General features: G+C 45.4%; 11 protein-coding genes across 26 annotated transcripts in view; 8 read left to right on the top strand and 3 right to left on the bottom strand.

The window, feature by feature from the left end:
- The window catches only part of NFKBIL1 (NFKB inhibitor like 1), a 5,688-nt gene extending 1,406 nt beyond the window's left edge, over positions 1–4,282 (bottom strand). Inside the window, exons 1-4 of one of the 2 annotated variants that reach the window (XM_083602206.1) lie at positions 4,172–4,282; positions 2,284–2,592; positions 408–520; positions 196–313 (exon numbers count right to left, since the gene is read on the bottom strand). In XM_083602206.1, the coding sequence (XP_083458332.1) occupies positions 196–313; positions 408–520; positions 2,284–2,572 (520 nt within the window). In that variant the 5' untranslated portion in view covers positions 2,573–2,592; positions 4,172–4,282. Of the gene's footprint in view, positions 1–195; positions 314–395; positions 521–2,283; positions 2,593–4,171 lie in introns of both variants that reach the window. The other variant, XM_083602205.1, reaches the window with a different exon arrangement.
- Positions 4,283–11,438: 7,156 nt separating this feature from the next.
- On the bottom strand, positions 11,439–22,367 carry GPANK1 (G-patch domain and ankyrin repeats 1). 4 transcript variants are annotated; one of them, XM_083602222.1, is made up of 3 exons: positions 22,238–22,367; positions 14,005–14,654; positions 11,439–12,421 (listed from the first exon to the last, which is right to left on the bottom strand). In XM_083602222.1, the coding sequence occupies exons 2-3, from the start codon at positions 14,595–14,597 to the stop codon at positions 11,959–11,961; spliced, it is 1,056 nt and encodes a 351-aa protein (XP_083458348.1). In that variant the 5' UTR covers positions 14,598–14,654; positions 22,238–22,367; the 3' UTR covers positions 11,439–11,958. The 4 variants fall into 4 exon arrangements, with proteins under 4 accessions (XP_083458348.1, XP_083458347.1, XP_083458349.1 ...); XM_083602221.1 differs by lacking the exon at positions 22,238–22,367 and adding an exon at positions 16,756–17,080; XM_083602223.1 differs by lacking the exon at positions 22,238–22,367 and adding an exon at positions 16,923–17,057.
- Positions 17,145–29,054, top strand: CSNK2B (casein kinase 2 beta). Of its 5 annotated transcripts, none has more exons than XM_083602449.1 (8): positions 17,145–17,268; positions 19,060–19,156; positions 23,117–23,199; positions 24,191–24,293; positions 26,077–26,192; positions 26,483–26,558; positions 26,875–27,064; positions 28,678–29,054. In XM_083602449.1, the coding sequence occupies exons 2-8, from the start codon at positions 19,087–19,089 to the stop codon at positions 28,766–28,768; spliced, it is 729 nt and encodes a 242-aa protein (XP_083458575.1). In that variant the 5' UTR covers positions 17,145–17,268; positions 19,060–19,086; the 3' UTR covers positions 28,769–29,054. The 5 variants fall into 5 exon arrangements, with proteins under 5 accessions (XP_083458575.1, XP_083458578.1, XP_083458576.1 ...); XM_083602452.1 differs by having other exon boundaries at positions 17,240–17,449; XM_083602450.1 differs by lacking the exon at positions 17,145–17,268 and adding an exon at positions 17,295–17,393.
- A 2,874-nt stretch (positions 29,055–31,928) lies between these two features.
- LOC310756470 (zinc finger protein 862-like) lies at positions 31,929–47,753 on the top strand. Of its 5 annotated transcripts, none has more exons than XM_083600611.1 (9): positions 31,929–32,201; positions 34,026–34,108; positions 35,106–35,232; positions 36,460–36,549; positions 39,005–39,190; positions 39,446–39,541; positions 40,577–40,624; positions 44,715–46,933; positions 47,295–47,753. In XM_083600611.1, the coding sequence occupies exons 1-8, from the start codon at positions 32,054–32,056 to the stop codon at positions 46,805–46,807; spliced, it is 2,871 nt and encodes a 956-aa protein (XP_083456737.1). In that variant the 5' UTR covers positions 31,929–32,053; the 3' UTR covers positions 46,808–46,933; positions 47,295–47,753. The 5 variants fall into 5 exon arrangements, with proteins under 5 accessions (XP_083456737.1, XP_083456738.1, XP_083456739.1 ...); XM_083600612.1 differs by having other exon boundaries at positions 44,715–46,927; positions 47,271–47,753; XM_083600613.1 differs by having other exon boundaries at positions 35,109–35,232.
- Positions 47,754–50,161: 2,408 nt separating this feature from the next.
- On the bottom strand, positions 50,162–55,693 carry LOC310757294 (galectin-1-like). Of its 2 annotated transcripts, XM_083602612.1 has the most exons (4): positions 55,640–55,693; positions 54,118–54,194; positions 52,737–52,887; positions 50,162–50,532 (listed from the first exon to the last, which is right to left on the bottom strand). In XM_083602612.1, exons 1-4 carry the CDS (start codon positions 55,646–55,648, stop codon positions 50,347–50,349), a joined length of 423 nt encoding a protein of 140 aa, XP_083458738.1. In that variant the 5' UTR covers positions 55,649–55,693; the 3' UTR covers positions 50,162–50,346. The 2 variants fall into 2 exon arrangements, 1 of the variants encoding a protein (XP_083458738.1); XR_014545062.1 differs by lacking the exons at positions 54,118–54,194; positions 55,640–55,693 and adding an exon at positions 53,788–54,008.
- A 1,648-nt stretch (positions 55,694–57,341) lies between these two features.
- Positions 57,342–74,662, top strand: LOC310756925 (E3 ubiquitin-protein ligase TRIM7-like). Its single transcript, XM_083601871.1, has 8 exons — positions 57,342–57,454; positions 58,658–59,209; positions 60,055–60,150; positions 66,151–66,381; positions 67,732–67,754; positions 68,281–68,399; positions 70,591–70,623; positions 73,348–74,662. Exons 2-8 carry the CDS (start codon positions 58,802–58,804, stop codon positions 73,863–73,865), a joined length of 1,428 nt encoding a protein of 475 aa, XP_083457997.1. The 5' UTR covers positions 57,342–57,454; positions 58,658–58,801; the 3' UTR covers positions 73,866–74,662.
- A 1,728-nt stretch (positions 74,663–76,390) lies between these two features.
- On the top strand, positions 76,391–86,083 carry LOC310756937 (zinc finger protein RFP-like). Of its 2 annotated transcripts, none has more exons than XM_083601899.1 (8): positions 76,391–76,642; positions 78,529–79,061; positions 79,702–79,797; positions 80,508–80,735; positions 81,932–81,954; positions 82,980–83,092; positions 83,802–83,834; positions 85,098–86,083. In XM_083601899.1, exons 2-8 carry the CDS (start codon positions 78,660–78,662, stop codon positions 85,607–85,609), a joined length of 1,407 nt encoding a protein of 468 aa, XP_083458025.1. In that variant the 5' UTR covers positions 76,391–76,642; positions 78,529–78,659; the 3' UTR covers positions 85,610–86,083. The 2 variants fall into 2 exon arrangements, with proteins under 2 accessions (XP_083458025.1, XP_083458026.1); XM_083601900.1 differs by having other exon boundaries at positions 76,391–76,625.
- A 2,591-nt stretch (positions 86,084–88,674) lies between these two features.
- Positions 88,675–96,199, top strand: LOC310758192 (vomeronasal type-2 receptor 26-like; the record flags this gene model as incomplete). The annotated part of the gene is made up of 6 exons (XM_083604120.1): positions 88,675–88,682; positions 89,755–90,046; positions 91,351–91,569; positions 94,356–94,586; positions 94,797–94,923; positions 95,236–96,199. The coding sequence occupies 6 exons, from the start codon at positions 88,675–88,677 to the stop codon at positions 96,126–96,128; spliced, it is 1,770 nt and encodes a 589-aa protein (XP_083460246.1). The 3' UTR covers positions 96,129–96,199.
- Positions 96,200–99,553: 3,354 nt separating this feature from the next.
- Positions 99,554–106,804, top strand: LOC310758193 (vomeronasal type-2 receptor 26-like; the record flags this gene model as incomplete). Its single annotated transcript, XM_083604121.1, has 5 exons — positions 99,554–99,826; positions 102,736–103,515; positions 105,029–105,259; positions 105,472–105,598; positions 105,912–106,804. The coding sequence occupies exons 1-5, from the start codon at positions 99,665–99,667 to the stop codon at positions 106,802–106,804; spliced, it is 2,193 nt and encodes a 730-aa protein (XP_083460247.1). The 5' UTR covers positions 99,554–99,664.
- A 5,156-nt stretch (positions 106,805–111,960) lies between these two features.
- Positions 111,961–121,625, top strand: LOC310756615 (uncharacterized protein). Its single transcript, XM_083600981.1, has 6 exons — positions 111,961–112,057; positions 114,640–115,144; positions 115,320–115,395; positions 116,592–116,674; positions 117,852–117,978; positions 118,551–121,625. Exons 2-6 carry the CDS (start codon positions 114,731–114,733, stop codon positions 120,002–120,004), a joined length of 2,154 nt encoding a protein of 717 aa, XP_083457107.1. The 5' UTR covers positions 111,961–112,057; positions 114,640–114,730; the 3' UTR covers positions 120,005–121,625.
- A 4,357-nt stretch (positions 121,626–125,982) lies between these two features.
- On the top strand, positions 125,983–138,717 carry LOC310756922 (zinc finger protein RFP-like). Of its 2 annotated transcripts, none has more exons than XM_083601864.1 (8): positions 125,983–126,419; positions 128,848–129,283; positions 132,066–132,161; positions 134,327–134,557; positions 135,719–135,741; positions 136,766–136,881; positions 137,689–137,721; positions 137,948–138,717. In XM_083601864.1, exons 2-8 carry the CDS (start codon positions 128,867–128,869, stop codon positions 138,463–138,465), a joined length of 1,434 nt encoding a protein of 477 aa, XP_083457990.1. In that variant the 5' UTR covers positions 125,983–126,419; positions 128,848–128,866; the 3' UTR covers positions 138,466–138,717. The 2 variants fall into 2 exon arrangements, with proteins under 2 accessions (XP_083457990.1, XP_083457991.1); XM_083601865.1 differs by having other exon boundaries at positions 128,854–129,283.
- Positions 138,718–139,108: the final 391 nt, after the last annotated feature.

Raw genomic sequence — 139,108 nt, forward strand, 5'->3', positions numbered from 1 at the left:
TCCCACCTGTCCTGCAAGCAGCTGAAGGAGGCATATGGCTCTCCCCCTCCCCATTTTATCCTTACAGCAGCTCTGCAGGGTAGGTTAAATTGAGGGGCGGTGGATTTGCACCCAGGTCTGCCGGGGCCTAATTCAACACTCTAACCACTACATTGGCTCTCACAGAACTTTTGACTCAGCGAGGCTGAGCTTCACCTTCGTATTGCCAGCCCATCTCCTGAAACTCGTCCTCCCATTCGCCGAGGAGTTTGCGGCGCCATTCCCTCTCTGCGTCACCCTCTGCCTTGTCTTCCTCAGACGCCTCCTGAGAGCACTGCAAAAAAGTTATGGAAGGTATCAGCATCCAGTCTGGTCAGGAAGCACCTGGAACCCAACCTTATCCTTCCCCCACGGACCCACGCCGGTACCCATTTCTCTTCCTCTTCCCTCAGGAGTTCTCCTGGCGTCTTCCCATCTCTGTTCCTGATGCTCATCGCAGAGGGGCAACGGTTTCGCAAGGGCGAAAACAGGTCTTCGTAGACTGGGGGAAGGGGAAGAACAAAAAAAACCCCCAAAAACGAGATTAATGAATGGCAACCGACCTAACAGCATCAGGCAAACCCTCCCTCCAGTGCCCTCTAATGGCTGCAATATGTGCTGCTGACAGGAAATCCAGGCCTTTTTATATATACAGTGGTACCTCAGGTTACAGGCGCTTCAGGTTACAGACACTGCTAACCCAGAAATAGTACCTCGGGTTAAGAACTTTGCTTCAGGATGAGAACAGAAATTGCGGTGCGGCGGCAGCGGGAGGCCCCATTAGCTAAAGTGGTACCTCAGGTTAAGAACAATTTCAGGTTAAGAACGGACTTCCAGAACGAATTAAGTTCTTAACCCGAGGTACTACTGTACATAGGCATAGTCAGGATTTTTTTGGGGGGGCAGGCATTTTGTGTGGGGGGGGTGTCAGGGAAGAGTTAGAAGTTTCCAGTTTCTCAGAAAGCATTCCCCAAGGGGGGAAGGAGAGCAGTGAATCTAATAGAAGAGAGCAAGAGGAACAACAGGGAGGGACCGGCTGTTCCCAGGAAAGGCAAGGGTTCAGTTCTAGCTCAGATTCAGAGGAGGGGAGATACAAGCCAGCTCTAGCCAGGAGGTTAGAAAAAAGAGCAGGAAAGGGAAGGGAAGGGTGCCTTTGCCATTTTGCGAGTGGCTGGTCACGGAGAAGCAGAGCTCAGAAGGTATCTGAAATAAGTGACTTTGAGGACTAATATTTAAGAACCGTTTATAAGATGGTTTTGTTAATACGCAATAAAAAGTTTTATAAAAGAACAAGAAGTGTTTGTGTGGTGATCTGAAGAGGACAACGACCAGGCCTGACAGGGGGGACCTTAGTTAGCTATGTATTTTTATTGATTGCGGGGCAGCTGCCTCTCCCTGCCCCCCCCCCTTTGGCTACACCCATGTATGTATATATATATATATAGATAAATAAATAAATAAATACTTAAATTTTATAGTCCACCTTTCCACAAACAGCTCAAGGTGGAGTACACAGTTCTCCTCCCCATTTCATCCTCACAGCAAGGTTTTAACTTGTGTGGGTGTTGTTTATTGTGTGTGTGTGTGTGTGTGTGTGTGTGTTTTAAACTGTTCTTAAGTGTTATAAAAGGGACGTGGGTGGCGCTGTGGGTTAAACCACAGAGCCTAGGACTTGCCGATCAGAAGGTCAGCGGTTCGAATCCCCGCGACGGGGTGAGCTCCCGTTGCTCGGTCCCTGCTCCTGCCAACCTAGCAGTTCGAAAACACGTCAGAGTGCAAGTAGATAAATAGGTACCGCTCCGGCGGGAAGGTAAACGGCATTTCCATGTGCTGCTCTGGTTCGCCAGAAGCGGCTTAGTCATGCTGGCCACATGACCCGGAAGCTGTACGCTGGCTCCCTTGGCCAATAAAGCAAGATGAGCGCCGCAACCTCAGAGTCGGTCACGACTGGACCTAATGGTCAGGGGTCCCTTTACCTTTTAAGTGTTATAAGTTTTATAAGGCTGATTAATATTTTACAGCCTGCCATGGACGCCGTAGTCCTACCTATCAGGGACGCTATTATCCAACCAATCAGGGATGCTGCGGCAGTAGATTTCCTGCCCTGTCAGGGAGTTGGCTCAGAAAACCATACAGATCCCTTCCACCTCCACCCTTCCATATTCCATCTCTTCCACCCACAGCAGACAACCACAGAGCCCCATGTGCAAAGGACTTAGCATGTCCATAAGCTGACCAAGGATCTACTTGAAGGCTGTGCCTCACCTGTGCCTCCCTTGCGGGCCACCTGTCGGGCAGCCACATGCAGAGCTGTGTCCCCACGCCGGTCCGGAACGGAGGGGTCCGCTCCGTGCTTCAGCAAGAGGATGGCAGTTTTGTGGTCTTGCCGGGCACAACACTGATGAAGGGGCGTTCGGAGCTTGCGCCCGGCCGCCTCACCCAGGTCCAAGGCTTCCCCGTGGTGTTGCAGGAGCCTGCGCAGTTTGCGGCGGCGGCTGGAATCGACGTAGCGCCACAGGCGACGCTGGTACCTTGACGCCATGGGAGCGGGCATGTGGTGGAAAGGACGTGACGCTGTGGGGGGAGATGCAGGATCAGTACCCAGCGCCCTCCCCCTAGGTTCTGACCACACACCTCCATCTCTGCTTTGCTCACCTTCGCTGTATGACCTTTGTTTCATACCAGTGGTTCCCAACCTTATTTTGGCCATTCCCCACCTAAGCGTCTCTAAAATCTTGATTACTCCCCCCCAGTAACATATAATTCTTATTATTAAAAAAAAGAACTCCTACACATGTGGAGGAAGCTGAAAAGGCTATTAACTTGGTCTAAACAAGTTTCCAAAGAACATGGCATCCACATTGCTTGTGTATTAGAAATTAGAAGTTTAGAAATTTTTTATTGTAACTGTTGAGTGGATTTCTGTTTAACTTTTATATGTTGATATTATTATTTTGTACTATTCTAATAATTGTCGAATGTTACTTTTTGATGTAGGTTGCTTATTTTAAAGTCTTGTTTTATTATCACATTTTTGTATTGCATTAGATTGTTATAAGTTGTACATTTTTTGTTTTCTCAGCTTGTAAACCGCCGTGAATATTGTAAGATAGAAAGACGGTATACAAATAAAAAAAATGAAATGAAAAATGAATGTATGTCACAATATATATTTATATGCTGTATATGAGGCCCCTAGAACCATAAGAAATGGAAAATGCAAACGAAGTCACTGTTAATAACTCATTCTCAAATTGCCCCCCTTAAAAATCAAATTGCCCTCCTGTTGGGTTTTATACCAAAGACCTAGCTCATTATCCTTGTGTTTGACACCTGATACTATCTATTTACCTAATGTGTGAGGACACTCACTCACAAACACACACAGAGTGTTAGGGAAGAAAAATAGTTTTTCTGTAGGCACTTCACATCTCCACAACGCCTTACCTGTTGGCATCCAGAAATCTTCCACTCCTTTGGGAAAGCTGGGAAAGCCAGGTGGCTTATAGAGAGGCAAACATTACCCATTGCTGGTGGGGGATCTTTTTAAAGCCTAAGACTTGCCGATCAGAAGGTCGGCGGTTCGAATCCCCGTCTCTGCTCCTGCCAACCTAGCAGTTCTAAAGCATGTCAAAGTGCAAGTAGATAAATAGGTACCGCTCCGGCGGGAAGGTAAACGGCATTTCCGTGCGCTGCTCTGGTTCGCCAGAAGTGGCTTAGTCATGCTGGCCACATGACCCGGAAGCTGTACGCCGGCTCCCTCGGCCAATAAAGGGAGATGAGCGCCGCAACCCCAGAGTCGGCCATGACTGGACCTAATGGTCAGGGGTCCCTTTACCTTTAAGAGCCCTGCGGGATCAGGTCCATCTATTCCAGCGTCCTGCCCTTACGGCGTCCAGCAAAATGTCCCCATGGGGAGAAGCCCACAATCAGGACCTGAGGGCAGCAGCCCCTCTCCCCACCTCACTGTCCTTTCCTTGAGGATTTTTAAGCAGAGGTTTAATGGCCATGATCTAGCTGAGTCCTGCCTTGCGCGGGTTGGACTAGATGACCCTTGGGGATCCCCATCCAACTCTACCATTCCGTGATTTCCCCCCAGCAACCTGTCTTCACGCGAGATCCGCTCTCACCCCCCCCCCTCCATCATAATTACCTAAACACCCCTCCGACAACTGCAAGGTTTCGCGCACGAAGGGATTCCTCCCGGTCTGTGTTGATCCATGGCGGAAGGGGAGGCGGAAAGGGACCGATGAGGGCGGATGTGGCTTCAGGAAGCCGCCCAAAGCGAAGTGGTCCGCGCGCACGTGCCAGTACTTGGTGCTCAGCCTATTGGAGTCCGGCTAGGAAACCGCGAGGTAGGACTAGAAAGTAATTAGCCCTCCGGAACAGTCCCATAGCTTGTTGATAGGTTTCTCACTGTACTATGGAGTCGTCTCCTCTACTTTCCAGTTCATTTGAGGCAGCCCGGGGCTGATGAGAGTTGTAGTTCAAAACATCTGGCGGGCGCCAGACAGGCAATGCTGCTGGGAGGACTAGTGTGATAATTGTAGCGCTTTGAAGACTGAAAAGTGTTACATAAATCCTCATATTTACCTCTATTATTTATCATTAGTATTAGGAGTAGTAATATTTCTGTTTTTGACATCTGTTTTGGGAGACAAAATTAATATTAATAATTTTATTATTTATACCCCACCCATCTGGTTGGGTTTCTCCAGCCATTGGGCGGCTCCCAACAGAACACTAAAAACACACTAAAACATCAAACATTAAAAACTTCCCTAAACAGGGCTGCCTTCAGATGTCTTCTAAAAGTCAGATACAGTCATACCTCGGGTTACAGACGCTTCAGGCTGCGTTTTTTCGAAACCTGGAAGTACGAACGGGTTACTTCCGGGTTTTGGGGGTCGCACACGCACAGGAGCGCTAAATCGCGACCCGCCAGTCCACAGACGCGCTGCTGTGGGTTGCGAACGTGCATCCTGCATGGATCACGTTCACAACCCGAGCGTACACTGTACAGTGGTACCATGGGTTTAGTACTGAATTTGTTCTGGAGATCCGTTCTTAACCTGAAACTGTTCTTAACCTGAAGCACCATTTTAGCTAATGGGGCCTCCTGCTGCCGCCACGCCGCCGGAGCACGATTTCTGTTCTCATCCTGAAGCAAAGTTCTTAACCTGAAGCACTATTTCTGGGTTAGCAGAGTCTGTAACCTGAAGCGTATGTAACCTGAAGCGTATGTAACCCGGGGTACCACTGTAGTTGTTGTATTTCCTTGACATCTGGTGGGAGGGTGTTCCCCGGCGCAGGCTTCAGTGAATCTTTTTCAGCATCTTGGCTACCAGCTCCCACCACCCCCTTGTAGACACTTCATAGCAGATCCCTTTTTCAGAGATGGTCACCGCAATCTGGTTCTCTCCTTTCCCAGAGCTCAACATGATCCTTTCTTCGCTGCCCATAACCACCACCATCTTGGCATTGTTCTGGACACACCAGGGCTCCTGCTGTAACTTGGACAAAGCTACGCCAAAACACTTCTTGCCCCCTGCTGACTCCATCACATCCCTTGCCTTCCTTAAGTTCTCCAAGTTCAGCTGGACAATCCCTGCTTGGAGACGCTCTAGGAACGACGTCTCACTCTTCTCATTGATGTTATAGCCAGCCACGCCATCCTTTGAGAAGACACAGATCTCACTGAGACCTTGGCCAGAGATAAATTTCACTGCCCATCCATCACATTCCACCAGCATTCGGGCATCTTCCTTGATGGAGCTAGGCTCCACGGCAAAACACTCCACTGCTTTGTCAAAGCAAGCCAAGGATGGGGCCTTCTTAGATGAACTCCAGCAACACAGCTTGCTACAGGTGGTAAGAAAACTCCCCAGGCTCACTGGCTGGGGCTGGGAGCAGAGGCAGGCCAGGTACTGATCCCATGTGGCCACAAAGACATGATATTGGGCTTTCCCTTGGATGCAGAAGACAGTGATCTCACAGTCACCCTTCCCAAAAATCCACTCTAACAGCTTGCAGTCAGCAGCAATGGTAAGCCGGGCCTTGTTTCTTATGCATTGGGGCTCTAGGCTCAGTTGATTCAAGGCAAGATTCAGGCAGGAGAACAGCTCACTGTTTGGGTTCAAAGAGATAGCAAAGTCGAGAAACTGAAGGCCATCTTTTCCCAGTGCAAAACAAACCTGCGGTGTTGGTTCCAGATTTGCACAATGGGATCTAAGGGGAGAGATGACAGAGGGCTGAAAAACTGTTCTGACATTTATGTCAGGGATGGGGAACCTGTGGCCCAGTGTTGTCAACACTGCTAGGCATATAGTTTCCATTATTTACTTCTATGCAATTTCATAGTCTGCATTTCATATCCCTCTGACTTCACTGCTCACATTTTCTCTCTCTAGGCCTATTCATATAATTCTAATATATCTGACAACTCAGAATAACGTCTACACATCTGAGGAAGTAGACTCTGGTCCACAGCTTAACAAATGCATTACATATTTGAAAGGTGCCGCATCTCAGAGGCAAGTCCACTAAGGGAGTCTAAAGGCATTGCTTGGTTTTCGGAAAAGACAATGGTGAGGTTTTCTGAGACTTGACTGCCTCCTTCTCTACAAACCCTGCCAGTGTTCATATTGTCAGAGAGGGCCCTCTTGGTAGTTCTGCTACGTGCAGCTCAGGGTGGCCGTGGCCCAGGGGAAGGCCTTCTCTGTGGCAGCCCCTAAGTTGTGGCATGCCTTTCCTTCACTCTAGCTTTCAGCTAATGATGAACACACACCTCTTTACTCTGGCCTTTGTCACCTGAGGTGTGACCAAGTTGCTTTAAACCACTTTTATTGTTGTATTTTAATAATAATAAATAATAATTTATTATTTATACCCTGCCCACCTGGCTGGGTTTCCCCAGCCACTCTGCACAGCTCCCCACATAATATTAAAAGCACGATAAAACATCAAACATTAAAAACTTCCCTAAACAGGGCTGCCTTCAGATGTTTTCTAAAAGTCAGGTACTTGTTTATTTCCTTGACATCTGATGGGAGGGCGTTCCACAGGGCGGGTGCCACTACCAAGAAGGCCCTCTGCCTGCTTCCCTGTAACCTCACTTCTCGCAGGGAGGGAACCGCCAGAAGGCCCTTGACACTGGACATCAGTGTCCGGGTTGAATGATGGAGGTGGAAGGCACCTGAATCGTGGAAAGAAGCGTATATTACACTTATACCAAAGTCAGAGACTGAGAAGAACCAGGTTAAGAACTACCGCCCTATATCATTGCTTAATGTGGATTACAAAATTTTTGCAGACATTTTGGCAAAAAGATTGAAGAGAGTTTTGGTGGGGGAGATTCATAAAGACCAAGCGGGCTTTCTTCCAGGAAGACATTTGTCAGACAATGTGAGAAACATAATAGATATTATGGAGTTGCTGGAAGTTAATATTAATACTAAGGCAGTATTAATATTTGTGGATGCGGAGAAAGCCTTTGACAATATTTCTTGGAGTTTTATGAAAAAGAATCTCCAAGGGATGGGGGTAGGCCAAGGTTTTGAAAATGGTATAGGTGCAATTTATTCTGAACAAAAAGCAAAACTGATTGTAAATAATGTGGTAACAGAAGAATTTGCTATTGAAAAAGGGACACGACAGGGGTGCCCAATATCCCCATTACTTTTTATATCTGTCTTGGAGGTTTTATTAAATATGATCAGAGGGGACCAGCTGGTTAAAGGGATTCAGGTCGGAGCTAAACAATATAAATTGAGAGCGTTTGCAGATGATCTAGTATTAACTTTACAAGAGCCAGACACTAGTACGAGAAGAGTTTTAGAGCTAATACAAGTATTTGGTCAAGTAGCAGGATTTAAGCTGAACAAACAGAAAACGAAAGTATTGGATAAAAACCTAACAGTTGTTGAAAGAGAGAAGTTTCAGAGTGAAACTGGTTTAATGGTAGCAAAGAAGGTGAAATACCTGGGGATTAATTTGACTTCTAAGAATGTGAATTTATTTAAAGATAACTATGAGAAATGTTGGTCAGAAGTTAAGAAAGATTTAGAAGTATGGTCAAATTTGAGACTTTCCTTGTTAGGCCGAATCGCTGTTATTAAGATGAATGTCTTGCCGAGAATGTTGTTTTTGTTTCAAACATTGCAGATTTTGGATAAAATGGATTGTTTCAAGAGGTGGCAAAAAGACATATCTAGATTTGTCTGGCAGGGCAAAAAGCCCAGAATAAAATTTAAGATACTAACTGATGCAAAAGAAAGAGGGGGGTTTGCCCTGCCGGACTTAAAGCTGTATTATGAATCAGCGGCTTTTTGCTGGCTGAAAAGCTGGCTGCTTCTTGAAAACACAGACATTTTGGATTTGGAAGGGTTCAATAACAGATTTGGCTGGCATGCATATATATGGTATGACAAGGTTAAAACCCACCAAGGTTTCAAAAACCATATTGTTAGGAAAGCACTATACAATGTTTGGATTCGGTACAAAGATTTGTTGGAAAATAAAACCCCTAGGTGGTTGTCACCAATGGAAGCTAAGGAAGTGAAAAAACTTAATATGGAATCCAAATGGCCAAAGTATTGGGAAATTATAGAACATGAGGAGGGAAAAGTGAAATTGCAGAGCTATGAGAAATTGAAGTCTAAAGTAAGAGACTGGCTTCATTATTACCAGATAAATGAAGTTTTCAAACTGGACAGGAAAATTGGCTTCCAGGTGGAGAGGTCAAAATTAGAAACAGAGCTATTGGAACCCAATACTAAGAATCTGTCAAGAATGTATAACTTGCTGTTGAAATGGAATACACAGGATGAGACGGTTAAATCAGCTATGATTAAATGGGCACAAGACATTGGTCATGACATTATGTTTGCTGACTGGGAACAGTTATGGACTACCGGTATAAAGTTTACGGCATGTAATGCCTTAAGAGAGAACATTATGAAAATGATCTATAGGTGGTACATGACCCCAGTCAAGCTTGCAAAAATTTATCATACGCCCAATAATAAATGTTGGAAATGTAAGGAAACTGAAGGTACTTTCTACCACCTTTGGTGGACGTGCCCAAGGATCAAGGTCTTCTGGGAAATGATTTATAATGAAATGAAAAAGGTGCTTAAATGCACTTTCGTGAAGAAACCAGAAGCCTTCCTCCTGGGCATGGTAGGCCAATTGGTGTCAAGGAAAGATAGGACGTTTTTTATGTATGCTACAACAGCAGCAAGAGTACTCTTAGCAAAGTATTGGAAGACACAAGAGCTACCCACACTGGAAGAATGGCAGACCAAGGTGATAGACTATATGGGACTGGCTGAGATGACTGGCAGAATCCGTGACCAAGGGAAAGAGACGGTGGAAGAAGATTGGAAGAAATTTAAAGTTTATCTTAAGAACTGTTGTAAAATTAATGAGTGTTAAAATGTCTTGGGTAACGCAAAATAGAATTGCAGTGACAAACAATTGGATATGAGAAAAAAGATTTAAAGAAAGTGCTATAAGTAATTGAAATTAGGGGTTGCTGGAAAGATTTAAAACAGAGATGCAGAAAGGGGAGGTATGGGGAAGTCGCTGAAAGAAGGTTTAAGGAAAAAAAGGTTAAGAAATTATACGTGTTTATATGTTTGTTTGTTGATGTATTGTGTTGTATTGTCTTTTAATATGTGTTGAAAAACCAATAAAAAATTTATTAAAAAAAAAATGAATGATGGGGGTGGAGATGCTCCTTCAGGTATACTGGGCCGAGGCTGTTTAGGGCTTTAAAGGTCAGCACCAACACTTTGAATTGTGTTTTGATAGTTGTAACCCACCCTGAGACCTTAGGGTGAAGGAGAGGTAATAAATTAAAACATTAATTGTTCAATTAAAAGATGCTGGAGGCTGCAATCTTACACACATTTACCTGGGAGTAAGCCCCTTCGAACGGAATCAATGAGTAGTAAAGCACAACATTGAACTGTGAGGAAAGAGGGCTGGGGCAACGAATTGTAAAGAAAGTGTCAGAGTGGTGCAGCTTGGTAAGTTTAGACAAATTCACAGAGAATGATGATATCAGTGGCTGTTAGTGATAACAGCTATCTTACCTCCAATGTGGCTGCTGGGAATACAGGGGGAGAGAGTGTACTGCTGCATTCAGGTCCTGCCTGTGGGTTTTCCCACAGGTATCTGGTCGGCCACTGTGAGAACACGATGCTAAACCAGATGGGCCTTTGGCCTGCAGAGCCTCTTCCTATACCCTTAATAAGGCAATACTCCCAAACACAAGCAGTTCAGCACTGAAACAAAATGCCTCCAGGGGCTGAGGAACCTCCTGTAAAGTTTCTAGAAAAGGCTGGCCACACATCTGTCAGAGATGTCATATTTTAGACAAGGTAAGATCATCCTTTATTGGATCCCAGGTTTCTGATTACATATCTCCTACATCTAATACCATCTCACCTATCATGGACAAAAGAAAATGCCCATCTTCTTCCTTCCTTTCCCTCCTGCCTCCTTAGGTTTGTCATTCATTCATTCATTCATTCATTCATACACACATACTGCACCAATCTGGGCTGCCAGTCCTGCCTCCTTGCTACTTTGTGTGGAGGTTTGTTGGGAGGCTCCATATCTCACCACTCAGAGGCTGGAGCTCAGATCTTTCTCCTCCTGGTGCACTGAGCAAGTGCTGAATGAGTCATGACCTGAGCAGCTGTTCAACCTGTTATTTTGCTGTTTTGTCTCCAGTACATACTTATTTGTTTTCCATGTTTTTGTAGCTAGGGGAAGGCTAACAGGTATCCAGGGTGTAGCTCTCAGGGGAAGGGCAGCCAAGGGATGGATGGATGGAAAGACACGCGCGCGCACGCACACACACACACACAGAGCGCACAGCAAGAGTTGCGAAAGACAAGTTGCTTGTGCTTTTGACTGACAAGTGACATGCCCCATTTGTTGGTACAGGGTCAAATTGCAGCACACCTTCAAATTATGTGCAAGGGAACTGGAGAAGCACAAATCTCTTCACCCAAGAGCTCAGCCACCACAAGTATTGCCTGTCTTGAGTAGCCCAGGGGGACTTCCCCTGGACAAGACAATACATAGAGACTCCATAGAGTCAATGAAAAAGTTACCGTGCAGGATCCAGCTTCCTGAAGAAAATCTTCTAAAAGTCAAGTCCCCTTATGGCTGTAATATCTGTCATGGATGTTTCAGCTGGGATTCCTGCATTGAAAGGGGGTTGGACTAGATGACCCTTGGGTTCCTTTCCAACTCTATGATATATACTGAAAACGCATGAGAAATGCCCTCTGGGACCTAAGAGGGCTTGGGGGCAGGAATGGGTTAGACGCCCAGGGACTGGGGCTTCCATGCCCTTCACAGCTCAATGTCCGTCACGGAGAATAATGCATGCAAAATGACAAATATTTCTGCATAAGGTAATTTAATTTGAATAGTTTCTATAAGCTACATCATTCAGCTCTTTTGTGAGGCAAGTTCTGGAGCACTGTTGGCAAATAATTCTATTTTTCTTCCCAGCATAGAGTACACATAGCCCTGCACAATGAACACCGACGACTGCGCAGAGCGAAAGCTAACATTTTGTTTGCTAACAGATCTCCGGGGAAAGGAGGAAAGCAAGAGATATTTTAATCTTTTGCTTCCCTTGGGGATCCTGAAAGGAAGCCAAGAGCCTTTTCTGACCTTTGGCCTGTTTACCTGGGTGGTCCAAGGATGCCTGAGAGTGTTATGGCCTCGTGCAACACATGGGAAACTCCAAGTTTATTTTTCTGGATTACCTACTTTGGCTACTGCCTACCAGCTGCCAGCAGCTCCTTGTATCTTCCTTCAGAAGACCTTTCCCCTTTACAACATTGTGCTGTCTCTCCGATTGGGCCAGAAGGAGAACGAGTGGTTATGTAGACAGCTCCTCTAACCAATAAGAGCTCAAATATCAAGGTTCATGTAAGTACGGAGGTTGCGTTCCCAAGCTTGGGCCTTGGCCTCTCTGCGGCGAGCTTCTCGTTTCCCCACCGTCGCTGCTCTTTCCTTCCTGGGCCTCCGCTCTACGGGCCTCTCCACTGCACTGGAGTCATTAGCGTCAAAGTGGGTGACTTTGGGTCTGAGGTCACTGCTGAAGCCCAGGCCTTTCTGATCTCGCTTGAGGACAGTCTGGATCGGGAATTTGCGGCCAGTGCCCTCAGGCCCCAAGCCAGCTTCCTGATCCCAACCTCCCTTGACCATCAGCCGGAAGCCCACGTTGTTCTCTGGGATGTGGTAGCGTGTGGGGGGCAGTGGGTCGCGCCGGTTGAAGAGGTGAGCAGTGGAGCGCTCGTGCAACGCCACCGTGTCCTCGCTGTAGTGCGTCCGGCACACGGCACAGTAGTTCCTCTCGGCCGGTGGCTGCGGACTGGAGAACAAAGGAAAATTACACCGGAGAAAGGCAAGCCGCATTCACACAAACTGCGACTGTAGTAACCCTCAAAGAGCATCTTACAGGGGAAAGTGAGGAAGAAACACAAATACAGACTTCTCTTGAGAAAGGGAAAAAAGGGAGTGGCTACCCACTGTGTCTGTGCTGCCTGGATGAAAATATCATCATCGTCATTTATGAATCCTCTTTCCCACATTTACAAGCATACAGAAAAAACAATAAAAACAAAACAAACACCAATTGAGAGAAGTTTTAAAACAACACAAAAAGACCTGCCAAAAAAGTTGAAAAACATATTCATGTATGTGACAATGGCCGCAAGAGTTCTGGTAGCACAAAGATGGAAGACTGAAGAAACCCCAACTAAAGAATCATGGCAAGAAAAATTGATGGACTATGCAGAACTGGCAAAATTGACATATAAGCTATGGGACAAGGATAACTGTGACTTTAAGGATGAATGGGAACCTTTCACAAAGTATTTGAAGACGCAACAAAGCGAATTGGACTCCTTGGCAGGTTTTGAATTAACATCCACAATTATTTTTTTTTACTGATATTAATCAGCTAAACAGTTTGAGGATCTATACAACTTTGTAACATGCAGAAAATAGCAATATTAGGGAAACCAAAGACTGGAACTGAGGGAAGTCGGGGGGTGGGGTGGGGGGTGGGTTCTGGGGGGGGGGGAGGGAGGAAAAATGGGGGGGGGGGAATAAGGATATGTTTTTGGATAATATGTCTTGTTATAACTTTGAATAAAAAAATATAAACAAAAACACACACAAAAAAACCAACAACAACACAAATGCCAACCCAAGTCAAGAGGGTTAACTCCAACCAAGCTCTTCTAGTGATTTGGGGCCTAGATATGGGAAGAAGGATGTAGGGCCTGGATATCCTAGGAAGGGGGGTGAACGGTTTGTGGCAGGGGATGGTCTCTATAGCAGGGGTAGCCAATATGGTGCCCCTCCAGATGCTTTTGGACTCTAACTCCCATCAGCCCCAGCCATCAAGAACCACTGGATAAGGATACTGGGAGTTGGTATTCCAGCTACATATTGACTACTGCTGCTCTGGGAGATCTTTCCATGTTCACAACTGATGGTCAGTTGAAGTGTCTTAAGTGGATGGGAATCTCTTAAAACTGTGGCAGTTTTATTGGCAGGTATCTCTGGGTTTCTGGAACAGTCCGAAGCAGCATTTAAAAGCAAACCCATTCAGAGGCTTTCTTCTCCGGACAGTAACTGGATACAGTGGTACCTCGGGTTAAGAACTTAATTTGTTCTGGAGGTCTGTTCTTAACCTGAAACTGTTCTTAGCCTGAAGCACCACTTTAGCTAATGGGGCCTCCTGCTGCCGCCACGCCACCGCCGCTCGATTTCTGTTCTCATCCTGAAGCAAAGTTCTTAACCCGAGTTACTATTTCTGGGTTAGCGGAGTCTGTAACCTGAAGCGTATGTAACCCGAGGTACCACTGTATTTAGTTTATTACATTTATATCCTGCTCTTCCTCCCAAAGGAGCCCTAGCTGAATTCTCAGGAACAAGGAAGCTCACCTGGAGGGTTCCTCCTTCACCTGCGGCCTTTCACTCTCCCGTAGGGCGTCCACCACATCCTGGTGTCCTGCCTCCTCAGCCAAATCCATAGCATCCCGGCCTTGGGGCTCACAGACCCCTACCCAGGCAGCGCCGCGGCTCAGGAGATATCTCACAGCCTCCACCCGTCCAGCGTAAGCTGCACACATAATCGCCGTCCAGTAATAATCGTCTCTATAGTTCACATCACACCCTTCCTTCTCCGCCAGCGTCCGCAGAGATTTCAGGTCGCCATCCTGGGCGGCTTTCAGGAACTTGTTCCCTGTGCGGCTACTTGTCGGTCCCAGGCGGTTCTGGACGGGCTGAAGCTGTTGCGCAGGTCGGTGGCGTACGCAAGGCGCCTTTCGCTTCCTATGTGAGGGTCTCGCAGGATTAGCTGGAGCTTCCAAAAGGCTCTCATAGAAGCTGCGAGCTGCCTCTCCCGCTGTGTTCCCTTCCTCCTGGCCAGCAAGACGGGAGCCTCTGCAGCTTTTTTTCTGGACACGCCCATCTCTCCAGAGATCTGATTCCTCCTGGGCACGAGTAAAAGCAATCAGCTGAGGACCATGGTTCATGTTGGAAGAGGGTGGCTCTGGCTATAAAGCCAAAACCGCAACCTGGAACTTCGCAGCCTGTTGAAAGAAGAGTCAGAGAATTATGTGTTACACCAAGACCCATTTTTTGCTAAGTAATAAAGGCTGAATGTGTGCAGTGATTTCGCAGCAACTACCTAAGAATCCATGTTTCCAAAAAGTGAAATTTCTAGTGCATTTGGCTTGTGAAGACATGCTTTAAAGCATGCACACAAATGGCCGCTGAAATGACTGAAGCCAGAGAAATATGGCCAAGCAAGATTTCCAGTGGTTGGGTGGGGAGTCTTCAGTGCTCTGCACAGTTTCTTGCCCCACTCTATGACTGGCAAAACAAGAATAAGTTATGAAAAATAAAATAAAATGTAAATATTTGCTCCAGTTGTTTATCTGTAGAAAAACATAGGATTCCACTCTCTTTAAAAAAATAAATAAATCAGGTTTTTGTTGTTGTTGGATAAGTACATCTTGTATTCTGTGCTAGAAAGCCAAACTTTAATAAAAGCTCAGTTCAATGGCATGGTTTGGGCAACTGTTCCATTGTTTCATAAACCATGGTTTATGAAGCTGTGAATGAGTGCTTGGGCTGAGGGTTCCTCGCTTCACCTGTTTTGCCTTATATTAAACCAGTTAAATCAGTTCATGTTAAAGACAATACGCAATAGAAGATGAAGAGAAGAGGAATGAGCAGAGAGTGCTTTGGCCCATACACTCTTTTATTGTTTCACAAACCATGGTTTATGGAGCTTCAAACTTATCCAAACCACGCCAATAGCCCAAATCAAATTTGCACAAAACTGCTTATTTTGTATAGTTCATTTTGTTAGGCATGGCTAGGAAATGCAAAGAGTCAGGAAGAACAATGATGGATCTGCTCTCCAGCTACCTGAAATCCTGCTTAAGACTACTTTAACTTCTAAGCTGTCACCCACCAACATAATTTTAAGCCTGTTTTCATAAGCATAATGGCTAGAGACCGACTTTTTAAAACCCCCACAAAGATTCTCACGATGCTGAACACTACACCAGATACTGTGTTCTCTGTTGTTCAACCAGGTATCCTTAGTGTTACAGATCAGCAACTGCTTGAGTGTTACAGATCAAGCCCTGCTTGAGAGGCCACCTGAGAAAACTTGCAGAAGCAGGTTGGAGAGAATCACAGAATTGCAGAGTTGGAAGGGGAATCCCCAAGATCATCTAGTCCAACCCCCCCCCCCCCGCGGTGCAGGAATCTCAGCAGAAGCGTCCGTGACAGATGGGCCTCCAACCTCTGCTTCAAAGCCACCGAGGAAGAAGGAGAGACTGCCACCTCTCGCATTCAGCGTTTGGGAGGAAGCGCCGAAGAAATGAAACCAACTTTGGGAAAGACTTGCCGGAAATAAGACAGTCAGGCCCAGAGAAGCAGGAAGGGTGGCAGGAACGGGAAAACAGGGACCTGGGTGGCAGAATCTCTTGAGGATCTCAGGCCGCTCCCTCAACTCCAATCTTACCCTTGGCTGTGTATATACACCATGGGTAGGCAAACTAAGACCAGGGGGCTGGATTTGGCCCAATCACCTTCTAAATCCAGCCCGCGGATGGTCTGGGAATCAGCGTGTTTTTACGTGAGTAGAATGTGTCCTTTTATTTAAAATGCATCTCTGGGTTATTTGTGGGGCATAGGAATTCGTTCATTTCCCCTCCAAAATATAGTCCGGCCCCCCACAAGGTCTGAGGGACAGTGGACCGGCCCCTTGCTGAAAAAGGCTGCTGACCCCTGATATACACTGAGCACCTTCCCATCCGCAGCCTCCTGAGCCCTGGGAACTATAGTTCACACCCCACTGAACTACAATTCCCAGCACCCTTAAGATACGAGTTCCCAGGATTTGCGCGTTTGCTTTGAATGTATGTGGTGTGTACACATAAAAATGTGTACATTTTTAACCTAGAGATGCGAGGGGGGGGTGAACGTCGGGCCTTCTCCAGAGCTTCACCCAGATCCCTGGGCGAAGGAAATCAAGCCAAGGTCTCCCTCCACCCCCGAAGCAGGAATGGGGGGCGGGGTGGGGGGCTGCTCTCCCCCCCCCCCCACAGCCTCTGGGAAGCCCAACACAAGCCCTACTGACTCGGGCCTTTCCTTACCACCCAGGAAAACACTCACCCAGTTCTCCTTTACCGGAAATTCAGGCGGCGGGTCACTCTACCCTTTCCAAAACAATCTCTATGGCGCCGGTCACAGAGTTCTTGGCAAAGGCTTGTAACGCGCATGTGCCAAGCTGGGACGCCGGGGAAGGGGGGCGTAAGGCGCGCAGGCGTAGAAGCATATACCTTGGAGAAAGCTGGGTCTGTTTTAGCAGCAGCTGGCGAGCGGATAAAAAGTTGCTTGTTTACGCAGGGTTAAAGCAGTCTTCCCTGTACCTGACGCCTGCGCAGTGGGGTGTCCGAGGAAGCGCCCCGCTGTCGCAATGGAGACGCATGCGCTGTATGCTCCTAGGAGGTTTGAGGCGGCGGCTGTTCTTGTTCTCGCGGACTGCTGCCTGGCGCGCTTTCCCGCCTTTTCCGGCGCGAGGCGCAGTCACGTGCCAAGCGTTTTCGCGCAGCGGCCGTTAACGGTTAACGCAATTTGCATACTGCAGGCTCACTCATCCCTCATAGCTCCTGCTTTTTCTGGAGAGTAAGGTCTTTTTTTAAAAAAAGAAAAAAGAAAAGGGACCATATTAATGAAAATTAGAAAATAGGCACCATGCCCCACTAGACCTGTGAGAAAACAGCTTTCCCAAGCGACTTTTGAATGTGTTGGTTTTACATTTTATTTTTCAACAAGAATTTGCCCTTTTGCCCTCACGCTGTCTTGAGTGAGTGGAGAGGGGTGGGTGGGAATTAGTTGCTCATAACTTAATTTTACGGTGAGGCCTACGTCTGTTCAGAAATAATTCCTGCTGAATTCAAAGGATTTTGAATCCAGAAACAGGAGTTAGGATTACAGCCTTAGTCAGGTTCTGTATCTGTCGCAAACCCACTTTGTCAGAAAGGGGATGATACGCAAATAAACCCAATTAAGGCTGATCTATATACAGTGGTACCTTAATTGGGTTTATTTGCGTATTTGGGTACCTCAGGTTACATATGCTTCAGGTTACAGACTCCGCTAACCCAGAAATAGTGCTTCAGGTTAGGAACTTTGCTTCAGGTTGAGGACAGAAATTGTGCTCCGGCGGTGCGGCAGCAGCAGGAGGCCCCATTAGCTAACGTGGTGCTTCAGGTTAAGAACAGTTTCAGGTTAAGAATGGACCTCCGGAAGGAATTAGGTACTTAACCTGAGGTACCACTGTACACCCTTTTCTAGTGTTATCACCCTTAAAGTGTGTTTGTAGCAGGTAAAGAACGCCAAAGTTCCTTGCAACAAATGAACAGCAATCCAAACGGGGAGTGTCAGACCAAGGCAGCAAATTCTTCGGCACATACTAGGAAGGCGGGGTGGCATTTATTATTATTTGCTGTGCATGTGGATGCCAGGCTGGCGTAGCTGGGGTTGAAAACATGCGGCTTTGGATCCAGAGTCATAATTGCCTCAGCCTAAAACTACCAGCAACAGCTTCCCACCAAAATGGACAAAACGAGTCTCGGCTATGTCAAGCCACCCTCCTACCAGTGTTCACCCTCCTCACTAATACAGGCTGGCAGAGAGGTGGCTACATGCCATCCAGTTCCCCATGTCATCCATATTTGGGTGTATGGGTGTGGGTGCAGGATTGTACTTTTTTTAAAAAAAGACTCTTAAAAAGCATCCAACAGACCATTTCAGTAATCAAGATTTAGGCAGATATGTGGTAAAGGTAAAACTTAAAGCTGAACTAATTCAGACAAATGTTGAATTGAAATGAACCAAAATTATCAAACATGTTACAGTGATATTAACTATTAATTAAAGAAGGGTAAGGTGGTAGAATGCAACAATTTATATAAAACATTGACTGACACCCACACTTTCTGCACAATAACCGGAACTCAAGGCAGCTAACCATAAGAGAAAAATTTCAGTTACATAAGTTTTTTGTAAAAAGGCTGTGGTCACTGATGAAGGCACTGGTCGGAACAGAACTTCCCAAGTGACCTAAGTATTAGTCATTTGATTTAGGCTCAATTGTTACTATGCCAGTTATCTTGCCAAGTGGTTCAGAAGGGGAAAGGAAAGTTTGTCCTTGGAAAATCCAAATTTCCCCTTAATTGGTTATTATAAGCACTCTCATATAACTTGAACAATTGCCTAAAGTTACTTGTCCTCCTCCCTTTCCCCCTTTTCCCCCTTTTGTACCTGCCTCTTAGATTGTAAACCTGGGAGAAGTGGCTGTCATGCTTTATAAGCTGATCTGGCAACCATTTTTGCTGTAGAGTGAGGTAGAAAAATATTATATTTATATATAAAATAAATGCTGATCTTTATATATTTATATCCATTGAACAGGCATGGCTAATTAAGAGAAAACCTAAAATGACAGCCATGTTGAGAACGGGCACTGCAGACAGAATGAGTCGGCGAAGCAGCACCAGCATCAGGGATGGTAACTTACTGTGGATGGGAGGCCTGTACTGGATAGTGGGGAATGAATCTAGTTGCTCTTCATGTAGTCTGTGAATTATAGGGGGATCACCCACTTTCCTTTTGTGACTGCCCCTTTAGCTACAATTTTTAGAAAATTATGGGAGTGATATGACTAAAGTTGTGAGGGAGGATGTCAGGAGATGTGATTTTTGGATTTCATTGGTAACTCCCCCCCCAACTCTCCCATCCCCCAATTCAAGCACTGCCCTCATAGAAGTGACTTGGCCCCATCACTTCCAGTTGAAGAGAATTTTGGAGGCTTATGTTGAAATTGCAAGCTAAGCTAAACAGTTTTCTTTAACTTAATTTAAATTTTGAGTGGGAAGTGCCAGCACAATCCTATACATGTCTACTCTGATGTCATCCCTATAGGGTTCAATAGAACTTGCTCCTAGATGTAGCTATATAACTACAGCTCTAAATGTATTAAATATTTATATATGAAAACATTTGAGGATGGTGCTGCAACAACAACAACAAGCCAAGCTGCTTAAAAGAATGGCTACAGTTGGTGACTCTTGGGTTCCTAGGAAATCACAAGGTTGATCCCAAACTCAAAAGCCTAAAGTCTGTCCTGCACTTATTTAGTGAGTATTTTTAAATGTACATTAAAAGACATCAGCAAACCCATCAGGATTTTTCAGTTGGTCTGGACCTGCTGATAAATCCTGCATTAGGGCTGCAAACCTATATGCATTGACCTGGGAGTAAGTCCCATTGTACTCCATGGGACTAAATACAAGGAAACATGTTTTAGAGATTGCACTGTAAAGTAAATGATAACATATGCAGTACAGAAAGAAGCAAGCACTTTACTGCAGTTGCCCCATCTTGCCAGCAGGAGGACCCACACCTGCAAACTGCTGCAATCACCAAAGTTCCCCCAACCTTCCACCTCATCCCAGCGCCTCTGCCGTTGCCCCTTCATGTGCCACTTCTAATCTATGCCATAAATTATTGGAAGAGCTCCAATAAATTGAAGCATAGTTAGTATACAATGGCAATTTATATTGTATTGTAACTTACAGAGGTACTGAAATCTACAGGGTCAGTACTAAGACTGTTGGGCTAGAGCCTCATGCAGCCACGATGCTCACTGTACATGCTGGGGTAATTGGTATAATTTTCTTTTGGTGAATGTTGTATGCTGCCTGAAATTCTCTGCCCGCTTACTGGAGAGTAAAGGTAAAGGTACCCCTGCCCGTACGGGCCAGTCTTGACAGACTCTAGGGTTGTGCGCTCATCTCACTCTATAGGCCGGGAGCCAGCGCTGTCCGCAGACACTTCCGGGTCACGTGGCCAGCGTGACAAGCTGCATCTGGCGAGCCAGCGCAGCACATGGAATGCCGTTTACCTTCCCACTGGTAAGCGGTCCCTATTTATCTACTTGCACCCGGGGGTGCTTTCGAACTGCTAGGTTGGCAGGCGCTGGGACCGAACGACGGGAGCGCACCCCACCGCGGGGATTCGAACCGCCGACCATGCGATCGGCAAGTCCTAGGCGCTGAGGTTTTACCCACTTACTGGAGAATAAGTTGCACCAAATTCTTCCCTTAACTAAACAGGGAAACAAGCCACAGAGTGGCTGACTTAGTAGTAGAGAAAATTACAGAGGAGGAGGATGGGGACCTAGGCACCACCCACGTCACCTCCTAGGTGCTGGAGCCGGTCTAGGTTCCACAAGCCACCACTGGATCTTAGGGAGGTTGTGGATTGGCCTCATAAGTGCACCCACTCCCCATCTCTCCACAAGGCAGTTCACTGGCCGTGGACAGCGGGTGCAGTGTATGGGTGCTCTGTCGCTACGGTCAATGTATGCATCACTTTCTGGTCTCTCTTCTACAAACTCTTGTCTCCTGCTAAATATGCATTAATGAATGATGATGTCATTGTAAGCAAATGAGGAGGTACCACAGGTGGGAGACCTGGAAGAGTAGATCCCATATGTATGCTGATGACCAAAACCTCATGAGGATGGTTAAAATCTGAAGTTTTTAAGGTTTGATGTTTTACTGTGTTTTTAATATTCTTGTTGGGAGCCACCCAGAGTGGCTGGGGAAACCCAGGGGTATAAATTAAATTAATTAATAATAATAATAATAATAATAATAATAATAATAATAATAATAATAATAATGCTCAAGAGAGAAGACCAAATTGAGCGATTCACATCCTAAATTGTAGGATTTGGAATGGAAAAAATATTCCTCAAAGACTTTTAACAGAGGGGGTGGGGGATTAAAACGTCTTTGCTCTCTAATAGAGGCACATAGAGGACTTTCTTGGTTCTTTTTAGGGAGGGGCATACCTAACAGCGCCTATTATGTATTAAGAAAGCAGCTGGCTTATTTTCTTTTCCCTCCTTCCTTTTCTATAATTAAGCTTTTACTCAGTCCTTCCTTCGAGGATTGCATTCCAGAAATCTGAGCGCTTCATAAAAATAACAGCTAATGCTTGGCCCCACAATCCTGCTTTTTCTGCGCCTCCCACTTTTCCCTCTCGCTCGGTGGACGCACTTGCTCTCTTCCGCATATTTAATATGTATTTAAAATATGCGCTGCCTTCAGATAGGATCAGACCCACTTTGTTTTGCTTTCAATTCTCCTCCTCCCATGGGGTTATAATATATGTTCTCATCTGCTCGCTATCTCCACCCCACCGTCCGAGAAACCATTCCCCAGGCTATGCCCGCCTGCTTTTCAATCGGGGCCAATATGAGCGGCGGTGAGGATTTGCATCGGGCTAACGGCGCAGGAAGTCACGGTGATGCGCGCCTGATAGCCGCCCTTTTTTCCCTAGCTTTGTAAGAGAAAGCTGCAACTACCGCCTCAATTCTGAATCGGTACCTAGCTCGTGATAGGGTTTCTACAAGCCGTCTTTCCTGTACAAATCAAGTTTCTCGGAGTTCTGGGCTGCTATTTCAATTATGGCAATTTTATCTGACCAAGGAGGCTTCCGTCTCAAGCACTCATGACGATTCTTTAGGAACTCTCCTACTCCTGTCTCCTTTTAAATTGAAATATTATTTGATCATATTTACCATAATGCGTCCGTTATAGGTTAGCGCGGCATAGGCAAACTTTACATCCTTTCTACCTAGACGCCTCTCATTGATCGTCTGGGACCACTCCACCTACACATGTTCTTCTTAAAAGCGCAGCGGCTTAAAGGGCTTTTGGACTACAAATCCCAGTGTGCTCCGCGGCCCAGAACGTGCTTGCCATTTCCTTCGCGGCTGCACTCTAGGACTTGTAGTTTTGTCTATCTTGTTTGCTAACTCCAGCCTTATTCTGAAGTACTACTGTCCCGTGATGCTCTTTCATCAGTGAGAGTGGCGCGTGCGCGGTGGAAACTGGCAGAGGCCTTAGCGGTCCAAAGCTTGTTTGCACCCCGTGTTCCTCTCCTTGAGGGAATTGAGCCCCCTGAGGTGAGTTATTGAGGCATAGATTTAGGGGGTTACTCTGCAGAAAGTAGAGAGGAGGAATTTTAGGCAGCGGAGACGGCTCTGCAAGATTAAGGGAGGGCGTTTGGGAGCCTGCCATAGGCAAAAAAAGAAAGAAAACAAGAAAGCAAGGGGAGGAAGAGTTGTGTCGTTCTCACAATTCTGTGCAGAAGGGCAGGGCATGGGTAGAGGTTAAACTAGTCTGCAAAGGGATTTTTTACTAGTTCTAACAGAGAGAGAGAGATGGCGTTCAAGCAGAAGGGAACACGTTGGATTCTCCTCTAATACCGGTCTGCAGTCACGGAAATGAAAGGGTGTGTTTTCTTGAACAGGGTGCGCTGAAACTCTCTATGCCCAATGAAGTGCTTTGCATAAGAAGTGTTTTTATAAAGGAGCTATTTCCTGGTTAAACTGGAAGAGAAGGTGTGTTAGAAGGTTGTGAAAATGTGGCTGTTGATGCACCTTTTTTTTCTGTAGAGGACGGGAAGATGAGTAGCTCTGAGGAAGTGTCCTGGATTTCCTGGTTCTGTGGCTTGCGTGGCAATGAGTTCTTCTGTGAGGTGAGTTGGGATGAAGGCCTCAACAAACGTGTGTGTGGATTTTGTGAGAGAGGGGCTGGGAGGTAGGAGTTGGGATGCTGCCACCACTGTTCTCCATGCGTGGCAATGAATTCTTCTGTGAGGTGAGTTGGGATTAAGACCTCAGTATGTTTGCGTGTTAAAGCTATGGTTTCCCCAGTAGTGATGTATGGAAATGAGAGCTGGACCATAAAGAAGGCTGATTGGTGAAGAATTGATGCTTTTGAATTATGGTACTGGAGGAGACTCAAGAGTCTCCCATGGACTGCAAGAAGATCAAACCTCTCCATTCTTAAGAAAATCTGTCCTGAGTGCTCACTGGAAGGACAGATCCTGAAGCTGAGGCTCCAATACTTTGGCTACCTCATGAGAAGAGAAGACTCCCTGGAAAAGACCCTGATGTTGGGAAAGATGGAGGGCACAAGGAGAAGGGGATGACAGAGGATGAGATGGTTGGACAGGGTTCTCGAAGCCACCAGCATGAGTTTGACCAAACTGCGGGAGGCAGTGGAAGACAGGAGTGCCTGGCGTGCTCTGGTCCATGGGGTCACGAAGAGTCGGACACAACTAAACAACAACAATGTTTGCATGTAGTTTTAGTAAGAGGGGCTGGGAGCAAAATGGCATGATTCCCCTCCCCCCTACAAAAAAATATCCTAACTATGTAGTAGGAAGGGTGTTGGCAGTGAACAGGGACTCCTAGGTTTCTTGAGAGGACGAAGAGTTTTGTATATTAGTTGGAAGTTCATGGGAATCTTAGGAAGCTAGTTACTTGCATTGTAATGCTGTACTTGTCTACTCAGAAAAAACCCCAATGCCACTGAGTTCAATGGAGCTTACTTCCCAGTGAGTGAGTATAAGATGAGATGTGAAATAGGCCGAGGGGATCTGAGAAGTCAGAATAGGTCACTTGGTAAAGGCAATAGTTTATTTGGCTGATCTTGAGTCTGAGTATTTTTTATTTCTATTCTAGGTAGATGAAGATTACATCCAAGACAAGTTCAACCTGACTGGCCTCAATGAGCAAGTTCCCCACTATCGCCAGGCCTTGGATATGATCCTCGATTTGGAACCAGGTGAGAGATGGTTCTTTCTGTTTTACTGATTACATCTCAGACCACCTGACATTTGGGACTAAGAGTAAATGTGGTTAGTGGTCATAGGGTTATCCTAATGAGGGCACACTGCTACCCTAAAACATCTTGCATATTTTGGAATGACTAGACTTCAAGTTTCATTTTGTCGTGTAATAAGAATTTACATAGCATGGGTACAAGTTGTTTTTATTATTATTATTATTATTATTATTATTATTATTATTATTAGCGGCAAGGTGCTTCTGTTTATCCTGCAGGACTTGATCTCCTTCTGCAAGACCTGTAAGACAGAGCTATTCCGCCTGGCCTTCAGTTTGAATTAGCCTGATCCTCTGTTCCCTTTTCCCTTTCCTCTTCTATGAAGAAACCCTTTCTGGGACCCCACATTTAAATTCTTACCTGGTCTCCTCGTTGGCCCTAGTAGGACCAACTTGTCCAGTTAGCCCTGGTGATCATTTGATGTCTACTGACTGCCCCCCCATGACCCCTGAATTTTTGAATTTTATTGATATTGATGCTGTATTTTATGTTGTATTTTATGTTGTTTTGTGCTGTTTTTAAGTCATATTTTAATCAATGTTTTATATTTGCTGTTAGCCGCCCTGAGCCCAGTTTTTAAACTGGGAAGGGCGGGGTATAAATAAAAAATTATTATTAATTATTACTATTATTTATCTACATAAAGCACAGATCTCTGAAAGCCTGTCTGTCTGTGAGATTATTAATTTGAGACAACTTCCTGTTAAAAAATGGCAAACAAACCAAGAGAGGGCTAGTTAAATACTACTCTAAAAATATATTTTTTTGTATTCTGCTAAAACAAAATTGTGCATACTGCTCAGAATGACAAAATCCTCCTCTGATTTTCTACTCTAACATTAGTGCACATGGGGAATTGGAATTGAAGTTTCTGAGACTTCATTAAAAGCAGAGGTTAAGTATTTGCAAGGATGTAAATTATTGGAGCAGCTTGCCTTGGAAACCATACATTTTGGAAATCCTGATTATGTGTTCTTAATTAAATATTAATTAAATATTTTTAAATTTAATTTATATTCTGTCTTTCCATATGAAGCTGCCTATTTCATGTATCTGATAAATGGCATAGATGTCATTGGGTTGAACCCAGAAAAATCATTGCATGAGCAGAACTGCTTCCATTCACACAACAGAACCGCTCCCCCCCCCCACCGCAAATCTGTGTGGTTTGGTGGAACCGCTAGAGCAGGGAGTGGAGAGTTCAGTTGTGCAAGCAGTTGCTTTGTTAGATAAAACCCATAGTCTTATTAGAGAAGCCAAGATCAGAAACCTATAAATTATTCTGTACATCTGGCAAAATTAGTGAATATGTTTTGTCACTAAGTTGTACAGCTAGAATTTGGTGTGCTAGGAAAGGGAGTAAAAGACAGAGGCCGAGAGAGAATTGTACATGTGCAGTGCTAGCATTAGGTATAATGTGGTCTTAGAAATTGTTTGTATCAGACGATGCATCTTTCTACCCTTGCTTTTGACACTTGAGGTGTATAATTTTTTGATCCACCTTATTTCTGTGATCGTAAGGTGTTTTAAAATGTTGTTAATACTGTGTTTTAAGGTTGTAGCCTGCCCTGGGTCCTTAGGGTGAGGGCTGGGATTATGATGATCATTTGTTTCAGCAGTGGACTAGAGCACATGATGGGGAACCTTCATCTCTGTCAGAGTCTCTATGGCTCTCCTGTACTTTTCTTATATTAGCTCTTGACTTTTTTCTGTCCTCTTGTAGATGAGGAGCTTGAGGACAACCCTAACCAGAGTGACTTGATTGAACAGGCAGCTGAAATGCTCTACGGCCTCATCCATGCCCGCTACATCCTCACAAACCGTGGAATTGCCCAAATGGTGAATGTCTATGCTGTTGTATAAGCAGGTCACCCTGTAACTTATTTGCTAATGCTCTGATATAGCCACAGTGAGACCAGAGGCAATGAAGTCAAGAAGGGAAAGGCACTTTAACTTATACTATAATATCCTCTTGGCTGTTCTAAGTGGCCAGTGATAGACCCGATTTGGAACTCCTTAAAGGCTATTCTTGATGACCTCCTGCCCTAACCAATCTTACTTTGGAGTTGTCTTCCCACAACGTGGAGAGGAAGTCCTAATTTCCTTTGCAAACACTTTCTCTTTTCTAGCTTGAGAAATACCAGCAAGGAGACTTTGGTTACTGCCCCCGAGTTTATTGTGAGAACCAGCCCATGCTGCCCATTGGTGAGTTTGTGTACTGGGGAAGAGGTTTTTTAGGAGCTAATGGGAGGGGTCTAAAGTTGAATTGCATGTCAGAGTTCTTGAGTAGTGCAATAAAGATGTACTGAATTGGAGGGAATCCAGGAGGGCTGCAGGTAGGATCAAAACTTGAGGGTGGGTACTTGCACAAACAGGCTATTTCAGAATTTTTATTGTTGAATTATCTGTTTAAATGGCTTGAAAAGTGCTCATTTTAGAACTGCTAACACCAAGGTATGATGGTGGGTCTGAGCCCCAAAGCCACCTCTTTTTTGAACTATGCTTTCTTCTTCACTCCTAGGCTTATCTGATATCCCAGGGGAGGCCATGGTTAAACTTTACTGCCCTAAGTGCATGGATGTCTACACCCCCAAATCTTCCCGCCACCATCACACAGATGGGGCCTATTTTGGGACAGGCTTCCCCCACATGTTGTTTATGGTGCACCCTGAGTATCGGCCGAAACGACCTGCTAACCAATTTGTGCCCAGGTAAGACTGCTTCAAAAGATGTCAGGTGAAAATATTCCAGGAGAGTATTGGGATCACAGGTTTATCCTTCCTTGCTGCTAAATTCAGCCAACCAAATCCACATTTTCTCTTGTTACTTCCATTGGGTGCTTGCTACTCATATCCTTTCCAACCAACCTGCTTGAGGGCCAGCCATACCCAGCCATGAGGTCATCTCTCGCACATGCAGCCACAGCCACACATACTTTCACCAAGAAAATTCCAGCTTCCTGGCAAAAATATCTTCCTACCAGTAAGGAGACAGGATTTGCTGAAGGTTTCTACCACAAAGTAGAAACCTCAGGTATCCTTGGTGGTGAAAGAAAGCCTGAGAGCCGAACTGCCTTTTGACTGGGCCAGCACTGCTTAGCTGACCTTCCCAGGTTATTGCTACCCATTCCATCACTTGAATGGAGATACTGAGAAGGCTGAGATGCAGGCTGGCTCAAAAGTGGTATCCAGCTCTGTTCAGGTTGAGCTGGGCTGCTTGTCTCCCAATAGTTTGCATATGAAATAGGGTTGGGCAGTATCTGGTTTTCAGCATCATGATATAACACCAGCTAAACATTGCGATATACCGATATATCACAATGTCTGAAATAAGGATGGAACCATGTAGAAGCAAATGGGGTAATGTCCTGGCAACTGCTAGCTAGACAGAGAGAGGTGGAAAGGAAGAAGGACCCAAACCTTGTGTTGATTGCTGGATGAGGTGGAGTGGAGACTGAAAGCGGAAGGGTGAGATGCTGGAGAGGGAACCCTCCAGCCCCATATCCAGATAGTCATAAGGAGAAGCCTTAGACTCGCGATATTTCCGGGGTGGGGGGAGATACATTACTTCCCCATGGAGAAGAGGAGTAATAAAAGTACTCCCAAGGTCAGAGCCTATGCAGAAAGAAAAGAGACTAGTCACCCCATAAATAAGCAATTCATCCAGAGAAGTGACAATCCAGGGCAATTCATCCCATCTTCTCACATTCCCTTAACAACGCTCCCTCACATGCCAATTCCCCCACAAATTGTGACGTGGTCTGAAGTCCACAAAGAAACCATTTGCTTAATATTATTACTTTTTATTATTTTTTAATGGGGGGGGAATGATGAGAATCAGGTATGTGTCTGTGTTCCTTTCTGAAGAGAGCCAGGAGGCAGGCGAGCCCTTGCATTTGGAAGGCGAACTCCTTCCACACCTCCCTAGACAGAAAGAGGGAGAAGAAATAAGCTGGAACCTCAATTCTTGGATGAGATGGAGTGAGATGCTGAAGAGGAAAACCCTCCCCCCCCCCATCCATAGGGAGAAGCCTCTGCCTCCCTACACACAGCCTTGCAGGCAGTGCTGTGGGTGATGGGGTGGGCAGGGTGGTAGGCTGAGATGAGCCACAGGGAAGCAACTGGAGAGGGAAAGCAGCAAGTGGGCACTACAGTTATGGGGTGTGGGGCACCAAGGCTGGCACTGTCCTCCTCTTAGTGATGTGTTCCTAATGGGTTTGAAAATGAATGAAAGTTTATCCATACCTTTTACTGAAATACCTGGTAGCTGTTTGAGCTTTTCTTCCCTGAATCTTCCATTTCAACCCTTCACTTTTCTATTTCAGACTTTACGGATTCAAGATCCACCCTATGGCTTACCAGCTGCAGCTTCAGGCCGCCAGCAATTTTAAGAGCCCAGTCAAAACTATTCGTTGATCTTCTACATCCAGGTGCTCAGGGTCCTTCCCTGATAACTCCCTTTACCCCAGTCAGGGCTGCTCATACTTTGTTTTGATGAAGTCCCCTGCAGATTATTCTTTGTCACTCTCCAGCCTGATTTTTAGTCTCATTTCTGGTGTGTGGTTTAAATTAATAATAAACAATTTCTGTTAATTCCCAGAAACACAGACTGTGACAGAAAAATTCAATAACCAACTTGAATGTCATGATTTTGTGGGGCTTTTTTTCTTTTTAAAAAATAAAATACATTAAAAATGTAAAAGATGAGAATTTGATTTGTCTTTGTTCTGGGCAGGAGGATTGCATAAACTACTTTAAGGTTTTCTAAAATTAAGCGATATATAATTTTCACAAAATAGATAATAGATAGTGGGAAGAAAGTGGTGGGGAACATGGATCTGATTACACTTAAAATGCATCACAAGTTGGAGATGCTGAATTAATATGATAGAATCCCACCTCCTACATTATACGTGTTGACTTCTGTAGTGGACAACACACACATACTTTGATAACTCAGTGCTAAGGTGGGGAGGACATTTGAGCCAACCCCTTAATTATCACTGCGTATGGGGAAATACTGTGGTTAGAGAGGTTTGCTATAATTTACACCGAGCTTGGGATATTCATTGTGTTTAACTGAAAAGGGGAAATATCAGAAGTAATTTGGGCAACTGAGACTACATCCTTTAAGAGGATGGATCAGAATGAGGGAAATGTGCCTCAAAAGCACTTCAGGGAACTTCTAGTGTTGTTTGTCTTTATTTGTAGCCCATTTTATATGTGTGCTCTTCACTTGCTGAGTAGGAGCTGAATTCATAATTCAGAAACCACTAACTGTAGTCATACATAATTGTAACTCAGTATTTGCCTACAGTGTCCCCTCAGTAATTGTACACAGGATGAGTGTGGTCTGTTGAAGGTTTTCCAGTAGCCTCCACGCTCTGTGCAGTTTGCTGTTCTTCCCAGCATCTTTTTTTAGTGGTCCTACCCTGTAATGCTTTTATGTATTTTTAAAAACTGCTGCTACATGTGCACAAACTTGGTAGCATTCTGTGTTCACATCTGGCCAGAAATCCTAAGCAGTTTCTTCCTTCTCCCAACTTCTCTCCCCTTACACACTTGCACAGCTCACGCTGTTAGTGATCACTAGCTTTCTCCCAGCCCTAACCACCCCTCCCCATACCAGGCTGTATGTGAGGTGCACTGAATTTGCCATGGATGAAGAAGGCAGGCAATTCTCTTCATTTCCTGCAGTGCTGCACCTCACAATGACAATCCAATATGGGAAGTGGTGTCACAGGCCAGCACAGTTCTTTAGGGCAACATTTCATTTCCTGATGGATGGCACTTAGCGCTTTTTGCAGTCAAGTCAGCATGGAAACCTGGAGACCAGTCTTCACTTGGCTAAAAACAGAGACTCCAGCAGGTTCACACTCTCCAGAAAAGAAGTGGATTTCACCAAAGTGTCTAAACAACTTTCATTTCTCAGTGCAAGAAACACGTGCAGTGTTAAAATCAGTGGAGCTGTCTCTCAAATGTGCTGCTTAACTTTCTAGAATCCCTGTTGATTGGATTCACCTTTCCCTTCAGCAGCTTGGTTGGAGGAGATGTCAACTGCCTGTAGGACAGGGGCGGGGAAACTGAGGCCCAGGGGCTGAATGTGGCCCCAGGGGCCTTTCATTCTGGCCCTTGGAACTCTTCCCAGGCCACATCCTATATCCCCAGGCTACCCTACTCTGCATTCCCCTCATGTCTCCCCCTGCTCTTGCTCCAAGCCAGAATGTGCCCTTTAACTGATTATTGTCTTGCACAATGTGGGGTGGTTTTACACACACACACACACACACACGGGGGGGGGCACATCATTGCCCCCCCACTCTTGAATTTACTTGTCCCTAATCTAAACTCTGGAATTTTACATGTGTGTGAGTGAGTGTATATGCCTGCAAACAGAGGTCACATCCACACTATGTGACGCTATAGCAAAGTGCGTAGTGGATCCAATTCACTTTTACTGAATGCTATTTTCAACATTGCCTGGAGACATCACTCGCTTTATGGACATTGTACATTAAGCTTACTTTGTTTTTACAATTTATACTCTGCTTTCCACACAGTAGTTTCTCAAGAAGGCTTACAAATATAAAAGCAAACAAAAGTAACAATGTCCCAACCTTTGAGACGTATGTTGTCAAATTAAAAACAGCAACAATGTCAAAGTAAAATCAATGGCCAATAGGAGCAAAATGCATTGTTTGTGGCCTCTACATATCAACAATTTACCCAATAGGTATCCACTCAATTGCTTCATTCTGTGGAACTGGTTCTGTTACAGGTGCCCCATAACATGCATTCTGCACTTGTAAGAAACTGATCTTGTGTGACAGCACCTGCACTTTGGAACTCCCTGCCACTTGACATCAGCACCTTTGCTATACTCTTCGGCACCTGCTGAAAACACTTTTATTATGGCAAGCCTACCCAGAAATGTAGACACTGACATGTTTTAATCTCTTGCTGTTATTTTACTTATCTTTAAAATGTTTTAATTATTTGTGTCCAACTATTTTTATGGATGATTTTAATAACAATTCTTGTAGGTTGCTTAGTTCTTATTACACTCACAAGTTTTTGCTAAGCGAATAATATAAATAAACACTTCGATATTCTAACCAGAGGCTTTTTCAAAACTGCAACTGAAGCATATTTACGAATCTGTACTTATGAATGGACCTTAAATCTGTGTTAGGCTGATGAAAACGTGCCACATTGCCTTGCCGGTTGCGCAAGCTGATGGGTAGCTTCTAATGTCCCACCTTGAAAGCGTGTCTAATCATTTCAGGCGGAGAGGAAAACAGGACCTATTATGCACCTGCTTTTTCAAAACAAAAATACATTGCCTGGTCTCCGACGTCCCCTTACAGTGGGAATTCTCCGTTCTTTGTCATGCACGTGACAGGATCAATGACCGCTCGCTCCCTTACCTTTCATTTTGGCAGCTCTTATAAACGGCAGGGCTGCTTGCCTACAGCATCAGCACCACCAGCATCTCGGCGGCGCTGAATTGAATCAGATTAACTAGTGGGGAAAGGGTGGAGCTTCGGAGACTACAACTCCCGGAATTCCCCGGGACCAGGCCGGCTGCTCTCGGCGCCTCCAATGCAGCCGCAAGAAAGGGGGCGCCTGGCGCGCCGTAGCCAATAGATTTCCAGCGTGTGTGTTTTAGTGGATCCAAGCTTCGGATGCAGAGCCGGAGCCATGGAGTGGGTCGCCGCCGCTTCAGGAAAGAGGGGCGATCCCTTTGCTGGAGGGATCCCTGCCTGGGAGCCTCCTGATGCGCCCCCGATGGCAGCAGAGCGCGGCCCCGAGGAGCGGCGGGACTGCACTGAAGACTTCAGCTTTGCAGGCAAGCAGAGACCCAGCGCAGGGGAATGAAGGGGAGAATCGGGTTCAATGCACTTTTCATTTATGTAAGGCTTCTTTTTGCAGTTTAGGGGTGGCGGCGTCGGCTCCCGGGCTGCCTTTTGTCTTTCTCGACGTGCGGTGGTGCTAAGCAAGGAAGCGGAATATGGGGAGAGAAATATGTGGGGTGTGGGCGGCGGCGGAGAATGGGATGGAGAGAGGCTTATTGTTTGGGGGAATTGGACTGAATCCATAGGGGGGAAGGATCAGGCACAGTCTAGTGTCGTAGTGGCATCCCCAAAGCAAAGATCTCACCTCGACTCTAAAACGAGGAAAGGACTTCATTTGGATAAAATCCTGCCTGGTCCAAGCTCCGGTTGCTTCAGGGGCGCATCACCCCCTGAATGTCGGTGCATTCATTCTTGTCCTACACCCACACCCCCGCCGCTCAGTGGCGGTTTTTTTTGGTTTCATATCTGCAGACAGAAATCTTGGAAAGAGTCGACTGCTTGCCTTCCGGGACCGCTGAAATTCTTTTCATTCATTAGCAATTTGTGTTAGGCGCCTGAAGGCAACATAGAGCATTCCTGCGCCCCTGTCGTTTCAAAAAGGCGAGAGGAGCTGGGCTGCGTCAAACTAAAGGGTCTCTCTCTTCTGTTTACTAACAGTATTTGCATTTCTATCCCACCTTTTTCTCCAAGGAGCTCAAGGTGTGGCGCATATGGTTTTCCCCGCCTCTTCAATTATTCCCCACAAGAATCCTGCGAGGTAGACTAGGCTGAGAGGCAATGACTACAGGTGAAACTCGGAAAATTAGAATATCGTAGAAAAGTTCATTTATTTCAGTAATTCAACTTAAAAGGTGAAACTAATATATGAGGTAGACTCATGACATGCAAAGCGAGATATGTCAAGCCTTTATTTGTTATAATTGTGATGTACAGCTGATGGAAACCCCAAATTAACAATCTCAGAAAATTAGAATATTATATGAAATCAGCAAAACAAGGACTGCAAATAGAGCAATATTGGACCTCTGAGAAGTAGAAGCATGCGTATGTACTCAGTACTTGGTTTGGCCCCCTTTTGCATCAATTACGGAAGGGGAACCTGATTGTTGCTGTCTCTTCAGGTCTTTTCATATCTTGCTGTTTTGCTAAAGGGCAAAACAGTATTTATGATACTTTGCCGCTCCTGTGTCCCACCCCTTCTGCAGATATGCCTTTCATTCCTATCAGCTTCAAATATTTTGAGAAAATATGTATTTATTATTATTAATTAAATTTGTATAAAGCCCTTCATCCACAACATAAAATTCAGAATAAAGTACATAATAAAAAAACACACAAGAAGAAAACAAACCAAACCAATGCCCACACATTTAAAAGGTTAATCAGCCAAAGTACTGAACATCTTAGCTCCAGGGTATCTCAAGGAACCCTCATATCACAGCTCTGAGATCATCTGCAAGAGCACCATTGGTTGTTCCCCAAGTTGTCGAGGCTCATTTGACAACAAGAAACTAGGCCTTTTGTATCATAAGCCCTGTGTGGTGGAATACTCTGCCAATAGAGATTCAGCAGGAACCTTCCGTTTTAACCTTTAAGCACCTGTTCAAAGCTTTTCCATTCCATCAGGTTTATGCAGAAAATTAAGAACACATCTGCCATAATAATTAATGGATTTCTTATCTAAATGTTCTTATTGTATGGTTTTACGTATAGCTTTCGTAAACCACTTCGAATAGTGGCATATAAATATTTTTATAAATAAAAATCAATCAATTTCACCCAAAATGTGTCCTCAGTTTTGTCTCTTGTTCACACAGGCTCTGAAAAGTGTTCCATGTTTCAATTGAGGTCAACATCTCCTCCTTGGGAAAAGAACGTTGCTGCGGTAGAGTCTGCTCAGGTGTGTGGTCTACCATGGCATGGTTTTAGGATATATGGGAGAAACCCCAACCCCCTCTCACTCATTTGACCAGGAAGCTTCAAAGCCCCTTTTACAAGTCTGTTTTTAATCTGTGGAACCAGATGTAGTCTGCTATCACTGTCCCACCATCTTCCTCATCCCCCACCCTAAATTCCTACACACACAAACACACACACAGGGAGAAATTGCATACAATAGAATAAAATGGGAGAACATTGATCCCAGTGGGAATACCATTTTTTTTAATACTTCCATTAATGCTTCCATTATACTGGTCTCGGTCCAGTATATCTGAAGGAGCGTCTCCATCCCCATCGTTCTGCCCGGACACTGAGGTCCAGCGCCGAGGGCCTTCTGGCGGTTCCCTCACTGCAAGAAGCCAAGTTACAGGGAACCAGGCAGAGGGCCTTCTCGGTAGTGGCACCTGCCCTGTGGAACGCCCTCCCACCAGATGTCAAAGAGAACAACAACTACCTGACATTTAGAAGACATCTGAAGGCAGCCCTGTTTAGGGAAGCTTTTAATGTTTGATGCATTACGGTATTTTAATATTTTGTTGGAAGCTGCTCAGAGTGGCTGGGGAAGCCCGGCCAGATGGGTGGGGTATAAATAATAAATTATTATTATTATTATTATTATTATTATTATTATTATTATTATTTACAGAAAGACCACACCCTGCATATAGAAGAAAAGCACATCAGTGGGGAAAGGCAGCTTGGCCCTTTGCCTGCTAGTCCATTGTTGTTTTTATTGTTGCAGGTGACTCTTAGTGTAGGGCGATTTTTTTAAAAAAACACCCCCCCCCCGCCACTTGCAGTGGTGCAGCCTATTTTGCCTGCTGCATATACGGGCCAGGTCTCATTTTTTCCAAGTTGCAGGGAGTTGCATCTATTGTTCCTCTGTTTTGGTTCAGGTGTGGGGGTTTTTTTTGGGGAGTGTGCTTGAGGCTGAGCTTGGTTTCCTTTCCTTCCAGCAGCCGGTGACCTTTGAGGATGTGGCCGTCTGTTTCACAAAGGGGCAGTGGGATCTGCTGGAGCCAGAGCAAAAAGCCTTGTACAAGGAGGTCATGCAAGAGAACTACGAGAACGTGGCCTCCCTGGGTAAAGCACTATTTCCCAAGGTCACAGGACCTGGGAAACTCTGAATTGCCCGTGTCTCCCAGCAGTTTTATTTATGTAAAAGATCTAAATGTATATGTGGAAAGCACAACGCTGGTCATTAGAATGTATGGTACAGATGCCAATAAATGGCCACTTAATTAATTGGGAGCGGCCGCCGAGACCACATAACACCGGTCTTGAAAGACCTACATTGGCTCCCAGTACATTTCCGAGCACAATTCAAATTGTTGGTGCTGACCTTTAAAGCCCTAAACGGCCTCGGCCCAGTATACCTGAAGGAGTGTCTCCATCCCCATCGTTCTGCCTGGACACTGAGGTCCAGTGCTGAGGGCCTTCTGGCGGTTGCCTCGCTGCAAGAAGTGAGGTTACAGGGAACCAAGCAGGGAACCCTTCTGCCCTGTGGAACGCCCTCCCAACAAATGTCAAAGAGAAAAACAACTACCAGACTTTTAGAAGACATCTGAAGGCAGCCCTGTTTAGGGAAGCTTTTAATGTTTGATGCATTACTGTATTTTAATATTTTGTTGGAAGGTGCCCAGAATGGCTGGGGAAGCCGAGCCAGATGGGCGGGGGATAAATAATAAATTATTATTATTATTATTATTATTATTATTATTATTATTATTATTTTATTATTTATCCAGACTAGATACTGGTTGTTGTTTTTTTAATTTGCTAAGCTTAATGGACATCCTGTAGCAATGAATGCATTCCCAAAGTCAATTACATTTTGCACGAATGCTTTCACATGATAACCCTGAATTATAAAGTTATGAGAAAGAGATTATTCCATTAATCATTGCATCCTGCCATACCAATGTTACCTTCTTGCACAGATGGCTGAATTCAATTTTACATTATAGCGACATTCACTCCTGCATGGTGCAAAGTGAGTGATCAGCAGAGTCAGAGGAGTCAGGTGTGTGTTCGTTTTTTGGGGGGAAGAAGATAAGTAACAGGGCCTTACCAGCGTAAGGCTGCAATCCTATATTTGCCCAGGAGAAAGCCCCATTGAGACCAGTGGGGTTGACTTCTGCGTATACATGCATACGATTGCACTGTCTGTTACACACATTTCCATTTGCTTCTGCTCCTTAAACTTCCAGGGATGTTAAAAGTTTGCGTAGGGATCTATATTATACTTGCCTCTTGTGCCACTATCTTCCTCATGACCCTTTACTTTTTTCCTGCCTTGCTCCCAAACAGGTTTTCCAGTTGCCAAACCGACCTTGATCTTCTGGCTGGAGCAAGGAGCAGAGCCCTGGGTTCAAGATCTGGGAGAAAAAGCAACCAAAGGTGAGGCCTGCTGCAGGCACGGGGAAGCCCAACAAGGCCCGCTGTGGAATATTAAGGGGGTCTGGATGAGTGTATACCCATATACAGCCCACATCTTCAGCGCCTACATGGGCTGGGTGTCGGGAGCACATTCTCCGACCTTCCGATCACAGGAACGCAGGAACAGCAGAGCAGCATTCCGGAGGAATAAATCCTGGTGCAGTGGACTCACATTGTGAGCACCTCAAGAGCAGCAGAGTAACGGAAGCAAAGCTGTGGAGGTTTTGCTGCATACCTAATTTATTTCTACTGATTAAACAAATAAAAGAACATAGCAAACATGTACGAGAGATACAGCTCCCTCATACTGCCATCTTGTCTCTAGACAGATCAAAGAAAATCAGGCACAGTGCTAGGGATGGAAGTCTGGAAGAGTGGTTTCCGCCCCCTCCTTTCTCACAGACAGAAAGTAAAACAAACATGATCTGGTGATCTTTACAACGGGAGGGATGAAAATACTGACGTCGGACCCCTCCTTGAAAATTGGGGGAGGCATCTGTTCCCTCAGTGGCGTGCAAAACCTAGCAGTTGAACTGTGAGATGCTGCGCTTGTTTGAAAACATTCTCGCTGTCTCCCTCAGGGTTCCCCGCTCTCCTGTTCCTTTTAGTCCTGTGTGACTTTCTCCCTTCTGTCTCCCTACCTCCACTGTCTCTGCTCTTGACATGGGCTGGATAGGCGTGGAGGAATGGTGGGACAAACCAGCTAGGAAACCACCAAGGGAAAGGTGTCCCAGGCCGATGGGAATCAGAGTCCAACCGTATCCAGAAAGCCACAGGTTCTCCGTCTCTGTTGTTGGGGCTTGCAGAATGGAAGTTCAGTGAAAGAGCATATGTTTTGTTCAGTTCCTGGTATTTCTAGCGGTGGCTCAAGTAGCAGGCAGTGGGAACAAGCATCAGCTGGAAAGCCCCTGCCAGTCAAGGGAGTACAATCCTAGGCTGGGTAAATAAATTGTTTAATTCCCTATACAGCTGCCAGGCATGATGTCTATGGTTGGGCTTCATGGTGGGTGGTGGTGATGTTTCTGAGGGCCAGGTGTTGGAAACTGCAGGAGGTGAGAGTGGACTTGTGCTCGGGTCCTAACTCTGGGAGTCCTACAGTTGTCTGGGTGGCCCCTGTAAGGACAGGATGTTGTCATACGTGTGGAGGAAAACCTTAAAACATGTTGCAGAGTCCCCCAAAATAGACCAGAGGCAATTGTATTTCTTTTTTTAAAAAAAATAAAATAAGTTTTTATTGCTAAAATAATTCAGTTTATTGCGAATATACAAGCATACAAACATACATTTCATACAATCCTTAAATATATACAAACATACCTACATTCAGTCCCACAGATAATTCCTTTTCCCATCACCATCCACCACCCCTCACCCCACCTTTGTGTTAGACTTCCAATCTACTCAATTGCAATTTCTTTCCACTTCTATTACTCTCTTTCGCACAACCTAATTCCATGCTTCTTTTTCTATTACACATTGTTATCCATCTTATTTAGTATTTCAGTATTTAAAACGGAACTTGTTTATTCTAATAGGAGTTCTGATTTTTCAATATGGTTTTGCAAGTATCCTTTAAACACCTTCCAATCCCTGTCTATCTTCACTTTTGAGATCCTTCCAATTTCTCCCATTGTTTTGGATATATTGTAGTACTCCAATAATTGTATTTCATCCCGCAGAGCTTTACTTTCTACTGAAGGCAAATGATCGTAATGGTCACAAATCCAAATACATTCAGGATTGGTGCAGTCCATAAAATTCCAGTTGCAGCACTTACAAAACTTATAACAAGACTAAAACTTAACACTAAGCATACAGTGGTACCTCGGGTTACATACGCTTCAGGTTACAGACTCCGCTAACCCAGAAATAGTATCTCGGGTTAAGAACTTTCCTTCAGGATGAGAACAGAAATTGTGCTCCGGCGGCGCAGCAGCAGCAGGAGGCCCCATTAGCTAAAGTGGTGCTTCAGGTTAAAAACAGTTTCAGGTTAAGAACGGACCTCCGGAACGAATTAAGTACTTAACCCGAGGTACCACTGTACTATGTACCGAACACCACACCAGAAGGGAGAGAGAGAGAAGGAGAAAGTAAAACCCAGGCTCCCTTTGGCCTATATTTATAGTCAGCATGATCTTAATTGGAAGAGATAAGAGAACTAGTTCAAACCAGCTTCCCAGAAGGTATAACCCAAACAATCATGACTTTTCTGCCTGCTTCTCTCACACAGAGATGCTTCTAATAGCTTCTAGAATCCTCTTGTATTATTCAGAATGGGAAAGATCTCTACACATCAGATCAATACTTTATGCACTAAGAAATGCAAACTGACAGATATTGGACTAGGTCCAGCAAGATCTCCTTGCGTTATTGTCTAAGACAGCTTCCTGTTTTTCCTCCTCTCGCTTCAAAACAGCAAGTGACAAGAAGACGGCAAAGAAAAAAGCAAGCTGCCCCCTGTGTGGGAAAATAGTCTCTTCCAAATATGCTCTCATCGGGCACATGAGGACCCACACGGGAGAGAAGCCTTACGAATGCTCCGACTGCAGGCGGAGGTTTGCCTTGCGGAAGAATCTGACCTTGCACCAGAAAACTCACCAGAGTAAGCAGAACGTGGAGATGGTGTAACTTGCCCAAAACCTTGTTGTGAGGGAGGCGAAAAGAGAGCCTGTATAGTATAGGGGTCCCAGGTGGGTGGGTGGGTAGGGACGCAATGGGTCTCCCTGCGTTTTGCATGCAGAGATGTTAATTTACCCCATGGTGAGATTGCGTTTGGTGGAAGCTGGGAGTTCAAACAAAACAGACCAATCGATCCCCACCCTACGAATCTAAATATGCAAACATTGCTTCCTTGCAGAACACCTTGTGCCAAACTCCCAGTTACTCCGAGAAACCGCTTCCTGGAAAGAATCTGCTTTTAGCCAGAACCAGCCAGGGGGACAAGAACATCAAGGTAAGTGCTTCTAACCCCTGTGATGGCCTCACTACTTTGCCTGTGGCAGGCAGAGACAGGGCTAAAGGCCTACTTAGTGGTGGCTCCCAGATTACAGAATGTTCCCACAGAGAGGCTCGCCTGGTGTGTCTCGATGCCACTTTTGGCCTCTGCCCCCAGGCAAAGATCATTTGATTTTTCCAAGGTTCTGAAGCCTGTTGTGAATCCCTTTTTTATGCTGCTTGGTGTTTTACTTCTAGTGACAGCTTTTCCACTTACCTTTTATATTGTAATATTTGTAATTTCAACTTTTGGTTTTAATATATGCTGGAATAAAAATGTAGGAGTTTTTAATGTTTGATGTTTTATTGTGTTTTTCATATTCTGGGGAAACCCAGTCAGGTGGGCGGGGTATAAATAATAAAATTTATTTATTTATTTATTTATTAATTATTATTATTATTATTATTATTATTATTATTTATTAATAATAACAATAATAAATTAGCTGCCCTGGGAACTGGTGGAAGGAAGTAGTGAAAATCCAAATCCATAAGTGGAAATGACTTCAATGGGCTCAGGTTTTTTAAAAATAATTTTATCATTTTTATTGTTTGACACCCTGAGCTCCTTTGGGAGGACAGAGGGGATTAAAGAATAATTATTAATTATTAATAATTATTAATAATAACAGCTGCCACTTCTGGAGTCATCATTCCCTGCTTTCTGTGCACGAGAGCAATCTTCATAAAGCTTGTTCAGAGCCTTTAAAGCTCTTCCCTCCCTTCTAGTTAAGCATTTTTTAAATACAGTGGTACCTCGGGTTAAGAACTTAATTCGTTCTGGAGGTCTGTTCTTAACCTGAAGCACCACTTTAGCTAATGGGGCCTCCTGCTGCTGCCGTGCCGCCAAAGCATGATTTCTGTTCTCATCCTGAAGCAAAGTTCTTAACCCGAGGTAATATTTCTGGGTTAGCGGAGTCTGTAACCTGAAGCGTCTGTAACCTGAAGCGTCTGTAACCCGAGGTGCCACTGTATTCTGTTTCTATCCACTCAGATTACCTTATGTCGGAGGTTTCAGTGCCTCAGCCGAGCTACCTTGGAGGTGAGTTTCCATAAAGTGACCTGTCTCATCCCCTCTTGTTTTCGTCAAGTCTCTGCTCCCTTTGCATGGTGTATGGGTGAGGGTGTTATCAGGGCCATAAGTCCTTTTTTATGGAGTGGGTGGGTGTCTCAACAACTTGCTCCCCCTCCGCTTAGTACTACAGCCATCAGTGCTGGCGGCCGCTCCTTGTCCTCTCAGCTCTCTGCTGACTTTCCAGAAAACTGGCAGGTAAGCCAGCAGCAAAGATGCAGTTGGGAAACTCACCTCTGCGGGCCAAGTTTGATAAGTGGGTGGGACTGCCCACCCGTGTGGTGTAGTGGTTAAGAGCGGTGGACTCGTAATCTGGGGAACCGGGTTCGCTTCCCCGCTCCTCCACATGCAGCTGCTGGGTGACCTTGGGCCAGTCACACTTCTCTGAAGTCTCTCAGCCCCACTCACCTCACAGAGTGTTTGTTGTGGGGGAGGAAGGGAAAGGAGAATGTTAGCCGCTTTGAGACTCCTTAGGGTAGTGATAAAGCGGGATATCAAATCCAAACTCCTCTTCCTCCTCCTCCTCCTCCTCCTCCTCCTCCGCTGCTGCTTCTTCTTCTTCTTCTTCTTCTTCTTCTTCTTCTTCTTCTTCTTCTTCTTCTTCCTCACCTGTCTATTACCTGCCACCAGATGGCCAGTTTTAGCCCACATAGTTTGAAATTAAATCATGCATAGCAGGTGGCACTTCGAAGGTCCAACAATCACCTGGCTGGAACTTGAAGAGCCTACACTGTCCGGAGCTCGTCCTACACTCGAGTAGGATCCTGGCAGAGACACGTGCCCGACTGGCATGTTCTCTCCCTCCTGGTCTTTCGTTCGGAAGCTTCAAAAGCTTTCTTCTGCCCGAACCTCACAGCGAACGATGCCAACTGACACTGGCACACTTAGGGATCCGCAGAGTTTGTGCAACTTGCGTAACAGACCTCAGCAACTCAGCATTTTGGCTAATCTGCTTTATTTACATATAAACATACACGGAGCACTGCAACATGGCTCCCTCTCTCTCTAGTATCACACAGCAAAGAGAAAAAGAACAAAGGACAATAGCACTTCACGGAACACAGTAACACAAACATCCTGTCTCCGTCACTTCCCACTGTGTGGAGTCAAAACATATACCGTCATGTGATAGACAACAATCCCATGACTGCAATCATGGAGCAGGAATTTTAACATACACAGGGTGCATGGGCGTAGCCAAGGGGGGGGGACTGAGGCAGCCCCCCCCCCGATCAAGTAAATCAATAAAAATACTTCTGCCCATCTAACATGAAGCCTGCCCCCCACCCCCCGCATAAATCCTGGCTACACCCACAATGTTGTTGTTGTTTAGTTGTTTAGTCGTGTCTGACTCTTCGTGACCCCATGGACCAGAGCACGCCAGGCACTTCTGTCTTCCACTGCCTCCCACAGTTTGGTCAAACTCATGTTGGTAGCTTCGAGAACACTGTCCACCCATCTCGTCCTCTGTCGTCCCCTTCTCCTTGTGCCCTCCATCTTTCCCAACATCAGGGTCTTTTCCAGGGAGTCTTCTCTTCTCACGAGGTGGCCAAAGTATTAGAGCCTCAGCTTCAGGATCTGTCCTTCCAGTGAGCACTCAGGGCTGATTTCCTTCAGAATGGAGAGGTTTGATCTTCTTGCAGTCCATGGGACTCTCAAAAGTCTCCTCCAGCACCATAATTCAAAAGCATCAATTCTTCGGCGATCAGCCTTCTTTATGGTCCAGCTCTCACACCCACAATAGGGCTTGCAAAAAATTTGTTGCAATGGTGTCAGTTACCAGTTTATGTTGGTAGCAGGGATTTTTGTTGTTGACACATTAATGATCTAACTCGTGGCTCCCAATTGGTGGTCCATGGATCACAGGAGGTCTGTGTAGCCCACCCAGGGGAACTGTGGCACCACTCACATAACAAAAACTACCATAGAGATAGCAAAAAATTCAAAAGTAGGGGGTCCGTGGTTCAGGGAAGTTTTTAAAGGCTGATGTTTTATTGTGTTGGGAGATGCCCAGAGTTGCTGGGGCAACAGTCAGATGGGTGGCATAGAAATGAATAATAAGAATAAGCTCTGATCTGATGCCCTGAAAAAGAAAAACTGATAGTCGAGGATGCCACTATTACGTCAAACAAAGGAGTAGCGAGTCTGCAAAATTGCCATCCTTTCATAAAGTGCCAGGTATTGAAGTTTATTGACTGAATATGAGCATACATATTCCTTTATAACCCTAAAACATATCCCAGTATCACATTTTCATGGCATCACATTTCATTTTCATCACAGCATGGCATTTTGTTATTTAGTTATGATTTTAAATTTCATCTGCTATAATTCAAATGACTTAATTTACAAAACTATAGATTTGATGTAATATATTAAATGATTGTTTTCTTGAAGAAATGTATATATAACACCAGTGTATAGAAAGACTGTAAAACTAGGATTCTTTTTAAACTAATGTTACTAAAATATGTTTTTTTTTTTATAAAATATTTATTAGGGTTTTACAAAAAGCAGAAATTTACAGAATAAAAAGAAAACAAGAGAAAAAAGAAAAATACAAAAAATACAAAAATACATAGAAAAAAGAAATACAAAGTACAAAAAGAAAAAAATAAGTAGAAAAAGTTAAAAACAAATCCATTTTTTCATATCTTTAAACTCGTTTGCTTGTTTCCTTGACCTCCTCACACCTCCCTTTTTTGTATTCCCGTTCACATAGTCAGTTCAGCAAATCCTTACCCTCTTTCATTTATCTTAACTCTATATCTTAACATATTATGACTATATATTTTCATCCATTATCAATCCATTTTTACATATTCTTATTGGCCTTGTTGCTAATGCCACTTAATTTCAATCCAGCATCATTTTAACATTTATTAATTTTACAATATTTCTGCAAATAGTCTTTAAATTTCTTCCAATCTTCTTCCACCGACTCTTCTCCCTGGTCTCGGATTCTGCCAGTCATTTCCGCCAGTTCCATATAGTCCATCACCTTCATCTGCCACTCTTCCAGGGTGGGTAAATCTTGTGTCTTCCAATACTTTGCAATAAGTATTCTTGCTGCTGTTGTAGCATACATAAAGAAAGTTCTATCCTTCTTTGGCACCAATTGGCCGACTATGCCCAGGAGAAAGGCCTCTGGTTTCTTCAAGAAGGTATATTTAAATACCTTTTTCATTTCATTATAGATCATCTCCCAGAAAGCCTTGATCTTTGGGCACGTCCACCAAAGGTGAAAGAATGTACCTTCGTTTTCTTTACATTTCCAACATTTATTATCGGGCAAATGATAGATTTTTGCAAGCTTGACTGGTGTCATGTACCACCTGTATATCATTTTCATAATATTCTCTCTTAGGGCATTACATGCCATAAATTTCATACCTGTGGTCCACAACTGTTCCCAGTCAGCGAACATTATGTTATGTCCAACATCTTGTGCCCATTTAATCATAGCAGATTTAACCGTCTCATCCTGGGTGTTCCATTTCAGCAGCAAGTTATACATTCTTGAAAGTATCTTAGTTTTGGGGTCTAACAGTTCTGTTTCCAATTTTGATTTTTCCACCTGGAAGCCAATTTTTTTGTCCAAATTATAAGCCTCCCTTATTTGATAACAGTGAAGCCAGTCTTGCACTTTATCTTTTAATTTCTCAAAACTCTGCAATTTCATAAAATATGTTTAAATGGATAGAATAATAATAATAGTTACAGTGGTACCTCAGGTTAAGTACTTAATTCATTCCGGAGGTCCGTTCTTAACCTGAAACTGTTCTTAACCTGAAGCACCACTTTAGCTAACGGGGCCTCTTGCTGCTGCCGCGCTGCCGGAGCACGAATTCTGTTCTCATCCTGAAGCAAAGTTCTTAACCCGAGGTACTGTTTCTGGGTTAGCGGCGTATGTAACCTGAAGCGTATGTAACCCGAGGTACCACTGTATTTATTTCATTTTGAAAAATGGGGTCTGTAGTACTTAGCTAACTGGGAACCTGACCTAATTAAAAACAACAACCAACCAACCTATATTATCCCTCCAATTTCTCTCCAAAAGGAATAATCAAGGTTGAAATGGTGGACGACCCAGACGAAAAAGACCCTATGGATGACTATGCCCTCTCGCTGTGTCCCCCGATGGAAGGGTGGCCTCCAAACCTGTATCCAGAGGGCTGTGGAAGGGAACCTGGTGCAGTGGGAGCAGCCCGAAAGACGCTAGGCCCCCGATCTATCCAAAAGTCATGGTTCTCTCAATTCCCGTGGCTGGAGGCCGACAAAGGGCAGACCACCCTCTACTGCGTGGTGTGCAAGGAGAAGCCGCCCGCTCACGGCCCGGTGTCCAAACTAGTAACGGGATACACCCGGCCATTCAAAGTGGAGACGCTGAAACACCACGACAAGAGCAATGCCCACAAGCTCTGCGTCCGAGCGCTGACCGCTAAGGAGGACCCAGGTGGCGCTCCGGCGGCCGAGCGCTTGACTAAGATGTCCAGCCACGTGCTGAGGAACATGGAGCACCTTTTCAGCGCCGCTTACGACATTGCTTACCACTCGAAGCCGCTGAACGATTACAAGAAAGCGCTGGACCTCCTGCAAGTCATGGGAGCCCCCATCATCCCCAGGTACAGGAACAGGGTCGCATGCACCCTCTTCATAAGGTGCATCGCGGACACACTGCGGAAGGAGATACTTGACAGCATCTGCCGGTCGCCTTTCGCCTGCCTCCTCTTGGACGGCTTCATGGATTCGTCCGACCAGCCCTGCCTGGCAATTTACATCCGCTACCTCAAGAGAGCGGAAGTGAAGGAGTCGTACCTTTGCTTGGCGTCTTTGCCCGGTGACACCGCCGACGCCTGCTTCGCTGCCGCCGTTTCAGCCATGGATGAGCTGCAGATCCCGTTCAGGAAACCCGGGTGGGTCGTGGGCCTTGCCACAGGCGGCGCGGCCAGCGTAGCAGCCTGCAAAAGTGCACTTGTCGCCAAATTCCAAGAGGTGATCCCTCTCCTGTCCCCGGCCCATTGTATCACCCACAAGCTGCAGTATGCGGCCATCGGCGCCTGCTACAGGGATGTTGACTTTGTGAAGGACTGCGAAAAGCACATCAGGGCGATGTTCAAGTTTTTCCAAGCCTCTCCCGAAAGACTGAGGGAGCTGCAGGGTGCGGCTCCCCGCCTGGGCCAAAAGGTGGCCAAACTAATGGAGTCAAACAGTGTCAGGTGGGTGGTGAGCAAGAGGCAAACTCTATGCGTCCTTCTCGAAAGCCTGCCTGCTTTGGTTGCTCACCTTGAGCGCCTGTCGAAATCCGGCAGCCACGAGGGGCAGAAGGCGAAAGGCATGTTGACGTTCTTGAGGAGCTTCCATTTTGTCAAGTTTTCCCACTTCTTGATCGACTTCGTTCAGGTTTACAAACCCCTCTCGGAAGTGTTCCAGAGAGAAAGCGTCTTGCTCGGGGAAGTGAATTCTGCTGTGGAAGTTGCCTACCTCGCCTTGCAAAACCTCCTCCAACAGCCAGGACCAAAGGAGGAAGAGTTTAACGCCGCCGTGAAGGAGGGTTCTTTCAGAGGGGTCTCCTTGGATGTGGTCGAGATGGGAGAGTTCCGCTTCCAAGTGGACCGAGCAAAAATCATCCTGACCGGGGCGGAATACCTGCACCAGAGATTTGACGGCGAGACGTTGCTCCAGCTCTTAAAAAGCACAGAAGTGTTTGATACCGTGTGCCAGCCTGTTGCTGGGAGCTGCCTTGCCAACTCTGGAGACGCCGAAGTACTTTCCATGGCAAAATATTTTCAGTACGCTCTCCCTCCGAGCTACAGCGAGGAAAGGCTGCTGGAAGAATGGGCCGAGCTTAAAAACGTGGCCAAGGACCTTTTGTTTTCAGAGCTGTGCAGGAAGGCCATTGCGGAGCGGCAAGCGTTTCCTTTGCTGAGCAAACTCGCCTCCGTTTCTGCGTGCTTACGAATCTCTACAGGAAGCTGTAAGCGGGGCTGCGCTGTTATGAACCTGATAAGGACTTACGAGAGGTTGAAGCTTTCCAACGAAGTGGCAAACTCTCTTGTGATGGTGGCAGTCAATGGGGTGGCAGTGCCAGACTTTGACCCGTTGCCTGCAATCGAGCACTGGTACTTAACATCATCAGGCCGACGTTGTTGACAACTCGGCCCCCGTCCTCACGTGCGTCGTTGATGGGATGCAGCTCGGAGCACAGTGCAGGGTGTGAATATGACCTGTAGTTGCATTGGTTCTCCCCTTCCTTTTCTCTCCCCTCCCCTTGTGTCAGTCTAAAGGTAAAGGGACACCTGACCATTAGGTCCAGTCGTGGCTGACTCTGGGGTTGCGGCGCTCATCTCGCTTTATTGGCTGAGGGAGCCAGCGTACAGCTTCCGGGTCATGTGGCCAGCATGACTAAGCCGCTTCTGGCGAACCAGAGCAGCGCATGGAAAAGCCATTTACCTTCCCGCCGGAGCGGTACCTATTTATCTACTTGCACTTCGTGCTTTTGAACTGCTAGGTTGGCAGGAGTAGGGACCAAGCAACGGGAGCTCACCCCGTCACGGGGATTTGAACCGCCGACTTTCCGATCGGCAAGTCCTAGGCTCTGTGGTTTAACCCACAGCGCCACCCGTGTCCCTTGTGTCAGTCCAACCAAGCTCAAAAGGGAGAACAGCCATGTTTGAGCCAAAGGCAGCAGGCCAGAAACGAAGGCTCTGGGGTTACCTAGCAACTCAAGTATTAACCCATTGTGGTCTGCAGAGCTCTAAGGGGTTCCTGTACGGATCTGGATCACAGGCCAGGGTGGGAGGAGAGTCGATCACACATGAAAAATGTCCTGGGCCCAACAGATGCTTTGAGCAGGCCTGGTGACGATCTCAGGATGCTCTGGCAGCTTCCTTGTTTAGTAAAAAAAAAAAAGGTTTTCAAAGCCAATCCTTTAAAAAAGCCAAAAAAGCCCTAAAGGGCCTTTGGCTCGACACAGACGCTTCCACCTGTTACGTTCCCTTACTAATTTTTTGAGGCTACGTTGTTAATATTGGTGTCATTTTAAATTTTGTTGCAATGCTTTGAGTACCAAGGGGTACTAAAAAGAACAAAACACTTGTTTGATTTGTTTTTATTGTTGCACACAGCTGTGGAAGGGTTTGGAACCTAAGGTAGTAAAGAAATGACGTCAGCAAATACAAGATAGCTACAAAATGAATTGATGCTGGGAATTTTTATACAGGTCTCTCGCCTCAAAGGTCTTTTGGTGGGAACTAGGACCAAATATTCCAGCCAGGTACTAGTAGAGTAAAGCTCGACAGATTTATATGACAGCATTAAAGCATAATTCACCAGATTGTGTGTCACAGTGATTGTACCTGGCAGTGCAGCTTCTTGTATAGGATTCCTGTGCTATAGTGATTTGCTGGCGAGTTTGACACAGTTCATTTAAGTTTCAATTACGGTAAGGAGATTTACTTCCCACAACACGGAAAAGTGAGGGTCACTGCTATAACGTGCAAGTATCTTCTCCTACGTACATTTGAGTTTGACATAGAAATGTCAGAGGGCGTCTCTCTTGTATATGTCAGTGCATGCAAGTTACATAATCCAGGGGCCACGATCGCTTTATTTTATTTTTTGCAGGGAGGGAGGCATGGTCCCATTTGCAAACATAAGCGACTGACATGGACAAAACGCACACACGTCATAAGCTATTCTAGCAGGTTACTCAGAGAGTGCCATTGGCTGCTGAGTCACTGCTAGGCCAGGTTCAAAGATCTGGTGATATATAATAAACCCCAAAGCCACTTGAGCCTAAGTACATTAAGGCCTTCCCAGTTCCTTAAGATCCACATCAGCCACCAAGTACTTCTAATAGGGCAATTTGGATTTGGATTTGATATCCCGCTTTATCACTACCCGAAGGAGTCTCAAAGCGGCTAACATTCTCCTTTCCCTTCCTCCCCCACAACAAACACTCTGTGAGGTGAGTGAGGCTGAGAGACTTCAGAGAAGTGTGACTGGCCCAAGGTCACCCAGCAGCTGCATGTGGAGGAGTGGGGAATCGAACCCGGTTCACCAGATTACGAGTCCACCACTCTAACCACTACACCACATTGGCTCTCCAATTTCAATGGTCCCCCAGGCCTCTGAGGCTTGGTCAGCTCATTGGCCTCCCTTGCCTTCTTGTTTATGCTGGTTTTAGTGTTTAGAATGTTTTTGTATCAGTCCCCTTGGGGTCACTTTTGTGAGGAATGCAACTGATAAATACAGTATAATAATAAAATAATAATAATGATGATACCCTGCTCATCTGGCTGGGTTTCCCCAGCCACTGTGGGCGGCTCCCAACAGAGTATTAAAAACACGATAAAACATCAAACATTAAAAACATCCCTTGCCTTCAGGTGTCTTCTAAAACTCAGGTAGTTGTTTATTTCCTTGGCATCTGGTGGGAGGGCGTTCCACAGGGTGGGTGCCACTACCGAGAAGGCCCTCTGCCTGGTTCCCTGTAACCTCACTTCTCGCAGTGAGGGAACTGCCAGAAGGCCCTCGGCACTGGATCTCAGTGTCCGTGCTGAACGATGGGGGTGGAGATGCTCCTTCAGGTATACTGGGCTGAGGCCATTTAGGGCTTTAAAGGTCAGCACCAACACTTTGAATTGTGTTCGGAAACGTACTGGGAGCCAATGCAGATCTCTCAGGACCAGTGTTATGTGGTCCCGGCGGCCAGTCCCAGTCACCAGTCTAGCTGCCGCATTCTGGATTAATTGTAGTTTCCAGGTCACCTTCAAAGGAAGCCCCATGTAGAGTGCATTGCAGTAGTCCAAGCGGGAGATAACTAGATCATAAATAATGGCATTCCATTCCCCTTGGGCACCAGCCACCACTGAGATCAAGCCCATTGCATTACAAGTACAGTGGTACCTCGGTTTACAAACAGTCTTGTTTACGAACTATTCAGTTTACGAACTCTGCAAAACCGGAATTAGTGTTCCGGTTTGTGAACTTTGCCTCAGTCTACGAACGGAAGCCAAATGGTGGAAGGGCACCGCTGGAGGAAGGCCTCATTAGAGAAAGCACTACTCGGTTTAAGAACGGATTTGGTTTAAGAATGGACTTCAGGAACAGATTAAGTTTGTAAACTGAGGTACCACTGTATTCTGAATCTTGAATATTTTCACTGTTTATCGTCAGAAACATGGCGTTGCCCCAGGTGGCATGGCATTTAGAGAGGAAAACAAAGCTTGTGGAATACAGTGTTACCTCAGGTTAAGTGCTTAATTCGTTCTGGAGGTCTGTTCTAAACCTGAAACTGTTCTTAACCTGAAGCACCACTTTTGCTAATGGGGCCTCTTGCTGCCGCCGGGGCACGATTTCTGTTCTTATCCTGAAGCAAAGTTCTTAACCTGAAGCACTATTTCTGGGATAGTGGAATGTGTAACCTGAAGTGTATGTAACCTGTTGGAGGTTGAGCAATAGTCGTGCAACAGAATTGTTGTATCCAAGAATCAAGGCAGTGAGTAGTAAGAAGAGCAGCTTTATTCCAAAATAAAAGCAACAGTGGTAACAAAAGTCAGCAAGTATACGGTCCATTGCTACTTCCCAACTCTTTTACATGGCTAAATCTGCTTCAGCTTTCTTAAAAGAAACTTACATTGCATACTAACCACCGCAAGAACTAATGGGAAGAATCAAAGATCACGTCGTCATTTTAAAAAGTTACCATTTCCAGAGGCAAGAAAGAGATGGCTGAATGAGATGGATTTAACATCGATATCACCAGTTACAGCGAGGTGCTCCACCACTTGCATTCCCGGTGGGGTTGGGAGTCTAATAATTGGCCGGTTGAACACTTCCAACACCATATCTTGGGCGTTAAAGGAGAACGCTACCTGGAAAGAGAAATGAAGAGTTAGATCAGGCATCCCCAACCTGTAGTCCTCCAGATGTTTTGGCCTACAACTCACGTGATCCCTAGCTAACAGGACCAGTGGTCAGGGATGATGGGAATTGTAGTCCAAAACATCTGGAGGGCCGAAGGTTGAGGATGCCTGAGTTAGATCAACTACGCATCTTTTGTCATATTGATTTGAATGAATAGGAACCATTGCTATGATATTAGCAGACAGACAAGAGGGAAAGCTAGAGACTTACCAAGAGAATATAAGCCTAACTACATAGTGTTGGGACGCGGGTGGCGCCACAGAGCCTAGGACTTGCCGATCAGAAGGTTGGCAGTTCGAATCCCCGCGACAGGGTGAGCTCCCGTTGCTCGGTCCCTGCTCCTCCCAACCTAGCAGTTCAAAAGCACGTCAAAGTGCAAGGAGATAAATAGGTACCGCTCCAGCGGGAAGGTAAACGGCGTCTCCGTGCGCTGCTCTGGTTCGCCAGAAGCGGCTTAGTCATGCTGGCCACATGACCCAGAAGCTGTATGCCGGTTCCCTCAGCCAATAAAGAGATGAGCGCCACAACCCCAGAGTCGGCCACGACTGGACCTAATGGTCAGGGGTCCCTTTACCTTTACATAGTGTTAGGCATGAGTTTAATACAAGGGCTGCATTCAGATGTGGAGTTTATTGTGTTAGTTTTACTGGTTAAATTGCTAGAGCTTCTGTCCTGATTTCTAGCATTGTTTTGAAACAGCAACGCCTTGTTGTGTCACTGATCTGTGACTTTTGGATCAAGGTGCTAGCATGCCACACTAAATTTTAAATGGCAGGAAAGAGCAGTATGCTGGTATACCACCGCAAATTTTGTAAAGATACATCTCAATTTTTCCGAGTTAATGGGTTTGTAATTGGATTTCTGCTGGAAATGGTTAAAGAAATGAGATCTATTCTTCCGCTAGATTCCACCAGATTTCCGGAAGCGGCTTTTACAGTGTGTGAAATATCGCATAAACTTGAGGGGGTGGAGAGAGCAGGTAAGGAAATGTCAATGATATAAGAGTGGTGCCAGAGTGGTGTATGCTCTAGTTATCTCCCGCTTGGACTACTGCAATGTGCTCTACGTGGGGCTACCTTTGAAGGTGACCCGGAAACTGCAATTAATCCAGAATGCGGCAGCTAGACTGGCGACTGGGAGTGGCTGCTGGGACCACATAACACCGGTCCTGAGAGATCTGCATTGGCTCCCAGTACGTTTCCGAGCACAATTCAAAGTGTTGGTGCCGACCTTTAAAGCCCTAAACGGCCTCGGTCCTGTATACCTGAAGGAGCGTCTCCACCCCCATCGTTCAGCCCAGACACTGAGGTCCAGCTCCGAGGGCCTTCTGGCAGTTCCCTCATTGCGAGAAGTGAGGTTACAGGGAACCAGACAGAGGGACTTTTTGGTAGTGGCGCCCGCCCTGTGAAACGCCCTTCAGATGTGAAGGAAATAAGCAGCTATCCTATCTTTAAAAGAGATCTGAAGGCAGCCCTGTTTAGGGAAGTTTTTAATATTTAATGCTGTATTGTTTTTAACATTCGATTGGGAGCCGCCTAGAGTGGCTGGGGAAACTCAGCCAGATGGGCGGGGTATAAATAATAAATTATTATTATTAATTATTATTATTAAGTGCCGTCTGAATGCAGCCCTGGTTGCTTGAATTTGGCCGCGTGTACTGTGGAGAAAAAGCAGCGGCGGGCATCAAAAATCACGAAACTGTTCGTAATCCAGATATAAGGGGTATTATTCTATCCCACCTAAAAATAACAAGCAGCTTTAATTGGAGACAGGATATAGTCTAGGTTCCATGTAAGCTTTGCAAGTCAGGATGAGTGCTCAGTAAACAGGCCATTTGGAAGAGCCCAAAGTTTTTGATATGCCGGATGAGAACATTTTATTTCATCGGTTGGGAAGCTATAGTTCTCCAGCCGTTTTTTGAACTCACCTCAGTCCCAGCTAGCAGGACTAATTATTAGGAATTATGGGAACTTCTTGTCCAAAATCTCAAAGGCCACAGGTTCCTCATTCCTGTTTCATATCAAGGTCCCCCCCCCTTCCACCTCATTATATTGACCTACTGAGCTTTGGTTTGTCCTTTAGGTCTCAGATATACATCCCTAGCTGTTCTCCCCGCAAGTTATTCCTGCAACAGGGCTCTCCTCTTACTTACTGACACGAATAGTCCCAGGTCCAAGAGAAGATCCCGCTCTCTCCCCGTATCAGAGTTAAAAAGGACGACCCTGTCTCCGTTGAAAGTCTCAAATCGAGCGTTAAATTGAAGGAGCGGATTCGAGGCATTCTGGCCTATATGAAAGGTAAAGCTGAAAGGAACATGGGAAAACATGCTTTATACAGAGTCATAGAATAACCCCCTGCAATCTCAGCTAAAGCATTGGTCCATCTAACTCAGTACAGTGGTACCTCGGGTTAAGTACTTAATTCGTTCCGGAGGTCCGTTCTTAACCTGAAACTGTTCTTAACCTGAAGCACCACTTTAACTAATGGGGCCTCCCACTGCCGCCGCAGCACGATTTCTGTTCTCATCCTGAAGCAAAGTTCTTAACCCGAGGTACTATTTCTGGGTTAGCCGAGTTTGTAACCTGAAGCGTATGTAACCTGAAACGTATGTAACCTGAGGTACCACTGTACTGTCTTTACTAGAAGGCTACAGCCCCAAGAGTACCCTATGGAATATCATGCCTGTTTATATTAGCACACAGAGATAGTTTGTAGTATAGATACAGGGTTTACCAGGCCCTCCCTTTAGGGAATGGGGTAGAAATTTGATTCAGTTTGCATTCAAGGCTAAATCTTATCAAGCTGACTCATGAGAACTGACATGTAGCCATTGTTCAAAATTTGCACTTGCATGGATTTTGTGATGCTGTTCTCCAAGCAAAGAATGTTTCCAAAATGCATATATTAAGCATATTGAGGGAGGGGAGATATTTAATCCTTGTGGCCCACGTGTGTGGGGTGAATAAATAAAATGTTTGGCTGGGTGCCTAGATTCAAAACGTGGGGCTTAACACACTCTCCAGTGGGAGAGAGCCTCCAGTAGCAGAGTTTAAACTAGCAAAGTTCAGCAGTAGAATGTGGGAATTTGAGCTGTTAAATCTTTTCCATATCCCATTTTGTTGCATATTGCGCTTTCTGTTTTCTATCCCTCTTGGCATTGAACACACCACACCAGTACAGTAAGTTTAAAATGCTTTACTTACAAAAACGTTCCAAAGGCCAGGTTTATGCATTTATCCAAGCAGCAGCAAAGAGAACACAGATAGAATACTCTTGAGTACAACATACAAATTGTAGTTCTGAACAAGCGTTCTGTGCTTGAAATGCTCAAGACCAGACCTGGCTGATTTACATGGCGGAAGGAAAGGGATAGGAACAGGGAGAGAGGGTGTCACTTCCTCCTTCATCAGAGAAGAAGGGGCATGACCGGTGTCTAGGAATCACAGCTCTATTGTTTTAACCCCTTCATGCACAAACTAGCTCTATGCACAAGGGGAAAACATAAATATCCTATTTTCACTGTTAATACAGACCTTTTGGCCTCTCGGGGCACCTTGGCTTTCATTTCAATGCGTTCCCCGGCCTTCAAATTCAAGCGAGCAACCATTTGCTATATTAAAAAAAAAGAATGTGAAAGATTCAAGGGCTCCCATTTCTCATAGTATAATCTTTTTCAGCCTCAGGCTGGATAAAGATAAAGATAAACAAATAAAGATAAACAAATTAAAGTCAACTGCCTCTTTATGATCTTTAAACAGATTGATGACTTTCAGACATCCAGGGTCATTACACCCAATTTTAAACATTTTTAAAAACAAATGTGATACTAATGCTAATCTTTGGTGTTGAAATTCGGGTTTGGGCAGATTTTACTAAAATCAAAATAATTCAGACTTGATTTTGTGATTTTAGGGTTTTCATTAGTCTACCCCCAGTGTATCTAATTAGAACATGAAAATGATTTCAGGTTAAATAATATGGTAAATTTAAAATGGTAAATCACTGGTACATAAAAAAATCAGCTGCCAAGAAGACAGTCTTCTGATATCCAGAGGAGCAAAGGGCATATATGTGCAAGGAAACTTAGTTAAAAAATATTTCAAAACAATTTCCAGACTTTGGATTCTTTGTATGGGCACGGAATCCATGGGAAAATGTCACTAGAAATATATTTAAACACAGGTTTTGGAGGTAGGAGCAATACTGCCCTGGACAATGATGCAGTTGGGGAAAAATTTTATGGTATACCATAATCCAATATAAATTACTTGTTTGTGGGGAAGTAGTACTGGCGAATCTGGCTCATCTTATTCTTAAGTGTCAATTATATATTGATATGATAACAGCCTAGCTAGGAATTGAACCTGGGAACTTGTGCATGCAAAGCATATGGTCTACACAGTCCCCCCCCCCTTTTGTTCTTACTGGGAGAACAGAATACTTCAGATGGGGAGAGGAATCAGTTGTGGACAAGCATTTTAACTGTAGACCTCCTACATGATTGCTGCTAATATAAGATCTTTCCAGATTAGTTAAACTCAATACCAAGTCTTTTCGGTAAGCTATTTATACTGAAACAGAAACCAGTCCATGATTTTTATCCCATTCTGGTTGACCCTAATCAAGGTATCGATTGCCCTTTGATGGCCATTGGATTTTCCCATCTCACCCACTTTATGGAAGAACTCCATGAGGACTAACTATGAACCCTGAGATCATCTACTGAGGCCCTCCTTCATGTGCCTCCTTCTTGAGAGGTCTGGAGGGTGGCAACACGAGAACGGGGCCTTCTCTGCAGTGGCTCCCCATCTGTGGAATGCTCTCCCCAGCGAAGTTTGCCTGGTGCCTTCATTATACACCTTTATGTGCAAGGCAAAAACATTCCTCTTTAACCAGGCCTTTGGTTGACCTGCTTTTAAAGTGTGACTTTAAAGTCGTAATTCACCTGAAATATCAAACATTCCCCACGCCTGCCACGGATAATTATCATACCCTTAAACTTCACACTCACAATAACCAAATAGCATTTCTAAAAAATTTTTTTTGCCAACTCACCAATGCCATTGCTCCACAATACAACTATTTAAAAACTATTTAAAAACACCACCACCTGCGAGCATCTACTTCCTTTATGGGCTTCAATGGTGTATGTTTCTCACACCCCCAACCTTTAAATGGTCCTCGGGTGTGAGCGTTTCCTTCTTCTGGCCAATCAGGGATGACATTCTGGTTACCAATTAATTAAAAGATAACAGGGCTGATCCCTCTGGCTCTCTGCAGCTGGGATTAGTTTATCAACATTGGGGGGGGGGTGTCTGTTAAGGGGCATGTTTATTTGCATGTGAAGAACATGCATGCTTTTGCAAGAAATGGGACACAAGGACTTAAAGAATGTAATAAGAGCCCTGCTGGATCAAAGGCCAGTCTAGTCCATCATCCAATTCTTGTAGTGGCCAATTCTATACAATGGTATTTCGGGTTAAGAACTTAATTCGTTCTGGTGGTCCGTTCTTAACCTGAAACTGTTCTTAACCTGAGGTACCACTTTAGCTAATGGGGTCTCCTGCTGCCGCCGCCGTGCCGCCACGACACGATTTCTGTTCTCATCCTGAAGCAAAGTACTTAACCCAAGGTAATATTTCTGGGTTAGCAGAGTCTGTAACCTGAAGCATATGTAACCCGAGGTCACTGTATATAACATTTAGGAAACATCTGAAGGCAGCCCTGTATAGGGAAGCCTTTTTTAAGGTTTAACACGGGTGGCACTGTGGGTTAACCACAGAGCCTAGGGCTTGCCGATCAGAAGGTCGGTGGTTCGAATCCCCGCAACGGGGTGAGCTCCCATTGCTCGGTCCCAGCTCCTGCCAACCTAGCAGTTCGAAAGCACGTCAAAGTGCAAGTAGATAAATAGGTACTGCTCCAGCGGGAAGGTAAACAGCGTTACCGTGCACTGCTCTGGTTTGCCAGAAGCGGCTTAGTCATGCTGGCCACATGACTCAGAAGCTGTACGCCAGCTCCCTCAGCCCATAAAGTGAGATGAGCGCCGCAACCGCAGAGTTGGTCATGACTGGACCTAATGGTCAGCGGTCCCTTTACCTTCACCTTTATGCTGATTATATGTGCTGGAAGCCGTCCAGCACCCAACTCAGATGGAGGGGGTACTAATATATTATTATTATTATTATTATTATTATTATTATTATTATTATTATTATTATTATTATTATTAAACCTGCCTTTGCGAGGGCGGGTGACATGTGACCAGGAGCCTAGCACAGCTACCCCTTTGGAAATGGCTCATTGAAGCGATCCAGATGTGAGGGGGGGGAGAGCATTTTGCTTCAGGCTCTTAACATGACACGACGCCCGAAGAGAGACCTCCGACTTGCACCCGCCCCTTCCTAAGCGCTCTCCCCTCCAGCGCAGCAAAGCGCGGTGCCTAAGGCGCTGGCGCAGCAACCAGCGGAAAGGAAAGGAGCGGCGCCATTGGCCGCAGGTGTCGCCAGCCTCGCCCAATCCGAATTGCCGGAGCCGCCCGCGCCGGGAGGCGGAGCTACTAAAACCAAAGCGAAAGTGAGGGTGTGGCCAGAGGGGGGGGGCTTGATATATCTAATATATAGATATATATTTTAAATCCCAGGGTTTCTCCCGGGATTAAAGCCCCCCCTCTGGCCGCACCCTCACTTTCGCTTTGCTTTAGTAGCTCCGCCTCTCGACGCAATATATATACTGTATTGATTGATTGATTCTTGGCTTCCTGGTCCTCCCAGTAGTGTTTTGCTTTTCCTCACCTCTGCTGAAAGGGGCAATCGAATTTGTAAGAGCTTCAAATTGATTGCCTGCCTAGGCTGCGTGTCTTTTGTTGTTGGGGTAAGATTGAATGGGAAGCGTGCTATTTCCCCCGCGCGCCTCATTCGCAGTCCATTTTCCCTCTCTCCCTGAAGCGGCTGTTGTTTCCTCCCCCCCTTGATGAGAGTAGCTCAGTGCGTAAAGATATTTAATCTTAGGGTCGTTTGGCAAGAGATGTCTCAGTTGCAGGGGGCTGGACTTAAATGACCTTCCCTCTTGGTCCCTGTTCTGTGATACACAAATAATCTTTCTTTCTTTCTGTGTGTCCCTGAGGCTTCACCCTAAAGCGTTTCCTGCTCAGTCCCGGAAATACTAACAGCTACGAATTAGGCTTGAGCATGTGCAGAGTGCTTGTCTCTCGCAATTTAGCACCCATAGTCTTGGAGGTCCAGTCAGGAAGCTGTGTATGTAGCAGCAAGAACAACGAGGATAGATAAATGTATTTTTTAAAATTCCTCTGTCTTTTTTTTAAATTCAAAATTATAACAAGACATATTATCCAAAAACATATCATCCTTGTCCCCACCATTTTTCCTCCCTCCCCCCTCCCACACAACCCCCCCGCACCCCCCCCCCGACTTCCCTCAGTTCCAGTCTTTGATTTCTCTAAAAATGCTGTTTTCTGCATGTTACAAAGTTGTATAGATCCTCAAACTATTTAGCTGATTATTATCAATAAAAGGTTTGTGAATGTTTATTCAAAACCTGCCAAGGAGTCCAGTTCGCTTTGTTGCATCTTCAGATACTTTGTAAAGGGTTCCCGTTCATCCTTAAAGTCACAGTTATCCCTGTCCCATAGCTTATATGTCAGTTTTGCCAGTTCTGCATAGTCCATCAATTTTTCTTGCCATGGTTCTTTAGTTGGGGCTTCTTCAGTCTTCCATCCTTGTGCTACCAGAACTCTTGCGGCCGTTGTCGCATACATGAAGATGTTTTTCAACTTTTTGGGCAGGTCTTTCCCTACAATCCCCAACAAAAATGCCTCGGGTTTTTAAACAAATGTTAAATGGAACATTTTCTTCAATTCGTTGTATATCATTTCCCAAATTTTTTAAAATTACCTTACAATCCTACCACATATGATAAAATGCCCCCTCCTTTTCCTTACACTATTTTTTTTAATTCCTAGTCTTTGAGGTGCCCACCAAACTTTGCTACATTTTGGATTCACAATTTAGTTAGAAGATGGTCATCCTTATCCATTTTCTTTCTTTCCTCCCTCAGACTGGTGTTGTCGGTTGTGCACAACTTCTGCAGCAGTTAAAATAAAAGGAGTTCCCTTTAAAATCTCAAGCCAAGGGCTTTTGCACCTTTCGCAGAGAAGGGAAGTTAAATTCAACTTAAAAATAAAAACTGTTGTATTGAGCAATGGCCGCTGAGGATACCCTGAAGATGTTTGAGGTGGAAGTGACTTGCTCCATTTGCTTGCAGTATTTCACTGACCCCGTGATTCTAGACTGCGGGCACAATTTCTGCCACCACTGTGTTTTCAAGTACTGGAAAGACTTTGTGCGTGATCGGAGCTGCCCTGAGTGCAGATGGATAGTTGAGCCTGACAGACTCATTACGAACAAGCCGCTGGAAAACCTGGCTAGATTCCTCAGAGATCAAGCAAAACAGGCTAAAGGAGGGGAGGGAACCTGCTACAGGCACCCGGAGCCTCCCGCATCTTTCTGTAAGACTGACCAAGCCCTAGTCTGCTCAGCATGTGTCGAATCCGCAGAGCACAAGGCTCACGACGTAGTTCCCATGGAGCAAGCTGCCCAAGAGACCAAGGTGAGAGAGGCCTTTGTTTCTAGGACTGGGCATGCATATGCATGGTCAGGGGAAAAACAATGCTGTCCAGGGTTGTAAAGACTGTGGAGAGAATAATTGGGTGCACTCTTCCCACCTTGGATCAAATCTATGCTTCCAGGTGCCATAAGAAAGCTGCAGAGATAGTACAGGATAGTGTGCACCCCGGAAATTATCTCTTTCAGCTTCTGCTTTCTGGAAGAAGGTACAGGGTTATATAGACTAGGACTAGCTGCCTGAAAAACAGTTTCTACCCAAATGTGATTTTGGTTTTAAACACAGTGTAAGGTAGTCTCCGGCGGGAAGGTAAACGGCGTTTCCGTGCGCTGCTCTGGTTCGCCAGAAGCGGCTTAGTCCTGCTGGCCACATGACCCAGAAGCTGTACGCCGGCTCCCTCGGCCAATAAAGCGAGATGAGTGCCACAACCCCAGAGTCGGCCACGATTGGACCTAATGGTCAGGGGTCCCTTTACCCTTTAAGGTAGTCTCTATGGGAGTATATTGAATTTAATTATGGGATATCAGAGTTTTTAGGGGGCTAACCAGGCTGGGATAGCTGGGATAGCAGGCTTGTTGGTTTCTGAATGTCTTATGTAGATTTTTTCAATTTCGTTCTGTATGGGACAATGACAATAAAGACTATCGTATCATATATTGTTGATTTGCAGGAGAAATTTAAAAACATGCCTGCTTACTCAGGCGTTTGGTGGCCGAAGGGCCCTGTTCATGGCAGCCCTGGGATCACAGGTTGAGAGAATGCTTTGAGCTTAGAATGTTTTTTAACTTTATTACATACTTTCCTAAAGCATGCTTGCGTTTTCTTTTCAGGATCACATAGGCAACTGCATTAATGTTCTAGAGAACCGGGAAGAGACAATTCTGGAGTGTAGATCAGCTGCAGAAAAACAAACTCAAACCCTGATTGTAAGTGTTGGTTTCTGCTTTCCTTCACTGTGCAGCGAAAGGGTTTGTCACGAGACAGGTGTTTACATTCCACAGTCTGTACTGTTGGAGTTTCTCACGGGAAAGGGAGACTGGATGTGACGTACACTGGTTTCCTGTTTTTCACTGTTCTTTGCAGTTTCACTTTGGTGATTCTCTCCGAGCTGTCGAGGAGAGAGGATGCATTTCTCTGCTCCGGCAGAGGCAAGATGTCTTTCTGTAATATCATCGCTTTGAACTTTAAATAAAGCAATATAGAGTATGCAGCACGTACTCCTCATCCTTCTGCTGTGCACGGGACTCTGCTTTAAACTAACACGTGGTTATGGGCTCCAGAAGTCGAATCGGAGTGCCGGCAAGGGATCGGAATGCAGAGGGACAGATCGGATCAGAATCTGTTCTGCGTGTCAAGATGATTGATGAGGTATGTGCTACTGCTCCGGGCAGCCTGCCAGCTTCTAGTTAATGGCCTTATGGCTGGACTTTTAACTTTAAAGCCGTTTTGCTGGGAATAGGCAAAAGGCTCCCAGGCACAAGTTACTATGCTGGGGAAATCGAAAGTAACTTTTAAGTGCGCTTTTGGAATAAGGCAGCTGCAGCAGTGACGCAGCAAGATTTAAAGCAGCATATATGACGCTGAAGGCTAATGCCAGAGTCATGATGGCCCTTCAGGATGCTTGTGGGATTCCAAAGCTCAATAAGAAGAATTACGCGGACTGGGTTCTGTATGCAGAGGCAATTCTGCGGAAAGAGGGTTTGTTTGAGGTGATTACAGACAACCCCCCAGCTCCAGTTACAGATGTATGGGCAGCTAAGGATTCCAAAGCAAGGGGAACTCTTACATTGATAGTATCCCCGGAAGAGCTCTGTCTGTTGCGTGATAAGACCTCAGCCAGAGAAATTTGGGACGCTTTGAGAGAGGCTCACTTAAGGACAGAAGCTGGATCCACTATGTTTTACTTCAACAAGCTGCATAATATGGCTCTTGCTGAAGGTGGAGATGTGCGTTTACATCTGATGGAGATGCAAAATCTGAGACATGAGCTGCAACAGAGAGGACTCAACTTTCCAGAGGCTGTGTATTCTTTCATGATACTACAATCTTTGGGTTCAGGTTGGGAGTCTGTTGCAACCCAGATTGCTGTGCAACCAACAGCTCAGCTAACAGTGGATTATGTTACTGCCGTGATTTTAAATGAAGCAGATCGCCGGGGTGCTAGCTGCATGGGCAAGGGGGAGTCTTCACAGACGTCGTCCCATAGTGCAGTGGAACCACCAGATGGCGCCAAAGCTTTGAAGGCAGTGAAATGCTACTCGTGTGGACGTCTAGGCCATATGAAGAGGGAATGCAGATATCCCAGGGCCAAGACAGAGCAGCGCAGCGAAAGCTCATCGCGCGGAAAAGGCCGAGGCAAAGGCAAAGGTCCGGTGTCAAGGACAACGCAGCACAAGGCTATGGTTTCACGCTTCACTCCAAAGGTTGCAGAGGTCCAGAAGACGTCTAGATCTTTCTTCGTTGTTGATTCAGCGGCGACCCACCACATGTGCAACGATAAGAGACTGTTTGTGTCTTTTACACCGCAGGAAGGTGCGATTCACCAGGCGGATGACCACACAATTCCCAGTAAAGGCTACGGAACTGTTGTTCTTCACAGTTTGGACTTATCGATACAGAATGTGCTTTACGTGCCAGATGCCAAACATAATCTGCTCAGCGTTGGACAGCTGAATGAGCGGAACATTGACGTTTCCTTCAAGAACAGGAAGTGCATCATCACAAAGAAAAATGATTATGTATTGCATGCTGAATATGTTGATCGTTTGTTTGTTTTGTATTATGATGATGTTGTGCAGGATGACACTTGTTGCATTGCAGGTTCTAACAAAAGTTTGCATGCAGAATGTATTCATGATTTTCATAGAAAATTTGGTCATTTGCATTTTGAGGCAGTATCTAAAATGCCTGCCTTGGTTGAAGGTATGACTATTAAACCCTGCAGGTACCACATGAAGTGCAAAGCATGCGCAGCAAACAAGGTAAAAATGGCTGCGAAAGGTAAGGTGTCTAGTAGGCAAGCTACGGAACCATACCAGATTGTTCATGCAGATTTGGTTGGACCACTAGCGCCCTCTTTGGGTGGCAATAGGTACTTCATGGTTCTCATTGATGCATTTTCCAGATATATTTTTGTGTACAATCTCAAGCAGAAATCAGAGGCTTTTCCTAGGTTCAAGGAATTCTGTGCTTGGTTGGAAAATGTGCATGGTAAGAAGATAAAGACTCTTTTCAGTGATCGCGGGGGAGAATTCACTTCTCAGCAGTTTGAAGCTTTTCTGACTGAGAAAGGAATTCAACACGATTTGTCTAGTCCTCGCTCGCCATGGCAGAATGGACTTGCGGAAAGGGCAAATCAGACATTGCTTCAAGGGTTAAAAACCTTGCTGCATGATGCCAATCTTCCAGAGAGTTATTGGGCCGAATCTCTCTCGTGTTTTGTTTACAGTTACAATCGCAGGTTATCTTCAGCGATTGGTTGTACCCCCTATGAGAAGATGTTTGGCAAGAAGCCATACATTAAACACATGAAAATTTTTGGTTCTGACATGTGGGTTCATTCACCACAAAATTCCAAGTTAGACAAGCGTGGATTGCATGGTATCTTTCTAGGTTATCAGAAAGGGTCTTACAGAATAATGATGACTGACTCTAAGGCAATTAAGCTCACGAGAAGTGTTGAGTACAATGCAAAGTGGGGGGAGAATGTGGGAATTTTCCAATGTTATCCTGATGACGGTGATGAGACTGAGGAAAGTCAAAAGCAGCCACAACAACCCACACCCACTGATGAAGGTTCTGAGTCTGAATCTGAAACTGAATCGGGTGATTCAGAGGATTTCAAGAGTGCGAAAGCCTCTATGCGACCCTCTGAAAGCTCTGATCAAGAATTGGAGGAACCATTGTTCACAATAGGTCGTTTTTCTCCTAAGAAGGAAGAGGAGAGTGTTGAAGACTTAAGGCTAATTCGTAGGTCACAGAGAGCCACAAAAGGCAGACCTCCAAAGAGATTTGCTGATGAATTTGCCACGATAGCAGTAACAGCTGTTAAAAGCTCCAAGAAGGTATTTGAACCTTCTAGTTTCCAAGAAATCCAGGGTTTGGATTCAAAGGAAGCTGAGCCATGGTTAAATGCCATGAAGGCTGAACTTGATTCCTTAGAAAGGAACAAAACATGGGAGCTAGTTCCAGTAGTTCCAGGAATGAAACTGCTTGGAAGCAAATGGGTCTTCAAAGCGAAGACAGATCAAAATGGCAAGATAGTCAGACACAAAGCCAGATTGGTAGCCAGAGGTTTTGCACAGGTACCAGGTGAAGACTATCACGAGACCTACTCACCCACAGTGAGGTATGAAAGCATAAGGCTTATGCTCAAGCTAGCTGCAGAGGAAAATCTACACATTAGTCACCATGATATTAATACAGCTTTCCTGTATGGATCTCTAGATGAATCACTTTATATGCTTCCACCTGATGGCGTACAGGTAAAACAGGGATTTGTTTGTGCTCTGAAGAAATCCCTTTATGGTCTCAAACAAAGTGCACGGTGTTGGCACACAAAACTCACTGAAGTATTGTTTTCTCTAGGTTTTCAGCAAGGGAAAGCTGATCCATGTGTATTTGTCAAAGAGGAGGGGCAGAAGAAACTGTACTGTTTGTTTTATGTTGATGATTTATTATTCTTTTGGAAAGATGTCGCAATGTACAATAACGCCCTAGCTCAACTGAAAGAGCACTTTGACATGAAAGATCTTGGTGAGGTAAACAACTACCTATCTCTGGAAATAGAGAGAGATCAAGATGGTAACATTCTAGTACACCAGTCACGGAAAATTGCTGATGTGTTAAGCAAACTAAATCTGATGGATGCTAACCCTGTAGACACACCGATGACAACAGGTTATCAGATAGATGACACTGAAGAAGCATTTTCTGACACTACATTGTACAGAAGTGTGCTAGGCAAGCTAAACTTCATTGCCAGATGTTCAAGACCAGACATTGCTGTTAGCTGTAATTTGCTAAGCAGACAAGTCAACAATCCTAGTATCAAGGATTGGAAAGCTCTGAAACGCATAGCGCGGTATTTGAAAGGCACTATGCATTACAGACTGAGATTTAACAATCGAAAGTCTGGTGGTCTTGAGATATTTGCAGATGCAAGTTTTGGAAGTGACACTACAGACAAGAAAAGTACGTCTGGAGTTTGCTACATGTACAATCAGGGTCTGTTTGATTGGTCATGCAAGAAGCAAACAACAGTTAGCTTAAGTTCTTGTGAAGCCGAACTGAATGCACTGTCTTATTCACTTAAGGATTGTGAATGGTTAATACAATTGTGCAAAGATATGAAAATTCCTGTCAAATGTCCAATCCGGGTTTACCAGGACAACAAAGCATGTTTAGCTTTGCTGAAGTCTGAAGGTTGTAAGCAAAGCACAAAGCACTTGCAATTAAAGTTGCAGCATGCTAGGGAATGTATTCAGAAGGGACTCGTAACGGTGTCCTATATGCCAGGTAATGAAATTCCTGCTGATGTATTGTCCAAGATTGTATCCAGGGATCAACACTGTACCTATGTGCAAAAGTTGGGTTTGTACTGATATTGTACGAACACGCTGCCCAGTGATGTTCACAGAAAGGGGGAGGATGTTGGTTTCTGCTTTCCTTCACTGTGCAGCGAAAGGGTTTGTCACGAGACAGGTGTTTACATTCCACAGTCTGTACTGTTGGAGTTTCTCACGGGAAAGGGAGACTGGATGTGACGTACACTGGTTTCCTGTTTTTCACTGTTCTTTGCAGTTTCACTTTGGTGATTCTCTCCGAGCTGTCGAGGAGAGAGGATGCATTTCTCTGCTCCGGCAGAGGCAAGATGTCTTTCTGTAATATCATCGCTTTGAACTTTAAATAAAGCAATATAGAGTATGCAGCACGTACTCCTCATCCTTCTGCTGTGCACGGGACTCTGCTTTAAACTAACAGTAAGTGTCACTGTTACTGGCAAGTCTGCAAGTAATAATAATAATAATATATATTTTTTTTTATACCCCGCCCTCCCCGGCCAGAGCCGGGCTCAGGGTGGCTAACACCGGTAAAATTACAGTAAAAACATAATGGGGGGGGAAGCAATTTAAAATACAGGTTAAAATGCAATTTAAAATGCAGCCTCATTTTAAAAGTAGCCCATAGATCAAAAAGTAGTAGCACTTTAAAAAAAAATTGTGTAATTGCCAACAAAGGAGTGCATAAAATACCATCCAAGTTGGAGGTCCCTTTTTGGAAACTCTTTCCCTATTGCATGCAAAACTAGGTTTTTCTGTGCTTCTTGTGGGCTGAGCGTTTCTCATGCAAACTCCAGAGTGTGTGCAAACTTTTCACAGCTACTGCACTACATTGCTGTTGTAAAAATGCCACCCTTATTCCCCACCCCCCAATTTAATCTGGGGTCATCCTCTCTGATAAATAAAAAAACCCAACACCTTGTTTGTGATATCTGAACAGCCACTTACAGCATTAAGCCCCCTTTTGTGAACATTCTGAGTGTAGTCGCCTTCCACAGCCTAGCGGTTCATTTTATGGACCAGTGGTCTCGTTAGATAGTAACATTCATGTTAAATTGCTGTTTTAGGGGTTGTTTTTAAAAGTCTGGAACGGATTAATCCATTTTGCATTACTTTCTATGGGAAAGCATGCCTTGGTTTGGGAACGCTTTGGTTTTGGAACGGACTTCCAGAACGGATTAAGTTTGTAACCAAGGTACCACTGTATTGCTGACCTATGCCTGACTCCAGCTCCTGACCATTAAACGTCCTTTTCTATATAATTATTATCCTAATGTTGCCAGGACCGACCTTATTCGTGCCTCCTCTGACCTCTCTCTCTCTCTCTCTCTCTTTCCCTGCTCTCTTTCCATCGACTTATTGAAGAAACTGACAGAAAAGTTGATGGAAGAAACACTGTCCAAGTTCGACGAGCTGCGCCAGTTCCTGTTGTCCGAAGAGCACACTATGGTTGGCAAGCTCCGAGACATACTGAAGGAGATTGTAACGAGGAGAGACAACCACATGAGCAAGCTTTTTCGGGAAGTCTCCTCTTGCGAAATCCTCATCCGGGAGCTGGAGAAGAAGTGCTGCCAGCCAGTGAGTGAACTCCTGCAGGTAAGGCGGAAGTGGCAAGGAATGGACAAGGCTTTCCCCCAAGGACAGTCTGGTACCCAAACCTTCATGCACCCTTTCCTTAGGCGGCACCCACATCATACATTTAAAGCCCTCTGATACCACCGTAAACAGCCATGGCTTCCCCCAAAGATTTGTGGGAGCTGTAGTTTAAGGGTGCTGAGAGCTATGAGGATACCCCTATCCCCCTCACCTAGCTTCAGTTCATAGAGTTCCCTTGGGAGAGAGATGGATTGACCACTCTGTGAACTTCAGCTCTGTGAGGGGCTAAGAAATTTAATAAAATAAAATAAAATCTGCCTACCTCTGGGGGTTGTGGTGAGGATGCATTGTGGAGCAGTGTTCCCCATTATATGCCGCTCTGAAGTTCTGGTGAGAAAGGAATGTGACCAATTTTGAAAGGCTTGGGTAGCATGAAGCACTAGCTCAGGGGTCAGCAAGGCTTACTGGGCATGGGCTGGATCACTCCCGTGGAGATCATCCGTGGGCCGGACGGGCGCAGCGCAACTCCAGAAATTGCATCTGCGCATGTCCGCGGCGCCGGAAATTGTTTCTGCGCATGTATGGAAGTGAGAGCTGGACCATAAAGAAGGCTGGTCGCCGAAGAATTGATGCTTTTGAATAATGGTGCTGGAGGAGACTCTTGAGAGTCCCATGGACTGCAAGAAGAACAAACCTCTCCATTCTGAAGGAAATCAGCCCTGAGTGCTCACTGGAAGGACAGATCCTGAAGCTGAGGCTCCAGTACTTTGGCCACCTCGTGAGAAGAGAAGACTCCCTGGAAAAGACCCTGATGTTGGGAAAGATGGAGGGCTCAAGGAGAAGGGGACGACAGAGGACGAGATGGTTGGACAGTGTTCTCGAAGCTCCCAGCATGAGTTTGACCAAACTGCGGGAGGCAGTGGAAGACAGGAGTGCCTGGCGTGCTCTGGTCCATGGGGTCACGAAGAGGCGGACACGACTAAACGGCAATAACAACAAATGCCCAGATGCCGAAAATTGTGCCTGCGCAGAAGCAATTTCCGGCGTTGCACTGCGCCCGTCCAGCCCACGGGTGATCTCCATGGGAGTGACTGTCCGCGAGCTGGATCCAGAACCCATTCGGGCCGGAATAGGCCCCCGGGCCTTAGGTTGCCGACCTCTGCACTAGCTGTTATGTCCAATGTACTCAATTTACACACAATTGCCTGTGTTGGGTTAAAACACACCTTTCCACTAGTGTTTTTAGATGGCTTCTGCTAAGCAGATGGCCTGCAGATGGGCACAAGAGGGGTTTTCTTCCGAACGGCGTGCATCAGGCTCCGATTTCTTCTTTTTCTCTCTCCCTTCTAGGATGCTGGGAACACCATGGAGAAGTAAGTGGAGCTCTACAAAATCCTGCATAGAGGCAGGGTCCTGGGAATCACAGAGGGCAAAGAGTGGTTGTTTTTCTCAGGTCCCTGAGCACTGTGGGAACGGGGACACAGTAGATTGGTCTTTGGCCTGATCCTGCAAACATGGTATGTCCTCCAGTGTTCTGAGTGGCAGAGCCATCCCTGCTTTCTGCCTAGTTTTCCATTGAATCTCTGTTGTCTCTGGGAGATAGCGATGGTGGGTTCAGCGGTGGTTTGTTTTCTCTCCAGTGTGGAGCCAGTGTGGTGTAGTGGTTAAGAGCGATAGACTCGTAATCTGGGGAACCGGGTTCACTTCCCTGCTCCTCCACATGCAGCTGCTGGGTGACCTTGGGCCAGTCACACTTCTCTGAAGCCTCTCAGCCCCACTCACCTCACAGAGTGTTTATTGTGAGGGAGGAAGGGAAAGGAGATTGTTGGCTGCTTTGAGACTCCTTCGGGTAGTGATAAAGCGGGGTATCAAATCCAAACTCTTCTTCTTCTTCTCCAGGTTCCACCAGGCAACACCGTTTCAGTGCGTGAGCCCTTTTTCGCCGAAGCAGCTGTGGGAAATATGGGACGTGACGGACGCAAACATCTCTCTGGAGAGTGCCGTGAAGCAATTCAAAGGTAAAGGAAAGAACTTGCTGCAGACCTCTTGTTTGTTCGTTTTTGACGCTGGCCATGGCGATATGCCCCAAGTGGGAGGGCCAAAGGCGTGCCAGTCCTGGGAGGAAGTTCATCCAAATCCCAGGAACAGAGGCTTCTTCTGGAGACCTCTGCTTGGGTTGTTCCTTACGGTGGGATCCTAGGGAGAACCTCCACAGTGCCGCTGAGTGCTCTTAGAGGAATTTCTCTCTTACGTTTTTCTGTTTTATATAAAAAAGACTATTTGTTCTTGTGTGTACCTTGGAGTTACCTTGAGTCTGTGACAGGGTGGATTTGAGTTAAATCAAATCGATTTAAATCACAATTAAAATCACTAGTCAGTAAGACTTGATTTAAATCCTTTTTTTTTTTTTTTACAGAAAGACTCCTTCTTGCTGGTATAATCTTAATATTTACAACCAGATGAAGGTTTCGTTTTTTCGAATAATAAATGTTCAGAGTAGTTTTTACAGTTATATCAAAAACTACCGATTTGGTTATACTATTAGAAATACATAGACCGATAATTACGAAATTGTTGTGAGGTTTAATAAGTTAACTGTTTATATTTGGACAACTTTTCTGCTGTACTTTATTGGAAGGAGAAAAATTATTTCCTTAATAACAATTTAAACAATTTATTTAAAACAATAACATTATGGCATACATATCCATATTTGTTAACTGATGTGGTTAAACAATAAACAAAGAGACTTAGTTTTGTTGTTTAGTCATTTAGTTGTGTTCAACTCTTCGTGACCTCATGGACCAGATCATGCCAGGCACTCCTGTCTTCCACTGCCTCCCACTGTGTCCCGCAGTTTGATAGACTGAGTTTTAGCTTTAACTTAAAACAAATCCTTATTTCCTGATGAATAGCCTTTGGACTATAATGTAACTTATATAGAAAACATTCTTTGGAAATATTTTTCCTCCAAAAGCGTTTTATTTTAAAAATCCGATTAAAATTTTTAAAAATCCAATTTATTTATTTATTTTTTTAAAAATCCGATTTAAATAAAAAAAATCATTGATTTTTATCCGCTCTGGTCTGTGGGAGGGGGTGCTGTTGCCATCTAAGTGTAGATGCTTGGATGGGTCGAATCAGTGCTATGTTTTTTAGAAAAAGAGGTGCCAGAACTCACCATGAATGCCTCCCTTGATTTCTTAGAATGGCAATGGTGCCTACTTAAGAGGAGCCAGAACTGGGTTCCGCCTGAAAAAAAAAAGTCCTAGGTCTAATCCCAGGATGATGATAATGATGATGATGATGATGATGATGATAATAATATTTCTATTTATATCCCACCCTCCCCAGCCAAAGCCGGGCTCAGAGTGGCTAACAACAATAAAAATAGCACCGTTTACATAAAATCACAATCAATTAATTAAAATACATTCTAAAATCAATTCAGAATCAAATTAATGGCAACCATGGCTAGAGTTCTATCAGGATTACAGAAGGAGGGGGTCAGACTGTGCCCTGGCCAAAGGCCTGGTGGAACAGCTCTGTCTTGCAGGCCCTGCGGAAAGATGTCAAGTCCCGCAGGGCCCTAGTCTCTTGTGACAGAGCGTTCCACCAGATCAGGGCCATGACCAAAAAAGCCCTGGCTCTGGTCGAGGCCAGCCTAACCTCCCTGAGGCCCGGGATCTCCAAGATGTTTTTATATGAAGACCGTAAGGTCCTCCGTGGGACGTACCAGGAGAGGCGGTCTTGTAGGTATGAGGGTCCTAGGCCGTATATGGGGAACCTGTAGCCCTGCCGATGTGGGTGGACTACAACTGTCACCACCCTTGATCACTGACTGTCCTAGCAGGGCCTGATGGGAAATAGAGTCCAGCCACATCTGCAGAGCCACAGATTCCCCACCCCGATCTATTTGGTATTGATCTATGGCATTCCCCAGATGTTGCTGGACCACAACTCCTATCATCTCTGGCTAGCAGGACCAGTGGTTGAGGATGATGGGAGTTGTAGTCAAACAACGTCTGGGGACTCAAGGCTGGTCTGTGAAGATGATTCTCCCCCCACCTGCACAAATCTCCTCAGCTTCCTCTTTAATTCTTCACCTGAAATAAGGGGGAGGGGGACAAGGAACAGACTGAGGGAAACTGATCTGTTCGATGAAGACAGTGATGTGGTGATCAAGGTATTTTCCCTTTCCTTCTTCAGATGCTCTGGAGTCTAGATTCTCGCTTCAGGAAGGTAAACCTCTGGGACCTGCGACGGGTCAAAGGGATCTCAAAAGGAGGGTGTATATTTTTTGATTGCACTGCGTTGGGTTATCTGCCTGCTGTTTTATGAGTTGATTTTGATTTGTATTACTTGCATTTCAAGGAGCGTAAGGTGGCGGACATGGTTTTCCCCCTCCCTCATTTAATCCCCACAACCCTGTGAAGTAGGTTAGGCAGGGAGACAGCGACTGGCCCAAGGTCAAGGGGTGAACTTCATGACCAAGTTGGGTTTTGAATCCCAGTCTCCCAGGTCTTAGTCTGACGCTCTGGCCACTATGCAGGACTGGTTTTAAATGCGAGATATTATTAAGTTTTGTTTTTATTTTGTATCGCTTTTATGCTGTAAGCCTGCAGCCCTCGAGATGTGGTAGGCTCCAGGTTCTGTCAGTTCCAGTCAGTGGAGACTGGTCCATTTGTGCAAATGGACGGCCTCAGTCCAGTATACCTGAAGGAGCGTTTCCACCCCCATCGTTCTGCCCGGACACTGAGGTCCAGCGCTGAGGGCCTTCTGGCGGTTCCCTCACTGCAAGAAGCCAAGTTACAGGGAACCAGACAGAGGGCCTTCTCAGTAGTGGCACCCGCCCTGTGGAACGCCCTCCCACCAGATGTCAAAGAGAAAAATAAATACCAAACTTTTAGAAGACATCTGAAGGCAGCCCTGTTTAGGGAAGTTTTTAATGTTTAATAGGTTATTGTATTTTAGTGATCTGTTGGAAGCTGCCCAGAGTGGCTGGGGAAACCCAGCCAGATGGGCAGGATATAAATAATAAATTATTATTATTAATAATAATTAATTAATTATTATTCTAAATTCAGTCTACCCTCAGCCACTGCCTACTTGCCTGTCTTCTTACTTCCATCCACTTTAGAGCATGGAACAGTCTGTCAGCTTCCCCCTTCTCGGGATCAATGTTTCCCTTGTAGATCTCAGCAGGGAAGGAGGATAGTGGCAGAATTAGAATTAGTCGGGGACGCGGGTGTCGCTGTGGGTGTTTAAACCACAGAGCCTAGGACTTGCCGATCAGAAGGTTGGCGGTTCAAATCCCCGTGAGGGGGTGAGCTCCTGTTGCTCGGTCCCTGCTCCTGCCAACCTAGCAGTTTGAAAGCACGTCAAAGTGCAAGTAGATAAATAGGTACCGCTGTGGTGGGAAAGTAAATGGCATTTCCGTGCGCTGCTCTGGTTCGCCAGATGCGGCTTAGTCATGCTGGCCACATGACCTGGAAGCTGTACGCCGGCCCCCTCGGCCAATAAAGCGAGATGAGTGCCGCAACCCCAGAGGCGGTCATGACTGGACCATTAGGTCAGGATTCCCTTTACCTTTACCTTTACAAAAGGACAATATGAGTGGACTCTCCATGCCCTAACCACAGCAAAAAGACTGATACTGATTAATTGGGGGAAAATGTGGCTCCCTTTTATGATTGGATTAAAGACTTATACAAACTTGCAACATATGAACAACTTGCATATAAACGCAGACTTGCCATGGACAAATTCAATGAGGTTTGGAATATATTCTTACAAATACTGTAATAGGTTAAGATATGGTACAACAGCAGAACTTGGAAAAAATTAGCTGGGGCCCAAAAATGTGCACCTCAAGTTGTCCCTGCCCTATCTGACTGGGTCTGTTTCCATGCCCTATCAATAAGCCCTGGACAATTAAACTTAGATAGATAGATAAACTTTATTCGCATTAGCCAACGGCCATAGCAACATAAAACAAGCAATATATACAATTAAAAAGACAACAATCAAACTTACACTATTGTGTATGTGTAAAATTATATTTGTCATGCAATTGCAGCCTCGTACCCAACGTTACTTGGTAACTCTAACAAACCCAAAACTCAATGCAGTTTTGAAATTGGTGTTTGAAATCAGTATGGTTTTGAAGGGTTCAGTCCAACCATCTTAATTCAAAATGGTATCCAGCCATAAGCAAAAATCTGTTCCTTGACTTTGGGAGCTCTCTTGCAAAATTTGGCTGTGATATCTTAAGAGGTGTCTAGATGCATAATAATAATAATAATAATAATAATAATAATAATAATAATTTATTATTTATACCCCGCCCATCTGGCGGCTCCCAATCAAGTGTTAAAAACAGTACAGCATTAAATATTAAAAACTTCCCTAAACAGGGCTGCCTTCAGATGTCTTTTAAAGATAGGATAGCTGCTTATTTCCTTCACATCTGAAGGGAGGGTGTTCCACAGGGTGGGCGCCACTACCGAGAAGGCCCTCTGCCTGGTTCCCTGTAACCTCACTTCTCGCAATGAGGGAACTGCCAGAAGGCCCTTGGCACTGGATATCAGTGTCCGGGCTGAACGAAGGGGGTGGAGATGCTCCTTGAGGTATACTGGACCGAGGCCGTTTAGGGCTTTAAAGGTCAGCACCAACACTTTGAATTGTGCTCAGAAACGTACTGGGAACCAATGCAGATCTCTCAGAACTGGTGTTATGTGGTCTCAGCGGCCGCTCCCAGTCACCAGTATAGCTGCCGCATTCTGGATTAGTTGTAGTTTCCGGGTCACCTTCAAAGGTAGCCCCATGTACAGCGTGTTGCAGTAGCAAATCATTTCCCAAAAACGTATCGTAGATAGTGACACTATTGCACCAAGCGTACGTTTCTCCTCCCAGCCCTTCCAAGCTCACCACTGTCACTCATTTCTCTCCGCCATCTTCTTTCAGCGATTGTGGCCTTTGATCCAGAGACAGCGCATCCCCGGCTTGTCCTGTCTAAGGACTGCAAAAGCGTCAGACTGGCGGACAAAACTCAAGAGCTGCCCAAGAGCCGGAAGCGGTTTGAAGCCAACCTATTCCTCCTGGGATGCGAGGAGTTTGCCGTGGGCAGGAACTACTGGGACGTCGCCGTGGGAAGCGAGGGCGAATGGGCCGTGGGGGTGGCCAGGAAGTCCGTCAAGAGGAAGGACGTGGCTGCCATAAGCTATAAGGTTGGGATCTGGGCAATAGGGAAGCGGGGAAGTCAGTACGCGGTTTTCAACCCCCCTGACTTCCCTCCTCTGAGCTCTGTGCGGGAGCTCAAGAAAGTCCGAGTGTCTTTAAACTGCGACGGGAGGCATGTGGCCTTCTTTGATGCGGACGATGCAGCCCTGCTTTTCCAGACCCCAATAACTACCATCGCCAGAGAATCCTTCCTCCCCTTCTTTCATGTTTCCAATAAAGCTGTTCTAACACTGCCCCGCTAAGGCAGTCACAAACTTCTTCCCACTTTAGGGCTTTGGCCACTTAGGACATTGATTCTGCTGCGCATCTCAGTGGTTGATGGTGTGCAGAACACGAGCAACTCACTTTCGTGTCTTCCTGGGGAGGCTGGTCTAGGCTAGCCCCTCCCCCCCGAACTTGGGTCTCCCATCTGTTTTTGGACTACATCATCCCTGACACCACTGGTCCTGCTAGTTAGGGATGATGGGATTTGTACTCCAACAACAGCTGGGCAACCAGGTTTGGGAAACCCTGCTTCTAGGCCAGCCTTCCAGATGTTTTGACTGCAACTCCCACCAGACTGGGACTGATGAGAGTTGTAGCTGGAAGCAGATGTAGGGAACCTTTGGACCTCTGGGTATTGCCAGACTACAACTCCCGTCATCCCTGGCCATTGATTATGCTTGCTGGGGCTGCTGGGAGTTATAGTTCAGCAACTCCTGGGGGAGACAAAGGTTCCCCATATTCTAATTTGGAGGGTTACAAGCTTGGGAAAAGGCTGTTCTAGGCTACATTCAGTGTGGTCATTTGGCTTCTCCCTCCTCCGATGAAGGGGATTCTGGGGTTGAAATGAAACCTTAACCAACCCTGACACTGTTTATATTTCAAGGGGGTGAAAACACACATTTTCACAGTTATTTTGCATGTTAGACGGTAAAGCTGATCTTCATGTTAACTTTTTTAAGAGAACTTCTGTTTGTAGGTTTTATGTGGAAGAGTGGATGTGTTTCTGGGATGATTTTTGCTAAGCCAAGATGTATTAAAGGCTTCTGTTTTTCTTATGGCTGCCTTGTTTTCTTTTCCAAGCTCAAAAACGATTGCAGATGCATATCTCCCTTGAATCCTGCTTGCTTTCTGTCCTTCCTCTAAGGAAGGCGAGGAACCTTTGGCTTCCCTCATGTTGCTGAACTGCAGCTGCCGTCATCCCAGGCTCTTGACCATGCTTCCTGGGGCTGATGGGCATAAATGTTCCGCATAAGTGCTCTAAGGCTGGGGTTGGGAACCTGCATCCCAAAGGCCATATTCAGCCCTTGGCCTAATTCCATGTGGTGGGCAGGTGGAAACACAGGGAAGGGAAGAAGGGAGAAAAACAGATTGGGGGGGGATAGAGAGAGAGGGCTGAAAGGGAGGGATGGATCTGGGTCCTGCTCCTCTTGGTGAAAACTTTGAGCAGCTTTCAACTCAACTCTGCTTTATAGAAAAAGTGACAGATTGCAGCTCCCCAAAAGTCTGACTGGGTATTTAAATTTTTTTTTTAAAAAAACACAGCACATTGAAGTTTTTCCTGAAATCACGTGCTGGATAAATTTTGTGAAATAAATAAAATGTGTGAGTTGCATTTGAGTGAGTCTGGTTGAGACACTACCCTACAATCATTAATAATAATAATAATAATAATAAATTTTATTTATACTCCGCCCTCCCCAGCCAAGACCGGGCTCAGGGCGGCCAACACCAGATATAAAACAATTGATTGAAATACAACTTAAAAAACAAGATTAAAATGCAACATTAAAATGCAGCCTCATTTCAGCAGAAACTCAAAAACTTTTTTGGGGATGAAAACGTCAAGTCTTCACCAAGGCTAACCATCCAGACTAGTCCTACGTGGGCCAGAAAAAAGCCAGGAAAGTCCCCAAGTAGGAGTGGTGAAGGTGGGGCAGAGTTTGGTACTTGCAGAGGTGGGAGCAGTTTATTCCATAATTTAAGAGAAGTAGCAAAGAGTTTGGGGGTATCACCTTAAATCTCAACAGGCTTGTTATAGCATGAAGTTTTGCGGGTTAGAATCCACTTCATCAGCTATGTGATATGCAAACCATAGTTATTGCAGGAGCATTTGCGCTCGGATTTGGGATGGGGATAGTAAACAGTGTCGAGAACAGAAAATTAAATGGGGGGGGGGATACAGCGATTTTGAACTTGGGTGGCCAGCAGATGCAGAAGAGGAGAGGGCTTCTGCCGCTTGAACAGCTGTGTAAATTGGGAGAGGGAAGATTGAAGCCGACGTCATTTGCAATTTGCGTGCCGAGTTACACCTGTTGATTTGTCTCCTAACCTGAGCAAACTTGAAATGTGAAGGAGCCCCGTTCCCATTTTGCATCTGCCCATGTCTACGACTTTTAAAAAAAGGACTTCTCAATGAATGCAAACTAAGCCCGGTGGCCCCTTCGTAGAAAAAGCAGTAGCGCTAGGTTATAATATCATAATGAAGCTGAGCTACGCGGAGCAATACAACCGCGAGAAGGCATCGCGGCGCTTTTAACGCCTCCCACGTGCAACGCCTCTCCTGGCGCTTCGGCAGAGCCTTGCAAAGCGAAAGGGAAAGCGGAGATTCCATTGGTCACAGCTGTTACCAATCCCGGCCAATCAGAAATGTCGGAGCCGCCCTTTGCGCGGAGGGAGAGACGAGAGGCGGCGTTCTCTTCACCATCAGGGAAGCGTCGGAGAAAAGACTACAACTCCCATGAGGCCGTTCTGCGCGGCTGCCAGCGAAGCGGGCGAGTACACGTGGCGCAGAAGCTTTTGGGAATTGTAGTTCGGTGTTCTTACTAGGCACGCCCGGCGGGTAATTACAGCGCCGTGTTTAAAGGGGCGAGAGTTTGCAGCGCTTGTTTGCTTGCAACTTCATTGCGCTCCTGCGTTTGTTCGTCAAAAGTCTTCGAAGTTTTCCACTGCGGAGGCTGCAGTTTCTGCTGCTTTTAAACGGGAGAGCCCCCTTTCCAGGGCTCCAGTTTGGGTTGACTGTGAGTTGCCTGTCTGGGTAAGCTGAGCTGTGGCTTTTAAAAGTATTTTATTTTATTTTATGCGTTTGTCCTATCAGGTAAACCTGCGTCGAATAGGGCGATCGGGCTTAACAATACAAATTAGGCTGACTCCTAGTTCTCTTAATAGTGCAAATCCTTTATTTACGTCCTCTACGTGGGGTGATGCCGCCCGCAGTCTGAATGTCCTTTAAGCACGCTGGTGCTCTTTAGATTTTGGATATTGGACTACAGTTCATGAGCCTGGGAGTTGTAGCCCCAAAAATCTGGCAGGCAGGTGCTTTACTGCTTGACTTGCGCCACCCTAGGGATCTGAGAGCTGCTGGTACTTTTGGCTTTAATGCTGTTTATGTGCTACAGCTACATGATAGTGATGTACAATAACGGTCAAATCTAATTGGTGCGTACAGAGTACAGGTGTCTCATTTTAAGTAAATTCTACAATATATTACTTTGTTACTACTACTCCTGGAGAATTGCCATGACCTGAATCTAATTATATAGGACTCACACAAGAGCATGTGGGCTGGAGAGAGAGACACTGTATGTTGTTTGTTCCTTATTTCTCTGTATTATACTGTTGGGTTGAAATAGCGACAGACGAGTAGCGAGTGTCATCTGGGAGGCATCTCCCGAGCAAGTCTCGGAGAGTCCCTTTTATTGAATATTACAGCATTGCCACACATGTGCTTATTGCTGATTGGTTAACACAAGTACAAAGCAAAAGGTTGTATATAGGCATTAATCACCGATAGATTAAAGGCTGGGAAAGGGAGCACAGAACTAGACAGGTATGAAAACCTCCTAATTAAAATATAACTAATGATTGATAATGTAAGACTTAAACATTACGCTCCAATAGATGTGGTCAACTATGCATTAAGAACAGGGTCAAAGTATGACATTTTCCTGAACTCAATGTGAACTGAACATTCTAAGGTGATGAGGGAACGTCTTAATATTAGAATGATTTGTGCAGAACGATTTATGCAGCATGTACAGAGACGAAACTTAGAAGCAAGACTTTCCCAAACATGTCACAGTCATGTGCAGAAACAGAGCTTTCCTACATCTCCTCCTTTCTTTTTTTATTTAAAGGTGAGTGGGACAAAAATACTTTGGGATACATGGTATGCCAGCACATGCCCGAAATAAGTCTGTCCACATCTCCCCTAATGTTTACTGTTGGTGCTGCCATTTCGCAAAGTAGGCAGCAATGCCTTTATTAGGTGGCTGAGGAGGATAAAAACACTGAGACCAAAGGCGTATGAGACCAGGGATGCATTGGATGAAACAACATAGCAAAATTAATATACATACTATGATAATAGCATATTGAAAAAGATTGCGAAGCCAATTCAAATTTGGCAACCAGGCAGTGAGCCACTGGGTAAACGAATCCCAGAGGCCAGAAAATCCAACGTCCTGTTTGATGTGATGTGTGAGATTTCGCAAATGAGAGATTTGCTTTTGAATAGCTCAAGGCTGCAGTTGTGGGTCTCATTTCCTCCATGCTATTCTGTAGCAACCCACTGGCTGAGAGGTGGTGACTGGTCCAAGCTCACACAGTGAGTTTCATGGCTGATTTTGCCTCGCTGGTCACTTAAAACTCCTCCACCTTATTCTACATTCTTGGGGTGGGGATGTAGATGTGAGTGAACTGGGGGAGTGGAATGTTTTGATGACTAAATAACAGAGGCAAGGTCTGCTGGATTGTTTCTCTGTGGGGCTAGACTCATGAACCACCTGCTTCTGTTTCTGTTGCTCTTTTCATTGCACCCTCCCTTCTCCAGGAGCTTGACACGGTGGAGCTGGAGTTTTCCTTTGGGAATTGCAAGATGATAACTCCAAGCCCTTCTCTCTCTCCCCCCCCCCCCACTTGCAGACTGGAGCAGTTCAAGGCAGAAGAGTATTTTGCAACTTGTTCAGTCAAAGGTGTCTCCAAACTCTGCTGGATAAGAAAAGCCAAATCCCGTATTTTAACCTGCACCGCATTTTATTTTTTTAAATTGAACCATGGACAGAGAGAACATCACACACATGCTTTTATTAGAGACAATTTGTTCTGTCTGCCAGACGTGTTTCCGTGATCCTGTGATCCTAGACTGCGGGCACAATTTCTGCCATCCCTGCGTGGCAAAGTGCGAGGAATTTTGTGGGAGAGTCCTCTGCCCTCTGTGCAAAAATCCTCAGCTGAGTCGGAAACAGAACATGAAATTGGGCACAGTCACTGAATTGTTCCAGCAGCTGACCGTGTGTGCAAGACAGGCGTCAAGAGAGGATGAAATCTGCCTCCAGCATGAGCAGCCCTTGATTTTTTTTTGTAAGCGCGTCAAGGCCCTTCTCTGCTCGAAATGTGTTGAATCCATGGAGTCTCCAGCTGTTCTGGGTGTGGAAGAAGCTGTCCAAGAATACAAGGTGGGGTTCCTCTATAGCTGAGATTTGAGGGGTGGGGAGAAATAATCTTTGCATGTTCTGAACAAGGTGGCTGAGCTAGAGGAGAAAGACTGTGGATAGGGAGGGAGCTTGTTCCCTGAGGCTGTGTACGCATTATACCTTTAAAGCATGATCTCCAACTCCCTCATAGAATTGTGGGAGCTGTAGTTAACCACTCACTGAGTTACAATTCCCGACAACCCTTTAACAAACTACAATGCCCAAAATTCTTTGTGGGGTGGGAGGAAGTTATTTCAATGTGCTTTAAAGGCATATCGTATATGGAGTCTGTCATTGGAAAGGCTCTTTTATGTTCTGTGTCTAATGAAGTTGTCGGCCAGGACGGGGGCAAGGGGAACACTGTGTGGTTTGCTGAGGACTGGGAAGAGGGCATAGGAGACTGGGAAGCTAATGAATTGGAGTCCAGGAGCAAACTGAGTGGGGAAGAGGCAAAGGCCTTGAAAGAGGAAATCAAAATGAGGAGGACTGAGTAAAATGCAAGCAACTGAGAAAGAGGACCATTTTACAGGGTTTAGTTTTTGGAAGGTCATTGCTTTGGTTTTGGGCCTCGCCCTCTAGTACTTGCAGCAGAACATCTAAAAGGCCCATTCTTTCTTTCCAGGATTGTTACGTTCAGTATGCCGACATTATAAAGAAGGAGAAAGAAGAGATAATGGCGCACAAGTTAAGCACAGACGTGGAAAGCCAATCAATGCTTGTAGGTAGCCACTTCCACTGGGAAACTATCAAGTAGAACTCGGCTTCTTCAAACAGTCTTGTGGATTATTAGAAGGAAAGATTTACACATTGGTCCCATTATAAATTAAATAGTTATATTTCTGGGCTTCTTTGTGTTTTGTTTCTGGAAGTTGGGAATGAAAGCTTTCCAGGGCAGGGATAGCCAATGCCACACTCTCCGGATGCTGTTGGTCTGCACCTCCCCTTCAGGTTACGTCCCGCGGTGACCTGGAAGTACCAGAAAGGGTTACTTCCGGGTTTCGCCGCTCGCGCATGCGCAGAAGCGCAAAATGACGTCACGCGCATGTACAGAAGTGGCGAATCGTGAATCGCAAACCGCGTGTGTGCAGACACGCCGCTGTGGGTTGCGCTCTTTTCATGTTGCGAACAGGTGTTCGCAACCAGAGGTACCACTGTACTACTGTATTATTATTATTATTATTATTATTATTATTATTATATATGTGAATCACTTTAAAAGACATATCCTCCTTCCTCAGAGGCTTTTGTAGGGGTCTCTCTCTCTCTCTCTCTGTCTCTGTCTCTCTGTGTGTATGTACATGTGCTTTGGTTACGTTTAAAGAATTCCTTTTGTATACCACTTGCGTCCTAATGCTGTGCTGACTGACTTCCTGTCTGCTGATGTGCTTCTTTCCCCACTTCCAATACATCTCCATCTGCTTCTTGAAGGAAAAGGCAGAAATCATCAAGCAAAGGATGACGTCCGCTTTCAAGGAAATAAATGAGTTTCTGGCACAACAAGAGAAGATTCTTCTTGCCCAACATGCGGACATAATGCTGGACATTGCGCGGGGAAGGGACAAGCACGTGGTCAGACTGTTTCGGCGTGTCTCCTTTCTGGATAGCATCCTCGAGGAGATGGAGAAATGTCACCAGACGCCGAATGAGCTCCTGAAGGTTAGGCTGTGGAAGAAATGGCGGGGCCTTTTCTCTTTGGGGTGGGCTGGTACCAAACTCTCAATTCACTTTACCACAGGCAGCCTTATAACCACTTTGGGATTCCACTGCTTGTTAAAAACTGTTTCACTCTGCAATTCTCAGGCTCTTCTTGGTGCTAGCTAGTGATGAGCCTCTGAATGTCTTCTTGCGCACTTTATTTATTTCTGTTTCTATTTCTATTAAATTTTTTACCTATCCTTCACCATGAGGACCTGGGGAAGGTTACAACCGTTAAAAAATAATACATTTAAAAATACCTCGTTTTGAGTCCGGGATCCGTTCTGGAGCCCCGGATGCTAGACGAAAAGGATGCATGACAAAGCGCTGCTCTGTGCACTTCTGCAGAGTGGTTTGCACTTCTGCGCATGCGCAAAGCACAATTTAGCACTTCTGTGCATTCACAAGCAGCAAACCTGGAAGTAACTCATTCCAGTACTTGTGGGTTTGCCGCGGACATTCGACAAAATGGAGGCTCGGCGAGGCGGACTCAAAACGAGGTAGCACTGTTTTAAAATTTCTGGGGGTTGGGCAGGGCCACATATATCTCCCATGCTGACCTGCCTCATAAGGTTGATGTTTAGATAATAAGAGAAACACCCACATAGGCTGTTTCAAGTTCCTGGGAAGAAATGATGAATATTTATATAGGCTTGGATTGTTTTTGGGTTGGCTAAATTTTTGTGAAACATCTCTCACTGCTGTGCCACAAAATATTGGAAGCAAAGGTCCCCTTCCTTGCCATACAAAGTAGGCTGCCATCAGCTGCTGTTTTGTGAACATTGTTAATATTGCTTTATAGATGTAGTAATTAATCATATAATGCGACTTTTGCTTTAATTATGATGTTTAGCTTTCTTTTTTTAGCTGCTGCCTTGTTTTATAGATCATCATTGTTTTGCTGATTGGTTCTATATGATTTAGGCTGTATTTGTGATGTTCTATTGTTTCTTTATTGCTTATTGTTATTTATTGTTTGTAAGCCACTTTGGGATTTATTTGAATGAAAAGCGACATAGAAATCTAATCAATCAAATCGGGGAGCATTGCTCTCTGAAATCTTCCAGAATTGCCTGAAGCAGGAACTGAACTACACCTCTCTCTTTCTCCTCTCTCCCCCTCCCTCTCTCTCTCTCTCTTTCTCTCTCTCTTTATAGGGTGTTAGACGCACCTTGGAGAAGTAAGTGGGTCCCGTAGCAACACACATCCTGCAGAGCAAAACATGTTGGCAGTTCTGGCTTAATATTGTGGGTTTGTCATGGACGCTTGTCCCAGGACAGTTGTCCCAGTTCTGGTCCATTTTGCCATCTGGTTCTAGGCTTGGATGGCCTTTGGGTTTCTAAAAGCCCCACGTTACCTCCATACCCTGCCTGTAAACCTGAGGTTTTCTGATGAACGTATCATCCTTGGTTAACAGTTAGCAAACACAGTTGTTAGCTGCTGCTGCTGTTCTACACCCAACATGGGAGGGACAAGTGGGTAAATGCGAATAAATACAGTGGTAACTCAGGTTAAGAACTTTGCTTCAGAATGAGAACAGTGGTACCTCGGGTTACATACGCTTCAGGTTACAGACTCTGCTAACCTAGAAATATTATCTCGGGTTAAGAACTTTGCTTCAGGATGAAAACAGAAATCGTGCAGCAGCAGCAGGAGGCCCCATTAGCTAAAGTGGTACCTCAGGTTAAGAACAGTTTCAGGTTAAGAACGGACATCCAGAATGAATTAAGTTCTTAATCTGAGATACCACTGTAAACTTAACTCAAAGTAGAAACTGTAAAAAGATTTAGACAGATTTTTCTGAGCACTTGAGGTAAAAAAAACGGTAATTGAAAACAACTGTTTTCAAGACATTTCATTCCGAATCTCCTAGACAGAGAAGTTGATGACAGGTGGTTGTCCTGCCCTCACCCCCCCAAATAAATCCTGGCTACACCCATGACTCCCAAAAACCTTGGAACAAACCCTGCACATTATTCCCCGTCCCCACAGCCTCTCCTTGGAGCAGAGGAAGAGGAGGCTGTAATTTAGGCAACGTAATGTGAGAGGGTAACCAGAATGCTTCACTGCTATGCATACAGCAATTGGTAGGGGCCCCATTGAATTTGGGTCTCTGGGTATAGTCCCCATTGAGCTCATTTGCTCTTTTCTGTTTACCGTTTCTGTATTGTGAGGTTGGTTGCTTAAAAAATATCTCTTTTCCAGATTTGAGGAGGAGTTTGCGAGTCCAGTGGCTTTTCCACCATCAAAGCGATGGGGACTCTATGGTTGGCATGATTTGACGTTCCTTCTGCACTCTGCTGTAGAAAAATTCACAGGTGAGAGAAGGGCTGGGGCAAAAAAAGTTAAAATGGCCCCGTAGTATAGTACCCCAAAAGTGTGTATCTGCTGCTTTAGTCCTTGAGCCTGGCAGGACGAATGGGCAATTTTCAGCATTGGTTGAGAAGGTGGCAATAGTTAACTGTGCGGAGGGCAGTGGTTCTTTTTAGAAGAGTTTGGATTTGATATCCCGCTATCTCAAAGCGGCTAACATTCTCCTTTCCATTCCTCCCCCACAACACTCTGTGAGGTGAGTGGGGCTGAGAGACTTCAAAGAAGTGTGACTAGCCCAACCCAAGGTCACCCAGCAGCTGCATGTGGAGGAGCAGAGATGCGAACCCGGTTCACCAGATTACGAGTCCACCGCTCTTAACCACTACACCACACTGGCTCTCTCTTTTAGGTCTTGTTTTGGAATTTTGTTACCTAGGACAGGGTCAGGGAAGCTTTTGCAGTCCAGGTTTCCTTCTGGGTGACCTTCTGAGGGTCACATTCCAGTGATGGAGGGGGCCAGAAGCAGAAGTGGTGGAGCAGCATCTGCAGATGTTTCTACACTCATTCACATGTGCCTCTGTCCTCCCCGCTTTGTGAAGAGTTCAAGGACGCATTGCGGATGGGCAAAAAGTCTGAGTATGAAGCAGTGGGTGGGGAAAGAACTGTTGGAATGAGTTATGTGCTTTTGCTTAATGTGTGTTCTTTCCCCCCCAGGCACTCTGGTATCTGGATATCCAATGCAGGAAGGTAAACATGAGAGACCAATGGGGGCCCAAATTCACAGGATGGCTAGTTGGAATAATACCTTTCAGTCATCAGATGATGGGCTGAAGAGGAACACTTTAAAAAGAGTTCCTCCTGAAAGTTGTTAATGAGGGCAAAGGATGTACCTCATTCCAGAAATTGGGAACAACCCCCCCCCCCGGAAGGCCTGGTCACAAGTCAACACCATCATTATGGTGCCATCGCTGTTTTCTATTGCCAGGCAAAAATACACTAGTATTTACCCAGGCCTCTCGATCTTAATTTTCTGCTTGTCTTTTAGTTGAGTTTGATCTGGTCTTTTAGATAGATTATTGGTGTGTTTTAGGTTGTGCTCGCTCTTGCTCACAAGTCACTTTGAGTTGACCTTTCTGAAGAAAAAGTGACTAATGAATATGATAAATACCGTATTTTTTGCTCCATAAGCAGTTTTTTCGCTCCATAAGACACTGTGAGTGCGCAGATAGGGAGAGCTGCGCAGCACCCCTTCAGTGACATGCCTGTCCTGCAAAGCCGGAGGAGGAACAGAAGGGTCTCCTTCTGTTCCTTCTCCAGCTTCACTTGAAGGGGCGCTGTGCAGTTCTCCCTCTCTGTGCAGTGCCTCTCCTTTGCAGGAAAGGCGCTGTGCAGAGAGGAAGAACTGCCCAGCGCCCCTTCAGCAATGTGCCTGTCCTGGCTTCTGCACAGCCTCTTCGGGCAGGGGGAGCCTTCATCCTGCTGCCCTGAAGAGGCTTGGCGCAGTTATCCCAGAAGCCAGAACAGCCACACGGTATCCCAGAAGCCAGATCCCTCTTGCTGTTCTGGCTTCTGGGATTCAAAATATTTTTTTTTCTTGTTTTCCTCCCCCCAAAACTAGGTGCGTCTTATCGTCTGGTGCATCCTATAGAGCGAAAAATACGGTAATAGCCAGGCAGCCCCGAACAGCAGCACAATGAACTTGGCCCCCAACTTGTTCATAAGGCAGTTGTTTTTTCATCCGGAACTCTCCGGAACTCAGTTCTGGCACCTCTCAGGTGGGCACCAATGCCATTCTAAGAGAACAAGGGAAGTGTTCACAGTGAGTTCTGGCACCTCTTTTTCCAGAAAAATAGCACTGTACGATGGATGAGGAGTGGAGGGTGCTCTTTAGACAGACTTTGGAGCCAGCCGCAGCTGGACCGCTTTTCTCCCTAGTTCAGGTTATGTATTGTTCTCAGCCCAACTGCTGGTTTCGCCATAATTTACATTCTCCTTCTCTCTGCCTTCTAGTAAGCGTGACTTTGGATCCAGACATGGGTAGCCCGCAGTACTCGCTATCTGATGATCTGAAAAGTCTGAGGAAAGATGGCCCTCTAGATCTGGCCAGTGATGTCCTTGGCCGCCTTCCTTTTGTGTTGGGATGTAATGTATTCACCACAGGCCGCCACTGCTGGGAAGTCACGGTGCACAGTGAGGACGACTGGGCTGTGGGCGTGACCAGGATTTCTTTGAAGAGGAAGAAGAGAAGCACAGCTCTCTTTAGCCCCTCAGAAGGGATATGGGCGATAGGCAAGTGGAAAGGCGGCTATGCAATGTTCACCTCTCCCAAAACTCCTGTGCCCATGAGCGGAGAGGTGCTGAAGAGGATCCGAGTGTCCTTGAACTGTGATGGGAAGCAGGTGTCTTTTGCCAACGCTGACAGTGGCGCCGTGCTTGCCAAGTTCCAGACAGCTTCATTCTTGGGGGAGCCCCTTCTCCCCATCTTCTGGTTGGAAGGAAAAACCTGCCTCTCTGTCTCCTGAGGCAGCCATGTTTCACCCCACAGGCCCTCCTGCCCACTGACCTCCAGCCTCTCGTTCCTCACTTCACATTTCCCTCTACCACTGTTCCTCACCCCTGACTCTACCATCCATGGAAATGACTCTTCTCGTGGTGTGACATCGTAGGCCGAATTTCTGTATTCGCCTTGGTCATTTGCTTAGTATGTTTATGGGAGTTTCTGAGCCGATGAGGAGCCTTCTGTGAGATTTTTGTTTTTCCCAGTGAGAGAAGAGGAGGGTTGGGGGTTGAACCCGGTAAATTCAGGGTTTAGTATTCCATAAGAGAACACTCCTGTTTTATTCACCACAATTTGTTTTATAGTTGTGAATGAAGCAAACGTTCCTTTTTTTAAAGAACAAAGAGCACGTGTCACTTTTTTGTTTTGTTTAGGGCATGGGAATGGTGAATTTGGGATGGCTTTTAATGAACTGATCCAATAAAAGGTTTGTACTTTTGTGGTTGTTTCTTTTTTTTCTTCCAATTTTTTTTATTAATTTTCACAAAATTATAAACAAACAAGACAAACAAACGAACAACCACAAATCATAATCTTATTAAAAATTATTAACATTGTTAAGTGACTTCCTTGCTTTCCCTTGGTTGAATTTCCATGCTTATCCATTTAACGGTTTTCCAAATCACAGTTCTTATAAAATTTACCTTTCGCTTTAACATCTTTCAATCTTTTCATTTTGAAATTATACAAATTGATTCATCACTTAACCTATATAAAATCCTAAGCCAATTAGTTATCTGCAAGTTATTTCCAACTAATTTAACTTAACATATTTAATTAAATAATCATTAATCCCCCCCCCCATTCTTCCTGGTACTCCTCCTCCTCCTGGTTGTGGACTCTTAGGTCGGCTAGCTCCAAAAAGTCCATCATCTTCATCTGCCATTCTTCTATCATTGGTAATTCTTGGGTTTTCCACTTTTTAGCTAATAAAATACGAGCAGCAGTTGTGACATACAAAAATAACCAGGCCTCTGGTTTCTTTATGAATATATATTTCAACATTTTTTTCAATTCATTATATATCTTTTCCCAGAAGTCTTTCACTTTGGGGCAGGACCACCACATGTGATAGAAAGTTCCTTCCTTTACTAGCATTTCCAACATAAATTATCACAGTTATGATATATCTTAGCTAATTTAACAGGAGTTAAATACCATCTGTACATCATTTTCATTATATTTTCCTTTAACACAACACATGCAGTGAACTTAACCCCTTTCTTCCACAGTCTTTCCCAATCCTCTAACATGATATTGTGTCCTACATCTCTTGCCCAATCATCACAGATTTAACTTATTCATCTTTTGTATGCCACTCCAGCAATAGCTTACACATTTTAGACAATTTTTTACCTTTATTATCCAACAACTCAGTCTCTAACTTAGATTTTTTCAGAAGCAAAACCATTTTTCTTATCCAGTTTGAACAGTTCATTAATCTGGTAATAGTGTAACCAATTTAACTTATCTTCAACTTGATCAAATGGTCTTAGTTGGTTCTTTTACTTCTTTCGCCCTCACCCTTCATGCTCAAATGTCTGCTGACCATTTATTTCCACATAGCCCCCCCCCCCGAAATCTACGCCTGAAATCGATCTGTGTAGTGGTTCTCTCAGCATATATTCACAGCAACCTTGTGGGGTAACCTAGGTTAAGAGATGAGCAGAAGGAAAGGAGGACCTGCTTCTATTGGTAAAACCTATTTGGTGTTTTGCAACCTTAGCCAGACCTAGCAGAGTACACACAGACCCCACGGAATCAATTGGTGACTTGGCTGCAGACAGGATAGACGAAGCAGGAACCAGGAACTTGTAGTTAGGTGTTTATTATATACAGTGGACTATTTACAGGAACAGAACACGGATCTTTAGCTAGCTCTCTCTGACACGACTCACAACTCCTACACTGACCCAGAACTCTGAACCTCATGAACTCCTAACTAACACATTCCAGTTAGTAGGCCATTAATTATCACTCCCTTGAGAGAGCTTGACCAATCAAGGAGCGGTCTCCATGTCTCTGTTATCACCAGGCAAACTTACTCCTTCAGATTGCCTTCTGGCTGTCTGCCAAACCTTAACTGACTCTGTGTGAGTAGCTGCACATATACAGTTTCCCAACAGCTTTTATAACTGCTTATCACGCACAAAGCACCATCGGTTAAAAGAACATTTAAAGCATATGGCTTTCCCCAAAGGATCCTGGGAGCTGTAGTTTGTTAAGGATGCTGAGCATTGTAGCTCTGTGAGTAGCAAACTACAGTTCCCAGGATTCTTTGGGGGAAGCCAATGTACTTTAAATTTATTATTTTATTTATTTGTTGAATTTAGGTTAATGGGCGAAAATGGCCACAACTTTATTGATTACAGGTAAGAGCGGTATTGGCTTTAGGCATTGGCCCTAACAGACTATCCGGTCTAACCGGGAAGGGTTAAAACCGCAGCTGCTGTAGGAAAGAAAAGGGGCGAGCCAGGGCTGCCCCGACCTTAAGAGCTCCTGGTAAGCCCGCCCCTAGCGCCAGCCGATTGGCTGGCGCTGAGGGCGATGAATATTAATGAGACAGGGGAATCCCGCGAGATTGTAGATGGGGGCGTGAGCCCGCAACCCCCCCCCCTTTAGGTCAGGAGTGGCTTTGTGTAAATCTGAATCCTTCCTAATGCAATGGAAGATCAAACCTCCCTTCCAACCTCAGGGAGTTGAGCTGTGAAAGTAGCAAAGTGGCAAAGCCACACCGCAGAGTCTCATCAACATCTTTTCCCCAGCTATACACCTGCCGCAGAGAGAAGCAAGACTTTGCTGTGTACTCTGCACCTGATAATTATCAAAACTATTGTAATTTTTATTTTATTTTTTCCTTCTGAAAAGCTCAGGGGAGTTTTCTAAATATTATTTCTGAAACTCATAACAAAGAAGTCAGAAGCAAGAACAGCACGTAAAAACTTTGTTTACCCAATGTGGAAAGGCTGCTGCATTAATATCTCTGGGGCCACTGAGGGCCTGGGCTCAAATTTAGGGCGGGCAGGGACTATGTGGAGGTGAGGTTTAAATATTAGCTCCTTTATTTCTGAAACCACAGCTGGACTCCCATCTGGAACCAGTAGGCACTGCAGCAGATCGGCTCTGAGAGCAGTCAGGGAGTGCAGCAGCAGCAGCAGCAGCAGCAAACAGTGAAATGATAATAATCTCCCTAATGCTTTTGCTAATGATGCCCCATTCGTCCTGTAGAACGCTGAAGGGGAAATGCCAATTTGGTGTGATAGATGATCGAAAAGGTGCACTTAATTATTATAGGCCAGGAGACCACCTCATCGCTGGTGTCTTAGCTGCAGGCTCGGCTTTGACCTCCCTGCATGATTTCTCCAAGTCTCCATCTGCTACTGATTTTAAGTATGTCGCCATGTGGAGAAAGATTTACTACTGCTACTCTCAACTGTGATTCCATGCTCTCCCTTTCCTGCTAAATTTTACCTCAAATATGTCCTCAATTGGCTTCAGGGGTACCATCATTCCTGGGTGCACAGGGAAATCTGTGCACAACCAGAAATTTCTCATGCAGCTGTGTAGCTATGAAACACCAGACACTGCTTCCCCCTCTGCCTGTAGTGTAAAGGTAAAGGACCCCTGGATGGTTAATTCCAGTCAAAGGCAACTATGGAGCTTTGGCTCTCATCTCGCTTTCAGGCAGACAGCTTTCTGGGTCATGTGGCCAGCATGACTAAACCACAGGTGTCTCTCCAACAGAGCTCACATTATAAACAGCATGACATGGGTAGAGGTGCTCTTTCAGATAAGCAGCTCTGAAGCCATCTAAGGTTTTGCATATCAAACCCAAAACACGGAATTGGGCTTGACAATTAATTATCAGCCAGTGCAGGCCTTTGAGGGCTGATGTTCCCTTTTCCTGGGTAGAAAAATCCTGTTGCCAAACAACCATTTCCAAATGAACTGAAAACACATAAATTCCGAGCTGGCCTTCCAAAAGTTGTCACAGTAAAATCCAAATATTTCTCCTAGTTACCCATGCTCTAATGTGAAAAGATACACAAACTTTAATGCTCTTTCACTGAATGCACCATGAAAAATCTGATGACATCTATTTTGCTGCAGGATATATGATCAAAGTTACTGGTACATCTTGCCCTTCTTGTTTGCCATTCAAGAGATCAGTCGGAATCCCAGGCTCCTGCCCAACATCACCCTGGGCTACAACCTCTATGAGAGTTATTTTCATGCAATAATGACTTATGAAGCTGTGCTAGACCTGCTGTCAGGTGGGCAGAAGAATGTTCCAAACTACATCTGTGAAAGACAGAATAAACAGCTGGCCGTTCTAGAAGGAGGCGACTCTGCTCTTTCCAATCTCATATCAACCATTCTGAGCATTTATAAAATCCCACAGGTATGAATTGGGGAAAGGTGGGTGGATTGGGGGCTGAGCCTATTTCTGTACTGCAGTTTCTCTCCACCGGTTGCGTCAATCTCTTTTATTTTTTCATCTTTTCTAAGTTTGCTCATTAAAATTTCCAATACCATAATAAATAATAATGAGGAAAGAGGGCATCCCTGACTTGTACCCTTTGAAATCTCAATGTTTCCTGACACCCTGCCATTGATGATATGTTTGGCCTTTTGCCTCCTATAAATGGCCTCAATTCCTCTCACGAATATTTTCCCCAGGCCCATTTATAACTTCTATTAACTTTATTTTTTCCAGCTCTTTCTTCCTTTTTTGTATTGCATATTGTTCTATGAAATACACCCTGATAACTGCTTTGCTTGTGTCTGAGACTGTTTTGATATCTGTGCCTTTGTTACTATTAATTTCAAAGTTTTCTTTCACTAACTTTTTGACCCCTAGGAGTATACAAAATCACTACATCTGCTTCTCAAAAAAAGCAAATACCGTTCAAATTAAAAACAGCCTACCTTGCAAAATCCAAAATTAAACAACCCCATCATAAATCTTTTAACTAAATAAAAATAAATCTGGGCTCTCAGCTTCCCAGACACCTAATCAATCATCATGGTGAATATGTTCCCCATTATTAATCAGTTGAGGTTAATACATATTTGCACTTGCTCTTGAAAACGGGGAAAAAACACAAATTCTTTTTCTCCTAGATCAGCTATGGTTTTGGTAGTCGTGCATCAACTGATAAATCTCAGTTCCGTTTCTCCTATCGGATGGTCCCCAAAAAAGAGCCTCCTCACCTGGCTATGGTCAAATTGCTCCTGCATTTCAAATGGACGTGGATCGGTCTCATTGCACCAGACAATGACAAGGGAGGAAAGTTCATGAGGACCTTCACAGCTGCAGTCACAAAGAATGATATTTGTGTGGCCTTCTCAGAAAGTATCAGAGATATTGTTATTTCTAATCCAAAGAACCTGCTATTATTTCTCATGCAGAGACAAATCAATGTCGTTGTCTACCATGCAGATGTTCCATCCACTACAATTCTAGTTGCATATATGACATACTTTGAAAATACCTTTAAAATAACAATGGGAAAAGTTTGGGTCACAACAGCTTTGCAGGATCTCAGTATGAGTTTGGTACTTGACAGGGATCCCCACTCTGTCCCTCCTTCTTTGTCCTTCTTAATCCAGACAAAGAGAAGGACAAAATATAAAACATTGGATCTAAATGCTGTTTTAACCCAGAAGCCAACAGATATAACATTTACGTGTTCTGATTCAAAGAATTCTGCAAGAGTCCAGGAAAGATGTAGAGAGAGAGGAGAACTGGGGACCTTGTCACAAGAATTTACTGAGAGAATGTTGTCTCAAGACAGCTACAGTATTTACAACACTATCCAGGCCATGGCAAGTGTCCTGAGTGCTGTATACTCCTCCAAACCAAGCCAGGTGGCAGTTGTGGGAAGCAGAAAGATGGACCTTGAAAGAATACAACCATGGCAGGTATGATCCTTCTCTGGCACATTCTCAACCCTGAACGGGGATTCAGAAATTAAATTCTGATTCAGGGATATATTCATGGTGGGGTTGGTGGGGATGTTCTGAACCCATAAATGAGACAAACCCATTTTGTCAAGTTCCCAATGCCTCACACTTGTACGTGAACATTTAACTGGACGCTGCCCAGGCTCCTGGCACCATCTCCTTTTATCCTAACAAGGTGTACTTACCGTGACACCTTGTATTTGGGCAAGAGTCCAGGGGGCCAGAGAACAGCAGCAGCAGGAGGAGGTGGGGGGCACCCAAATACCACGGGGTGGCTTACTACATTTGGAAGTGAAATAATTCTCATATTTCCTTGGCAAACCTGTGTGTGATGCCTAAGACCATGAAATACTGAGCCCAAAATTGTTTGAGGATATTGCTGCCTTGGGTATCCGATTAGTGATTATTTTTTAGCTGCGGGGAGGGGCAAGCAAGGGAGGGGGTGGAAAACCAAGGCAGGGGCAGCACCCAGGGCATCCCATCCCAAGCCCACTTTGCTGTGATGTGTCTGTTTTGAGCTAAGGGGAAAGAGACAGGAGGAGCCACTCCAAGACTGGCTAAATTACAGTATATCCTCCTCCAGCTTCCTGAGAGGCACAGTGAGGGAAGCACACGTTCCTTTCCAACTCTTTTTCAGACATGAAGCTGTCTACAACCATGTCCAGCAGGACCCTTTTTTTCTTTTTCTTTTTTTTATTAATTTCAATGCAAAATTACAACAAAAATTACAAACATTGAATCCAAAATAATACTATACAAACAAGAAAGAAAAACAGAACACAAAAAAGAAAACAAGAAACAAGGAAAAGCACACATCTACAAATAAAACCATATCTTCATTCTAACCTAGTCATTACATACATATACACATATTGACTTCCTTCCTTTATTCTAAGACCTCAAAAATTTTACTCTTTCTAAATTGTTGTGTCTAATGTAGATTACTTCGATCTTTATACTTTTTTACGCCACTTTTCTTTTTCTTTAACCCTGTAAAGCATCATTCATTACATACTGATATGCTTACTCTAGAACAATGTTTTTTCATATATTCTTTAGCACATCCCCATTCTATTAATATTTTCTGGTCCGATTGTCTCCCTATGAATGCTGTGAGTCTTGCCAGATTTATATATTCACAAAATTTAATTTGCCATTCTTTCATTGATGGACTTTTTCTCCCTTTCCAATTTTCTGCTATAAGCATCCTGGCAGCTGTACTTTCCTTTGACTGTCAGGAATATCATTTGTGATTATACCTAAAAGGAATGCCTCCGGTATTTTACTGAAAGATATTTTAAACATGTTTCTGATTTCTTATATGAAGAAATCATTCCAAAATTGTTTAATAGGTCGGCATTCCCACCACATGTGAAACATTGCTCCTATTTCTTTCTTGCATCTTCAACAGGTATTTGATTTTAATTTGTAAATTTTAGCCAATTTTACCAGAGTTAAGTACCATTGGTTCACCATTTTCATCAAATTTTCTCTGATTGTGTAACATGCCATAAATTTAATATCACATTTCCATAATTTCTCCCATTGGTCCAGCTGAATTGCATAACCTATATTGCATGCCCATTTAGTCATAACTTATTTTACTTATTCATCCTTTAACTCCCATTCTAATAATAAATTATACATTTTGGATATAGTCTTTTTCGAGTTTTGTAAGAATACTTTTTGTAATTTTGATTCTTCTTTTTCAAATCCTCTTGCTTTATCCTGATTAAATATTGTAAAGGTGAGACATAGAAGGTTGTTAGAAACGAAAAACCCCTTGGTGGGTTTCATCGTTAGAAGTAATATCGGTTAAAAAGAAAAATACGATAGGAAGATTGGCGACATACCAGCAGCTCCTAAAGGAGGAACAGGACCAATTAAAATTAAGACCATAGAGGTGACCCAATACTGCACCACATGGTTACAATATCATCAAATTGCAGCAAGACCCTTTTTAATTCCCTTCTCATGCATTTTGGTGCCTGGCCTCTCACCGTCCCCTTTTCCAGTGAAAGCCGATCTCCTCTTGTTTTGATGATGATGATGCTACTCCTCCCATCTGATAACAGTATTGGAGAGCAATGCTGGAACATGTGTGTGAAAAGAGAAATCCTTTCCTATAGGCACTCGGCACTTCTTAGTCCTCCAGTTTCCAATCTTCTTCCCCCCAAGTGTCTCCACCCAAATCACTTTCCCCAAATGTGCACAACCTCCTCTTTCAAACTGCTGTTGGGAGAGGCGTTCACAAACTAGATGCAGGGCTACTCTGCCCATGAAGGTGGACTGAGGTAGCCCTGGTGGAGGTGGATGACACCTTCCTGTTTTGCCTCAGGTGGTAAAACGGGACAAATCACTGACTACATGTTACCTGTTCCCGGGCTGAAGGGGTACAGTTACAGGAGAGTTCGTTCCTCAGCCTGTACCCCATATGCTTAAAGGACATTGAGTAAATGTGTTGTAAAGGTTGCCACCTGGTGCCCCAATTTGGATGGCTCTTCCATTCTAGAATGGGACCACACACCCTGATCCTACAACAACGTTATAACCACACTAGCTGTCATTCCTGATTCTAATTTTAACATGCAATATGTTAATGACTCTAGCTCTGCTATTTCCCAAATAAGAGTCCCATCTGAGTCTCTGGGACCACACCTTGGGAGACTAGAGTTCTTAGTGGCCAAGGCTCATGTACGCTACTTTGTTCATCGTTTGCTAATTGTGTGTGTGTACCATTTTAGCTGCACTCTTTCCTAAGAAACCTCCACCTTTACAACTTTTCCATGGACGGAGCTTACTGGGATGAGAATGGGGAGCTGGCAGCTGACTTTGACATTGTCAACTGGGTGGCGTTTCCCAATAAGTCCCTTGTTGGGTTGAAAGTTGGGAGTGTAGAGAGATCAGCATCTCCAGAGAATATCAAGTTTGCCATTGACCGAAATGTCATTGTGTGGCCCAGGTGGTTCAAACAGGTGGGTGAAAGAATTAATCACATCTTATTCTCTTTAATACATCATACCAAGCAATACTATGCTATTGGCCAGGCAGCAGCAAACGTACACGTGCATAGCTTATTCTGCAGTTCTAACCTCATTGTATGATTCAATACTAGCTGCACTCTGTGGCTCCTATCCACAAAATCCTAACATCTTCTGCTTGATGCTTTTCCTCATATTGGGTAGAACGTGCCTCTTTCAAGGTGTACCAAAAACTGTCGTCCAGGATATGCCAAGGCCATTAAGGAGGGAAAACCAATCTGCTGCTATGCTTGTGTTGAATGCACGGAAGGAACAATCTCCATTCAGGAAGGTAAATGTCCCTGAAAGATATTTAGAAGAGTTGACGTTTCATAGTACAAAATCACTTTCAAATTCCAGGCATTGGTACCTATGGAGGGGGGTCTTGCCCCATTAAAGGAGCTCAATGGGATATGCTGGCCCTTAATACTTTTCTTCTGACTCCAAACTATAGCCCAAAATTGCTTCAAGGCAAACCCACAACCCAAAATACAGTAATCACATAAGAATCACAGAATAATATAGTTGGTATGTAGTAGACTATGGAATGTCATGCCTATAACATTTATATTGGCAACACTGAGGTCACTCTTGTGTTTTTCAGATGCAAAGCATTGCAACAAATGTCCAGATGATCAGAATTCCAATCTACACAGAGATCAGTGTGTCCCCAAGATTATACATTTCTTGTCCTATGAAGAACCTCTGGGGATCATCCTAGCTTCTTTTGCCCTGTTTTTGTCCCTGACTGCTGGTTTTCTTTTGGGAATCTTCATTAAACACTTTGACACACCAATAGTCAAGGCCAACAACCGGGACCTCACCTACTTGCTCCTTGTGTCCCTCCTGCTCTCCTTCTTGTCCTCCTTCTTATTCATTGGTCGGCCTCAGAAGTGGACCTGCCTTCTCCGACAAACTGCCTTCAGCATCATCTTCTCCTTGGCCGTGTCTTCCCTGTTGGCAAAGACTATCACTGTGGTGGTGGCATTTATGGCCACAAAGCCAGGGAGCCAGATGAGGAAATGGCTGGGCAAGAGCTTGGCCAACTGCCTGGTCTTGTCTTTTTCCAGTGTCCAAGGGGGCATCTGCATGGTCTGGCTGGGAATGTCTCCCCCCTTCCCAGACTCCGACATGCACTCCCAGCCTGGGCAGATCATTCTGCAATGTAACGAAGGCTCTGTTGCCATGTTTTATTCTGCCCTTGGCTACATGGGCTTTCTGGCGGCCGTCTGCTTCACGGTGGCTTTCCTAGCCAGGAAGCTGCCTGGGGCCTTCAACGAAGCCCAGCTGATCACCTTCAGCATGCTGGTGTTTTGCAGTGTTTGGGTGTCCTTTGTGCCAGCCTACCTGAGCACCAAGGGGAAATATATGGTAGCCGTGCAGATCTTCTCTATCTTGGCCTCCAGTTCGGGGTTACTGGGTTGCATCTTCATCCCCAAGTGCTACATTATTGTCCTGAGGCCAGATCTGAATAAAAAGGAGCATCTGATGGTTTAACATTAAAAAATCTTGTCTTTTTTGGCATAGCACTGCAATAATAAAACCAATGAATGTGAATTGAGTGTTCATTTCCCGATATGCCTATGTAACATCTTTCCTCCACATGAATCAGAAAGGAACCTGGTCTTTGGACATAATGAAGGTGGGATGGCCACAGGACCTTTTATTTGAAAGATTTGCAGTCCCCCTTTTTTGCAATCTGAATCTAAGTAGAACCATGTTAACAAAAATGGAAAACGAGTGAGGTCACCACCAAAGAAGGAAGCTATCAAGTTGAACTCAGCTTCTTCAAACGGTCTTGTGGATTGTTGGAAGGAAAGATTTGCACAGTCTTATTGGTCCCATTATAAATTATATAGTTCTATTTCTGGGGTTCTTTGTGTTTTGTTTCTGGAAGTTGGGAATGAAAGCTTTCCAGGGCAGGGATAGCCAATGCTACACTCTCCGGATGCTGTTGGTCTGCACCTCCCCTCCCCACTTCGTTGACAATTGGCCATGCTGGCTGGGGCTGATGGGAGTTGTAGTCCAACAACATCTGCAGGGCACCATATTACCCATTCTGAACTGACGCGCAGCGTAAATTAATAATGCAGAGTTTTAATGAATAAAAGCTTTGCTGAGTTCAAATAAACAACATGGTTCCAAACAGTTTGATTGAGATTACATACTGACTCTGCTCACAGCTGAGGCAGGCTGACTCTGGCTGAAAACTTACAGAGAGCACTGAGAGAAACTGGCTGCTAAGTCACATGTCAGAGTGACTCAACGGTTAGCAGTTAGGCCTGAATAACTTTAGTAGGCCCAAATGGTTGTGCAGTCGCAGCCTATTATCCTATTTTTTTGTACAAAAGTATCTCAAATAACAGGGTTGGAAAAGACTGTCTGGGATTCTAGGAAGTTCTAGGCAACTTTGGGCTGTTTTGACTTCCTACAAGGCAGCTTAATACATTCATAAAGTTCAGAAACAACAAGTACATGTTTTGTAAGTCTGAATCCTTCCTAATGCAGTGGACTATTGAGCATCCCTTCCAAGCTCAGGGATTTGAGCTGTGAAAGTAGACCATGCGCAAAGCCACACCGCAGAGTCGCATAAACACATATTCTCCAGCCATACACCTGCTGCAGTGAGAATCAAAACTTTGTTGTTTACTCTGCTCCTGGTAATTATCAAAACGGTTGTAATTTTAAGATTTTTCCTCCTGAAAAGCTCTGGGGACTTCATTTCTGAAACTCATAACAAAGAAGTCAGATCAAGAGCAAAATATAAAAACTCTGTTTACCCAATGTGGAAAGCCTGGTGCATTAATATCTCTGGGGCCACTGAGAGCCTGGGCACAAATTCAGGGCAGGCAGGGACTAGGCGGAGGTGAGGTTTAAATATTAGCTCCTTTATTTCTGAAACCACAGCTGGACTCCCATCTGGAACCAGTAGGCACTGCAGCAGATCGGCTCTGAGAGCAGTCAGGGAGTGCAGCAGCAGCAGCAGCAGCAAACAGTGAAATGATAATAATCTCCCTAATGCTTTTGCTAATGATGCCCCATTCGTCCTGTAGAACGCCGAAGGGGAAATGCCAGTTTGGTGTGATAGATGATCGACAACTCACACTTAATTATTATAGGCCAGGAGACTACCTCATCGCTGGTGTCTTAGCTGCAGGCTCGGCTTTGACCTCCCTGCATGATTTCTCCGAGTCACCATCTGATCAAAGGTATCTCACCATGTGGAGAAAGATTTACTACTGCTACTCTCAACTGTGATTCCATGCTCTCCCTTTCCTGCTAAATTTTACCTCAAATGTGTCCTCAATTGGCTTCAGGGGTACCATCATTCCTGGGTGCACAGGGAAATTTGTGCACAGCCAGAAATTTCTCATGCAGCTGTGTAGCTAAGAAACACCATGCGCTGCTTCCCCCTATGTCTGTAGTGTAAAGGTAAAGGTAAAGGACCCCTGGACAGTTAAGTCCAGTCAAAGGCAACTATGGGGCTTCGGCTCTAAGGTGCTGTTGTTTGCAGCTGGCTCCAGTGAGATATCAGACATTGTACCTCAGCTTTTTTTAAAGAAGTGAATTGTGTTGAATTTACTATTCCAGAATTAATTATATTGTAGATATAATAATAATAATAATAATAATAATAATAATAATAATAATAATAATAAATTATTTATATCCCGCCCACCCCAGCCGAAGCCGGGCTCACGGCGGCTAACAACAATCAAATAATCAAACAATCAAATAATCAAACATTCTAAAAACATTTCAATTATAAAAATTAATTAAAATCAAATTGATGGCAACCGTTAAGGCCTGGTGGAACAACTCTGTCTTGCAGGCCCTGCGGAAAGATGTCAAGTCCCGCAGGGTCCTAGTCTCTTGTGACAGAGCGTTCCACCAGATTGGAGCCGCAGCCGAGAAAGCCCTGGCCTTAGTTGAGGCCAGCCTAACCTCTCTGTGGCCTGGGACCTTCAGGATGTTTTTATTTGCAGACCGTAGGTTCCTCTGTGGGGCATACCAGGAGAGGCGGTCCCGTAGGTACGAGGGTCCTAGGCCGTATAGGGCTTTAAAGGTTAAAACCAGCACCTTAAACCTGATCCTGTACTCCACCGGGAGCCAGTGCAGCTTGTATAGCACCGGATGAATGTGATCTCGCAGCGAAGACCCCGTAAGGAGTCTCGCTGCAGCATTCTGCACCCGCTGGAGTTTCTGGGTCAGTCTCAAGGGCAGCCCCACCTAGAGCGAGTTACAATAATCCAGTCTGCAGGTGACCGTCGTGTGGATCACAGTGGCTAGGGCAGGGCGAGAGAGATAAGGAGCCAACTGCTTAGCTTGGCGGAGATGAAAAAATGCCGCCTTTGTTATAGCTGTAATCTGCGCCTCCATATCAAAAAAGAAACAAGCAATTTGGAAAAGTGGAATAGTGTGTTTCTGTACGTGCTTGTGCAGCGACTTACATTGTACGCTTGTTTGACTTGCATCAGTTCATAGGCCCCTGGATTTCCTTTAAGGATAAAACATCAGGCAGGTGTCTCTCCAGCAGAGCTCGCATGATAAGCAGCATGACATGGGTAGAGGTGCTCTTTCAGATAAGCAGCTCTGAAGCCATCTAAGGCTTTGCATATCAAACCCCAAACACGGAATTGGGCTTGACAATTAATTGTCAGCCAGCGCAGGCCTTTGAGGGCTGATGTTCCCTTTTCTTGGGGAGAAAAATCCTGTTGCCAAACAACCATTTCCAAATGAACTGAAAACACATAAACTCCGAGCTGGCCTTTCTAGAGTTGTCACAGTAAAATCCAAATATTTCTCCTAGTTATCCATGCTCTAATATGAAAAGATGCACAAAGTTTAACACTCTTTCACTGACTGCAGAATGAAAAATCTGATGACATCTATTTTGCTGCAGCTTCTACAGTCAAAGTTACTGGCACATCCTGCCCTTCTTGCTTGCCATTCAAGAGATCAGTCGGAATCCCAGGCTCCTGCCCAACATCACCCTGGGCTACAACCTCTATGAGAGCTATTTTCATGCAATAATGACTTATGAAGCTGTGCTAGACCTGCTGTCTGGTGGGCAGAAGAATGTTCCAAACTACATCTGTGAAAGACAGAATAAACAGCTGGCCGTTCTAGAAGGAGGCGACTCTGCTCTTTCCAGCCTCATTTCAACCATTCTGAACATTTATAAAATCCCACAGGTATGAACTGGGGAAAGGTGGGTGGATTGGGGGCTGAGCCTTCTTCTACATTGCAGTGTCACTCCACCGGTTGCGTCAGACCATATGCAACTACCGTATATATCTTTTTGTCCAGCCTTTCCTAAATCCATGCGTACTTTCTAGGAGAAAAGGTGCCAGAACGCAATATAAAGGTTGTTACTGTAAGTATCACACTTCTAACATATCCTCTGATGTGCCCTCGTCTTCTCTAGATGCGAGCTGGAAGGAGGCGATCTTACAAATGAAATTGAGTGCAACATAACACTGGAATATTGGTCAGAAAGCCTGTAATGCAGCAAGTGAAAGGAACATTAGAAAACAGGACAGAGCACTAACATTATAATCAGGAAAACCAATATTCCCATGTCTGAATACACTCTTGGCCTACCAGGTCTAGGCTACTGATTTTTCCTTAACAGTGTTGGCAGAGCAGAAGGGAGGTGGGACTAAGCTGCCATTCTGGAGACTTGGAACTGAGCAGTCTGTTTCCCAACTCCTGAGGAGACCACCCATGTAAGACACCCCTGGCCTTTGGTGACACATTAGAGAGCAATGGCAGCAGAAAGGACTAGTGGGTGTTCCCAGGGCTATAGGTTTACCTGACTGGATTGATGCTATAACCTCCCTAAAATTACATAAGCAACCAGGATGAATGCTCCATAAATAGGGCATCTGAAAGTCTTTTTGTAGGTAGGTGGAACAGAAGACTATCGGGAAGCTCCATGGTTTCAGGGTGGTATTTGTTTTTGTTTTAAATCTTTATTATACATCAATTTACATAAAACTTAACAAATACATTACAAATGCAACACAATACATTGCATACATAATACTTCAACTTTCTTTTTCTTCTCTGATGATCACTTGTAGCCAAGTAAGATCGTCTTCCATAAACACGGTTTATAGAAGACAGTCTGTAAACCTCTTTTGTTGACCACCAGCATTACGCTTTCCATTCTTAAGTTCAGAATAGAGTAGTTGCTTTGGAAGACGGTCATCAGGCATCCACAGAGCATGACAAGTCCAATGAAGTTGATGTTGAAGAATCATTGCTTCGACACTGGTGATCTTTGCTTCTTCCAGTACACTGATATTAGTTCGCCTGTCTTCCCAAGTGATGTGTAGAATTTTTCGGAGACACCGTTGATGGAATCTTTCGAGGAGTTGGAGATGGCGTTTATAAGTGGTCTATGTTTCACAAGCATATAGTCAGGTTGGTAGTACAATAGCCTTGTAAACAAGCATTTTTGTTTCCCTGTGAATGTCCCGGTCCTCAAACACTCTGCACTTCAATCGTGAGAAAGTTGCACTTGCAGAGCTCAGGCGATGCTGAATTTTGGCATCAATGTTGGCCCTTGTGGAAAGATAACTGCCTAGGTAGGAGAAGTTTTTGACATTTTCCAATGTTACACCATTGAGTTGGATTTGTGGCGCTGCAGAAGGGTTAATTTGTACTTGTTGGTAAAGCACTTTGGTTTTTTGTATGTTGAGTGATAGGCCAAGCTTTTTGTAAGCTTCTGCAAAGATATTTAGGATGGTTTGGAGGTCATCCTCTGAGTGTGCAAACACTACTTTGAAGCTCTAGGACGGAAGTTGTGGTAACCTTCCTCTTTCTTTCAGCCTGCTCATTTTGAAGATCTTTCCATCTGTTCGATATATGATTTCTACTCCAGTGGGGAGTTTCTCTTCAACAAAATGTAGGATCATGGCAATGAAAATAATGAATAGAGTTGGGGCAATAACACAACCAGGTGTTTTGTAGTTCTCTGGTTCTTCTTTGAATCTCAGCCTTAGCGTTGGCATAGATTTTTTTCCTTAGTGGCACAGTTTCTATGTCTTTGCCAGATCTGAAAGGCCTTTCTTTTCTTGTCAATCATGCGTTCAATCTCACTATCGTTCTCATCAAACCAGTCCTGATGTTTCTTGGTTTGGTATCCTATAGTTTGTTCACAGGCTGGAATAATGGATGTTTTTAGCTTTGTCCAGTGTTCCTCGATGTTATCAGGGAATTCTAAAAGCACATGGTCCTTCAGAGTCGTTTGGAAGCAATTCCGCTTAATGGGATCCTGAAGGGCTTGAGTGTTCATTTTGCGCCTTGGTTTCCTTCCTTGAAGCCTGTGTTGAGGTAAAATCTTGATAGCCATCATGGAGCGTATTAGTCGGTGATCTGTCCAGCAGTCGTCAGTACTCGTCGTAGCTCTGGTAAGGAGCACATCACGGCGATCTTTAGCACGGACATTAACATAATCCAAGAGGTGCCAGTGGTCTGACCGAGGATGCCTCCATGAAGTTTTAAATTTATTTTTCTGTAGAAAGAGTGTGTTGGTAAATAAGGGTCTACAAGTTTTCTTGATTTCTGTCGACACGATACTGAGCAAGAATTCTTCCGGATTTTTTGCAAAAGAGAATTTCATCATCATCATCAATCTTTATTACGGTCCAGGTAAAGGGACCCCTGACCATTAGGTCCAGTCATGGATGACTCTGGGGTTGCGGCGCTCATCTCGCTCTATAGGCCGAGGGAGCCGGCGTTTGTCCGCAGACAGCTTCCAGGTCATGTGGCCAACATGACTTAGCCACTTCTGGTGAACCAGAGCAGCGCACGGAAACGCCGTTTACCTTCCCACCGGAGCGGTCCCTATTTATCTACTTGCACTTTGACGTGCTTTCGAATTGCTAGGTTGGCAGGAGCAGGGACCGAGCAACGGGAGCTCACCCCGTCACGGGGATTTGAACCACTGACATTCTGATCGGCAAGTCCTAGGCTCTGTGGTTTAACCCACAGCGCCACCTGCGTCCCTTTAATTAATTAATCGGTTTAGGTTAATACATATTTGCACTTGCTCCTGAAAAAGGAAAAAAACACAAAATCTTTCTTTTTCTCCTAGATCAGCTACGGTTTTGTTAGTCGGGAATTTACTGATAAAACCCAGTTCCCTTTCCTCTACCGGATGGTCCCAAAACAAGAACCTCCTCACCTGGCTATGGTCAAATTGCTATTGCATTTCAAATGGACGTGGATCGGTCTCCTTGCACCAGACAATGACAGTGGAGAAAAGTTCATGAGGACCTTCACTACTGAGGTCACAAAGAATGATATTTGTGTGGCCTTCTCAGAAAGTCTCACAGAAATTGTGATTTATACTCCAAAGCACCTGAAGTCATTTCTCATGCAGAGACAAGTCAATGTCGTTGTCTACCATGCAGATGTTCGATCCACTTTAGTTCTAGCGGGGTTTATGATAAACATGGAAAATACCCTTAAAGTAACAGTGGGAAAAGTTTGGGTCACAACAGCTTTGACGGATGTCAGTATGAGTTTGGCAACTTACCAGGATCCCCACTCTGTCCCTGCTTCTTTGTCCTTCTTAATCCAGACAAAGAGGAGGACAAAATATGAAACGTTGGACAACCCTCCAGATATAACATTTACGTGTTCTGTTTCAAAGAATTCTGAGAGAGTCCAGAAAAGATGTAGAGAGAGAGGAGAACTGGGGACCATGTCACAAGAATTTACTGAGAGAATGTTGTCTCAAGACAGCTACAGTATTTACAACACTATCCAGGCCATGGCAAGTGTCCTGAGTGCTGTATACTCCTCCAAACCAAGCCAGGTGGCCGTGGTGGGAAGCAGAAAGATGGACCTTGAAAGAATACAACCATGGCAGGTATGATCCTTTTTCTGGCACATTCTCAAACCTGAACGGGGATTCAGAAATTAAATTCTGGTTGAGGGATATATTCATGGTGGGGTTGGTGGGGATGTTCTGAACCCATAAATGAGACAAACCCATTTTGTCAAGTTCCCAATGCCTCACACTTGTACGTGAACATTTAACTGGACGCTGCCCAGGCTCCTGGCACCATCTCCATTTCTCCTAACAGGAGATACTTCATTACTTACAGTGACACCTTGTATTTGGGCAAGAGTCTAGGAGACCAGAGAGCAGCAGGGGAAGATGAGGAGGTGGAAGGGCAACCAAATCCCACGGGGTAGCTTACTACACTTTGAAATGAAATGATTCTTATATTCCCTTGGCACACCTGTGTGTGACACCGAAGACCATGAAATACTGAGCCCAAAATTGTTTGAGGGTGTCACTGCCTTGGGCATCCGATTAGTGATTATTTTTAAGCTGCAAGGAGGGGCAAGCAAGGGAGGGGGTGGAAAACCAAGGCTGGGGCAGCACCCAGGGCATCCCATCCCAAGCCCACTTTGCTGTGACGTGTCTGCTTTGGGCTAAGGGGAAAGAGACAGGAGGAGCCACTCCAGGACAGGCTAAATTGCAGTATATCCTCCTCCAGCTTCCTGAGAGGCACAGTGAGGGAAGCACACGTTCCTTTCCAACTCTTTTTCAGACATGAAGCTGTCTACAACCATATACTTAATGCAGCAAGACCCTTTTTTATTCCCTTCTCATGCATTTTGGTACCTGGCTTCTCACCGTCCCCTTTAGCAGTGAAAGCCGATCTGCTCTTCCTCTGATGATGATGATGATGATGATGACGATGCTACTCCTCCCATATGATAACAGTATTGGAGAGCAATGCTGGAACATGTGTGTGAAAAGAGAAATCCTTTCCTGTAGGCACTTGGCACTTCTTAGCCCTGCAGCTTCCAATCTTCTTCCCCCAAGTGTCTCCACCCAAATCACTTTCCCCAAATGTGCACAACCTCCTCTTTCAAACTGCAGATGCAGGGCTACTCTGCCCATGAAGGTGGAACTGAGGCAGCCCTGGCAAGCAAGGCGTCAGGTGGGGGTGAATGACACCTTCCTGTTTTGCCTCAGGTGGTGAAACGGGACAGGTCACTGACTAGATGTTACCTGTTCCCAAGCCTGAAGGGCTACAGTTACAGACAAGTTCATTTCTCAGCATTGAGTAAATGTGTTGTAAAGGCTGCCACCTGCTGCCCCGATTTGGATGGCTCTTCCATTCTAGAATGGGACCACACACCCTGATCCTACTACAACGTTATAACCACACTGGCTTTCATTCATGATTCCAATTTTAACATGCAATATATTAACGACTCTAGCTCTGCTATTTCCCAACTAAGAGTCCCATCTGAGTCTCTGGGACCACACCTTGGGAGACTAGAGTTCTTAGTGGCCAAGGCTCATGTACGCTACTTTGTTCCTCATTTGCTAGTTCTGGGTGTGTTTTCCTTTACCATTTTAGCTGCACTCTTTCCTAAGAAACCTTCACTTTTACAACTTTTCCATGGACGGAGCTTATTGGGATGAGAATGGGGAGCTGGCAGCTGACTTTGACATTGTCAACTGGCTGGTGTTTCCCAATAATTCCCTTGTTGGGTTGAAAGTTGGGAGTGTAGAGAGATCAGCATCTCCAGAGAAAATCAAGTTTGCCATTGACCAAAATGTCATTGTGTGGCCCAGATGGTTCAATCAGGTGGGTCAAATAATTTATCACAACTTATTCTCTTCGATACATCAGACCAAGCAATACTATGCTCTTGGCCAGTCAGCAGCAAACTTACACCTGCATATCTTATTCTGCAGTTCTAACCTCATTGTTTGATTCAGTCCTAGCTGCACTCTATGGCTCCTCCTATCCACAAAATCTTAACATCTTCTGCTTGATGCTTTTCTCATTTTGGCTAGAACGTGCCTCTTTCAAGGTGTACCAAAAACTGTCGTCCAGGATATGCCAAGGCCATTAAGGAGGGAAAACCAATCTGCTGCTATGCTTGTGTTGAATGCATGGAAGGAACAATCTCCATTCAGGAAGGTAAACGTCTCTGAAAGGATATTTAAAAGAGTTGACTTTTCATAGTACAAAATCACTTTCAAATTCCAGGCATTGGTACCTATGGAGGGGGGTCTTGCCCCATTAAAGGAGCTCAATGGGATATGCTGGCCCTTAATACTTTTATTCTGACTCCAAACTATAGCCCATGATTGCTTCAAGGCAAACCTACAACCCAAAATACAGTAATCATATAAAAATCACAGAATAATATTGTTGGTATGTAGTAGACTATGGAATGTCATGGCTATAATATTTATATTGGCAACACTGAAGTCACTCTTGTGTTTTTCAGATGCAAAGCATTGCAACAAATGTCCAGATGATCAGAATTCCAATCTACACAGAGATCAGTGTGTCCCCAAGATTATACATTTCTTGTCCTATGAAGAACCTCTGGGGATGATCCTGGCTTCTTTTGCCCTGCTTTTGTCCCTGACTGCTGGTTTTCTTTTGGGAATCTTCATTAAATACTTTGACACACCAATAGTCAAGGCCAACAACCGGGACCTCACCTACTTGCTCCTCGTCTCCCTCCTGCTCTCCTTCTTGTCCTCCTTCTTATTCATCGGTCGGCCCCAGAAGTGGACCTGCCTTCTCCGACAAACTGCCTTCAGCATCATCTTCTCCGTGGCCGTGTCTTCCCTGTTGGCAAAGACTATCACTGTGGTGGTGGCGTTTATGGCCACAAAGCCAGGGAGCCAGATGAGGAAATGGCTGGGCAAGAGCTTGGCCAACTGCCTGGTCTTGTCTTTTTCCAGTGTCCAAGGGGGCATCTGCATGGTCTGGCTGGGAATGTCTCCCCCCTTCCCAGACTCCGACATGCACTCCCAGCCTGGGCAGATCATTCTGCAATGTAACGAAGGCTCTGTTGCCATGTTTTATTCTGCCCTTGGCTACATGGGCTTTCTGGCGGCCGTCTGCTTCACGGTGGCTTTCCTAGCCAGGAAGCTGCCTGGGGCCTTCAACGAAGCCCAGCTGATCACCTTCAGCATGCTGGTGTTTTGCAGTGTTTGGGTGTCCTTTGTGCCAGCCTACCTGAGCACCAAGGGGAAATATATGGTAGCCGTGCAGGTCTTCTCTATCTTGGCCTCCAGTTCGGGGTTACTGGGTTGCATCTTCATCCCCAAGTGCTACATTATTGTCCTGAGGCCAGATCTGAATAAAAAGGAGCATCTGATGGTGTAATGTAAAGATGGTTTCTAATATTAGTACATTTTTCATAGCACGGCATTAATAAAATCAATATACATTCCTGCAGCATTCATTCCCTGACTATTTCTTTCCTTCACGTGAATCAGAAAGGAAGCTGGTCTCTAATGACAATGGGATGGTTGGAGCCCTTTTCTTTTAAATATAGACATTCCCACTTTATTCCTATCTGAATCCAAGTAGAATCATGTTAATATTATAGGGTTTTATTCAACTAATGCACCTATGTTTTCACCAGACCCATTTTGCAAGGTCTGATTTCAGGGTGGAAATAAACATGCCGCTAAGGAGATTGCTACAGCAACCCTGGTATTCCTCCTTGGATGTCACAAACTGGTTGGCTGTGAGGTAATAGTTGCAGGTCCCAGCTTGGGAAGGAGGCTCAGTGCCTAGGGATTAGGGGTGAGACGATGATGAGTGGTCAGAGGGAGAAGACTGTGGGGAGGTGTCAGAAGCTGTAGCGGTAAACAGGGCTTAGTGAGCAGGGGGGAGTCTGTAGCAGAGAGCAATCCAGAAAGAGGCAGAAGCTGGAGGAGGAGAGGAGGGAGGCAGAGATGAGTTCAGCTGGTGAAGACCCATCAAACATTAATACATCAAACATTAAAAGCTTCCCTAAACAGGGCTGCCTTCAGATGTCTTCTAAAAGTCTGGTAGTTGTTGTTCTCTTTGACATCTGGTGGGAGGGCGTTCCACAGGCCAGGTGCCACTACTGAGAAGGCCCTCTGCCTGGTTCCCTGTAGCTTTGCTTCTCGCAGGGAGGGAACCGCCAGAAGGCCCTCGGCGCTGGACCTCAGTGTCCGGGCAGAACGATGGGGGTGGAGATATACTGGACTGAGGCCGTTTAGGGCTTTAAAGGTCAGCACCAACACTTTGAATTGTGCTCGGAAACATACTGGGAGCCAATGTAGGTCTTTCAAGACCCCGGTGTTATATGGTCTCAGGGGCCGCTTCCAGTCACCAGTCCAGCTGCCGCGTTCTGGATTAGTTGTAGTTTCTGGGTCACCTTCAAAGGTAGCCCCACGTAGAGCGCAATGCAGTAGTGTCTCCCCTTCCTGCTCCCTACTGGTTTTCCAGAACCAGGAGAGGCATGAAGAGAGCAGAGGAGAAGTTAGCTTCATACAGACACAGTCTCAGATTGCTTGAGTTGGCTGGGGCAATTGTAGGGAGGTCTCCACAACTGCCTTACTGGGGCAAGACCTGCTGGAGAAGAGTTGCTGTGCTTTCTTCTTCTTCTTCCTTGGCGATCACTCGTAGCCGAGTAAGATTGTCTTCCTTAAACAAGGTTCTGAGTCTGTAAGTGACTGTGGAGGCCATTTCTGGATCCACATGTCCTTCCACAGTAAGGACATTGGTTCCTGGGCGGGAGTTGATCATGGTGTGGATTTGCCAAGTGTTCCTTCCTCCTAGCACGTTTCTCCCTTGCATCCTGAGTTTGAGTGTCTTCAAAGCCCATGACACCTTTGGTAAAGGCTGTTCTCCAACTGGAGTGCTCACAGGCCAGTGTTTCCCAGTTGTCAGTGTTTATACTACATTTTTTTAGATTTGCCTTGAGACAGTCTTTAAACCTTTTTTGTTGGCCACCAGCATCACGCTTTCCATTTTTAAGTTCGGAATAGAGTAGTTGCTTTGGAAGATGATCATCAGGCATCCGCACAACATGACCAGTCCAGTGAAGTTGATGTTGATGAATTATTGCTTCGACACTGGTGAACTTTGCTTCTTCCAGTACACTGATATTAGTTCGCCTGTCTTCCCAAGTGATGTGTAAAAATTTTCGGAGACACCGTTGATGGAATCTTTCGAGGAGTTAGAGATGACGTTTATAAGTGGTCCATGATGATCCAGCAAGTGTGAGTTGCTGCGCACATTACACCTGACACTCCTGTGCAGATAAAGAGCTAACTGCGGCTGATAAAGAGTTAACTCCAGCTTGCTCAGTGTTCTTTCTTGCTGGCTCACTCCTCTCATTGGCTGATGGAATTAGCTGACCTCTCCTCACCCCGAGTGCTGCTCTGGGGTTTCTCCTGATCCTCCAGAGCTGATCTGGGAAAGGCCAGTTGTGGTAGCAGGACTCCTTGCAGTGGCTCCCTCTAGCACAACTATTTACTTGAATGCAGCCCTCAGAAATTAGAGTATATTTGTTTTATTTATTATTATTTATCTTAACATTTTCTACCCTCCTTATTTTTCCAAGGAGACTTATTTACAAACCATAATGAATGCAGAATAAAACAGACACAATCCTTTAAAAGTGTTGAGGAATTTGCAGCAGGGCCCCAGATGATGACAGGACTGTGTGGGGAGGGGCAGATGGGGTTGGGATTTTGCATTCCACCTTAAATTGCAGACATGGGATTGTTACGTGTCACATGTCTGTTTACATTCCAGCAGTTTGCTGGCGTAAGCGGAACTTCCGCTGTGTATAGCTTTGGCTTTTGACTCTCTCTCTAAGGAGGCGGCAAGGAGAGACGACATGTTTCTTTGTCCTGATTTATGCTTAATAAATCCATAGCTTGTAGTATGTATCCACAAGCCTCACGCCTCTTCTGTTTGTGCAGTTTGCTCTGCTGATATAGTGTGCTCATGTCAGCAGACATGAGTCACTGATTTACATCGGAGCCAGAGGTCAAGGGATCTTCGCACGATCCAGGGGGGGCCTAAAATACCCAATTTCCATGCTGTTAATGCCACTAAAGGCACGGAACCTTAAACTGAGCCTGGAATATAATTGGCCGCCGATACAAATCCCATAGTACTGACATGATAGACTCAAAATGCCTAGTTCCTGTCAACATTCCAACAGCATCATTCTGCACTGGCTGAAGTTACCGAATGTTTTTCAAGAGCAGTTCTATGTAAAGCACATTACAGTAGTCTAATCTGGAGGTTACTAGAAGATGAGTGACTTTGGCACTGTTCACCTTTGTCCGTAAGAGCTATAAGGCGCATGCTGCACGCACTGTATCTCCAAGCAGTGAGAATGGTACCTGGAATAAAGGTCACTGGAGACTCTGGTGTCTTTTATGGTATATATAGCATTATTTGCACATATGTACAACCTAGGCATAAGATGGAAGGGCTCACAGCTGTAAAGACTTTTCGCAGGGGAGAGACATGCTATTTTGCTGTGAGTTAGCATTTTCTTTCCTCCTGTTGGGCTCTTCCTGTGTTCTTATCAGCAAGGGACCATGGTTTCCAGACAGTCACCCATCAGGCGCTGATCAGACCCAGAACTGAAGGAGCATCTCCACCCCCATCGTCCAGCCAGACACTGAGGTTCAGCTCTGAGGTCCTTCTGGCGGTTCCCTCCCTGCGAGAAGGGAGGTTACAGGGAACCAGGCAGAAGGCCTTCTCGGTAGTGGCACCCGCCCTGTGGAACGCCCTCCCATCAGATGTCAAGGAAATAAACAACTATCTGAATTTCAGAACAAATCTGAAGGCAGCCCTGTTTAGGGAAGTTTTCAATGTTTGATGTTTTTAATACTCTGTTTGGAGCTGCCCAGAGTGGCTGGGGAAACCCAGTCAGATGGACGGGGTATTATTATTATTATTATTATTATTATTATTATTATTAGACCACTTAGCAGGGGGTTAACCAGACTGGAATAGGTGGGATAGCAGGCTTGTTGGTTTTTGAATGTCTGGTATAGAGTTTTGTTGTTCTGTATGGGACAATGACAATAAAGATTATTGTATTGTATTGTATTGTATTGTATTGTACCGTATCGTATTGTAAGAGGAGAGCAGCTTCTGCTCCCACTCTGGGGCCTTGTTTGTGTCTGCTTCTACCCCTTTAAAAGCTAGCAAAGGCTAGAGAAGATGCCCATTTTATTCACACGGATCCTGGGCTGCTCTGACCCACAACTGGGCAGAGGTGCAATGATAGAAGATTCACATGCCAATTTTCAGCCAAGGTCCTCAATGTAGCTTACAACAGGGGTTCTCAAACTCTCCCCTCCCCCTCGCACTCCATGGCCACTTGAAAATTGCTGAGGGCTTTAGCAGACCACTTAATTGTTTCCTCCACACACACCCCAGTTTGCTGTAGCCTTTGCAGTGTTCTGTTCTGTGCATGAACTTTAATTGCATTTTTATTGCTTCTTTTATAACTTACGTTTTGCATTTTATCACATTCCACAGAACTAAGGCCGCAATACAAAGAATTGCAAGGAATAAGAGCAGGAACTAAAATACAATTAAAAATCAATATGTTTAATGGGATGGGGGTAGCCTCTCCCATCTCCACTCATTCTGAGAGCTTGCTGAATGGGAGATATGATAGCCATCTTCCAATATCTAAAGGGCTCTTCGCATGAAGGAACAAGCTTGTTTTCTCCTGCTCCGGAGAGTAGGACACGAACCAATGGCTTCAAGCTACAAGAAAGGAGATTCCGACTCAACATCAGGAATAACTTTCTGACGGTAGGAGTATTGTAAGAATTCTAAGGTCTCAAATATAGAATAAGTATTCATAAATGCGCACATATATAAATATATAAACCATGTGTCTGAAATAGTACAGGAGAGCAATCCTGATGCCATTTTGACTCTCCCAATGACCTCAAATATTCCTCTGCAGTAAGGGAGGCAAATGTCTTTTTGCTTACACAAGGAGAAGGGGATGACAGAGGACGAGATGGTTGGACAGTGTTCTCGAAGCTACCAGCATGAGTTTGACCAAACTGCGGGAGGCAGTGGAAGACAGGAGTGCCTGGCGTGCTCTGGTCCAGGGGGCCACGAAGAGTCGGACACGACTAAAGGACTAAAGAACAAAATTTTTATTGATGGGGGGGTCAGCTGCCCCTCCCTGCTCCCCCATTAGCTATGCCCATGTTGAACTAAATAACTCGGGGTCCCTTCCAACTCTACAGTGCCATGCTTCTATAATGGGGTTTCCTATTTCTCGCAGTCTTTTTCCATGCAAGCTGTTCTTCCCGTTTCTGGCCAAGGGACGGAGCAGCTCAGAACGCCAGACAAGACGGTCCCCTAAAATAAAACATCTTTTGCGTGTGCGCGCAATGCGCCTTGAGAGGGAGGCGTGATCTTGCTGCGCTCGGCTTTCCAAGGGTTAAAAATGAAGTGCTCTGGACTCCTAGAGAGGACAGTTTCATGGTCCTCCAGATCAAAAGCCCCTCCCTCCAAAGTCCCTTCCTGCAAGAGGAGGGGGGCACGGCTTTTGTGTCTCTCCTCTCTAAGCGCTGCATCGGCGGCGGCGGCTTAAGGGATCTGGTGAGTCTTCCCTCTCTTCTCCAATAGTGTGCATTTGGGAGAAGTGGCGGGGGGGGGTCCCAGGGCTGCAGGGGGAGGGTGCATGCCCCCCCGGTCAGCTAATGCATGGGGAAGCCCCCTACAAGACACAACCCCCAAATCCGGGAGCAGAGGTTCCTCTCCGCTTCCCCTCTGCAAAGCCAGGCAGGGGGCGAGTTTTACATTTAGGTCTGCAACTGTATACTTCTGTATTTGTATCAGTTCGCAGCTTGGAGAGGGATATTGGGGACAGGAGAAAAGAAAATGGAATGCAAATAAACCGATGAATGAAGAAGTCGCATTTATTAACAAGGAGCACAGGAATAATAAATGATACAAAGAGAGAGAGATCAAGCCTTCTCATGTCGTTTGCATATCACACACACAAAAATAGCACAATACATTTGCAGCAATATCTACAACATGTGGTTCGTTTTCAGTGGTCCGTGTAGAAGTTCTTGGTTCAAACAAAGCCGGAAACAAAGGAGGGAACAGGATAGTGCAGAGTTAACAGGTAACACTCAGCATCACAAATGCTATGCCTGGAGACTCAGGTTAATTATGTGTAATAGTGATTTTTCCTCTTATGTTACCAATGAAACAATATGAAGTGTTGGTCTTTTGATGAATATTGGGTGGGGGGTGTCAAAGCGAATATAATTAAAATTTCGATCGACCAGATGGAGCAAAACGCTGACTTCGTGTGTGTACACGTGTGTTTGAGGGTTAATTTTATTCTCAGAATGCTGTAATGTCTGTGTTTAGTTATGCAAAAACCTCAAGGGAGAAAACTACCCTGCAAATTCCAACAAGTCCCACCTTCCCCCCCCCCCCCTTTGTTGAGGCTTTATTCCCGCCCCCCAAACCTTGAGGATTTATTCATTGTTGTTCTGTTTGTTATGATTACTAATATTATTGCTACTACATTTATTATCCATGGCAGGTTACAACCATTAAGAAATATTCAATATTGAAAAGTGTCAGGAAATTATAGCCACAGGAACAGGGCAGGTCCTGAAAACCCATGTCTCGTGTGTCAGGGGAAGGAGGGGATTTTGAACCAGTTTCTGAGTCGCCTTCAAGGGCAGTTGCACAGAGAGCGCATTGCAGTAATCCAATTCTGACCCACACTGACTGTGGCTGGCAAACTAGCTGGAAATGGACACTGCTAGTCACTGAGGCCGCCTGAGCCTACATGCTTGTGTGTGGGTAGAGGGACTTGGGTGGCGCTGTGGTCTAAACCACTGAGCCTTGAGGCTTGCCGATCAGAAGATTGGGAGTTCGAATCCCCGCAATGGGGTGAGCTCCCGTTGCTCTGTCCCAGCTCCTGCCAGCCTAGCAGTTTGAAAGCACGCCAGTGCAAGTAGATAAATAGGTACCACTGTGGCAGGAAGGTAAACGGCATTTCTGTGTGCTCCGGCTTCCATCATGGTGTTCCGTTGCGCCAGAAGCGGTTTAGTCACACTGGCCACATGACCTGGAAAGCTGTCTGTGGACAAATGCCGGCTCCCTCGGCCTGAAAGCGAGATGAGCGTCGCAACCCCATAGTCGCCTTTGATGGACTTAACCATTTTTTGGGTGGGTTAAGCTATATAACATTGTTATTATTAACCCCCTAACTCTAACGCTAACCCGTTCTTCACCCAAAATTCCCAGGGCAGATTACGACATTAGAACACGGTATTAAAAACAGGTGTTTTTTTTTTAAAAAAACTGTTTTACAAGCACAGTCCTACAATCATAATTACAGTACTTCTTTACTTGTCCAAGTGCTAGAAAATGAGATGGAAGCGGGGGGGGGGGGGGGGAGAGAAACTTTTTAGGACCCTGAGGTTAAGATCCACATTATAGCCTAAGTGCCCAAATTGAACTAGGTACAATTCAGTCACTTGTCAGTCACAGTTCTGACTTCATTCATTGACTGAAAACACTGAAAGGCAGGAGCAACCCTGGAGAAAACTGGACACACACCCCAACCCAACCCCCACCACTGATTTGCAACACCAGACTTCCGGGTGGAGTGGGGAGGTTAAAAGGGGGAAAGTAGTTGGTCTGATGTGAATGATTTTTATACTAAGGGGAGGCTGAAGTTCTGTTTATTTTTGTCTATTTGTTAATTAGGGGGTCTGAGTATTGCTTTTTTATTATTTGAGTTTTTTTTTTGCATTGATATTATGTTATGAAATATTAATATATTATATGGTTCCCCCATTCCCCCCCCCCATGGTAATATGTATTGTGTGTGTATGTTTGTTTGTTTTTTGTGTATGCTGTAAGTCGCTTGGAGACCTTTGGGTGACAAGCAGATAGTAAATCTAACAGTTGAAATGAAATGAAGTGATTCATATAATAGAAATTGCTTGAGCTGCCTGCACATTTTGCATTGTAGCATTCTTTCTTTCTTTCTTTCTTTCTTCCTTTCTTTCTTTCTAAAGAAAGCTCAGAGTCTGGGCTATGGTGCAACCCAGCTCTGGTTCCTAGCAGGACTTATCCACACTTGCTCAGGCAACATTTTTCTTCTCCTGACAGTGTATTAATTTTATGATAATGTAATTGCTTTGTAGAACTTGCTGGCACCCTTAATTGGGAAAAGCAGGACGTGGCAGAAGACGAAAGGATTCCTTCAGATCTCCTGGAGACTTCCTGAGAGCACAGATGGATGAGCAAGACTCGCCTGGGCCTCAAGGAGGAAGAGGCAATACCATCCAAACCGGGAGCATCGGAGGATTCTGGGAAAACTCAGTGCAGAAGATCCTGGGAGAGGAGGACACCCTCAGCTCAGATGTGCAGAGCCAGCAGTTCAGGCAGTTCTGCTACCAGGAGGCCAAAGGACCCCGAGAGGTTTGCAGCCGACTCTACCACCTTTGTCATCAGTGGCTGAAGCCAGAAAGGCATACGAAAGCTCAGATGCTGGACCTGGTGATCTTGGAGCAGTTCTTGGCTATCCTTCCACCGGAGATGGAGAGCTGGGTGAGGGAATGTGGAGTGGAGACCAGTTCCCAGGCAGTGGCCCTGGCCGAAGGTTTCCTCCTGAGTCAGGCAGTGGAGAGAAAGCAGGCGGAGCAGCAGGTGAGAGAGACTTTCATCCTGATGGGCTCAGAACATGAGGGAAGGTACTCTAATGATCGCCTGTCCTTTTTTGGAAAACATCCTAAGGAATGATAATCGGATATACCTTGCCTCTGCTGTTCCTTTAATAATCATTCTCCCCTTTCTTTGTTTGCAATCTTCGTTGCTGATTCAGGGAGCGAATCTGTTTGTAGAATTGTGCATGGATTACTCTGAGGCAGAGACATGGGACACCAGACAGAGGCCACTGGGTAAGGGTGAATGATTTTCTCTCTCAGTTTGGTCACATTCTGTTGATTTTGAAACTAATCCATTAATCTTTTGGGGGAAGACACTTGAAGCCACAGGCCCCAAGGAGAGGGGATGTATTTTTACACAACTAAAATATGAAATGGGTACAAATGTCAAAACACCCTCAGCAGGTGAGACTTTTTCTAAGGCCCATTTGTACAGTGGTACCTCGGGTTAAGAACTTAATTTAATAATAATAATAATAATAATAATAATAATAATAATAATATCTTTATTGTCATTGCCCCCTCTCAGGGACAACGAAATTACTTGACTGCTCCATAAAAACACTAATTAAAACAATACAGTATAGTACAGCAAGGAAGATTAGATGACTTTCAAAGTCCAGGCTTCCCATTCAGGGCCGAGGTCGCTCTGGAGAAGAAGCTGTTCTTAAGACGGCTCGTTCTTGTCTTCATCGTCCTGTATCTCCGTCCCGACGGCAGGAGCTCGAAGAGACAGTGACCAGGATGCGATGGATCTTTTACTATGACCAGTGCCTTCCTATGGCACCTTGTGGCATAAATCTGCTCTAAGGTGGAGAGTGGGCAGCCAACAATGCTCTCTGCTGCCTTAACAACTCTGCACAACCCCATCCTGTCCTGGGTAGTACAGCTTCCGTACCACACACATAAGCCATAAGTGAGCACGCTCTCAATGGCACAGTGATAGAAGGCAAGCAGCAGTTTCTGCGGAAGATGGTTTTTCCTTAGAATTCTCAAAAAGTACAGTCTCTGCTGCGCCTTCTTCACAAGCCCCCTTGTGTTGACACTCCAGGACAGATCCTCTTGTAATTCAATGCCCAAAAATCTGAACGTTGTTACCCTCTCCACACAGACCCCATCAATCAAAAGTGGCTGGATATTGCTCTTCTGTCTCCTAATTTGTTCTGGAGATCTGTTCTTAACCTGAAACTGTTCTTAACCTGAGGTACCACTTTAGATAATGGGGCCTCCCACTGCCACTGTCCCGCCGCTGCGAGATTTCTGTTCTCATCCTGAAGCAAAGTTCTTAACCTGAGGTACTATTTCTGGGTTAGCGGAGTCTGTAACCTGAAGCGTCTGTAACCCGAGGTACTACTGTAGTTAAGAGATGCACCGCTTAACCTTTGAGAAGCATGCACTAAAGGCAGCCCACCTGCCCTTGTTTTTCACAGGTGACAGAATGATGCTGGCAAGACCTTCTCATCCATCTTTTCATCGTGGCAGAGGGGAAGCAGCGGCTGTGGAACCAGATCAGGTAGGGGGAAGGAGCATTGTGGGAGAAGAGGCAGAGGACTGGGGCAGTCAGTGCGCCACTGGGCCCAAACAAATCTCTCTCCTCTGGGCTTCTGTCAGAGCTTCCCTTAACAATGGCTGAAAATGCCATTCATGGCGGGTCATGCGCTGAGAATAAAAAACAGCCGCCTCACTGTAACTAGCTTTCTAATTGTCGCTAGTATTATTTCTCAGTAGTTGAAGTTTTTATTTATATGTTTATCGTTTAATGCTAAAGTACGCTTCTATGCAGTTTTACAAACCATGAAAAACAGTGGCCAGCATTCACCTAATCAGCTCCATCAGTTGCAAAACAGGGCTTCCCCCCTCCCCCCATGCACTCCTTGAATTTTATTTATTTATTTATTTATTCATACATACATACCCCGCCCATCTGGTTGGGTTCCCCCAGCCACTCTGGGTGGCTCCCAACAGAATATTAAAAACACAATAAAACATCAAACATTAAAAACCTCCCTAAACTGGGCTGCCTTCAGTTGTCTTCTAAAAGTCAGATAGTTGTTTATTTCCTTGACGTCTGATGGGAGGGCATTCCACAGGGCAGGTGCCACTACCGAGAAGGCCCTCTGCCTAGTTCCCTGTAACCTCACTTCTCGCAGCGAGGAAACCACCAGAACACCCTCAGAGCTGGACCTCAGTGTCCGGGCTGAACGATGGGGGTGGAGACCCTCCTTCAGGTATACTGGGCTGAGGTCGTTTAGGCCTTTAAAGGTCAGCACCAACACTTTGAATTGTGCTCGGAAACGTACTGGAAGCAAATGTAGGTTTTTCAGGACCGGTGTTATATGGTTTCGGCTTTAGGACATTGGGAGGCTACCCCCCCCCCCCACAGAACAGCACAAGGGGAGAGTAGAGAGGAGATCCTTCCACCTGGCAAACTGGAAAGCTTGCACAGACAGTATGACTGAGGAACAAAATGTGGTGTTCCACCCACTTACACAAAGATTAACAAGCATCATTAAAATACACAATAAAAGAATTCCATTAAAACGTTAAAATAAACATCCAAAACTTAAAATGTGCAGCAAAACAATATCATCAAAGCAACATAGCAATTATCAGGGAGAAAATGACAGAGAAATATGTAGCAGATAATTTTTATGCTGTCTCAGAGGAGGACATTTCCCTTTTTCTTTTAGGGTCCAGTGCGCTTTGAAGATGTGGCTGTTTATTTCACAGACGAGGAGTGGGCATTGCTGGATCCTGACCAGAGAGCTCTGCATAACAAAGTCATGGAGGAGAATTGTGGGATCATGGACTCTCTTGGTAAGGCTCTCTGTTGGATCGTAATACCTGTTTTGAATTTCAATACGTATTTCTATGTCATGAAGTGCCAATATTTTGACATAGCTCAACAGTGCCACCCAAATCATTTGGGACACTAACACCCCACAGCTAACCTTGAATGGAAGGCTATATTTTGTTTTGTCTGTGAATATTCTTCCTCTGGTTATACCTTTTTAAACAGTCCTCTCTGAACCACCCCACCCAGGCCTTCAGAGTTGTTAGGCGTGTTGAAGAAACTTCTCTCAAGTTTTTTGGTTTTGCTTCTGTCAGTTTTTGGTTGACCAAAGAAACGACTGACATTGAAGATGCAGCAGATTCCATGATGGAGCCAAACAAAATCCCTCCCAGAAAAGAACCAGGTTTTTCAAATCTCAGGTTCCCATAAATATGTCAGCTAATGGCAGTCAACAAAGGCAGTGAACCCTGTAGGAAGACCTCACATCTAAATCCAATCAGTTCTTCCTCTTTCACAAGCATTAATTAGCAGTGTTCAATAATTTGGGGCTGCATTATTTTCTTGAGGCTCTAATCCATTTCTCCATTTGCTGCAGGTGGGGATGAATTGGAAATTAAGAACAAGGTAGTTCACAACAAAATCCACACAGTGGAGAAGCCATCTAAATATTTGGAACGTGGAGAGAGCTTCAGTCAGAGCTCCCATTTCGCTTCCTATCAAAGAAATCCCCTTGGGAAGAAACCCTATCAGTGCCTGGAATGTGGAAAGAGCTTTAATACAAGCAGAAACTTCCGTCGACATCAAAGTATTCACCGTGGGGAGAAACCGTTCCATTGCCAAGAGTGCGGAAAGAGCTTCAGTCAGAAAGAAAGTCTCACTTCTCATCAGAGAATTCATACAGGGGAGAAACCGTATCATTGCTTGGAATGTGGAAAGAGCTTCAGTCGAAGTCACCGCCTCACTTCCCACCAAAGAACTCATAGTGGGGAGAAACCATATCTCTGTTTGGAGTGCGGAAAGAGCTTCAGTCGGAGCGACCGTCTCACTTCTCATCAAAGAATTCATACAGGGGAGAAACCATATCAGTGCTTGGAATGTGGGAAGAGCTTCAGTCAGAAGGAAAGTCTCACTTTCCATCAAAGGATTCATACAGGGGAGAAACCGTATCAGTGCTTGGAATGTGGGAAGAGCTTTAATACAAGCACAAACTTCCGTCGACATCAGAGAATTCACAGCGGGGAGAAACCCTTTCAGTGCCAAGAGTGTGGAAAGAGCTTTAACACAAGCACAAAGTTCCATAGCCATCAAAGTATTCACCGTGGGGAGAAACCATTTCAGTGCCAAGAGTGTGGAAAGAGCTTTACCTGGAAGGAAAGTCTCACTTCCCATCAAAGAATTCATACAGGGGAGAAACCCTATCAGTGCTTGGAATGTGGGAAAAGCTTTAATGCGAGCACAAACTTTCGCCGACATCAAAGTAGCCACCGTGGGGAGAAGCCGTTTCAGTGCCAAGAGTGTGAAAAGAGCTTCAGTCAGAAGGAAAGTCTTCTTTCCCATCAAAGGATTCACACAGGGGAGAAGCCATATCATTGCTTGGAATGTGGAAAGAGCTTCAGTCAGAGCGCACCTCTCACTTCTCATCAGAGAATTCATACAGGGGAGAAACCCTATCAGTGCTTGGAATGTGGAAAGAGCTTCAGTCATAGGTCCAATCTCACGGCCCATCAGAGAATTCACAGCGGGGAGAAGCCATACCACTGCTTGGAATGTGGAAAGAGCTTCAGCCAGAGCTCCTACCTCACTTACCATCAAAGAACTCACAGTGGCGAGAAACCTTATCAGTGTTTGGAGTGTGGGAAGCGATTCACCTGGAAGAAAAGTCTCACTTCCCATCAAAGAACTCACAGTGGGGAGAAACCCTATCAGTGCTTGGAATGTGGAAAGAGTTTCAGCCAGAGCTCCAATCTAACTACCCATCAAAGAACTCACAGTGGCGAGAAACCATATCAGTGGCTGTGTACGGATTTAATTTTAGGAGACTTTCATTAGTATGCAGGTGAGGACTGCAACAGTGTTCTTGTCATTTGGCCACCCGGCACAGAAGTTGACCTTGTCTCTCAAAACCATGGAGTACACAGTCAGTATTTTTTTCATACCACGTACCTAGATCTGTGAGGTGCAAGCCGTTGGCCAAGATGTGATTTGGCAACACTCAGCTCTCAATGCTGAGCTTTCCTTTGAAGACGCTGACGTAGTTCCGCTTCTAGAGCCTCCAGATTGCAAATTTGTGGTGCTCCTGACCTCTGCTGTCGTCCTCAACATGTCTAGGATGGTGGTGGTATCAACTGAAGCTCTTCCTGGTATCTGCACAAAGGACATCTGCCAGAAACTCCACAAGTTTTCCTCTGTGAGAAGGTTAAGTAAAGGATTCCCCTGTCCTCCTTTGATCATTCAAAGTACATAATGAGTGCATGCCAGGAGCAAAGAACTGTATCTATGAGGAAGAAAGAGTTCTCTTAACCACTACACCACACTGAGAGCCACTGAGAGCGGTGGACTCGTAATCTGGTGAACCGGGTTCGCATCTCCGCTCCTCCACATGCAGCTGCTGGGTGACCTTGGGCTAGTCACACTTCTCTGAAGTCTCTCAGCCCCACTCACCTCACAGAGTGTTTGTTGTGGGGGAGGAAGGGAAAGGAGAATATTAGCTGCTTTGAGACTCCTTCGGGTAGTGATAAAGCGGGATATCAAATCCAAACTCCTCTTCTCTGTTCATTGAACCTCAAAGGTAGTTGGGAGCAACAGGAAGCAAATTTGTTTGCTTCAGCCAACTTCACTTCTCTTCTGCACATGTCAAGACACATGGAAGGAGGCTTAAATTGAACCAAGACTCTGAACAACACAGCTCACCGCAGTGGCAGCATCTGACTCATTTTTCCATGCCGTGTGGATAGGGCACCAGATCTTGACTTGTGGGACATTTTTGTCAGTGTCTCACATATATTCCTTGAGACGGTGACACTGATCTACTTCCTGCCCAGTGTTAAACTGAGACTCATAACGGATGAGGTGTTGTTGAAACCATGCTGAGTGGCAGTGTCTCCAGTCAAGGTTTTGTGACCCTCTTCACGAGGCCTTGCGCCCCACAGATTGTCAGCTCTAACACTCCAAAGAAGTCTTGCTGTTCTTCTCCTCAAGATTTGAAGCCACTTTGTCCAACGTATATCTTTTGTCTCTGTGTGTATCCTGGCTGCCAATGTGTATCACCTGTGGTCCCATCCCTTCAGCTATTATTGAATGTGGATGTATCTATTGTAACATGAACATACACTACAAAATAGTTGAAGGTTTGTTCTGTTTACATACACTGTTAATGGTATACTAGGTTGTGAAGCCCTCCCCAGTGCTCCAGAGGATCTTCAGAAGAGCGCAGAGGCATAGATGCAGATGTGTTTTAATCTTACACTGGCAATTATAATATTTTTAACTGTTTTAATTTTGCCTTTTTATTTCAATTGTTTTACTTGTTTTCAACTTTTTAATTGATAATTTTAACATTTCTAGTAAACCACGTAGATGTTTTGTTACCATCAAGTGGCATATAGGTCTTATTAAATAATAATAAATAAAGGTCAGTCCGTCCCCCAATTGTAAGGGTTTTAGAAACCTACTTTTGTTTTTTGTTTTTGTGGAACGCTTGCAATACAGTCATACCTTGGATCCCAAACGCCTTGATACTCAGACGTTTTGGCTCCCGAACATCACAAACCTGGAAGTGAGTATTCCAGTATGTGAACATTCTTTGGAACCCAAACATCTGACATGGATTACGCAGCTTCCAATTGGCTGCAGGAGCTTCCTGCAGCCAATCAAAAGCCGCACTTTGGTTTCCGAACGTTTTGGAAGTTGAACAGACTTCCGGAACAGATTCCGTTCGACTTCCAAGGTAGAACTGTACTTTATATAAAAGTTTGTGAGTTGTTGTTTTTCCTGGTATCATTTCATGGAATAAGCGCCATCTATGGAAAATGGCTTACATCTTCCAGCAACATTTTTTGCTGATGGCTCTGTGCTCTGATCTGTTGTTATTGTTGATAATATTTTTTCTTTTTTTGTATCCAATTCATTAGTAACTGAAAATAGAAAGATACCCCTCATTTATTTTTATTTTTTGAAGGAATGACCACAGTTTGCTTTTGGAAAGTTCTCAAAAGTATAAATTTGGATCATTCACACACTAACGTGGCAGCTGGGGCTTCCAGGGGGAAAGTAACTCAAAAGATACAAATATTGAAAGAAAAACCATAGGGACACCTTTCTAAAAAAAATGCATTGGACTGTGCCTGCAACATATGTTCAGATTTGGTCAGCATGCGAAGGACTATGACCCTCTAGTGTTCTTAGTCGGTCTCATATGTTTGGAAAGATAAATCTCTTGCTGCACCACATCCCTGGAAGGCAAAAGGATACAGAATTTATGTATCTAAATACCCTTACTCCTCATATAAATTGCAGCCGTGGACTCCTTTGAGAGGAAGAGCGGGATATAAATTTAATAAATTTGGTATTGTACTGAGTGGCAGCAAATTGTTACACAACTGAAAAACAAAACGCCGTCATAGTTCCACTTCACTTTGCAGTGAACAAAGTGCACCTCTCTTTCAAATCAGAACCAGTGAAGGCGGTGACAGTCCTGTGTGAGTGTCTGGAGGCGGTTGGAGGTTGGATGGCGGCTAACAGATTGAGATTGAATCCTGACAAGACAGAAGTACTGTTTTTGGGGGACAGGAGGCGGGCAGGTGTGGAGGACTCCCTGATCCTGAATGGGGTAACTGTGCCCCTGAAGGACCAGGTGCGCAGCCTGGGAGTCATTTTGGACTCACAGCTGTCCATGGAGGCACAGGTTAAATCCGTGTCCAGGGCAGCTGTGTACCAGCTCCATCTGGTACGCAGGCTGAGACCCTATCTGCCTACGGACTGCCTCGCCAGAGTGGTGCATGCTCTGGTTATCTCCCGCTTGGACTACTGCAATGCGCTCTACGTGGGGCTACCTTTGAAGGTGACCCAGAAACTACAACTAATCCAGAACACGGCAGCCAGACTGGTGACTGGGAGCGGCTGCCGAGACCATATAACACCGGTCTTGAAAGACCTACATTGGCTCTCAGTACGTTTCCGAGAACAATTCAAAGTGTTGGTGCTGACCTTTAAAGCTCTAAACGGCCTTGGTCCAGTATACCTGAAGGAGCGTCTCCACCCCCATCGTTCTACCCGGACACTGAGGTCCAGCACCGAGGGCCTCCTGGCGGTTCCCTCACTGCGAGAAGCCAAGTTACAGGGAACCAGGCAGAGGGCCTTCTCGCTAGTGGCGCCCTCCTTGTGGAACGCCCTCCCACCAGATGTCAGAGAGAACAACAACTACCAGACTTTTAGAAGACATCTGAAGGCAGCCCTCTTTAGGGAAGCTTTTAATGTTTGATGTATCACAGTATTTTAATATTCTTTTGGAAGCCGCCCAGAGTGGCTGGGGAAGCCCAGCCAGATGGGCGGGGTATAAATAATAAATTATTATTATTATTATTATGAACAAAGACGTGAATCGCCCTGAGACCTCCGGGTATACAGCGGTATATAAATTCAATAATATTAAATAATAAATACAGGCAGGTCTTTGCTTTTCTTCTTTTCAGCCCAGCCGTATGCTAACCTGGCTTCTCTCTGCTTTGCTCAGCCTCTCCTAGGAGCAACAAAAGCGATCCTGAAGGAAAAACAAGCCTGCATCTGATTGCAAATTGGGAGAATTTGTACACTTTCTGAGGCTTTACTTCAGAAGTGTCTAATCTTCAGCCCTGAACCGCAGGTTACACCATCACTGACCACCGGCCATGCTGGTTTGGGCAGATGGAAATTTTGATCCCACAACATCTGGAGGCCCAAAGCTTCCCCATCTTATAATCTACTTGACTGGAAGCACGAATTGGTCACTGAAACCGGCATGCCCAAACAGATGAGCTATGCTTGACTCTTTTGCTTTGCAAGTACAGTGGTACCTCGGGTTACAGACGCTTCAGGTTACAGACGCTTCAGGTTACAGACTCCGCTAACCTAGAAATAGTACCTCAGGTTAAGAACTTTACCTCAGGATGAAAACAGAAATCGTGCGGCAGCAGCGGGAGGCCCCATTAGCTAAAGTGGTGCTTCAGGTTAAGAACAGTTTCAGGTTAAGAACAGAGCTCCAGAACGAATTAAGTACTTAACCCGAGGTACCACTGTATACCACAGTGGGTTTCCATGTTAAGATCAAATAAAGTACACCGCACCAGAATTGAGGTCAGTTTGGTTTCATTTAACCGAAAGCTTTCCCGCTTGTTGGCTGGATGATCTGCTCGCTCAGCCTTTCCCCATAATGGTGACAAGTTGTACTATAAGTAGATGATGTTGCGTTCAGGGTATATTTCGTTGGACTGGTCATGTTGTGCGGATGCCTGATGATCGTCTTCCAAAGCAACTACTCTATTCTGAACTTAAAAATGGAAAGCGTAATGCTGGTGGTCAACAAAAGAGGTTTAAAGACTGTCTCAAGGCAAATTTTTAAAAATGTATATACACTGACAACTGGGGAACACTGGCCTGTGAGCCTGTTCTTAACCTGTGAGCCTGTGAGACTGTTCAGGTTAAGAACAGTTGGAGAACAGCCTTTACCAAAGGTGTCATGGGCTTTGAAGACACTCGAACTCAGGGCGCAAGGGAGAAACGTGCTGGGAGGAAGGCACACTTGGCAAATCCACACCGTGATCAACTCCCGCCTGGAAACCACTGTCCCCACTGTGGAAGGACGTGTGGGTCCAGAATTGGCCTCCACAGTCACTTATGGACTCATTGTTAAAACCGTGTTTATGGAAGACAATCTTACTCAGCTACGAGTGGTCGCCAAAGAAGATATTCATGATTCCATAACATTCTGCATACCCCCCCAAAAAAAAACATTTAGCAAGGACAAATCTGCACCATACATTCTTATACCACTTTTAACAATTGTGGCTTCCCCCTGAAGAATTTTGGGAAGCGTAGTTTGTTAAGAGTACCAAGAGTTCTTGGGAGATACACACATACACCCTTTGTTGTTGTTTAGTCGTTTAGTCGTGTCCGACTCTTCGTGACCCCCTGGACCAGAGCACGCCAGGCACTCCTGTCCTCCACCACCTCCCGCAGTTTGGTCAAACTCATGCTGGTAGCTTCGAGAACACTGTCCAACCATCTCGTCCTCTGTCTTCCCCTTCTCCTTGTGCCCTCCATCTTTCCCAACATCAGGGTCTTTTCCAGGGAGTCTTCTCTTTTCATGAGGTGGCCAAAGTATTGGAGCCTCAGCTTCAGGATCTGTCCTTCCAGTGAGCACTCAGGGCTGATTTCCTTCAGAATGGATAGATTTGATCTTCTTGCAGTCCATGGGACTCTCAAGAGTCTCCTCCAGCACCATAATTCAATTCTTTGGCGATCAGCCTTCTTTATGGTCCAGCTCTCACTTCCATACATCACTACTGGGAAAACCATAGCTTTCACTATACGGACCTTTGTTGGCAAGGTGATGTCCAGTGGCGTAGCGTGGGTTGTCAGCACCCGGGGCAAGGCAAGTAATTTGCGCCCCCTAACCCGTGGATTTGCGCCCCCTAACCCGTGGATTTGCGCCCCCTAACCCATGGATTTGCCCTAACCCCAGATGTTGCGCCCGGTGCGGCCCGCCCCCCCTGCACCCCCCACGCTACGCCACTGGTGATGTCTCTACGTCTATAAAACAGACGGCTTGCCTTTTCACTCCTGTTTTCGGCACGCGGGAAACCACAGAACGAATAAAATTGGTCTGAGCCACACCTTTCCCAGGAGCAGCCAATCCACGGAGGGCGAATCCGCCCTCAATGAAACGAGGAGGGATCCAGAGCTTCTCGCGCAAACACACGTCTTCCCTCCCTCCCTCCCTCCCTCACACCAAGCAGTTTTAAGGAAAGCGATGCCCTTTAAAACCTCTCGTGTGGGAAAAGGCCCATTGCAAGAAAAGAAATGGCACCCAAGCGAGAGCAGACTCGGGACTTGCCTGCAAAGCCAGATTTTCACCTTTCACACCCCCTCACCCCCACGCGCAAGCAACTTTCGCTGCTCCACCTGCGTTGATTCGTGGGCACTCGGCGCGCCTTCTCATTCATGCGCGCTCGGTTCATTCATTGATTCTTGCCCCAAACACGCCACGCCCACGCCCCCAAACCCCCCCCCGCGCGCAGGGAAAGGCGTGGCTTCGGCCGCCACTATTTATCGGTCGCCTGGAGCAGCTTTAGAACTTCTCTGCTTTCCCTTTCGCGCGGGTGCTTCCTCCGCATCCACAGTTTCGCCATCTCTGGACGCTGGCCGTTCTCTGCTCTCTCTTCCCCACCCTAATAAGTACCGGAATTGGCAGCACGCAGCGTTTTGGCAGGTAACTCCTCTTTTCCTATCTTGCTGGGTAAAAAAGCTGGGGGCTGTTTTGAGCTGGCATCTTAGGGAAATTGCTGTGCTGGCATCTTAGGGAAACTAGCTCCACTTCTTATTATCTTCCTCCTAGCTGAATAAGGGGAGCAGGGGAGGCTTGCGAGGAAAGAGCCTTTGCAGCCTCGTTGCCCCCCCCCTCAACGTCAGAGGATCCAGTTTCCTGTCTAGTATACCGGAATCCTGAATCTTCTATGAAGCTGCCCAGCTTTTACCGACCCTTTGTGAATAAACCTGAACAGTCAATAGGCTATGTTTAGTTCAGTTGCAGAGCCACAGTGGGTTTATTTTGTATTCTGTTTTTACCTTCTGCCTGTTTTCTCTCCCCCCCCCCCAACCTTTTATTCCTAAGGAAAGTCCCTTCATGTGACAGCTGATGTGTGTATGTCTGCCAGCCTCAGGGTTACAGAATCTCCACCTACCTAGACACTTGGTGTTCAGGCTACTGGGAGTTTAGGATCACAGTTTGTATTGACCACACACTCTTCTGAGGTCTGGGAGAGTCTCTGAGATATTGATGGACACTGGCTCAATCCCTTTTTTAAAAGTACCTGCTTTAGTGTGTTCCAGTTTTAAATATACAGTGGTACCTCGGGTTAAGTACTTAATTCGTTCTGGAGGTCCGTTCTTAACCTGAAACTGTTCTTAACCTGAAGCACCACTTTAGCTAATGGGGCCTCCAGCTGCCACCGCGCGATTTCTGTTCTCATCCTGAGGTAAAGTTCTTAACCCAAAGAACTTTGGGTTCTTCTGGGTTTATTTCTGGGTTAGCGGAGTCTGTAACCTGAAGCGTATGTAACCTGAAGCGTATGTAACCCAAGGTACACACACACACACACACAGTGGTACCTTGGGTTACATACGCTTCAGGTTACATTCACTTCAGGTTAAGAACAGACGAATTAAGTACTTAACCTGAGGTACCACCATATGTGTGTGTGTGTGTGTGTGTGTGTGTTTTAAGACCCCCTCGCTGAAGAAAGTTGCAAAAATTAAGTTTCACCCCTTAAAATGACACTCCCTACAAAGCCCTGCTTTGATCTATTTATTTGTCTAAATTGAGGATGGAGTTACAACTCCCACAATCCCTGTCAATTGGCCATGCTACCTGGGATTGATGGGGCAGGTGGGCACTGTGTTGGCTATGCTTGATGTAAATGGATGTCCGGAAAAACATTTCGTTTTCTTGAAATACCCTTTCCTTCCTCCTCCTCCAAAAATTCCTCATTTTCTCACCCGCTCACCCTCAGGCTGAGTGAGTGGTTGTTGAGAACATGTGAAGAGTGTTAGAGGCCAGAAGAGGAGTTCATCTCTGTGTGGACTGTGATTTGCTGAAGCTGTCAATCAATTGATGGACTAGTTGTCTAGGTGCAAGTTTCTTTAGTGTGGAGGTACATGAAAGGTGAGATTATATCGTGTGAAATTTAATTACTCTGGTAAAGAGGTGCTCTGTTGCGTATAGCTTTGCTATAAAGTGAGGTTTTCAAGTCTTGGTTTATATATTTGAGCGGGGTTTATATATTAGTGAGGTATAAGAAAGGGCACAGGTACTTTTTGTTAGAATTCCTGGCCCATGATTGCAGTCATGGGATTGTTGTCGATCACATGATGGTGTATGTTTTCATTCCACAGAGTGGGAAGTAATGGAGACAGGATGTTTGTGTTACTGTGTTCCATGAAGTGGGACTATTTGTCCTTTGTCCTTTTTGCTGTCTGATGCTAGAGAGAGAGGGAGCCATGTTGCAGTTTATATGTAAATAAAGTAAGGCAAAAAGGTAAAGGGACCCCTGACCATTAGGTCCAGTCGTGGCTGACTCTGGGGTTGCGGCGCTCATCTCGCTTTATTGACCGAGGGAGCCGGCGTACAGCTTCATGTGGGTCATGTGGCCACCACGACTAAGCCGCTTCTGGTGAACCAGAGCAGCGCACAGAAACGCCGTTTACCTTCCCGCCGGAGCGGTACCTATTTATCTACTTGCACTTTGACGTGCTTTTGAACTGCTAGATTGGCAGGAGCAGGGACCGAGCAACGGGAGCTCACCCCGTCGCCCGGATTCAAACCGCCGACCTTCTGATCGGCAAGTCCTAGGCTCTGTGCTTTAACCCACAGTGCCACCCACGTCCTGTAAATAAAGTAGATTAGCCTAAATGCTGAGTTGCTGAGGTCTGTCACACAAGCTGCAAAGACTCTGCGGATCCCTAAGTGTGCCAGTGTCTGTTGGCATCGGTTGCTGTGATGTTCGGGCTGAAGAAAGCTTTTGAAGCTCTCGAACGATCGACCAGGAGGGAGAGAACATGCCAGTTGGGCATGTGTCTCTACCAGGGTCCTACTTGAGTGTAGACTGAGCTCCTGACACTATTCCCCTCTTTTCCTGCAGTTCCAGGAAGAGAACCACCATGGCTGCTGAGAACCTCAGGAAGAGGCTTCAGGAGGAGGTGACTTGCTGCATTTGCCTCGACTTCTTCACCGATCCTGTTACTTTAGAGTGCGAGCACAGCTTCTGCTCCACCTGCATTGCCCAGTGTCGGGGGGAATCTTCTGCCAACGCCCTCTGCCCTCTGTGTAAAAGGGCCATCCGGGCAACAAAGTCCAAGCCGAACAAGCAGCTGGGCAACTTTGCCGAGATAGCCAAGCAGCTGAGAGATCAGGAGAAGGAGGAGGCTGAAGGGAGGCGGTTTTGCGGGAGACACGGGGAGCCCCTGAAACTCTTCTGCAAGGATGACCAAGTCCCCATCTGTGTGGTGTGTGACTGGTCCAAGGAGCACAAAGGACATGAAGTGGTTCCCAAGGAGGAGGCGGCCCAAGAGTACAGGGTAGGTTAAGGTTACCAGATTTTTTTCAATGAATCCGGGGACACTTTTTTAAAAAATAAAATAAAATATTTTTATTAAACAATTTCAGCATGAATCCAGGGACACTTTTCTTTTTTTCTTTTTTTAAAAATATTTTTATTAAACAATTTCAGCGTAACAAATTATCAGTCCAAATAATCAATTACATTATTTTTTCCCCTTCTCCCCCCCCCCCACCCACTCCTTCCCTCAGTTCCCCTCTCTGGTTTCTTTGCACGTATTGTTCTCTGCATGTTATAAAACTGTACATATCCTTGCCTTATCTGTCCTGTGTTCAACTAATAAATTTGTGGATGTTTATTCAAAAACCTGCCAAGGAGTCCAGGTCATTTTGTTGTCTTTTTAGGTAATTTGTAAAGAGTTCCCATTCTTCCTTGAAGTCACAATTGTCCTTGTCACGCAATTTGTATGTCAATTTGGCCAATTCCGCACAGCTCATCAATTTTTCTTGCCACTGCTCTTTCGTTGGGATTTCCTCATTCTTCCATTCTTGTGCTAACAAGACTCTTGCCGCTGTTGTACCATACATAAATAAGTTCTTTATTTTTCTTGGCAGGTCTTGTCCTACAATCCCTAACAAAAATGCTTCTGGGTTTTTTTAAAAAATGTAATTTTAAACGTTTTTTTCTATTCATTATATATCATTTCCCTTTTTTTTTTTTTTGACTTCTCTACATTCCCACCACATTTGATAAAAAGTACCTTCTTTTTCTTTACATTTCCAACATATGTTTGACCTGGTTTTGTACATTTTTGCTATTTGTACTGGTTTGATACACCATCTGTACATCATTTTCATATAATTTTCTTTCAAAAGAGAATGTTCTGTAAATTTCAGATCTCCCACAATTTTTCCCAGTCCTCAAATTGTATATTATGTCCTATATCTTGTGCAATTCGGGGCGGCGACACTTTTTAACTTCATACTAACAAATGGATTTTGTCAGGGCACTGATTTGTAGAAACGGGGACGTCTGCTTCAGGGAGCAGTGAACAGGGCACGCTTTGTGTTTGTGGACAGACAGTAAAATTGGAACGCTCTTTGGAGAGTAGCAATGCAGAGGTTTGCCATTGCCCCGGTTCCAAACAGTCCTGAGTATGTACAGGGACACTAAATGGTGACTGGCTGTCACAGACTGGCTCGATGCAGATAAATTGTAGGGGGAATCTGGCTGGGGAACCCCTAAAGTAGGCACGTCCAACAGGTAGATCGTGATCTACCGGTAGATCGCTGGCTCCCCCCAAAGAAGCTCATCAACTTTGGCTCCCCTAAAAAAAGCTCAACATTAGCCCCGCACCCCTAAAAAACGGGCCTTCCTTCTCCCTAAAGAAAGCTCAACAACTTTGACCTGAACCCCAAAAAAGGGGGTAGATCACTGCCAGGTTTTAACTCTGTGAGTAGATCGCAGTCTCTTGTGAGTTGGCCACCCCTGCCCTAAGGGAAGAAGGATCAGAGCCTGGGAGTGGCGATGTGACAACCATGAATGGTCACAGGGAGCAGACTGGAATGAGGAGGTGTTGGAAGCTGGAGAGGAAACAGGGCTTAGTGGGCAGGGAGAGTCTGTGGCAGAGAGAAGTCCAGAATCAGAGGCAGGAGTGGAGGGGGACAGAAGGCAGAGATGAGGCAGGGTGCTGAAAAGTCATGAGTATCTCCCCTCCTGCTGCGACAAGCTCCCCTCACCCCTTATCTCCCAGAACCAGAAGAGGGCTGAAATGAGCATAGCAGTGGAAGGCTGCAGGCAGGCACAGTCTCTGATTGCTTGGGGAAAGCCCTGTAGAGGAGGGGACTTAGACAGCTGTGGGAGGTGGGCACTTTCAGTCTCGGCAACTGATCAATGGGGCAAGACCCACCAGGAATGAGCTGCTGGGCTCATTAGACCTGACACTCAGCCAAGTTGGTGCATTGAGTAAAATAGATTCAGGGGTGAGGAAATTGGGGCTCCCTCCAGGTGTTACTGAACTACAACTCCCAACAGCCCCTACCATCACGCCTAGTGGTCAGGGAGGATTCAAGCTGTACCTGAGCAACGTTTATAGGGCTGAGAATTAGCCACTCCTGAAGTAAAGCCCCAGAGGGAATTGGGAAGCAAGAAGCAGAGTGAATGGAGCTTCCATTGAAACAATAGTGACTTTTTCTTTTCTCCCCCCCCCCATCATTTTTATTAAATTTCTGTTTTACATTTTAGAATATTTATTTAAACAACCTTAAAATATCAATGATTTCCCTTCTCTTTCCATGGTTCATTTTACAAAACATAAATCCCTGCATATTTTATATAAACCAAATCATTCAGTATTCCATTATTACATCCATCAAAACTTATTTACACTGTTGAATTTATCTTAAAGCTGCCCACGTTTTCAAATAAACACAATTTTCCTCCATATATTCAGTAAACATTTCCCAATCTTCTTTAAACGTATGCTCTTCTTGTTCTCTTATTCTATATGTTAGGTCTGCAAGTTGCACATAATCCATCAGCTTAAGTTGTCATTCTTCTTTAGTTGGGACTTCGCTCGATTTCCATTTTTCAGTTAACGAAACACGGGCTGCAGTAGTGGCATACATAAATAACCTTTTTTGACACCTGGGAATTTCCATCTGAATTACCCCCAACCCAAAGGACTCTGTTTGTTTTTGGAAAAGTACTTTTAAACTCCGCCCCCCCCCCCAATTCATTATGGAACAATAGTGACTTTTTTTCAAACCTGCTCTAACGCGATTTCTCGCCCTCCTCTCCAGGATCACGTCTGCAGCTTGCTGGAAGTGATGAGGAAGCAGAGAGAAGAGATACTGGTGCATATATTGAATACAGAAAAGGAAAGCCAAGACCTGCTTGTACGTGTCTCTCTTCACTGGGAGCTTGTGGAGCTATTATTTTGAGCACCGCGTGCCACCAAGAGTTGCCTAGTGTGTCCTGAGCTCTCAGAAAGCCCCTTGGGGATGCTCTGATTTCCTAGAATGCCCTAGAAAGCTATTGTGCCTTGGGAGCATAGCTGAATGTTGTGGTTCCCTAAAAGTGGCTCATGCACCACAATGGATTTTTTGGGGGGGTGAGGGGGCAGGAGGGAGGACCAACAATGCATGCCACCCTGATCTCTTGGAAGAAGAAGAAGAAGAAGAGTTTGGATTTGATATCCCGCCTTTCACTCCCCTTCAGGAGTCTCAAAGCGGCTAACAATCTCCTTTCCCTTCCTCCCCCACAACAAACACTCTGTGAGGTGAGTGGGGCTGAGAGACTTCAAAGAAGTGTGACTGGCCCAAGGTCACCCAGCAGCTGCATGTGCAGGAGCGGAGACACAAACCCGGTTCCCCAGATTAGGTGACTACCGCTCTTAACCACTACACCACACTGGCTCTCAAGACAGGATGGAAAATGTTGTAATTAAAGTAAATACAGTGGTACCTCTGGTTGCGAACAGGATCCATTCTGGAGGCCCTTTTGCAACATGAAAAGCCTGCAACCTGAAGCGCTGTATCTGCGCAGGTGATTTGGTGCTTGTGTGCATGCGCAAAGTGTGATTTAGCGCTTCTGCGCATGCGCGAGTGGTGAAACCCAGAAGTAACCCTTTCCGGTACTTCTGGGTCGCCGCAGGACGCAACCTGAAAAAACATATCATGAAGCAAACGTAACATGAGGTATGACTGTAGATGTCTGATTTTGCTTTATATTTTTATTATTACCTTCATACCCCAGGTTTCCTCCAAGGAAACTCAGGGTGGCATATTTGCCATTGCTGTGAATCGTCCCTTATTTAGCGGGAAACTCCCTTATCCCAGCGCCGTGTCCCGCTGCTGTCCCTTATTGAGGATGTCACTTAAGTTTCCCGGGTTTCATGCTCGCCTGGCTCGGGAGGGAAGCAGTGGCTCGGGGTCCTCCGCCGTGAGAGAGAGAGCGTGCTGGCGCCGTCATCCTGGCGCAAGGAGTTCCATCGGCCCTTCCCCGCTGCGAGAGAGGGGGTGAGGGAGAGAGACTCTCACCCATGCCGCCCGCGAGCCTGGAGGCGGCAGCGGTGGTGGCAGCTGAGGAGGCGGCCTGAGGGAGAAGGAAGAGGAGGGGATGGGGAGGGACGCAGAAGGCCAATACGTTTCCGAGCACAATTCAAAGTATTCAAATCCAGAATGCGGCAGCTAGACTGGTGACTGGGAGTAGCTGCCGAGACCACATAACACCGGTCCTACATAAAGACCTACATTGGCTCCCAGTACGTTTCTGAGCACAATTCAAAGTGTTGGTGTTGACCTTTAAAGCCCTAAACGGCCTCGGCCCAGTATACCTGAAGGAGCGTCTTCACCCCCATCGTTCTGCCCGGACACTGAGGTTCAGCTCTGAGGGCCTTCTGGTGGTTCCCTCACTGCGAGAAGCAAAGCTACAGGGAACCAGGCAGAGGGCCTTCTCGGTTGTGGAGCCCACCCTGTGGAACGCCCTCCCATCAGATGTCAAAGAGATAAACAACTACCTGACATTCAGAAAACATATTAAGTTCAGGGAAGTTTTTAATGTATGACATATTAGTGTATTTTTGGTATTTGTGGAAGCCGCCCAGAGTGGCTGGGGAAACCCAGCCAAATGGGTGGGGTACAAATAATAAATAATAATAATTATTATTATTATTATATTCAGCGGCCGCCGCAGCGCCGCAACCACCTCATGCCGGATTGACAGCATCTGTCAATCCTACCAATGTATGTAACTCTTTACAATAGCGAAATCCCTTATTTTGGCTGCTGATCCCTTATTTTCGAGGCTGCTGGTCCCTTATTTTCAAATCTGTAAGTTGACAGCTATGCATATTTGCATTTCTCCCCTCCTCCCCATTTTATCCTTACAACAGCCTTGTGAGGTAGGTTAGGCTGAGAGACAATGGCTGGCCCAAGGGCAGCCAGTGAGCATTATGGCTGGGTGGGGTGGGTGGGATTTGAACCCTGGTCCCTCAGGTCCCTTAGTCGAGCTCGCTAACCACCACACTGCACCAGCTCCCCTCTCTCTCCACCTGCTGCAGAAACGGATAGAATCCGAGCGGGAGAAAATGACAGCGGGGGTCAAGCAGCTGTACCACATTATCAAAAAGCAACTGGGCTTCATCGTGGCACAGATGGAGTGGGCCAAGAAGGAGATTATGACGAAGAGGGACGAGCAAATGGCCAAACTCTCCCAGGACCTCTCCTCCCTGGGCAGCAGCATCCAAGAGATGGAGCAGACATCTCGGCTGCCTGTGAGTGACTTCCTGCAGGTAAGATGGCTGGCTGCATTTTCCCTGTACAGTCGTACCTCAGAAGTCGAACAGAATCCATTCCGGAAGTCCGTTCAACTTCCAAAGCGCGGCTTCTGAATGGCTGCAGGAAGCTCCTGCAGCCAATCGGAAGCCCTGTTTGACGTTCGGCTTCCGAAAGAACGTTTGAAAGCTGGAACACTCACTTCCGGTTTTCGATCGTTTGGGAGCTGGAACGTTCGACTCCCAAGGCGTTCGGGAGCCGAAGCACGATTATAGTGTTGTACAGTGGTACCTCAGGTTACATATGCTTCAGGTTACAGACTCCGCAAACCCAGAAATAGTGCTTCAGGTTAAGAACTTTGCTTCAGGATGAGGACAGAAATCAGGCTCCGGCAGCGCAGCAGCAGCAGCAGGAGGCCCCATTAGCTAAAGTGGTGCTTCAGCTTAAGAACAGTTTCAGGTTAAGTACGGACCTCTGGAACAAATTAAGTACTTAACCTGAGGTACCACTGTATACAGAATAAAGCTGGAGGAAGAAGTAGTCGTGTGGGGGGGATGGGGGAGAAGATTGCCCCCCCACTTTAACCTTTTCCAACTCAACAATATCCTTTTTTGAGCTGCGGCGACCAGAACTTTATACAGGACTCCAAATGCAGTCGCACCACAGATTTGTATAAGGCATGAGTGGGCAAACTAAGGCCCGGGAGCCGGATCCTGCCCAATCGCCTTCTTAATTGGGCTCGCAGATGGTCTGGCAATCAGTGTGTTTTTACATGAGTAGAATGTGTCCCTTTATTTAAAATGCATCTCTGGGTTATTTGTGGGGCCTGCCTGCTGTTTTTACATGAGTAGAATGTGTGCTTTGATTGAAAATGCATCTCTGGGTTTTCTGTGGGGCATAGGAATTCATTCATTTTCCCCCCTTGAAAATCTAGCCCGGCCCCCCACCAGGTCTGAGGGACAGTGGACCGGCCCCCTGCTGAAAAAGTTTGCTGACCCCTGGTATAAGGGCATACATTAGGATATTGGCAGTTTTTGTTTTCTTTCCCAGCGATTCTTAGCTAGAAATTTTAAACCCCCATGCATCCTTACCCCAGGGGGCATTCAAGTTCTGTGGGGGTCTCCTTAGCAGCCTGTGGTAGGGCACTCAGTTCCCTCTTCTCCCTCTCCCCCCTCTAGGACGTTGCAGGCACCTTGCAAAGGTAAGTGGGTCCCGTTCGTTCTGTTTCACATTCGATTTACCTTGAATGGCTTTGCACAATAGGGGAAGTTGCTGCTGCAGCGCTGTTTAACCTGTTCCTTCCCCAGTTGTATTTGTACCTGGCTCAGCTCTTCCAAAGGACCACCCAGCTTTGCACAGGGAAGAAGGTGGTGGTGAAGGAATCTCCTCTTCCTTTTAATTTCACTTGCTGAAGGTCAATCGGCTTGTCCTTAAAGGGGCGGCACTTCCTGTGAGAGGTGGATGATCTGTTGGACTATTCTTGGGATGGTGTGGGATGAACTTATTGGCAAAACCTATTTGGTGTTTCGAAACTTTCCGACTAGTTGCAGGACCTTAGCCAGACCTAGCAGAGTAAACACAGAATCCACAGAAGCAATTGGCGACTTGGCTGCAGACAGGATGGACGAAGCAGGAACCAGGAACTTGTAGTTAGGTGTTTATTATATACAGTGGACTATTTACAGGAACAGAACATGGATCTTTTGCTAGCTCTCTCTGACACAACTCACAACTCCTACACTGACACACAGAACTCTGAACCTCTGAACACTGAACCAACACTTTCCAGTTAGTAGGCCATTAATTATCACTCCCTTGAGAGAGCTTGACCAATCAGGGAGCTGTCTGCATGTCTCTGTTATCACCAGGCAGACTTACTCCTTCAGATTACCTTCTGGCTGACTGCCAAACCTTAATTGACTCTGTGTGAGCAGCTGCACGTACACAGGTTCCCAACAGAACTTTAGATAGTCTTGAAGCCCAGCTGTTTATTATGGTGTCTTCTTCTCCACTAAGCAGCCCGCAAGGCATGAAGGGTGGAGTGTGACCTACAGTACAAAAATGACCCAAATTGTGCCAGTTTTCTGAGATGGGTTTATTGGTGTTCACCTTCCTTCCTTCCTTCCTTTTTCTGTCCATTTCTCTCTTTTCCTGCCACTGTGATTAATAATCTGTCCAGATAAAGGGATAAATCATCATTATAGGCTCTTTTTCTCTTTCTCCAGGAGCAAGGAGGTCAAGTTTAAAAACATAGCCGCTTTCCCTCCAAAACTAAAATGGAAAACTTGGGAGTTTTGGGACGTCACTGCCATTTTGCAGAAGTTCACAGAGAAATTCAAAGGTATCGGAAGGGTTTGGGGTGGGGAATCGGCTGCCAAGCAAGGGGGAAGGGTGGAATTGGTGTGGGAACGAGGGTTTGTAGGAGATTCTCTCAGATGAAGAGGAGCTCAGGCAACAGTGAGGAGGCCATTTTTTATTTCTTCCAGAAGCCCAGCTTCCTGCATCTGAAAGTAACTGCTTCCTAGGGTATTGTTGCCTTGCAGCAGAGGAACACAGAGAATGCCTAAGGAAGTTTGGATTCTTCTCTCCTGTCAGCCCCTCAATGAAAGAAAGAAGGCCCTGCATTGTCAGCTAGGAACCTGGAAATGGCAGAGTTATAAAGCCATAACACACACATAGACCTTAACCAGACTCGAATTGAAGGTGACTGGATTTCATGGGCAAGCCAGGATCCATCCTATAGACTTTTGCGTTGGAAGGCACCCAAAAGCTCTGTTCAGTTGACTATTTATTTATTCACTTGATTTCCTTTATGAATCGCTTCTCATAAAGCTTCCCAAAGCAATTTCACAAGAAAAACATATACAGACTGGCTTATCCACGCCTCCCCTTGTTCTGCTGCTTCCGTCACCCTCCTGGGGGGGAAACGACTCTTTAGTGCTCAATCGGAGCTAACAGGAATTTGGGTTTTCCCCAGATTGCCAAAATCTACTGGTACCACATTCCCGATAGGTGGTCCTGCAACCTTTGATTAAAAGCCCTCTTAACAAAAGGGGGGTGTCTATCGGTTACTGGTTTTTACACATGGGGTGGTTTTCTGTTCATTTGAAGCACTCCTTTGATCTCACTCCCCCATTTTCTTCTACAGGCAATCTGATATCTGGATATTCACTGCGTAAAGGTAAATTTCAGGCAGCAAAAGGTGGTGTTGAGGTACCTCTCAATAGCTGACCACCTATTTCTTTGTTCACTCACTTTAAATCCAGGGTGGGAAACTGGATCGAGAAGTAGCCACAGAGTGTTTGTTGTGGGGGAGGAAGGGAAAGGAGAATGTTAGCTGCTTTGAGACTCCTTCGGGTAGTGATAAAGCGGGATATCAAATCCAAACTCTTCCTCTTCTTCCGCAGCAAAAGTGTCTCTGAACCCAGCCACGGCTCATCCTCGGCTCATCATATCCGAGGACCTGAGAAGTTTGGCGCTGGCAGAAAGGCCGCATGCCCTTCCCCTCAGCGCTGGCCGATTTGAGCGCTGGCCCTGCGCTCAGTGCCGGGAGTCCTTCAGCTCTGGCAGAAGCTACTGGGAAGTCGAAGTGAGGAACGAGGGCGCCTGGGCTCTGGGCATCTCAAAACCGCTTGTGGCGGTCAGGAAAGATGCACAGCCTTCCCCGGAAGCCGGCGTCTGGGCTATTGGGAGATGGGAGGGTCAGTACAGGGCTGTTGTCCCACCACATTACCCTTTCCTGTATCCGAGCAGGGAGCCCCAAAGAATACGAGTGGCCCTGAATCTGGATGCTCAACAGGTGGCTTTTTTTGATGCTGAGGCGGCAAGCCTGCTCCACACTTTCTCCTTAGCCGAATCCTCGTCCGACACCTTCTGCCCCTTCTTTTGGATCTGGAAAAAATCCCATCTCCAACTCTGCCCGTGAGAAAGGAGAGCAGCCTCTGTTGTTGATCTATTTTCTGCTCCTTCCCTCCGGCTGCTCCCAATGCAAGCTAACAACAAACCTCCAGACCAAAAGGCTGGCTATTCTTCCACACTCTAAGGTTCTGTTTTTTCACAAAACAGAAGCTGCCTCTCTTTGAAATCGGTGTAAATGCTTTTTAATGTTTGATTTTATCTTACAGAATAAGCAGCCTTGCAGGTTTCTTTAGAACCATGGAAGTTTTATATATATATTCTTAACACACAAATAAAAAGAATAAAGGATCGTTACTCCCAAGTTGGCCTGAGCTTTATTTGTTGTGGAAAGTCCAGGATCTGAACCATCTGTTGCTGCTTTTCTGTAGCTAAACATTTGTGACTGTACGAGCTGTTTGACAGTGGAGCAGTCTCGCATCGGAGCTCGTGGGTTCTCCTTCCTTGGAGGTTTTTAAGCAGAGGTCAGATGGCCGTCTGTCCTGGATGCTTTAGCTGAGATTCCTGCAATTCAAGGGGTTGGACTGGAGGACCCTAGGATCTCTTCAAACTCAACAATTCTGTGGTTTTATTATTCCCTGGTGGGTAGATCCTTGGCGTATTTACATAAAATTGCAAAAAAAGAAGTGAGTGTTGGAACTCTGAGCCACATC

This window comes from Podarcis filfolensis (genome assembly GCF_964270895.1).
Source record: "Podarcis filfolensis genome assembly, chromosome: 2".
In the NCBI taxonomy this organism is placed as follows: domain Eukaryota; kingdom Metazoa; phylum Chordata; class Lepidosauria; order Squamata; family Lacertidae; genus Podarcis; species Podarcis filfolensis.

Bases quoted from the DNA above. Each gene is read 5' to 3' on its own strand.
- GPANK1 (XM_083602222.1), bottom strand. From the start codon at position 14,597: ATGAACCATGGTCCTCAGCTGATTGCTTTTACTCGTGCCCAGGAGGAA. The intron at 12,422-14,004 runs GTGAGCTTCCTT...TTTGTTCTCCAG, and splicing joins GTGAAGGAGGAACCCTCCAG to TCCGCAGCCACCGGCCGAGA.
- CSNK2B (XM_083602449.1), top strand. From the start codon at position 19,087: ATGACAGCCATGTTGAGAACGGGCACTGCAGACAGAATGAGTCGGCGA. The intron at 26,559-26,874 runs GTGAGTTTGTGT...CTTCACTCCTAG, and splicing joins CCAGCCCATGCTGCCCATTG to GCTTATCTGATATCCCAGGG. The intron at 27,065-28,677 runs GTAAGACTGCTT...TTTCTATTTCAG, and splicing joins GCTAACCAATTTGTGCCCAG to ACTTTACGGATTCAAGATCC.
- LOC310756470 (XM_083600611.1), top strand. From the start codon at position 32,054: ATGGAGTGGGTCGCCGCCGCTTCAGGAAAGAGGGGCGATCCCTTTGCT. The intron at 39,191-39,445 runs GTAAGCAGAACG...GCTTCCTTGCAG, and splicing joins GCACCAGAAAACTCACCAGA to AACACCTTGTGCCAAACTCC. The intron at 40,625-44,714 runs GTGAGTTTCCAT...TCTCTCCAAAAG, and splicing joins TCAGCCGAGCTACCTTGGAG to GAATAATCAAGGTTGAAATG.
- LOC310757294 (XM_083602612.1), bottom strand. The intron at 52,888-54,117 runs GTCTGTATTAAC...TGTTCCTTTCAG, and splicing joins GTGCCCCGAGAGGCCAAAAG to CTTTACCTTTCATATAGGCC. The intron at 50,533-52,736 runs GTAAGTAAGAGG...TTCTCTTTCCAG, and splicing joins ACCTGGGACTATTCGTGTCA to GTAGCGTTCTCCTTTAACGC.
- LOC310756925 (XM_083601871.1), top strand. From the start codon at position 58,802: ATGGCCGCTGAGGATACCCTGAAGATGTTTGAGGTGGAAGTGACTTGC. The intron at 66,382-67,731 runs GTAAGGCGGAAG...TCTCCCTTCTAG, and splicing joins CAGTGAGTGAACTCCTGCAG to GATGCTGGGAACACCATGGA. The intron at 67,755-68,280 runs GTAAGTGGAGCT...CTTCTTCTCCAG, and splicing joins GCTGGGAACACCATGGAGAA to GTTCCACCAGGCAACACCGT.
- LOC310756937 (XM_083601899.1), top strand. From the start codon at position 78,660: ATGGACAGAGAGAACATCACACACATGCTTTTATTAGAGACAATTTGT. The intron at 79,062-79,701 runs GTGGGGTTCCTC...CTTTCTTTCCAG, and splicing joins AAGCTGTCCAAGAATACAAG to GATTGTTACGTTCAGTATGC. The intron at 83,835-85,097 runs GTAAACATGAGA...TCTGCCTTCTAG, and splicing joins TGGATATCCAATGCAGGAAG to TAAGCGTGACTTTGGATCCA.
- LOC310756615 (XM_083600981.1), top strand. From the start codon at position 114,731: ATGGATGAGCAAGACTCGCCTGGGCCTCAAGGAGGAAGAGGCAATACC. The intron at 115,396-116,591 runs GTAAGGGTGAAT...TGTTTTTCACAG, and splicing joins CACCAGACAGAGGCCACTGG to GTGACAGAATGATGCTGGCA. The intron at 117,979-118,550 runs GTAAGGCTCTCT...CATTTGCTGCAG, and splicing joins TGGGATCATGGACTCTCTTG to GTGGGGATGAATTGGAAATT.
- LOC310756922 (XM_083601864.1), top strand. From the start codon at position 128,867: ATGGCTGCTGAGAACCTCAGGAAGAGGCTTCAGGAGGAGGTGACTTGC. The intron at 135,742-136,765 runs GTAAGTGGGTCC...CTCTTTCTCCAG, and splicing joins GTTGCAGGCACCTTGCAAAG to GAGCAAGGAGGTCAAGTTTA. The intron at 137,722-137,947 runs GTAAATTTCAGG...CTTCTTCCGCAG, and splicing joins TGGATATTCACTGCGTAAAG to CAAAAGTGTCTCTGAACCCA.